Here is a 140,547-nt window from a genome sequence, read left to right as displayed (position 1 = left end):
GCTGCCGCGTCTCCCCGCTCAGCCTGCTCGGGACGGGGACCCCTCGCCCCCTTACCCTCGTCCTGGACGTGCTCCTCCAGGAGGGTCTTGGCGTCACTCAGCACCCTCTCAGACGCGGCGTGTATTAATTTGTGATGGGTCACATTCTTGGGGTCTTCTAAGCTCCCAGGCACACACTAGGAAACAGAAAAAATCACAGAACATATGTCAGGACAGAAGATAAGTTGATCACGATGCTGACAATACAGGAGCTGACACCCAAGCCACGCCGAGAACTCACTGGTTCTCTTGCTCGCTAAGAGTTGAAGCCAAGACGAAACCAGAGAACCCTGGCAACGGTGGAGACACCGCAGCCCAGTCCCTGAGGGCAGCGACCCGGCCACCGCGCCGCCAAGTGCCCTCAACAGGCTCACGGCTCAGATGCAGAGCGCCCTGCTGCCCACCAGTGGCTACCCGAACTGCCTCCTTAATCTGGGAAGATCTGGAGAGTGATTTAAAGATGCAAACGGCAGGTCTGCCGTCTCCCAAGAACCTAAAGATCGAAGTGTGATCTGGGGTGAGGTCCACGTCCGGCCAACTCCGGCTGAGCCAACCAGATGCCGCGGAGGTCGGTAGACAATATTCCAGCATTTCCCAAGCAGGCTACTTCCTTGTGGGAATCTTGCTCCCCACCTTCCACCGGGGCACTTGACGGAGCCCAGTGACAAGGCCAAGAAGAGCTGGTCCCTGGGGAGCAGGCCACAGGGGCCTGACCACGCAAACACCCACAACACCCCGAGGAGGCAGGATAGCCTCAGCTCAGTCCCCAGCTCACCAAGCAACGGCCACAGGGACCCCAAAGTAAGCTACAGATACAGCTGGCAGGGCCTGCCTGGCAGCTGGAAGGGGGTCACCTGGTATGTGGTTGTGTTACTGATTGGCAGCCCAGAAACCTCAGAACACACAATGTGGGGGGCAGAGGTGCTGAAGCCAAGGCTGCCCCAACGTGGGAGATGCGCCGGCCCCAGGGTCCTCACCATCCTTCTCAGCTCAGCGGGGCCGCCTTTCCACCTCTCTCTGCCATCAGATAACCTGGACACATAACTGCTCACCCCGAGGGAGAAGCTAAGCCTGCACTTCACCTCTCAACACTGGTGTCTGAAGACCAACCAGAGTTTTTAGCAATCCAACAGGGAAGAGGGCTCACGAGGGCTTCAGGGCTACAGATGCGCGCAAGCCGGGGTGGGAGGGTTGGCGGGGACAAAGGTGGAAACCAGCCAATAGTAAGACACACTCTGACCACATATGACAGAGACACCCCTCCCTGGAATCTCATGATGGCTCTGCTCCCAGAAATACTGGGTGTGCTTCTTCTAATTCTAAAATCTGCAGGCTAGCTGGTGTGCCAAGTTCAGGATGCAGTCTATGAAACACAATTTTCCAAAACAATCCGCACACTGGCTCCTGAAAAAAAAACTGTCCTCTGCAGCCTGTCAACAGGCGCCGGGAGCAGAACTCAAGCGTGAGTCACCCACACTGCGCCTGCTTATTCACGCTTTCCTTTGTTCCCAGCAGCAGCGCTGGAGTGAGCTGGGCCCTGGCAGTGGGAAAGCCAGCCCGAGCCCATGGCTGGGGCAGGACCCCAGCGAGCCCGCTTCTTCCCAGAGGGCTGGAGATGGCCTTTCTTCCCCTTGACATCAGTGTCATGTGAAGACACGCCTTGGTGTGGTGCCCTGCTAGCAGGCTGCAAGCTGGCGAGCTTATCACACAGAAAACACCCAGCACGCCGCAGGGGGCCACTGTCTTAAGATCATGACCCTCCGGTTACACAAGATAATTTACTCTGCCCCGTGATCTAAGCTTGGGTTAGAGACCACCACGGGGGTCCCAATCGATACAAAACCAAGAAGGGAAAGGCCACAGTGGCAATCCATTTCTATAAAAGTTACGATAATAAACTTTCACTAACAAAGCTGCTTTATTCATTTAAAAACGTATATGCATAACGGAAAGTGTAAAAAAAACCCAGTAAGTTCCCAGGGGTCCTGTGATGGGAGGAAACCCACAGTGTCCCCTCCGGGTAGAGGGGCAGGAGGGAGGCACAGAGAACCCCGGCTTGGGCACACAGGGCGGGGAGCCAGGCAGGAGGAGCCCGAGCGGAGCGGTGGCACCGCAATCTAAGCTCGGTGCACGGGTTTCCGGGGTGACGGTCAAGCACACAACTCGAGAACCCCGTTTCCTAACTGGAAATGCCTCCTGAGGGCTCACAAGGCCGCAAACTCTGCCCCCAGGACGGCACAGGCACAGAGGCGTGAGGACCTCCTGACAGCTCAGCTCTGAGTCCCAAAACGTATGCCAGTATTTTTTGGCTGTGGAAGTCCCCTGCTGCTCGCCCGCCACTCACCTCGGCCTGGAATAAAATCTACAGGGTGGAATAAGATCTCTGATCAAAGCAGGATAATGACAGAAAACATCCCAAATGATACGCCTCAGTACCGACTGGCATAAAAATATCGGCAGCATAATGTGAATAGTTAGCCTAATGAAACTGGCTCCCTCATTAACCCCAGGTGCTCCTGAAATCCTTAGCAAGCCTCCATGAATCTAAGAGTTCTTGCTTCGTTTTCCCTCCAGAACATAGCATTTTGATGATTATGCCAATCCTTTCCATTGGTGAGTTAAACTAAGTGCCACACCAACGTACCCGCTGACCCCCCAGCCTGACTCAGCAGGTGACAGGCCACCACCGCCAGGCAGCTCTCTTGACTGACAATCTGGTTCCGTTTACAGGCATGCCCTGTTTGGTTGTGCCCTGGCTTTATTTTGCTTCCCGGATACTGGGCTTTTCACAAACTGAAGGTCTGTGGCAACCGTGTGTCCAACAAGTCCACTGGTACCATTTTTCCAGGGGCATTATTTTTTAATTAAGGTATTCCAGCCCTCAAGGGGCTCCTGTGCTGACCAGGTAGACAGCATCTCAGAGAGGTTTGCACTGGGCAAGCAGTGAGCCTTGCACTAATAGCCTGGACGCTCAGGGGGCTCCCAGCCTTCCTGCTGAGCGCTGTCGTGGCGGTTTTTAGTGAAATCACCCATCACTGCATCAGAAACAGAAACGGCCAAAACATCGCTGCCCAAGTGTGCGAGCCCACATCCCCCTCCTCCCTGACGTGAGACCAAGACGCTATTCACATCCAGGGTTTTCCGGAAGGGGACTCTGGCAACCAGGATGCTCTCCGGCCTGCTGGCAACAATTACACAACTCCACAGAACCAGACTCCCAAAAGGACCCGACAGCATTTTGCGGGAGTCGCTAAACAATAGCTGCAAGTCTGTCCTTGGAGACCACACTAAAAGAGAGAGCCAGGGCTAGACTCTTGGTGGGCCCAGAACAAACGTGTGAGTCAATGGCATACAGGCACACTTTTTACGTGAAATGCTCAGTCAGAGGCTGTGGCCTCCTTTGTCCTAAATTCTGACATGGAGATACTAGATCTTGCAAAGGATAGAGTTTCCTGAGGCAGCCTGAGTCACATGGACAGATGTCTTGGCCTGCCTTAACAGAGTCAAGAAGCTTAAAGAGACAGACAAAGACTAGAACTCTGAGGAACCTACAAGGGGTGCTTCACCTGAACAAACTTTAAAAAACGGCCCTCTCCCCGACCTGCCCGTGTAATCCACGTAAAGGCCGAGGACAGCAAGGGGTGCATGGACCAGTTCGGCCAAGCCACACTATTTTAAGTGATTCCAGCCACGGTGAGGGGGTGCGGGGGCGCACCAGTGGCCAGAGCCAGGCGCCGGCCCCCATGCCAGCCCCAGGAAACGGCTCCAAGCAGCCGGCTCTGCAAGGTCAGGGGAAGGCGCTTCTCCCAGAGGGTCTCTCTCTACCTTCTTGGGCACTAACTCCCAGCTCCGGGAACCTCGCCGCGACAGCAAGCGCGGATGGATGGATTCTGGAACCGCAGGAGGCCCCGTTCCGGCGGCGACTTGGCCTCTCCCAGCCCGCGTCCCCGATGCGCCCCGGCCCCCCAGGCTGTCTTGAGGGGAGCTGGACCAGAAGGTAGAGGATAAAGCGCCCGGTCCGGAGCCCCACGGTCCAGTGGGCGGCGGGAGAAAGAGGGAAGCCTGGAGCCGTGGCCGGCCTTACGTGCTTGAGGCAGCGCTCCTTGAGCTTCTCCACCGAGGTGTCCTCGGTCGCCTCCTCCAGCCACTCGGCGCCGTCGAACGCGCAGACGTGCAGCCGCAGCACCTTGCCCGCAAAGATCTTCTCCTCCTGCACGAACATCTCGCCGCCGCCGCCTTCGCCCGGGCCTGGGGCCTGCGCCCGCCGCCCGGTCCCTGAAGGTCACCGGGGCGGGCGGGCCGGGGGCGGGGCCAGGCCGCCCGCGCGCTCCCTCGCTGGCCGCCGCCGCCCCGCCCCCGGCTCTCCCGTCGGCAGGCCGCCCGCCACTCGCCCCACTGCCCGCCCGCCCGAGCAGTCGCCCTCGCCCCGCCGCTGAGCCACCGGGGGCGCGCGGTCGCCGCCGCGCCGGAAGTGCGTCACAGGGCATGACCCGGAGCACGCCGGGAGATGTAGTTTTCCTGAGACTGCCTCGCCGTCGCCGCCGCGCCAGAAGTGCGTCACTGGTCACTCCCCGAGCACGCCGGGAGTTGTAGTTCTCGGGGCCGCTTCCTCTGTCCCGTACCTGCCCGCGCTGTGCTACCCGGGGCCGCCAGCCACGCGGGAGCCGTGCATTTGCGAGTCTGTTTTGCGATGAGTCTCAGTGTAAAATGCATACTGAATCTTAAACAGTTGGCAGGAAAAGAGCACGAAAAATGCCTCAACAATGTTTATATATTGACAGTGAGTCGGTGAAAGTCGCTCAGTCGTGTCCAACTCCTTGCGACCCCATGGACTATAGGGTCCATGGAATTCTCCAGGCCAGAATACTGGGGTGGGCAGCCTTTCCCTTCTCCAGGGGATCTTCCCAGCCCAGGGATGGAACTCAGGTCTCCCCCATCGCAGGAGGATTCTTTACCAGCTGAGCCACCGGGGAAGCGCTGTGCGCTGACTGCGTGTTGGAATAATAGAATGGATTACGTAAAATATGTTGGCACTGCTTAATTTTACTTTTTAAAGCTGTGGCTGCTAGATTTTAGGTTGTCTATGTGGCTGCTGTTGTGTTTCTTTAGGACTGCATTGCACTAAAGCAGAGTCTGCGTGTGGTTCGCAGACCAGCAGCACCTGGGAGCTTGTTAGAGGTGCAGTTTCTCCTGCTCTGCCCCTATCCCCCCGTCAGGGACTCTGGGGTGGGGCCCAGCACTCAGGCTGCGCAGCCATAGAGGTGCCTTCAGACGGTGCCTGAGCACCACAGGGAAGAGACATGACCCGCAGACTCAGCACACTCATTTCCGTGGGGGTGACAGATATCAGTATCCACTCTGCAGTTCGGGCTACACCTGGAGCAAGTGACTGACCTGCACGCTCCCATCTCGTCCATTCAAGGACCTTTGCTGAGCAGAGATGAATCCAACACCGTCCCTTTTCTCGGAGGCTGGTGATCTAAATGGGGAGGTGGTCCTGGCATGTCTCCCGTTTAATACACAGGTTGTTTTCCCCTGTGATCATTCTTCTTGTGTGTGAATTCCTTTTCAGTTTAGCATTTACCGATAGCCTCCATGAGCCAGACCCTCCTCTGGGGTCTGGTCACGACTAAGGCTTGAGACCAAACTATCGCCCTGGGAATGGGCTTTCTTATGCAGGAAGTGCAAGTGTCATCTATTGTGCAAACATGGTCTCACGAGACAGGAGACAGCGGGGGGCAGGGGGCGGGCAGCAGGGCTTGGGGTTAGCCCCAGGGGAGCTTATGGGACACGGCGGCATCAGGGGGCTGAGGAGGCAAAGTAGGGGACACCGGGATGGGCTGCCCGGGAAGCATGCTGGAAGGGAAGGGCCTGGCGGCGAGTGGCTGGGGTGGCACATGGATCCAGGTCAGAAGAAGCCCCCCTGAAGCATCTGGTCTTTGTCATGAGGCCCTGGGAAACTGCAGTGCAGATGCTAGTCTCTGAATGGCAGGAGGACAGACGAGCCCTGGAGGCAGGAGAAAGTCCAAAGCTCCCGCATGCTGGCAGAGGAGGGGCTGGGGGCTCTGAACCGGGGTGGGAAGACAGAGGCAGGAGGAAGTGAGGTGAGCCTTTGATTGGGGAGTGAGGTGGTGAGGGGGGTCAGCTGTGAGCGAGAACAGAATGAAGAATGACAGGATCGCTTCCAGTTGGGTGACAGGGTGCACAGCCAAGGGCTCCCCTGGGGCTCAGTCGTTAAAGAACCCACCCGCCGATGCAGGGGACGTAAGAGGCGTGGGTTTGATCCCTGGGCCGGGAAGATGCCCTGGAGGCGGCAAATGGCTATGCATTCCAGTCTTCTTGCCTGGAACATCCCATAGACAGAGGAGCCTGGCAGGCTACAGTCCATGCGGTCGCAAAGAGTTGGACATGACTTAGAAACTGAGCAGCAGCAGCTGCAGGGCCCAGCTGCACACCCACCTGGAGGGGGCCAAGCAGGGGGCAGAGCTCAGCCCTGCACATGCTGACTCAGAGGTGCAGCGGGCCTCCAGGTGCAGGTGGCCAGGGGCAGTCGAGTGTGTGGAACTGGAGTCAGGGACAGCTGTCATTGTGGGGGTGGGGACTGAGACTGTGGTGCCGCACGCCCCCCACCTTGTCCCCACTTTACACAGAGGAGTCCACGGAGAAAACTGAAGGAAAAGGGTCCCACAGAGTTCTGAGTGTAGCCCCATGGAGTCCAGAGTGGAGGTTTCCAGGAGAAAAATGAAAACCCGGAGGGGAACTGGAGCTGCCACTCATGGGCTCGGAGAGACTGGGGCGGGTATAGCTGTGACTTCCGGGGCAATGGGGGCGCTCGGCAACAGGGTGTCCCAGCCCTTACCAGAATAGCAGCCTCTGCGGCTCCAGAGTCATCCTTTTGGGTTTTTTGCCACGGGGGGCTGGGGAGCCCTCTCTGTGTCAGTAAAGAATGGTCTGGATCCAAAAGCGGCTCCTGGTGACTGTGTCAGCCAAATCAGCCAAGCTCGCGTGCCCAGCCTCCTCCATCCACTGAATCTCCCCCAACCCCGCTGCCTGTGCAAACCCAGACCTCTCCCCAGAATTCAGGACCTCCTCCTTCAGGAAGACCTCCCTGGCTTGCACCTCCTCGGATCAGCACTTAGCACACTGTGAGTTGCCCACCCCTCCAGTGACCCTCTCGCCAGAGCAGACCCCTGCAGGCTGGACCTCTTTAATGATATATTGGCGAAATATTGCCGAGGAGCCTGGATGTAAGTCAGTGGTCTGCCATTGGCGCCAGCGCCTCCTTAGAGCAGAGGCCAGTCAGGGATGATTCCCCGACCCCCGGGGTGCAGCCGTGGCCTGGGGCAAGGCTTCACTCCCTAGCTATGAGCAGTGATGGGTGTTGTCCTAGGAATCCTGGAGTGTTCTCGGTGGGTCCTCCTTGTCTCGGCCTCTGTCTCCTCCAGGACATGGGGACCCGGCTTCCATGCAGAGAGAGGGCCCCCTTCAAGAGAGGACCGGCTGCCCTGCTTTGGGGAGCAGTCAGCAGATGCTGGACCCTCAGTCCCTCCTGCAGCCTCAGCTGCAACCTTGCGAGGCCCTCCTGGGTGGCTGAGCTAAGTGGGGTGTGAAGACCAACACCCTTCCAGTAACGGGGAGAACCCGGCCTAGAGCTGGCCAAACCACATGGACTTCCCGTCCCAACCAACAGGTGCTGCCCCCTCAAGCACACTGCACGGGGAGCTCACCCTTGCTTTCCAGGGCCCCCTGGGCCCGCCCACCAGGCTGTCCGTGCCTGCTCTGCACGGGGGCGCTCCTTTTGAGGCTGGAGGGGCGCGGGTTGCAGTGGGAATAAGGCAGAGACAGAACCTGCACTGTCACCCCTGCTGGGCGGTTCTCAAGATCACTGTCCCTCTCAGGAACAAGCCAGGCCGTGTGGTCTGAGCGGGTCCAGCCCAGCTGGGAGTCAGTGAGCACCAAGGGTTTCCCTGCAAGGGACAGAGCCAGCCTGGCTGCCAGGCCCGATTTGGGCTGGCAGGGCCCAGCTCGCTGCCCCAACCCGGCCCTGGCTCCCGCTCCAGCACTGACAGTCCCCGGGAGTGGCCCGGGCTGCCCTGGGTGGTGGCAGCCAAGCGGATGACCATCTCTCCCTGGTCTTCCTGCTCCTGCCAACTCCCGCCTGGACTCAGCCCCGGAGTCCCGAGCAGGTGTGGCTGGGCCACAAAGGCTGGGGAGGGTCTCCTGGCAAGGAAGGCTCCTCCTCTGGCCAAGAGGGGAGTCCACCCGGACCTTCCTCTTCCTTCAGTTCAGTTCAGTTGCTCAGTCGTGTCCAACTTTGCAACCCCATGGACTGCAGCACGCCAGGCTTCCCTGTCCATCACCAACTCCCGGAGTTTACTCAAACTCATGTCCATCGAGTCGGTGATGCCATCCAACCATCTCATCCTCTGTCATCCCCTTCTCCTCCCGCCTTCAACCTTTCCCAGCGTCAGGGCTGGTAAAGAATCCACCCATCCTTGCAAGGCTCCAAACCTGTGGATTGGGCTGCGTGGCAGCACCTCCATGCAGCCACTAGAGGGCGGGGTGAGCCGTGGTCCTGCGGGCAGGTGGACAGCGGGTTCCTGGCTGTGGGGGGGGTCCCCCTCAAGGCCCCTGCAGAGAGACTGAGGAGGTGAACTCTCCCCGACCCTGGGGTCGCTAATAGGAACAGGCTGTAAAAGATGATGACTAAGAGTTCTCCAGGCAGCAGGAGGGAGGGGGCGGTGGTGGTGGGGACCCCGAGGCACTCCAATGAGCGGAGGCAGCCCCCCATGCCTCGTGGCTGCAGGGGCCCCAGTCTGAAAAGCACAGCTCTGGCCCACCCCCCGCTGCGGTGGGAGACCCCAGGCCCAGAAAGAGGAGGGCCCCGAGTGGCCTGCTGCAAAGGCCATCACCAGCTCAACGCCTCTGCCCTGGCCCAGAGTGCCGTCTTAGAAGGGGGGGCAGGGGAGCTGCACGCAGAAACAGGGGCCCTGGAGCCACACGTGCGAGCCCAGGTACCAGCCGGCTCCCTTGGGGCCATCCCAGGCCTCTCTCCAGCTTCCGGCGTCGCCAGAAATCCTCAGGCTTCCTTGGCTGGAGACGTGCCCCTCTGGTCACTGCCCCAGCCTGCCCGTGTGCCCTCGTCCCTGCCCCCTCTTCGCTTTGTGTCTCTGCCTCTCCTCTGCTTGGAGGACACGGCGCCTAAACTCGGGACTGAGGGGTCCACCCTACGTCCTAGGTGATCCTTCGCTGATGATGTTTGCGAAGACCTGATTTCCAGACTGTCATTCTGTGCTTCCGGGTAGATGTGACTTTGGGGAGGACCCTACTCAACCCCCAACTATGAAGAGTAGGTGACTACCACTGGGGAGTGAGTCCTGAGCCTGGAGCTGCCCACCTGCCTGCTTCCCCAGCCTTGGCTCGAGGGGTGGTGTGCGGGTGTGCGGGGCGGGGGAGAGGTCCGTTCTGCGTCTCCGCCAGCTGGGGTAGGATCTGGCCTCGGCAGCCTGGGAAACGCGAGTGCTCCCAAGGTTAATTAATTAGTACATTAAAAATGCGCCTGTTAAGGGCCCCCACAAACAGGAAAGGATTAATCACCGATTTCCTCGGAGTGACAAGTGCATTTCCCTAAATTCCTCGGCTGCTGACTTAACCGAACCGTCTTCTCCAGCCCGCTGCCTTTTCCCCATGAAGTCACCGCTCATGAATATTCCGGTGTCGCAATTTGCTTTCTAAAAGGACAGACTTATTATTTCATCTTTAAGTTTACTGTCATGAATAGTAATTTTCCAGGTCCTAAAATAATGAAATGGGGGTGACGGTTCTGGTCAACCAGACAGTTCCCGGGAGCTGGTCCCGGCCCCACGGGGGCTGCGGGGGACAGGGGGGCGGTACCAGGCTTCCCTGCCAGAGGTGCCAGATGTGTGGTCAGCCCCATCGCCGAAGGTGGGAGTGTGCGGTGCTTCCGCCCCTTCTGCTCGGCACCTCGCAGTTTCCTGGCAGGCCCATGTTTCTGCTCCTGCGTCTCAGCCACTCGGATACTGCAGCCACGCCACCATCTGAGAGCCAGGTGAGGCGGCGGGAAGCTTAGCTGTGGAGTCAGGCATGTGCCAATTCAGATGCTGATGCTGTGTGCTCTCAGGGGAGTTACCTAACCTCTCTGGGCCTCAGCTGCCTCATCCATGAAATGAGAGTCTTGAGCTGGGACTCGGTCCCAGGCTAAGGCCGGAGCCAGCATTCTACAGTCCCTCTCTACCGCCTCCAGTCTGGAGCAAGCGGGCCTGAAGCCTGGAGCTTCTGTCTGCATGGAGCAGAGACGGGCCACAGTGCTGCTGGCGGCTTCCCCCGGAGCGTCCTCCCAGGGCGATCTCCATCGCTTGATGCAATTACAGGCCGTTCCAAGTGCCCAATAAACCGTAGCAATTCACTAAGTACATGGTTAAGTGGAAAATCAGATGTCCTGAGTACCTTCAGTGATTGCGCGTGTGGAAGGAGTGCCTCTTCAGAGGAGGGGCGACAGCGGACGGGTGTGCTCTCCTCGGACCCAGCCTCCTCGGGACACTTGTCACTGCTCCCTCACCAGCCCCCCTGCCACCGGCCTGTCACCAGACAGACCCCAAAGGCCCCCATCACGGCCACCCCTGCAGATTGAGAGCCACCTCCTCCAGGCTGGCCACCCTGGCTGCTTCCCTGTCAGGCTGGGGTTTGGCCCTGGTTGCACACCCTCAACTCAGGTCCTCTGAGGTCAGAGCTCAGGTCTCCAGTGTCCCCATATTTTGCTTCCGCCCCTCCCCCCAGAGGACTGGTCGTCTTATTTCCTGTGCCCCAGCCCCCAGAGCAGTGCTCCTATGAGAGCAGTGCTCCTATGAGAGCAGATAGTTGTCCATTTTCTGTTTGCTTTGAATGAATGAACGTGAACGTGTTTGTCGCTCAGTCCTGTCCAGCTCTCTGCAACCCCGTGGACTGCAGCCCGCCAGGCTCCTCTGTCCTTGGGATTCTCCAGGCAAGAATACTGGAGTGGGTGGCCATTTCCTTCTCCAGGGGATCTTTCTGACCCAGGAATTGAACCTGGGTCGGAAAGTATTGACTGGGTCAGAAAGTAACCTGGGTCTCCTGTATTGAAAGCATATTCTTTACTGTCTGAGCCACCAGGGACGCGGAATGAATGAAGTCACGTCGGAGGGTTCACCCTGACAGAGGCAAATACTGTGGTCACTGTGGCCCACGAAGAGAACGCCTGTCTCACAGAGAACTGCCACGATCGCTGCTCAGAACAGTGACGCAGATGACGAGTAATGGAGCGGGATCTGGGACTTCCCTGGTGGCCAGGCAGCTAAGGCTCCACGCTCCCAGTGAGGGGACCTGGATTCAATCCCTGGTCAGGGAACCAGATCCCACATGCCACAGCTAACAGCTTACATGCTTCAACCAAAACCTGAAGCAGCCAAATAAATAAAAAATTTTTAAAGTGGGATTTGACCTCCAGAGGGACCCACGCTGCCCTCTGCTGGGGGTGGGGCCCCTAAGGGGTTCAGACGGTGGTCCTCACACAGGAAGCTCACCCCGCTCTGGGCCAGCACCAGCAGGTCGGTGGGCAGCTGTGCACACACACGGCATCAGTGACCCGCCGTGAACACGACTGTGTCAGGGCCAGAGGAGCCATGCTGTAACTGGCCGTCTTTAACTATCTCCAGGAGTCTTGTCACAGAGAATCCGAGTGGCGAGTCCCCCCGACCCCCACCCCCACCCCAGGCTCAGCTTCTGGGAAGCTGTGTGCTCTATGCTGGAACGGCATTTGGAGGACTTGCAGCTGGCTTTTCACATGGATACCATCAGCCCTGCGGGGAGGGACTGTCCTCAGCTGGCAGAGCTGGCTCCCACATGTAGGCCCCGGGCACTAAGTGCTAATCGCACTCTCCCTTGGCCCCTTGTGACAAGAATAAGGAGCTCCCAGGGGGCCTGGGACCACTGCCTGCCTCCTCCCCCCTCCCCACACACACTGAGAATGTTGGTGTAAGGAGGTCTCAGGCCAGGCACACACAAAAGAAGCTAGTGCTTCCCTCCTCCCCGCCCTGCCCTCGGCATGGATGGGCACCCTGGTTCCAGGAAGATCCGCTGGCTATGGGTGGAATCAGGAGGCATCGAGGTGGAGCCTCGCCAAGGTCACTGGGGTCAGGGCTGGGAAGGTAGAAGCCTGCCCCTGGGGCACTCTTCCAGCGCCACTTTCCCCACAAGGAGTTGGAGCAGCCTTCCCCGGGGAGCCCTGCGGGGCCAGAGTTGCGAGGTCCTGGGGCGCCTCATCAAGCATCTGCCCATTTCCAGAGCTAGGAGCAGGCTCTCTTCAGAAAGGGCCCGGCCTCCCGTCCCTCCTGCGGTCCAGGTGCGGTGCCTCTCTCCGAGGTGCTGAAACACCCCCGTGACCCCAGGCCACCCTCCTGGGGCTGCTGTTGCCCTCAGACCGCAAGCTGCCTGTCTCGCCATCATTCTCGGGACACACCGGCCCCTTCACCCACACTCTTCACCCTCCTCATCTTCGTTTCATTTGTTTTTTAAATTGTGGCAAAAACCACATAACATAAAATTTACCGCTTTAACCAGTTTTTAAGAGCACAGTTAAGCGGCATTAAGTACATTCACCATGCACCTCCAGGACTTTCTCAGCTTCCCAAACAAAAACTCTGTCCTCATTAAAGCCTCACTCCCGTCCCTCCCCAGCCCCTGGCCCCCCCATCCCTCCCACGAGTGGAATCACACAGTGTACATCCTCCTGCGCGGGGCTCATTTCACTGAGCGTAATGTCCTGAAGGGTCACCCACATCACCAACGGCGTCAGGAGTTCCTTCTTCTTAAGGCTGGATAACTTCCTTTGTATGCGTGGACCACATTCCGCTTAACCTTTCCTGCGAGGCTTCGGGTGTTTCCACTTTTGGCTACTGTGAGCAACAGTGCTCTGGACGTCAGTGTGCAAATCTCTCTCCAGCCCTAGCTTTTGAGTCTTGGTACACCCCCAGAAGTGGGATTTCTGTGTGGTAAGGTTTCATGCAATTTTTCGAGGACGTCCCATGCTGCTTGCCGCTGCCCCATTTTCCATCCCCACTGGCAGCGCCAAGGCCTCTAGCCTCTCTACGTCCTCACCAGCCTTGCTGTCTTCCGTGTGTTGGACAGAAGCCATGCCGACGGGCACATCCTCGCCGTCTCCCCGCCTGGTGTTTTCCGCCTCGCTTCATCTTGTGTTTCTGTAGCGGGAGCTGCTCAGAGACGGGCTGGATGATGGTGGAGTGAAAGTGAAAGTCACTCAGATGTGTCCGACTCTTTGCGTCCCCATGGACGATACAGTCCCTGGAATTCTCCAGGCCAGGATACTGCAGTGGGTAGCCGTTCCCTTCTCTGGGGGATCTTCCCAGCCCAGGGATTGAACCCAGGTTTCCTGCATTGCAGGCGGATTCTTTACCACTAGCGCCCCTTGGGAAGCCCCTGTCCAACCTGTGAAAAAGTGAACGGGAAAGTCACTCGGTCGTGTCCAACTCTTGGCACCCCCATGGACGATACAGTCCCTGGAATTCTCCAGGCCAGGATACTGCAGTGGGTAGCCTTTCCCTTCTCCAGGGGATCTTCCCAGCCCAGGGATTGAACCCAGGTCTCCCGCATTGCAGACAGATTCTTTACCAGCTGAGCCGCAAGGGAAGCAAGAGCACCATTTTGAGCCAGACAGACCTGGATCCAAGTCCTCTCATCGATGCCCACCAGCTCGAGGTCTGAGACGGCGCTCAGGGTGGAATGAGAGGCGGCCTGTGTGGGCCCAGAGAGTGTGCCAGTGTGGGGGCTCTGCTGTTGGCATCGCTCAGGGCAGGGCGGTGTGTCCTGGGAAGATGTCTAACATGGGGCGCCCACACAGGTGGCCGGGAGCCAGGAGGCCTTGGCCGGGCCACCAGAGGCCCACGGTTCTCGTGGCTCCACCAGCTGCCCGCCTCCTCTGAGCACAGACTCGGGGGCCCAGGGGCCGGTCTCTGTGTGAGCCGGGCCCCAGGGGTGGCAGGCAGGAACCTGGGAGTCGGAGTGCACGTGGACATGGCCGCTGCCCGGGAGCGGCCTCCCTTCCCTCACCTGGCGTCCGCCCCGCCATGAGGCGATGATCTAACAGTTCCCAGCCCTGAGCTAATGGCCTCTGAAAAGCTGACGCTCGGGCGTCCCTGCTGCAGGAAGCATTCGGCACCGCTTCTGGGAACACGAGACGTTTCAGCGACTTCCTTGCTGAATATTTCATGATTTACATTAATGGCTTTCTGGTGTTTTTCATAACAAAACTGTCCACATGATGATGGGTTAAAATGTGGTTTTTCTGGCCACTCTGTCTCTGGACTCCCTTCTGAATGCCGGACCCACTCCAACCCCCGTCTGCTTGACTCTTCTCCCTGAGGGCCCCCGAGCTCCATGCGTCCTAAACCCCAGGCTCCCCTCTTCCGGGACAGACATCACCCACCTATTCATGGTCCTGTGGGCCTCAGACACGGAAACAGAGGCGTGCGAGGTGACTCTGGGGGGGATGGGGGGGTGGGGGCAGCCCCATCTGCCAATTACACAGTGGCCTGGGATCTGGGGTCTGCGGCTGGAGAGCTGTGTACAGGCCCTGGTCCAGGCGTCGTCTTTGAGGCCATGACTCCGACAAGGTCACATCTTACCCAAGGGCTGCCTGGCCGTCCCCAGGAAGACATTTTTAAAAAATTAACTGAACCCCATACTTTATCAAATTTCCTTAGTTTTCCCCTGAGGCCCTTTCCTGTCCCAGGACCCACGCAGCTGTTGGCCTGCACAGCGGCTGGGGCTCCGCTGGGCTGCGGTAGCTTCTCAGACTCCCTGGCTTCTGATGACCTCGCCTCTTGGCAGGAGGACTAGCCAGGGATCTCACAGATGACCGCTCTGCTGGGGTGGGTGCTGGGCTTGGGGGTGACCTGAGAGGCGAGGCGACCTTCTCATACCGTCAAACCAGGGGTACAGGCCGTCACCCTGAGCTGTCCACTGCCGACAGCGACCCTGGTCCCTGGCTGAGGTTCAGTCGATTTCCCCTCAGCCATCAGTCTTTCCCTCCCTCTGCATGTTTAATCCTCTGGAAGGAAGTCTGTGCATGGCCCACTCCTGGGGGGCTGTCCTGCCCCCGGGGTGTCTGCACGGGAGGGCTGCCCCTGAGCCCCCCTTGCTGCCGTTCAGCCATTTCTCCACGGCCGTGCGCTCGAGTGGACCCTGATTTCGTACTTTGGGACACGCGCTGCCTCGCCTTCAGGACTTTCTTCTGCTTTACTGCCCCAGCTTTGGCCCCTCACCGCCCGGATGGGGCTTTCAGGGCTGAGCTGTCCCTTTAACACAGTCCACCGGTGTGGGTGCTTTTCTCTCCCCCAGGAATTTAAAAACTATATTTGCAAAGATTTTTCAGTTGTGGTAAAATACACATAATAAAGGGATTCCCAGGTGGTGCGAGTGGTGAAGAACCCACCTGCCAATGCAGGGGACGTAAGAGACGTGGATTTGCTCCCTGGGTGGGGCAGATCCCCTGGAGGAGGGCATGGCAACCCACTCCAGTATCCTTGCCTGAAGACTCCCCATGGACAGAGGAGCCTGGTGGGCTACAGTCCGTCGGGTCCCAAAGAGTCAGACACGACTGAGCGCACACGGATGCACACACAGGATCTCCTGCGTTCACCACGTTTTAGTGTCCGGTTCTCTGGCATCAAGCACACTCACATCATTGTGCAACTGTCACCACGTCCGTCCCCGGGATGCCGTCACCTCCCCAGGCCGACCGCCCGTCCGCACTGGTCGCTGCTCGCCTCCCCTCCTCCAGCGCCGGGCCCCCACCTTCCACTCTCTGTCTCTGGGCGTTTGGCTCCTCGAGGGGCCTCGTTGACATGGATCTGCAGGGTTTGTCCTGCTGTGCTGGGCTCATTTCACCGAGCCCAGCGTCCTCCCGGCTCATCCGTGCTGTCCGGCATCAGGACTCCCTTCCTTTTAACGCAGGTGTTCTTGCCCGCACCTTCGCTGGCCGATACAGAAGCTGTCACCCACTAGGATGGCCCCTACCCTTGGGGGAGGTGGGCGAGTCCCAGATGCAGGCAGAAGGGGCTGTCTGGGCTCTCTGATCCCGCAGGTGACACTTGACTGACCTGCTTCCACACACAGCTGTCCTCAGCTCAGCACAGGTGTCGCTGAGGGGGACTAGGCATTGGGATGGGGGGGCCCCAAGGAGATCCTGAATCCTCACTCAGGGCGGGAGGGGAGCAGGCACAGGTGGGCAGGGCCCCCTGGCCAGGCTCCAGCTCTCAGGCTCCAGGGGCCCCCACTTCGCCCTGGGCACTGTCCTCCACAGGTGCAGCCCACAGACCCCCGCCACCATGCTGCCTTCAAGCCTCAGGATCTCCAAACCCCTTCTGTCGAGTTCCACTGACCAGAGCTGCCGAGCGCCCCCCAGAGGTGCCCTGTAGATAAATCTCTGGCAGGATTTGAACAAAACAGAATCCCTTTCATTTCAGGAATGAATGGCCTCGACCCAAGGGGTCTCCCTGCAGGGGCTCACCCTCCCAGAGCTGCCCTGGGTCTCCTGCAGCCTCCAGACTGAGTCCTCAGAGACCCCACCCCAGCCACGGACTCCTGGGGAGAAACAGAGGCTCGGAGGTCTAGCCCGAGGGCAGCTGAGAAGGGTCAGCTCTCTGTAGTCATAGGGGCTTGATTCCCCTGCATATTCGAGGGCGACCCTCCAGAGGCGCCCCCTCCGCACAGGGCTCACTGGTCACCGAGGCACCCGGACAGGAGGTGGCACAGCCAGGCCCCCCCCAGGTAATGCCTGTCTCTACCCACACCTGTCCACCCAGCCGCCTGTCGTGGGGGTGGGGGCGGGGGCAGGGTCCCATGAGAAGAAGGGCGCCCTTGCACTGTGTCAAGGGCAGAACATCTCACGAGGGAAAGACAAAATCAAGAGCGGGCCCAGGGCTCGAGCCCCGGCTCTTCTGCAGCAGAGCATTTGGGGTGACCTGGCACCCTGGCCGAGTGTGGCTTGACATGAGGCCCTCCCTGCATGGGGGGTCCCTCTGGAATGTGGGGTGTGAGAAGGGAGCAAGTCTGTTCAGGACTAGGGCCCCCCACACCCAGGTGGGGGGAGTGAGCTGGAAGCTCAGGGGTGAGGGCAGGGCCGTGACCTGGGTCCCATTGGTCCTACCACTCAAGCGGTCACAGTCCTGCCCCCCACGAGGGCCAGGCCCACTGAGAGGCAGGGTGCAGAGAGGGGTGGCTCTTTACAATTAATTGGCTCCCCTCTTACCCCACTTGCCACCCCCTTCCCCCAGCAAGACCAGAACTTCCAGGGAGCAGGCAGGATTCTGACCGGCATCCCCTCCATCGGAGGCCTCTGCTGTGGGGGCCGCCCCCGCCCCTCGGGACTGTCACAGGGGAGCCCATGGCCTCCCCGTCTTCTCTCCGCTCCCCCAGCCTGGCATCACTGGCCTCTGGCCGGCCGCGGGAGGCACATGGGCTGCATTCAGAGCGGCCTGTGAGGAGGAGGTGGTGGGAACGCAGCGTTCCCTTGGTGCCCCGCCAGGCCGCCCGGCCGCCCTCCCTCCCCTCCCCTAGGAGGGCACTTCCAGCAGCAGCTGCTGGGCATTCGGGCACCGCCCACCTCCAGACACATGCCGTGCCTGCAGTCCAGGCCCTGAGCGTGCCCGGTTGGCCAGTAAGTCCAAGAGGTGATGGAGGTGGGCGCCCCCGCCCTAGATGGTGGGGCGCCAAGAGCCCGTCGAGCCACCCGGGCTGGACTGGGCAGTGTTCCGGTCACCTCTCCTTTCTCGGGGTCTGGCCAGGCTTGGAGCTCAGGCCTGACCCGGTTTGGCGCTGGTTCTTTCTTCTGCACGTCACAGGTTCTCGTGGGGACCCTAGATATTTGACTGTCCAGTGCTGGGCACCCGCATGTAGCCACCCCCAGGCTGTGCTGGGTAAGCCTCTCGGGGCTGTTCCGGGCAGGTCCTCTGGCAGCTGCAGGTGGCACAGCCACATTCGGGGGTCTCCCTTCCACCCCTCATGGCGCTGCCCCCCATCTTCTTGCTCCCACCCTCCCCCCACCTCCGCATCCTCCTGCAGGCTTTCTCTTCCCCCGGCCCTGGCTCCCGCTGGACACAGGGCCTTTTCCACAGCGCCTCCTCTGCGAAGCCTCCTCGGATTACTCCTCCAGGATCACCTGGCCACGGTGGACCTGGGTGGGGAGGTCCTCCCAGGGCCTGGAGGGCAGGGCTCCCTCCCAGAGGCTCGCCCCTACTCCACTCACCAGGATCCCCTTCCGGGACAGAAGGTGGGTGTGGGGTATGTTTGCCTGGGGCCGCCAGAATCTCGTTGGCAGAATGAGGACTTGACCCAAGCCTTACTAGGGCCCTGACTGTGGAGTCAGTCGGCCTGACCTACATAGGGTGGACTCAGGGGCCAGAGACTGGAGAGCCCCTGGCTGGAGCCAGCCCAGGGGCCAGAGAGGTGAGGGGCCACCAGGCCTTGGTCATTCCTGGATGGACTGGCAGGCTGGCAGGCCGGGGGTGGGGGTGCGGCGTGGAAGGGCCAGGTGTTGGGGAGAGCGGCCGTGTCTGTATCAGCCCGCGAGCTCCAGACATGGTCACGAAGTTAGGGTTATGGTTGGAGTTAAGGTTCTCGTCACTGTCTCCCCACAAGCCCACGTGCCCATTCCCACGCTAGCCATTGGTGGGCCACCTGTCAATGTCCCCAGAGTCGCTTGAACGCTCTGTTTAAGCCTGGGAGATCCCTGGACTCCCCTCCGAGGCCCCAGCCCAGGTGCCACCCCTCACAGACACCCCCTGAGCTGGATCTGTACCCCACCCAAGAGCAGACACCCCTGGGGACCCCCAGGAAGCGTCCCTGCCATTGTGCGGTCATCAGAGCCTCACAGGTGACCATCCCCTGGGGAGCAAACGGGTCTGGGGGTGAAGGACGGACATGCAGGGTGGGGGGTGTGGTGGGCGGGGTGGGGCACATAGCTGGGGGCCAAGGGACCGCCACCTCCTACAGCTTTCCAGGGAGACGGCCCTCCCAGTTCTGGGCGGGTCCACCGGAGAGGCTGGAGAAACAAACTTGCCAGCGAGAAAGCGCCCCCACCAGTGACCACAGCCTGTCCCCTCTCACCCATACCCTCCACCATGGCAGGAGGACAGCCCTTCCAGGAAGGGGAACCTGCTGGAGCTGGCCCCCTGCTCCTGAGAGGACCCCACGCTGGCTGTCCCCACCCTAGGGGCCAGGGTGCCCACTGCAGCTGACCCTCAGCCTGTCCTCCACCTCGCGCCCACGTGGCCTCTGTGGTCTCTAGGACCCCAAATGCTTGCTGGCAACCGTCCGGGGCCCCCGAGACCCCCCCAGCTCCCGTCAGCTCCCAGGAGCCCCCAGCATGGGCCAAAAGGGCCCTCCTGTCCCAGCGGGCAGGTGACACCAGAGTAGCGGTTCCTAATTAAAAGATACAGAACTGAGGACTGCAGAGCAATTACCCAAACCGAGCGGATCTTGAGGAGCAAATACCCCTTAGTGCCGCTTCTGCCGAGTACACGTGGCCACAACGCAGGGACGGAAGGCAGCCGGACCGTGGGCACGGGAACCCGCGGCAGAGGCAGACGATGGCTCGCCGTCTGATTTACCGGTGACGGCGCTCTGCAGTCCTTCAGATTACTAAGAATATTTAATAAAGAATCAAGATGGCTTATCTGTAATGCAAAGAGAATCACATTGCCTATATTTTTATTACTGAAAAATTGGAAGCAGGAAGAAATCATGATCTAAGCTACTGTATAAATGACAAAAACACCCATTCTGGTTATGCGCCTCGCTCCACGGTCTCCCACTGCCCTATAAACATAATCTATTCACTCGCCTCTTTCGCCTGATTCCGGAGTCTGCTCCGCGTTGGAGAGTTTAATATCACCCCGCTCTCAACAGCACAGGAAAGTGATTAAATAAGAAATAAATTTGGCTGTCGTTGCATTTAAAATCAAATCAAGGATCATTTGTTACCCCAAATGAACCAGTTCTCCTTTCGTGCCCATAAGTAGGCTGCTGTTTGCCGAACCATTTAGAAATGTATATATAGTCGACTCGGCACATAATGGCTTGTACTATAATATAATCTTTATGGGGCTGCCTCGCTGCACTGCCGGGAGAACCCATAACAGCACATGGCTTTTTTAATTTAAAGTTATAGGTATGAGACTGTGCGGGCTGCTCTCAGATCCATCTGAGTCTCGTTGGCGGAGGCCCACGGCGAGATGCAGGGGCTGCAGCCCCGGCACCCCCTTCTCTGCCCTCACCACCTGCCCCGGGAGGGACGAGGGGTCAAAGCAGATTCTGAGTATGCACAGCCCAACTGAACCCATCCTGGTGGGTAGGAGGGGCCTGGATACTCAGGGAAGTGGGGCCTGGATGGCCCACACCCAAGAGGCTTTCTCAGACTGAGTGAGGCCTCTGGCTCTGGCGCCCACTCCTGGCTGAGAAGCAGGGGGCGCTGGGGGCTGCAGGACCCAGATGGAGTTGGAGCTGGGAACTCGGGCCCCACAGTGACCTGTCCTGAGCAGGCAGGGCACTGGGGGCAGCTTTTAGAACAGCTTCCAACAACAACACCCCCCAAAAAAGGTTCAATGGGGCCTAGTATTTAAAGGGGCCACGTTTCAGGAAATGCTGGAACCTCCAACGCTGGCAGGTGAGAACCGCTTGAGGGCCACTGCGATGCTCCCCTAGGGAGGGCGCACCCTCCCTCTCAGGCCCTGTGTCCAAAGGCCTGGCCAGAGCAGGCCTGTCCCCCGGCCCAGACCACCAGCCCCGGGCTGCCCTCTTGGTCAGCCTGTGGCTGACCCCGAATTCGAGGCCGCCTCCCGCACAGGTGTCAGGGTCTGAGATGCCACCACGTCTGTGGCATCCTCTGCGTTCGTGCTGCCCTGAGAGGCTCGTTCATGCCCCTTCTCCCGCCAGCTCAGCCCCCTCCGAGGGAACGCGGGGCACAGGGGCACGGAGCCTGCAGGGGGAACGCCGGGCACCATCAAGGGGGCGGGCTGGGGAAAGTTCCACGTGGCCCCCACCCTGGCCCCCAGGGCCCTGGAGCTGGGCTGGGAGCAGCGTCCCTGCCCTGGAAGGTGAGAGCAGCAGGCAGAGGTGGATGAGGCCCCCCCGGGGAGCTGGGGCCCTGAGACAGGCAGGAGAGCTGGCTTCGGGATCAGACCAGCCTGGAGCAGCGGTTGAGCTTGCCTGCTGTGACCTTGACCCCTACATGGCACCTTGACCTGGCTCGCAAGTCCTGCCCTGGAAATAGGGACCTGGGAGGGAGAATTCCAAGGGCTCCCCCTGGGCACCAGAGCGTCAGCTGGCGAGGTCCCAGGGCCAGAAGCCGGGCAGGGATCTCTGGGGTCCCAGGGGCCAGGGCTTTCAGACTCCGGGCCAGGTAGGGGCCCCAGCCCACCTCTGACCTCCAACCCAGCTCCAAACAGCCCTGACTTCTGACCCCTCCCCAGACTGAGTCCCACGTCTCCCTGGACCCTCCCCTGTGTCTGCCAGCTGCTGGACACGAGGTGGCAGGGGAGTCTGGGCCACCCCCCTACCCATCCCTCTTGGGGTGCCAGGCGGAGCCCCATGCTGGGTTGGTCCGGAGAGTGTCCACGGCCATCTGCCAAGTGCAGGGAGGTTAATTCCGCCACCTTGTTAATGGCACATGTGCTATAATGTTCAGCATAAACTTAAAAATTAATTGCCTCACCTTGTGAAGCAGTTTTAACTGCTCCTGAAAGGAAATATGGTTAATAACCATCATTTTAAAGTCAATTCTTGTTAAAAAATGTTGTTGGACCAAATTTCTTTTGTTAGCTCATTATTTCACATCTTCTCCTCCCTCGCAAAAAAAAGAGAAAAATCTCTTTATGTGTGTTTTGGCCTAATTTTTTAAATCCTCAGAGGAAAACAGCCGCGCTGGGCCTGGGGCTGGACCAGCAGGTGCGGCACGCGCCATGGGCTCAGACTCCTGCTGACCTTGGCTCCGGTGAAGCATGGCGGGGTCGAGGGGACTGGTGTCAGCCCTCAGGGACCCCCCACTCCAGGGCCCCTAGGAGTCTGCAGTGATGTTAGGGCGTGACCTCCTAGGTCATGGGGCTAGCAACCCCAACCTCTGTCTTGGTGCCCAAGTGGGGTCACCTGACTCCCCAAGATCTGAAAGCCAGGTTCAGCTCCTCACTGCCACCTACACAAATGAATGGGCACACCCTCTCCTGGTTGGCAGTGGGGGGAACTGTCCTGTGTTGCACACACAGGAGGCGTGGGCCCCAGTGGACCCTGTGGGGCTGCTTCCCAGGGATCTGGCTCACAAACCCGGGGCCCTGGGAAGCAGGTGCCCAGACACACTCACGGAGGAACTGCGGGGGCAGGAGAGGTGGCCCTGGGCCCCCAGGGCCCGGCCAGCGACTGGAACTGCCACAGGGCCACTGGGGGACACACTGCTGGCTCCTCCCACCACTGGGCAGAAGTCCCTCTGTCCCGCCCCCCAGGAGGTGGGAGGGGGTGAAGATTGTCACCCCTCTTCTGATGGTGGAGAAACTGAGACCCAGGTGGGGCTCCTAACGGAAGAGCCAAGACTAACAAGCCCAACCCCCCATCTGCACCCCCTGCAGCGCCTCGCCCAGCCTCGAGAGCCGCCCTTCCGTCACTCTGACCCGCTCCCACGGTCGGGGCACGCCCAGAGACGTGCACAGTCTCTCGTTGATCCCTGGGCCCCTGAAGTACCCCCCAACCCCTTGCTCTGCCCATCAGCCCCCCAAGGCCACCTCAGAACTAAGGTCAAGGTCCCTCCTCGGGTACAGGTTGAGGGGTGCGAGCTGCCCCAGGCCCCTGCCTGAAGCAGGTGATTTTTGTCACCCAGAGAACAACAAATCGCTCTCAGACATAATCGGGATGAACAGTCACTTAATTGTGAGGCCGTGGGATGGTGTGATGATTAATTTTAAATCGTGTGATTTCGCCCTGAAGTCTGAGCCCGAGAGCTGCCGAGGGACCCCTGGGGGCCTAGGAGCCGCTCAGAAACTGGGGGCCCCCTCTTGCCAGCCAAGGGCCTAGGGAGACCAGTCGGCAAGGCTGAGTGGAGTCTGGGCTGCAGCGGGGTGAGCGCGGCCCAGTCTCTGAGCCCCGAGAGCCCGGGGTCTGACTAGGACTGAGACCCAGCCAGCCCCTCTGGCCCATGGGGGCTGCACCCTCCCTGAAAGGATGTGGAAGGGCCTTCGCCTGGGGGGCTCAGCCCAGGCTCCGGATGGGAAGGGTCCTGGGGCGGTGGTCCCTCCTCTGGCAGAGTGGGTGCTGGCATCAGCATCTGCCTGGGCACAGACACACCCCAGAGAACCCCAGGAGCTTGTGATCCTGGCTGACCACCAGGGGCCGGTGGAGGGGACCCGAAGGCCAGCCAGGGGTGGGGGTGGGACTGGGGCCCTGGCACAGGGCGGACCTCAAGAGGCAGCCTGTCCCCAAGCCTTGGGGACACCTGCTTCCTGCTAGCGCTCCTCAACTCTCCCCAAACTCGCCTTGTCCCCCAGCATTCCGGAATGCCTCCTGAGGTATCTCCCAGCGGCGGGCAGGGTGGGGTGTCCCGGACTGCTCCTGGGACTGCAGCAGAGGCCACAGGGTGGGGGGCCCAGGGTAGGAGACAAGGGAGGGCTGGAGCCCTGTTGTGAGACTGCCCAGCCCGGAGTGCACCAGGAGACCGCCCTCCCCTGCCAGCCTCCCTGGGAGCCCGGTGCCAGGCCGGGCAGCTTGCGTGAGCCGACTGCGAGCCAAGCTGGCGGCTGGCGGCGCTTGGCAGGCGGCACGGCGGAGCGGGAAGGGATGTTTGCAGACTGCAGGCGACAGTTTCCCAGCTGAAACCTTGCTGGTTAAACACAGGAAGGGAGCAGTGCCCACGGCAGCTCCCCACAGGCAGAGCCGAAGGCGGGGCCCTCCTGGCCCTCCTGGGCATCCGCGTGGGCACCCGGAGGAGACCTGGGGGTCTGAGTCTCCATGTTGGGGTACCCCTGGGTGGGCTGCCAGACAGGGGATGGCGGAATCAGAGCAGACCCTCCAGCTCCCAGGACCTGCCGTCACCACTCTCCACCGAGGACCCCATCACACCGCATGGTGGGTGGGTGAGTGCCCGCGGTGCCCCCGCAGGGAGAGGGCCTCGGGGCTTCAGTCTCCCCAAGTGTTCGAGCCTGTGTGTCTATATGTGTGTGTCCAGCCGTAGAGTGGCCCCAGACTGCCTGGGATTCTAGGAGCCCATCTGAGCACCAACCTCGTCAGTGTAGGAGGGACGGGGCTCCCCAGGAAGCTCCCTGGGCAGCCCCGAGTCGGGGGCGCTCTGGTCTGGGGTGGGGGTGGCATGGAGCAGAGGAGGAGGGGGAGAAAGACAGAAAGGGGGGACTGGGCTCCATCCTGGCCGCCTCTTCCTTCTCAGCTTCCCAACCTGCAGCTGGGTCAGCACTGGCCCCTGCTGGCCAGGCTTCCCGCGGTCCCCATTCCCGAAGGACAGTCTACAGGGTCTCAGACCCTTTAAGGACTGTGTGCCCCCCACCCCCTGCCTCCTTTCCCACCTCCTGCCCCAGATCCCCTAGACCCACAGGAGACTGGAACCCACATAGCTCAGGGACCCAGGGACGTGTTAGCTCAGGAGAGAGTGTGGGGTCCCTGGTGGGTTGTGCGGGGACCCTGCGGGATGAGAGAGCCCTGGGGTGGGGCTCCAGGAGTGTGTGGGCGCCCCCACAAACAAAGCAGGTGCTTGCCCATCCCTGGCACAGCAAGGGCTCAAGAAACAACTGCTGTCATCGTTAGCTGTCACTATCTTTCATTAAAGAAAACAGAAATCAGCCACAAGGAGCTGCTGTGCAGGGTAAGTAATGCTGTCACGTACACATCAGCCCTGGCCTGGCGGGGGGCGGCGGGGTTCAGAGTGGCGTCCAAGGAGCCCAGCCCCGGGGCCTCCTCTGAGGGGGATGGGCTGCGCTCCCTCCCCCGGGAGGTCAGGCCGTCAGGGACGGCCACGCGCTGACCCCTGCCCCTCTCCTTGTCCCTCCAGTTCCGGGGTGCCCGCTGTGTTCTGGGGGCCTCTCTGGGGTGTGCGCCTCTAGCTGGGTGCAGGGCCCTTCCCCTCCGCCTTGCGCTTTCCCAGGGGGCAGGGGGCAGGGGGCTGGCTCCCTGCAGCCTCTCCTCGGCCCCTCCCCTCATCTTCCTCGTGGCTTTGCGGTCCCGCGCACCCCGGAAAAGCGGGCGGGGTGACTTCTGCTATCGCCACAGGAACCAGACATCCCACCTTCACACACGAGGAGAGGAGGCTGCGAAGGACTAGGCCGTGGCCATGGTGGGCAGGGCACCCCTGGAACAGGGCGGGGCCCCATCCGGAGCTGGATGCTCAAGGATGGTGGGAAGACAGGGACCCAAAGCACAGGTCCATACAGACCTCTGAGAGAGCCGTCAGGAAGAAGAGACGCTCCGGAGGCCCTGAGGCAGAGATGGAGCGGAGGCAGGGAGGCCAGAGCACAGAGAGAGACCCCAGAGCCGTACAGAGCCCGGGTTCCAGGGAAGGAGGAGCCTGCAAGGGCAGGGGCTTGCCAGATAAAATACAGAAGATCCAGCTGGATCTGAATTTCAAACAATGATATGTCCCCAGACTGCGTGGGAAGTCCTTGAACTAAAGAGTTATTCCTTGTGATTGTGAAGCTCGGTCTGAAGAAGGATGGGTGTCCCTGGAGGCTCAGACGGTAAAGAATCCACCTGCAATGCGGGAGACCTGGGTCCGATCCCTGGGTTGGGAAGATCCCCTGGAGGAGGAAATAGGGACCCTCGCCAGTATCCCTGGAGTGGAGAATGCCATGGACAGAGGAGTCTGGCGAGCTACAGTCCGTGGGGTCGCAGAGTTGGACACGAGTGAGCGACTGTCTTCACTTTCACTGTGGGTCTTCAGTTGATGAATCTGGCCACCTGGCCAGCGGTGCCCACCTGGCTGAGGGCAGGCCCCCAGCCCACATCCCGCCCCCGCTCAGGGGTCCTGGACCTAACTCTGGGGACAGCGGCCGGGTTCCAGGTGTCTCTCAGCAGACCTAGTGAGCCAGCTGCAATTCCAGGTAGGTCCCCACGCCCCCAGCCTCCCGCCCAGGCTCCGGGCCGCGTGCAGACGCCCTCCCTGCCAGGCCCCCACAGAGGCCTCTCCGCTCCCCCTGAAGCTTTTAGGGCCAATGGATTGATTATTAATAGCACGGCTGCCGGTTACAGGAACTGCCACGACGGGCAGGCGTTCACCTGCTTGAGGTCGGGGAGCGGGTTTCCTCCGCCTGGAGGCTCGGGGCCTCTCCGGAAGGACAAAGTGACCAGATTTACTGTGGCCATAAGAACTCATCAGGCACTTAGCAGCTTCCAGCCCTGGTCTGAGGAGACCTGGGGGGGCAGTGCTCCCGGAATTGCCCCTTCCCAGGGGCCCTCCCTCTTGCACTGGGGGAGATAGGATGGTGGGGGGAGGAGGAGGGCAGGGCTTGGGGGTGAACTGTTCCCCCCGCCACCCTTGCTCAGCAAAGCTTGGCTCACCAGGCTCCGTGTCCACCCGGCCACCTCCAGCAGGACCCCTCCCAGACCCCTGTGTGCCCCTCCCCTCGCCCCACGACCCCCACCCTGGCAGAGAGTCCTGGAACAAGTCCCTTCCCCTCTCTGAGCCTCCAGCTTCTGGAGGATTCCATGAGAGACCCCCAGGCCAGCCTGAGGGTGGCACCCAGACCTCATCGGCCTCCAGCAAGGGAACTGTGGTCAGCTCCGGAGCAAGGCCAGGGGGACAGGGTTTCAGAAACTGAGGTCCGTGTGTGGTGGGGGTGCCTGGGGGGCTGGTACGGGAAAGCCCTGCCCCACTTCCCCGGGCACACTCATGAGCCACCCTCGCAATCAAGGCGAGAAGAGATTGGACGAGGAGCCGCTGGACCTCGGTACTCAGAGAAGAACCGGTGGGCCTTCCATTTCCATACAATAACTGTCTTATTCAATCTAGATTTAATGTGCTTTTGGAATCCTTAATTTAAAGTGTTACTGCACCACCATCTGCTCCACTCTGTGGACGAACGCAGGGAGCATATGACTCAGAGCCGCGTCGGGAACCAACGTGCGGGACTGACGTGCAGCTGTCTCCCCTGGGGCGGCCTCTCCTCCTGCCCAGGGCTGGAGGTGGCCCAGGCCCAGAGCCGCAGAGGGGCCTGGTGAGGGGGAGGGGCGGAGGGACGGAGGGGTGTCGCAGGCCGGGCACTCGAGGCCGCAGGAGTGTCCGCGCCTCACTGGGGCTGAGGCTCCGGGCCCGTCTGTGGCTCAGACTCTGCCTCTGCTCTCCCGGCTGCTCTGGGACACCTCAGCAGGAAGCCCTTCCTGACCCCTGACCACTGCCCAAAGCACCCGCCGACCCTGCCTCCCTTCCTTCTTGCCCCCTCCCTCCCTCCCTCCCTCCCACGTGGCCAGGTGTCCCTGGTCCTTGTTATGGGTGCCTGTAAGCCCTGGACTCGGAGCCCTGGGTCGGGTCTTTGCTTCTCCTTGGTGGCTTAGACCTCTCTGTAAGGGGACAAGACACTCACCTCCCTGGTGGTTGAGGGGCTTGAGAGGATGGGGGCCCCTTCCTCTCACAATCTGGGGGGCTAGGCTTCACAGGGACACACGGGCTGGGGGTGAGGCTCTTCCCTCCCCTGCTGCCTTGCCTGTCCCCCAGGTTTCTAGAAGCTTCCTTTGGTCTGGAAGCGAGTCAGGCAGACCCTTCAGGGACCAGAGCGCTCCCCGGGCCAGATCCAGTCTGCAGCACCCGCCTCTTCAGTCCTTTGTTTTGACCTTGAAGCTCTGGCAGGGGCAGACCTCTCATCAGACAAGAGCTCAATTACTGCAGAGGGACATCTCGCCTCCACCGGGGTACCCACTTGGGAGGCAGAGTAACCTGCTGCACCCCCTGTTCACAGCACACAGATTCCGGGGTGGTGGGACTCCCACCCACAACCAGAGGTGTCCTGCCTGAGAACTGGGCCCCTCTGCATCAAGCCCCTGTTCTGGGGTGCACTGGGTGGAGGGTGATGGCCCAGGCCGACCTGACTCAGCTTCCCACTCAGCCCCATCACTCACTGGACATGAGGGTTTGGGGTTGGTTTTTCACTGTGGTGTAATACATAAAACATAAAATATGCCATTCTGATCACTGCAAAGTGAACAGTTCAGTGGCACTAAGTACATTCCTCATGATGTTGTGCAATTAACACCACTGTCGTTTCGTAACTAGTCCCCCCAGCCTGAGACCCTCTACCCATCACTCTCCACCCTCCTTCCCTCCCCTGGCCCCTAGCAACCACCGGCCTGCTTTGGCCTGTTCCGGACATTTCATATAAATGGAAGTGAACAATATGGTGTCTGGCTTCCTTTGCTCAGCATCATGTTTTCAAGGTTCGTCCGTGGGGCAGCCTGAGGCAGCCCTTCATCCTTCTTCTGGGTTGAACATTCCTCGTGCGGGTGGGCCCCATCTTGCTGTCCTTTATCTATTGATGGGAATGGGGGTTGTTTCTGCTTTTGGTCACTGCGCACCTGCTCCAGAGGACACAGGTGTGCAATGTTGTTTAAACATCTGTCTTCAAGTCTTCGGGGTGCAAGCCTCCGAGTGGATGGCGATTCTGTGTTCAGTTTTTTGAGAAACTGCCAGGCTGTTTTCCAACGAGGCTGCACCACTTCAGCGTCATGGGCCATGAGATTTGAGCCAGGCCCTGGCAGCCTTCGACTTCCCCGTGCATTTCATGGGAACCATCGCCTTTCTCTCTAGGGCGTGTGAGGAAGGGAGAGGAAGGGAGGTGTGTCCACCACCTGGAAGGCCTTCCGCACATGGCTCTGATGCGGAGGCCACAGACCCTGTGCACCAGCAGCGTGCAAGCCTCTCCTTGGACCTGCCAGCCCGGTGCCCCCCTTGGCCAACGGAACCATGAGCATCAGAGCTCCTTTTCGGGGGTGACGGCGACGCATCAGTCACTGCGCTTGGTGCACAGAGCAGATGCTCTAGAAACACTGAGTGCAGGGGTGATCTCTGGTTTCCATGACACCCCAGCAAGACAGAAACTATTATCTCTCTTTTACAAAGTCTAACCCAGGTGACTTCAAAAGTCCCCCAGCCAGAGGATGGAGTTGGGACCCTGTTACAGGCCCACCTGACTCTTGAGTGCAGGGCTGGAGTGCTCCAGTCTGCAGGTGGCTCACTGCGTGAGGGTGTCCAGCCAGGAGGACGGAAGGGGTAAATCCCCCGTCCCCATTCTGTCCCCTCGCCGGGCACCCTGAGTTCAGCACAGAGGTGCTGAGAGTTCTAGCGGAGGACTGAACAGGTCCTGGGGGCACCACCCCGCTCCAGTCCTGCTGGGGGGGCTCCCACATTGGTGACATGACACACCTTGATTCTAATGCAGGAGTAGGTGGCGACCAGACCCAGGCCTGCCTCCCTGGTCAGGGCCCCCAGAGCGGTCCAGACACATAGCCCAGCCTCTGCACGAGGCATCTCGGGGGAAGGGCGGCACCTCGGGGGAAGGGCGGCACAGAGCAGCCTCTCAGAGGGAGGGAAGCAGGGGTGCAGGCCTGCCCCACCCACCTCGCCCCTTCCGGTCCGCCCGCCCGCCCGCGCTGCCCACCCTGGTTTGCCCCGCCCCGCCCCGCCCCCTGGTTTGCCCCGCCCCGCCCCGCCCCCTGGTTTGCCCCGCCCCGCCCCGCCCCCTGGTTTGCCCCGCCCCGCCCCGCCCCCTGGTTTGCCCCGCCCCGCCCACCCTGGTTTGCCCCGCCCCATCCCCGCCCACACCAGGCCTTCCCGTCCCGCCCACATCGGGTCTGCCCCGCCCACACCGGGTCTGCCCCGCCCCCGCCCGCGCGGAGCAAGCTGGCATTTCCTCGGAAAGTGGCCTGTGCGGAGGTGGACGGCAGCCTGGTCCTCACGGTAATTGACTGCTCTCTAATCAAATTGATTTCCATTCCAAGGCAGCCTGCGGCCCCTCCGTTCCAGGAACAGTATTTTGAGCACAGATGTATAATCAAACGGCAGAAGCAGAGGGCACCCCGGGCCTCGCTGCCAATCGAATAAAAGCTAAATGGCCCGAGCTTTTAGGTCTAATCACTTCTGTGTTCCCGCTTGGGGTGGGTCTGCCGCAAAGCCGGCTGGATCACGCGTCCGGCTTATCTGAATTTCAGCACCACCGGTCGGGCGGGTTGGAGTGATCCGCTTTTTCTCGCAGGCGGGCCGCCTTGCAGAGGCCCAGTCCTCGCTCTGCGCTGCCAGCTGCCGGGCACTCGCTTCCACACCGATGGCCAGCTTCCCCGCCGCTTCTCCGTCTCAGAGGCGCCTCTCTAGGCCCTACACCAGGGTAGATGTGGAGCCTGGAGCCCCCTCCCCACAACCTGGGGAAGGAGGCCAGGGGGCTGAGAGCTTCCTGCAGGAGCCCTGGATGGGGCAGGTGGGGGTCCTGATGCCCAGTGACTGCCCAGGGCCTGGGTGGACTTGGACCCCCAGCACAGAGCTCTGCTCACCTCTGCAGCCCCGGGACCCCTGCAGCCAGTCTCTGAGCCCAGAGGGAGCCTTATCAGCAATGCCCCAGGGGCGGGGCGGGGGGCGGGGGGGGGGGTGTCTGGCTTCACCTTCCACCTCCTGCCTCCCACCCGTCCTCTTCCTCACCTTGTGCCTTCAAGGGTCTGATTTCACCCCCACTTGGGTGGCAAGCCCATCCAAGGCCCAGAGCCCATCCAAGGCCCAGAGCCCCTCCCCCACACAAGATTAGAGTCTGCTTTGGCCTGGGGGCGCCCCTCCCGCCCAGCTCCCCATCGCATGCTCCTCAGCAGGGATGGGTGCTCTTGAGTTAGGGACCTCCTGGAAGTGATGGGGCCCTGGGGGCAGGGTGGCGGGGGTCTTGGGCTCCTGTCCTTCCCCACCCCGCCAGAGGGAGCCTCAGGGTCCACGGTTCTGTAACGGAGGTTGTGTTGCCTCCAAACACCCCTGCCCACCACACTTCCTCCATCCTGACCCTTGGCCAAGGCCCCAGGCGCCTTCCCTGGGGCTTCCGCTCCAATCCCGGAAGGCCAAGGACCCCCTTTGTGGTGGGGGTGAGATTCAGGCCATGCACGCCTCTGACTGATTGGAGAGATGGATGGATGGATGGGGGCACCTGGTGGTGGGAGGAGCCGGACCACCCTCTGTGAGTCCTGGCTGAGCTCATCCAAACTTCGAGCCCTGAAACACTCCCTCTACTCGGCTAGGGGGGCTGCCCCAGTGGCAGGGGCAGGGAGGCCAGCGCCAGGCAGGGGTCTGGTTCATACCCTGCCAGCTGTGCCCAGGTGACTTCCTAAACTTCTCTGTGCCTCGGTTTCCCCATCTGAAAAATGGGGCTGTAGTTGGATCATCTCCCAGGACCGTGGTGGGACTCCTGTGAGGCCCTGGGTGGACACTGGCTGGCAGAGGTCAGCTGGGGTCAGTGAGGCATGCTGGACAGACAGCTCAGGAAGGCGACCCAGACTGCAGGTCCTCTGGGGGTCAAGAGCCCCACTCCTGCACTGTCCCCAGGGAGGCTGCCCGGGAACTCCTGCCCAGAGGCTGACTTGAGCACCTGCCACTGGGGTGACCTCCTACCCCCACCCCAAGAGCAGCCTCCCAGGTGGGCACATGAACTCTGCCCCTGCCCCTGCCCCTGCTCTGGGGAAGGGCTGCCAGGGGTCTGAGTGGGGTGAGGGCCACAGAGCCGGATGCCCCTAGTTGGGGGAGCGGGGCTTCCAGCAGGCATGGCCTGTTTGGGGCACTGGTGCGGGGCACTCCAGAACTTTCTGGGTCAGGAGAGCTGCCTCCTGGCACCCCAGCTGCCCTTCTTGTGGGGCCCAGTGTGGTCTGGAAACTGCCTACCCTAGGGAAGCCAGAGGGGCAGACGTGGCCGCTCCCCAGGGCTGCTCTGTCCTTACCTGATGGCACCGGGACAGAGCGACCACCTGGGGGCTCCCCTCATGGAGCGGGGGGGGATGAGGCCCAGGGCAGGCAGGCTCTGCCCCAGACCCTCATCAAGGCCTCCCTCTCAACGCCCCCACTCCTGACTCCTCCCTCCCCTCCCCAAGAATCAGCCCGCTTTTCCTGGAAATCAGGGCCTCTCTGCCCTCCCTGAGAGGCAATGTGCCATCCGCCTCCCAGCTCCCAGTCTGTCTGGGGCTGTTAGTCAATTAGGGTCCCGGGAGGCCGGGCAGCTTCTCTGCTGGGCAAGGCCTGCGTCCCGAGGGCAGGGTGGGCGTCCGGAGCCAGGGCCCATGGCCGCTCCCCCACCCTGCTCTCACTCCTCTCGGTGCGCCCCAATCTCACACTTGCAGGGGGGCCCGCCTCTGCAAGGGGCCCTGGGGCTGGCGGGGCGGGGACCTCCGATCAAGAAGAGCCTACCCACCCTGGCCCACCCAGAACAGCCTCCTTCAGCCTCCGCTGTCCCTGAGCCCCTCCCCCAGGCCGAGCTCTGAAGGACAGACAGACCAGGGTGGAGGTCCCTCCAGCTCTGGCCTTGTGGGGCCATCTGGAGTGAAGGTCATCCCCACCCCGACCCCAGACTCCTCAGGCCCCCTCCCAGCCCCAGCTCTGAGGCTGGCTACAGACACCCTAGGGAAGCCCCAGGGGAGATGGTCCTGTGGCCCCCCCGTCACAGCAGGAGTCCTGTCTGCACCGCGTCCCCAGACCCACCTTCCGCTTGTCCCCCAGCCCCGTGTGCCCGACCTGTGTGGCACAAAAGGTCTTGGAGCTGGGTGCCCCCAGGCAGCATCCCTCCTGCCCTCCCTGCCCTCCCGTCCTGACCTGGGCGCTAACCCTCTCCCATTTGCCCGCCCCGCTCTCCTTCCCTTTACAGGCGAAGACCCCCAGCGGTCCCTTGACAGCCATCTGCATCCGCTTCCCAGTGGACCCTCCGGCCAGATGGAATGGACCCAACACAGAACCACAACTGACCACCCAGGCCTCCTCGGCCACAGCAGACAGGCCTGGACACCCTCCCACACCGCTGGGATGCCTTGAGGGAGCGGTGATGCTCATACAGGGCCAGAAGGACACACTGGCAGTGTCCACCCAGATTGGGAGCGGGCTGGTCACCCCTGTGCAGTGGCGTGGACCAAGGTGCCCCTCCCTCACGGCTTACCCCCCCACCCCCACCCCCACCCCCGGGCTCCGACCCTTTGTTCCGGAGGACAAAGGACTCCTGGCTGAGTTCCGGGTCCTGCTGACGCTGCACCCACTTCCAGGACAGGACAAAGGGGTGGGATGCAAAGGTTCTGATGCCTCAGCCAGTTTCTGTGGAGGCTGCAAGGGCAGGGAGGCCGGTTGAAGGACGGAGGCTGGGGAAGACAGAGCTCGGCCGGCAGGTGCTGGATCCCGTCCTGCGGGGAACCTGGAGGCTCACCCGGGGCAGGGGCTGGGCTGGCGGCTCGAACCAGAACATGGCAGAACTCCTGGGTTCAGAGCAGAGTCCTTTCTCACAGTACCACCCCCAGCCCTGGTCTCAGCTGTCCCTGCCACCAGGGGCCCGGGGCTGCCCGAGTGGGGGCCTTTGAGGGGTGCAGTCCGTGGCCCAGAGATCGGGTGTCTCCGTCAGCAAGCCCAGGTGGGTGACCTGGAATTGGCCAATCCCGCAGTTTTGAGGTCTTGGGCAGGAGGGGCAGGGGCTTGTGGCAGCCAAGCTGATGGGTGAGCAGAGCTGAAAACCAGACTCCACGGAAGTGCTCACCCACCAGGGCTGGGTGTGGGGTGGGACGGGCATGCCGGCTCCTCCTGGGCCTGTCTCTGACCAGGCTCCCGGGCATTGATGAGAGGGCTGCAGGGTGGCCCCTCCGAGAGGCCCATCTGGGAACCACGTCCACCCACGTTAGACCTTGTGCCTGCTGCACCCTGGCCATGGCTCCAGGGGACCCCGCCCCCTTTGGGGAATGCCACTCCAAGTAGACTTACAGACCCCTGCCTCCTCCAGACCCCTACTCTCCAACCCCCACCCTGTGTTGGGGGGCAGTTTCCAGATAAACAGATGAGTAAATACCATGGCAGGGCTTCCCAGGTGGCTCAGTGGTGAAGAATCTGCCTGCAATGCAAGAGAAGCAGGTTTAATCCGTGGAGAATATCCCCTGGAGGAGGAAACGGCAACTCACTCTGGGCAGAGGAGCCTGGGGGCTACAGTCCTTGGGGTTGAAAAGAGTTGGACATGACTGAGTGGCGAAACAGCAGCAGCTTGGGCAGAACAATTGCTACAAAGCCTGAGAAAGGGGAGAGGACAGGGGTGCCTTTAGAAAGTCAGCCATGGCCCCTCTGGACAAGACCCTGCAAGGACAGAGGAAGTGAGGAGCCCCCCCACCTAGATGTCTGAGCATGAGTTCCACGTGAGAACCTGAGAACTGATTGAAGTCCATGGGACAAACGGATGCACAACCTTGCCCGCTGGAGCCCAAAAAGGTCCTTGTGGGTACAGCAGTGGAGTCAAGGGCGGACAGAGCTGCCACGTCTGAATCTGCGAACCAGCCCCGGGGAACCTGGAGGGATGGCTGCAGAGATGGTCAGGGGATGGAGCCAGGGGCTCTTGGATCAGTGACCTGCTCCGCCCACTTGCAATTCCTGCCTTGTCCACCTGGGGGCGGACCTGGCCCAGGAGCAGAGGAGGGGAAGGGCGGGGTGGGAGGCAGCTGCACCCCTGGAGGGGCAGGCAGGTGAGCCAGGTGCCCCAGTTTGCAGACAATGAAAGGGAGAGCCCCCTCAATTCACCGGGAGCTCAGGTGCCTCCCCACCCCAGGCACGGGACACCCCTCCCCCGCCACCCCCCTCCCCCCCTCTGACATCCTGTCTACCGGGCCCTTTCCCTTCTAAGACACTGGGGGCAGGGAGAGGTGAGCGGACCAGGTGTGGACAATGGGCAGTGAGCCTGGGGATGGCCCCTTCTCCCACCCAGGGTTCCCGGGTCCTGAGGGTGCCCCTCCTGGGACAGTTGATCGCCCTGCCTCCAACAAACCCATGCCCTCCCTGGCTTCTCCCAACCCCACAGAGGAGCCAAGTGCAGGCAACCTGGCTTTCAACTGACTTTATTATTCTGTAAATGTGAATTTTACAAAGCGCTTTACAATGAACGATCACATCCTTTTGTTTGTTTGTAACGGATTTCCACTTCCTGGATCGGCTCTGAGCACACTGCAAGCCTTCTGGTTCCTGGTCGCTGGTGGACGTTGTGTCCTCTGAGTTATGATAGGGTGTCAGCCGTGGCGAAAAAGCAACAGTCTGAATTCTGCCAAGTAGCAGCACGAAAGAGAGGGAGGCGCAGGAGGAACAAACAGAGGTTTCCTCCTTCTTTAAAAAAAAAGAAAAAAAACAAGAAGAAAAAAAAAAGCCAGTCTCTTCTGAGGCTGAAATGGAACTCAGTGTTACTGTGAAACAGGCCTCCTATACAGCACAGGACAATTTATTTATTGATTTTTAACAGTCGTGAGTTACAGTACTACTTAACCCCTCCACGGACTCTTTTTAACAACAACCGTCTCCTTTTCAAAAGTCCCTTTTCTTTCCCCAAAACAGTCCGTCCAAAGGATGAATGGTCTATTTGCACCCAATGCCATTCAAATGTTCAAGTCAAAAATATTTATACGGTTTATATTTAGTTTTTATTATTTTTCGTCTGCTAAAAATAGTATTGCAAGTTTTGGCTTCTTTTGACATAAAAATGACAACCATGTGCGAAACGCTAACGAAGAAGCATCGATCAGAATCCAAGCGGGCTGTCCAACCTGAATGCTTTAGATGGGCGCTGCGTCAGATTCCTTTTTGTTTTCTCAAAGAAACAGAACAAAACAAACAAAAACCAAAAACCTTTGCCAGGTTAGAAACACCTTGCACCCCCCCCACCCCCCCCATGGCCTCTGGCCGCTGGCGGGTGACACGCCCGGAGCTGGCTGGCTGACATAAACACAAATGTATGCAGCAGCAACATTCAGAAACAGTAGTTAAAGCTCAAGACGGCTCTGAGCTCTCAATTCTGCGTTTAGGATTTTCTGCTGGCAGAGAGGCAGGCAGAGGTTTTCTCTGAGTTTTCAGGTGGTTAATGGGCCATAGGTCTTTTTTGACTTGCAGCAGAGTATTTCCATAAAGATAACCCGGTGGAGGGGAATCTAAGCCATCCACGGCAGGGGGGTGGCATGCACCCAGCCCATGCTGGGAGGTTCCGGCCATCACATGGGGACAGAGTCAGGGCCGGAACCGAGCAGGCCGCTCCCAGGCTGAGCCCCTGCTTTCCTCCGTCCTCCCAGCAGAAAGGCCGCCGAGGAATGAGTTTTCATGGAGGAGAAACACGCCTGGCTCCCGGGGCCCCAGCACCCGGACAGCGGTTTTGGGGCCGCAGGCCACACGCCCAGAGGCCTCTCCCCTTGCCTCTGGTCCACATTCAAGGGCAGGGTAAGACGATCGCATCAAGTGCAAGGTTAAGCAACCACAGAGAACTCTGGGTGAGACCAGACAGTGCAGAAAGCAAGACAGGTTTCAAGTATGGAGGCCACCGGCCGGCCGGGCGGGTGGGCAGGCAGCCCCACCAAGCTCACAGTATCTGTCACATTGCGGTCCCTTCTCCTGGACCTCTGCACTCGTCCCAACTGCCTCCCGGGGCCCAGCCCGGCCACCGGGGAGGGCAGGGGTGGGGGGCGGCCGCGGAGCCCAGGCGGGCCGCCCGCCATGGCCGCTGGGACTGGCCCAGTCCTTCTCTCTCCGAAAGGCGCTGATAGACTTAACTCTGTGTAGACTCTATGTAGTATATGCGTATTGCTAATAGTCAAGCTTAGGGATAAAGGTGCGGTTATCTCATAAATACTGAGTGGCTTGTCTCTCGGTCTACAGGGGTCGGGTGTGGAGGGTCACGCTCAGGGGACAGGAATTAGTCATCTTGTAAACAGAGGAGGGGAGGGTCTGGTTCTCCTAATTGGTTTTCCTTGGGAAAAATGATCAAAAGATGCTAAGGCACTCTGGAAGGCCCCCCTGAGCCCAGGCCCGCCGCCGCCGCCCGCCCCGCGGAACATTCCGGACACCGCAGGGGAGGGAGCACCCCGGCAGATACAATCATCAGCCACGCCCGTCTGCAAACGCTCCGCCCCACGTCCACCGTGGGACACATTAGTGCAAAACGCTCGGCCTGGCCCGTCCGGAGCGCAGGAAGAGTTCAGCAGCCATTCACATTAGATTCTTATTAAAGTTTCACCTGCAGCTCTAGCCTTCCTTACCCAGAACAACGAAACAGACGGTGACTATAAACAATTAAAGGACAGAGGTCATGGGACATTGTGCTGGCCTGAGCAGCGCAGTCAGGCCTTCTCTGGGAGGCCGGCGCCCCTCCCTGTCCTGGCCTCGGAGCCGGGGAGGGCCGCCGCGCCCACGTTGGAGTGGGGGTCAAGAGGAGAGAGCAAAGCCCTTCTGTCCACAGCCAGGGTGGGCAGCCAGCCCCCGAGGGTCCCCAGGGGCTAGTCGGATAAAAGTGCAAACATGGGGTGTCGGCCCCGACGAGGGGGGCTCCACAGGGGAGCTGGTGGGGTCCGCCTCACCCACCCACACCCCCACCTAGGGGCTGTGGCCTCCTCCCAACTCCAGGAGGACTTGGTCCTGGTCCCTGGTGGGCTGTGGGCCCTGGGCTGTGCCAGCTCGCCCCCCCTGGGCCTGAGACGGAAGAGGCCTGAAGCCCCAGCAGGAAGGAGCCACAGCCCCTGGGGCAGGGACAGGCAGGTGAAGGGGCTGAGGTCAGCTCCCATGTGCCCACCCAGGGTCCTCCTAGCCCAGCCTGTGGCCATCAGACCTCTGCAGAGGGCAGGCCACCTGTCTGGCCTAGCTGGAAGAAGCACCCCTCGCCCCCCCCACCACCAAGGTCTCCTCCAAGGGCCCTCCATGAGGAAGCACGGCAGTCAGCAGGATGAGGAGCCTGGGGGGGGTTGGGGGTCAGTGCCGAAGCCCCCCTCCCATGATGCCCCCCTCCCAGCTGGGACCTGGTGGCTCAGCTTTGTGGGTTGTCGGCGGGGGTGGGTCACGCCTGCCTGGCAGGGGTCGGGGGGAAGGGAAGGTAGAGTGCAGGGAGTAGGGCTGGGGTGGGGGGCCGCTGGCCATGCCTGGGGGCCACCTGGGACTGGGTGGGGAGCGGCCCCTTGGCATCTGGATGGGAGCACTTGGGTCAGCATGTGCCCCTTCCCTCAATGAAACTTCACAGTGAGCTTTCCAGCCTCAAACCAACAAAGCCCTTGCCCCCTGACCCCCATCAATACCCCCTGCCCTGATGCATTCCAGAACCTCTGCGCCCGCAAACTGCCTCTGCTCAGGCCTGTGCCCAGCGCCCACCTACCCACAGCCTCAGAGGCCCGCGCACCCTGGGGCTCCGCGCACATGTCGGGAGCCCAGTGCCTGCCTGGCCCCCAGTTCCCTTCCTGCTCACCCTGGCTGCCCTTCCACAGGGGTGAGTGGGGCCCAGCCTGGGGTCTGGGACACGGACCCCCCAGAGCCGTAGTGGGTCGGGGCAGGGACACCCCAGCCTCTCAATATTTTTTTGCTCTTTTGGGGCTGAAAGTTTCCAAACCAAATATGAAACAGATCTGAATTACGATGAAAACGAATAAACAAGCGAGCATAAACCCAGCGTGGCTGAGGGCTGCGAGGGCTGCACCAGGGGTGGGGGCCCCTCCCCACGGGGCGGCGGGCGGCCAGGCGGGAACCAGGGGGTGCTGGGCGGCCTGGGCCCTGGCTCCCAGGTGGACTGAGGGTCCGTGGAGCCACGGGGGTCAGGCGGACGCCCCGGGCGCGGGGCAGGAGAGCAGACACAGCCAAGATCACTTCCTCTCACACACAGAGACTAGCACGGCCCACCACCAAGCCGTCACCACCGCCCTTGCACACGCTCACACACACACACGCTCTGCACACACACACCCACACCCCATACGCACGGCGGACCTGGCAGGCCTGACCCCCGAGTCTCAGGAAGAAGGTAAAACAAGGATTTGGCCCCTGGGGGCCCAGCCTTGGCCCGTGGCCCCAGAGGGGTGGGGGTGGGTCCCCGTCCCCAGGGGTGAGGACCAAGGACCCCAAAGCGCGTGTTCCCGCCCCACAGGCCCCCGGCCTCATCCCGGGCAGGGGGAGCGAGGGGCGGGGCGGGGGGGGGGTGGGAGGCCAGCAGAGCCAGGCACCGGGGCCTGGAGGCCTCTCGCCCCCTCCCCACGCAGGAGAGGGGGAGCTACAACTTGGAGACTAACCTCTCGAATATCAAAAAGGAGCCCCTGGGACCTTTCTCGCAACTAGGTCGCCAGTGGCCTAATCGTTTTACAGTATAACGAATGCATTTGTTTCCTTCATAAATTTTAAATACAAGCAGAATAAAAATCACATTTTTTTCAGGCAACAGTAGCAGTTCAGTAGGTAAGTGGCTTGATCACATTTGTCTGTATTAGTAACGCATGCAAGCAGCTTCCGTACCCGCCTGGGCGCCGGTCCGCCTGGGGCTCCTCCCTACAAGGGCCCTGCGTACGGGCCTTCCGGTCTCCTCCCCGGGGCCGGCGTGGCGGGCCGGCTGCTGCTGGCGCTGCCCTGCTCGAAGGGCTGCGGGGGGCTCTGGCCGTCGGCGGGCAGCGGCTCGGGCGCGGCCACCTCCTGGATGACCGAGCCGGCCCCGTCGGCCTCCTCGCCGGCCTCGAAGGCGGGGTTGGCGGAGGCGGCCAGGTCGACGCTCACGGCGTCAGTTCTCAGGGCCACGATGGCGGCGGCCTCGCCCCGCCGCTCGGCGTAGATGCGCTGCTCGAACACCTGCGCGGCGGCGGGCGGGAACTCGGGGTCCAGGGGCGCGCTGGCCGCCGAGGAACCCATGACCGTGCGGTACATCTCCACGCCCTCGGGCAGCATGGACTTGATCTTGGGCAGCCAGCGCTTGCGCACGCGGCGGGCGTTGGTACACATGTCCGCGGCGATGACGTTCATCTCGCTCTCCTTGAAGCTGGGGGCGAAGTTCTGACAGTACACTGCAAGGACACGGCGTAGGGGCAGGCGTGAGCGGCCACCCACCCGCAGGAATCCCAGGACCCCACCCTCCGCCTCCACAGGGGCCGTGGGCCTGAGACCCGCCTTGGGGGTGGGGGCGGTGCTCTGGGCTGGAGCAGCCACTCTGGGGCCAGTGGAGGGGGCGTATCCTCCTCCACCCTGTCCCTCCAGCAAAGGAGGCCAGGTGGCCACTCAGGCCTCTCCTGGGGCAGTTTGAAGACCAGCGGTCGGTCACCCTTCTTCCTGCTGGAGGCCCCGTCCCACTCCTCTGGGGGTGGGGTGGGGTGGGGTGGGTCTCTCTAGGCCCGAGATGGACTGAAGGGCCGGCAAGGAGTGATGAGGGGACTGGCTCATGCCTGCTTTCAGCAATATCATGTTTGACAATAACAACCTGCCCTCTCCTCCTTACTGCTCCAGAAGCCAGGAGACCCAGCTCTCCACAAACAGCAGGGAACTTGGAGGCGGGTCCCCCAGAGTGAGCCCCCCGCCCCGCCCGCCGCCACTGTGAGCCCCGCTGCGGGGCGGGCCAGCCCCACCCCACATGCCTCCTTCTCAGAGCCCTGCCAGCACCGCAGCTCTGGGATGCAATTATGGGCTGCAAAGGCCCCTCTTTGCTCTAAACAGAATTAGCCTCATGGGAGAGATTCTTTTAAGCAAGAAAACTAAGACGGTGTTTCTGGAAGACGGGATCGGCTGGTCTGGCCTGGGCCGAGCATGGGTGGCTTCTTCCCTGTCCCAGGGCAGGGGTGAGTGGGTGGGTAGCGGGTTTCGGGGATGGGGGGGGCGGCGGTCTGCCACCAAGATGGACCCGGTTCCGCCCCCACGCACCCAGAAGCGGGAGGCAGAAGCAGGCCGAGCAGATGGCAAAGGCTCAAAATAACCCCCAAATGTAAATAAGGGGTTTTGTTCAAAAAGGAAAATTAGATCTATTTCACATATTAAAATAGTTTCGCAGCTGAATTCATCACGCTTGGAAACCTACCAAGAACGTTCACACCTCGAGCCCGGGCTCCTGCGAGCTGTTCTTTTCTCCCCGTCGACCCCAAGACCAGCTCCCTCTGGGAGAAGCTGCCTTTTCCAGGCTGAGATCCAGGGGTCTGGAGCCTCCTGGAGATGCGCCCCACCCCCCAGCATTCCCCCAGTGACCCCCAGCCCTCCTCTTACGTTTCACAGCGTTCAGGACGCGGCTGTCCAGCGGCTTGCGGCTCGGGTCGCTGGTGGACGAACGGATGCCTGTGCCACAGCTGTTGGCCAGCGTGTTCCTGGCGGAGGGGTGGGCAGGGGAGGCAGAATGAGGCGGCAGCGGGAGGGGACACCCGCCCACCTGCCTGCACGCCCCACCCACGGCCTGCTGCTGGTCTTCCCGGGGGTTGGGGTGTCCCCGTGACATCAGCCAGCATGCTTCCTCACGTGGGGGGTGCTCCGCAAGCCCTCCCCGGGCCCCGGGCTAACACTGGCGTGGGGCTGGGAAGGTGCAGGCCCGCACAGCCGCGCCAAGGGGGATGAGGCTTCTGCGCCCGCCCGTGGGGCCTACCTGTCGAAGAAGGTGGCGAGGAGGCGGCGCAGGAGGACCTTGTGCTTCACTCCCGCGCACAGGTGGCAGTTCATCAGCTGCCCGCGCGTGATGTAGACGCCAGAGCCTGCGGCCGGCGGGCACAGACAGACAGGCCCTCAGCCCAGACCCAGGGCTGTAGGCCACAGCTGAGGGGGCAGGTGGGGGCGGGCGCGGCCTTCCCGACACTGACAGCAACCCCCCTCCAGGCTCGGGGACCCCAGGGTGCCCCAGGCTGTCCCTGCTCCCTCGGGGCCCTGTCTCCAGGAGGAGGCCGCCTTGGTCACTCGCTTCCCTGGGGCGGTCCCCAAACTGCCTTCCTGCCCTCAGGGGAACGGCCCTGGGTGTGGGTTTGGGTAAACCCCTGTCTCACCTCTCAGTTGCTCCCCGATCAAAGAGCTGCGGGCAGGGGTGGGAGGTGCAATCTTGGAGCTCAGGGAGGGGCTCCCCGGCCCAGCACTGACCCTCCCTCCGGCCCAGCGCAGAGGCAGGACCACACACCCTGCAGTGCTGTTCGCCCCACGGAGCCCGGTCAGACTGGGCCCGCCCAGGGCTCGGCCAACGAAGGGCAGGGATGACTGCAGGCTCGGGCTGCCGGAGCCCGGGTTCACCCCGGATGGTTCACCCCGGATGCTGCCCGAGGCGAAAGGAGCTTAGGCCAGAGGCAGTGTCCCCAGCTGGGAGCTGCAGGTGTGAAGAATGCAGAAGGGCAGGGAAGCTCGGGGCACGGGGTGCAGGGAGCCTCCAGGGCCTCCTCGGGCCTTTGTCTACGATCTGACTTTTTACAGAGCACGCACTGAAGCACCTTAAGTGAAAAGCAGGAACAAGGCAGCACTCCCTTCTGCGGGGGTGGAGCGGAAGGCGCGAGGACACCCTGGGGAGACGTGACACACCAGCTCAGGGGGTGGGGGGGCCTTCCCTGGCTTCACGCTTTGTCCCCACTACAAGCCAGGTCTCCAGGGAAGCCCGCAGCCACGGGGCCAAGAAGCATGTGGCTGATGCTGGATGCAGGCCTCCAGTGGGCGCCCAGGCCAAGACACAGCAAGTGTCCCCAAGGGCCTCACCACCCCCAGGGCCTGCAGAGCCTCAAACCCAACAGCAAGACGGGTCACCCTGAGCCACATGGGCCGGACAGCTGCCTCGCGGCGGGGACATCTGTAAAGGGGGGACCAGCAGGAGGCGTGGGGCTCGGGTGGGACACAGCCAGGGAAGGTGGCTGGCCCGCACCCCTCCGCAGCCCAAACAGGCCTCCCTGGGGACCATGCCCACCCCCAGGGCTCTGAGGAACCTGCCCACTCTCAGAATCCATCCCAGTCCAATGCTGACAGTCCTGGAACTCAGGAGCTGGGCCCTTGCTGGAACGGTAACAATGGGCATGGGGGCAGGGCGCATGGGGTATGGCCGGGGGCACCCTCACCCCACCCAGGCCCGTCCAGACCAGCCAACACCTCCTGGTGACTCTCCTGTCGGCTAAAAAGGCCAGGCGGCCTGCTGAGGTGGGGTTCGAGCAGTAAGGACGTCTCGGGCAGAAAAGCCCCACAAAGCTGCCCAGGAGCGGCAGGCAGGGTGCTGGACAGGAGTGGGGGCCCAGTGGCCCATGAAGTCTCATCTCTGCTGGACAGCCTTAAACATCTGCAAGGAGGGATGTCCCTGGCCACCCACTGGTTAGGACTCTGAGCTCCATAGTCAGGAAACTAAGATCCTACAAGACTTGTGGCTTGGCCGGGGGTGGGGGGCTGGGGGCGGTGGAATCTACAAGGAGCTGTGAGGCCCAGTGAATTCCAACATTGAGAAGATAAATATTTCCAACAGGCACCAGCCCTAATGGGCTTTGGACCCCACTGTGCTGTTTGTTTTTATAGAAGAAGCGAGTCCATTTAGGAGCCGCTGCGTGGAAGCTGGCGACTCTGCCCCTTGAACATGGCATCTGGACGCTCAGGGGAGCTGGGGAGGGTGGAGGTGGCAAACTGTACGGGACTTGGTTTTAGCCACGACCTAAATTAAAACACAGTCATGATTGCGGCCCCTGCCAATCAGAAGCTCGACCAGCCCAGGGGATTCAATTAAAATGCTAAATTAATTCAATTGAATAACTCCTCTTCGTGACACAGTCTTCTAAAAGGAAATTAAGAGGAAATTTAAGACGTTCTTTTTGTTTGCTTGTTTGACTGATTGGTGATGAGTAGTGTTCACAGCTCCGAAGAAGAAACAAAAGGGAAGGGGCTCTGCACACAACAGACGCGGTGGGGCGGGGCCTCACCTGCCACAAGCTCCAGCTTCTCGCCAGGGTCCCCCTCGGAGTAGAGCTTGGGGTGGCAGCGGTACCCGATCTGGCTGATGAGGCTGGCGGGCAGGGCCACCAGGTCGCGGCGGATCAGGACGCAGGAGCGGCTCTCCAGCGGCACCGGCTCCGGCTTCTCTTGCACTGTGGACGCAGGACCGCCCGGTCAGGGGCGTCCTGGCCGAGCCCTGGGGCCACAGACCGGGAGATCGGCCCTCCTCCACCCAGGCCCGCGTGAGGGCTGCTCTGCGCTCATCCTCCCCACCAACCAGCTGCTGCCCCCGCGGGAGAGCCCAAGAGAGTAGACAGAGCAGGTGGGGGGATGCCCAGTCCGGCCCAGGAGGCTTCCGGGGCAGGGGGATGTCCGCTAGGCCTTGGGGGACAGCCCAGTAGAGGCGGAGCGGCCGCCTCTGCTGGGGGAGCGAAGGCTCGGGGAGGGGACAGACCTCGTCCTGTCAGCCCTCCACCCAGCCGCTCCTCACAGCAGCCCCATGCCACACAGCCCCTCTGCCAGTGGGCACTGCGCCCTCTGCTCCTGGCCAAGAGTGGCTCCATCAGTACCATCCAGCAGTGAAGCCAGGGGTGGCAGAGCCAGGCAGGGCAGACGCCGTGTCTCCACAGCCGGCTCCAAGCCTCTGAGCCTTCAGGGAATGTTCCTGACAGATCACCACTCGGGGGGTTCTCAGGGACCCCCAGTTGTGCCAGAACTGCAGCCGTGATGGGGCGGCAGGCGTGGGGGAGGTCCCCCGATGCTCCCCTGCTTGAACCCCACCCTGAGCTCAAGCACGCCCTGCCGCCATGCCAGGCCAGCCTCCCAACCACCCCCCTACTCTCCCGTCCCCTGCAGGGTCTCTTGAGGCCTGGGTGGGGTTTCCTCTAGTGCTTGGGATGGAGGGGCGGGTCCTTCGGGCACTTGGTGGGCACCCAGCACACCCCTGTGCCTCACCAGGTGTTGGGAGGCTGAGGGGGAAGCCGAGGGCCGGCCCCCTGCCCACCGGAGTGCCCAGCCAGCAGCGAAGGCAGGGTGAGGGCAGAGCCCACATGGAGGACTCCACTATGGACAGGACTCCCCCCTCGCCAGGCTCCATGCCCCAGCACCCTTCAAGCAGGCCCCCAGTTCTTGCCCCCTGCCCGTCCCCCTCTCCCCCATGTCCCCCTTCTCTGCGATGCTCCTGCCCCATTTTCCTGCCTGGCACCAATTCCCCCGCGCAGCAATGCAGGCCCAGGCCTCTCAGCAGGATCAGCGAGAGGCCCGTACCCAGCAAGCCTCCACCCAGACCTGCAGACTGGCACCTTCACCCCGGCTCACGCTTGCAATCGGACATCAGCCTACCCTCTTCACCCTGCTGCCCCGGCCAGACAGGGCAGGGCCAGTGCCTGCCTCGTCTGTGCACACGGGCGCACCCGGTCACTCCCGGGAGGGCCACTGCCCCGGCAGCTGTGTGGGTGAGAAGCCCAGCTGCTCTGGGGCAGGCCGCCACACACCTGGCCGCGCAGCACGGCCTGCCAGGGGAGCCCAGGGCCCAACCCCTCACCCACCCGGCACCCAGGCAATGTCTGCAGGTTGGATAGGGCCCCAGGCTGCTCTGATGGACGCCGGGTGGGTCTTCCCTGCTGAGAGCAGTGGCTCTCGTCAGCAGCCTTGGTGAGTCCTGGGCAGGGCAGGAGGACGCAGCTTGTCAGACCCACCAGGACTTGGACAGCCGGGGGGTGGGGGTCAAGGACACTAGGGGCCGAGGCCTGGCTGGATGCTCTCCTCCAGGGAGGGGCTCAGGGGCGGAGTCTGTTGGGGAGGTGCCACAACCACTCCCAGAGGGTCAGAGGCAGCCCCTTGGGCTGGCCAGTGCCCCCTGCCCTCTGTACTGTGACACCCCCTTGGGGTCACAGGGCAATTCAGCATGGACACCTGAGCCTGGGGAGGGGGGAGACCAAGTGGGGCTGGGAGAAGGACCTGGAAGCCACACGGGGGCTGCTGTAAAGGGGCTTTGGGAGGGGTGGTGGCAAGGAAGGGTCGCAGCCCCAGAGCTGGAGCAGGCGAGCGTGCATTAGCCCCAGGTTATCTCTGCACCAAGCTCTCGTAGGCGAAGGGTCAGGGCGACCCAGGCCCTGGGGAACCAGCATTCTGCCAACCACAGGGCGAGTCCCACGGGGTAAGGTAGGGTGGTCAGTCCCATCCCTGAGGATGGGCTGGGGACCCACCTGCTGCTCTCGCTGCCTCACCCAGGGTCTGGGATCACTCGCGCTGGAGTCACCCTCAATTTCCAGCAGGGTCCCCCGGGGGCCCCTCTACCGTGTCCCCACAGAGCTCAGCCCTTCCTGGGGAGGCGCTTGACAACGTGCACAGGGTGAGCATGGTACCCAGTGCCTTCGGCCCGGAAGGGGCCAACTCTAGGATGAAGGAGGGAGCCTCCCGGGAGCTCAGATCAGGGCAGAAGCCAGAAGGGTGGCCACTCTGGGGGTCGGGCAGCATCTCCCACCTGGCATGTTTGGGGAATGCTGGGCGGGGGTGGGGGGGCGGTGTGTCGGGCAGAACGGCAGAGAGCCGTCAGAATCTTCCAAACCTGGAATTACCCAGGGGCTTGGGGAGCACAGGAAAAACAACCCGGATGATATTTTAAAACATAATTACTCAGCCCGCCACCCCCCACCCCAGCCCGCTGTGATTACGCTCACAGACTCGGAGCAGAGTGCCAGCGCTGGCGCCGCGGCATTTACATAAAGAGCGCTCGCCAGCAGAAATAATCCCATCCACAACCCTCGGCCTCGATGTTTCTCCAAACAGCAGAAGTTGTTTGTGCTCCACACGCTCCCCACCACCAACCCAGCCCGGCTCCCTAAGAGCCAGAGGCTGTCAGATCCAGAACAACCAAAAGAGCCTCTTCTATTTCTGCTCCGGCACGTGCCGGATACTGCGCCAGCTAAAAATACCCCCCTGAGCGGCGGCGCATCTGGAAAGGTGCTCCGACTGCTCCGCACACCCCTGGCCCTAAACTACCCTCTGCCGGGTCAGAGCCGAGCCTCTAGCAGCCTCCGTCCTGGGAGGGGGTGTCGAGTCACAGAGAGGCTCCAGGAACCCAGGAGAGCCTGTGCACCGGGGCCCAGTGGCGAGGCCCCTCGAGCACCCCTGGTGGCCTCTGGCGGGTCATACAGTGCCTAACGGCAACAGCAGTGGGAGGCGCCTCAGTGGGCTGTGCGCAGGGGTCACACCCAGGCTCCCCCTGCACTGGGGTGGGGGGACCTGCCGGCCTCCTGCTGCCCCAAGACCCGGGCAGCTGCCTGCAGTGTCAGTGGCCCCGAGTCCACCCCTTTATGATGCTGCTTTCTAGGGTCATGGGCTCCAAATATTTAGCCCTGTGAAATCCGGTGGGAAGCATGTGAAAGCCAGTAGCCGCTTGCACGGGGAGGTGAGCGGGTGAGTCATGGCCATAAAGGTCTCGATGGAATGATCTGGAACAGAAGCTCACCTGGGCAAAGGGGCAGCAGAATCGAGGCCTTGGGGCTGGAGAGAACACCAATGTGTCCATGGGGTGGGCGGGGGACCCTGCGGGGGGAAGAGGGGTCCCTGCGGTGCCCTCAAGACTCTGCTGCCCACCTGCCCAGGACACTGCCTAAACCCAAAGAGGGGAGAGACGTCACGCGAGCGAGGTGACACGGACGGCACAGCCTGCATGACGCACTCGTGTGAGGCCCTGGGGCTGAGGGAGGGGAAGGGGTGGGTGTCCAGTGGGGACAGAGCTTTGGCTTGTGAAGAAGATGGTGGCGATGGCCACACACGTGAACGCACGTGGCTCTGTGCACTCAGAAGTGGTTCCAACAGTAAATCTCCTCTTAGGTACACTCTACCACAATAAAGACACTGTTTCAAAGGAATGAATGGAAGGAGGGAACTGGGAGCATCACGCTGCCCGCAGCCCCAAACGTCCTCCACCTCCTGCGGGTCACGGGCAGGGAACCTGAAGCACGTGCTGGGCCCTCTGCAGGGGCAACACACAGCAAGGCGCCCGCCCCCAGGGTGCCATCGTGTCCAGGAGGCTCAGTGGGGCCCTGTTCTCGTCCCCAAGCACGGGTGCGTCCGGGCGTCACCATCGGAGCCCCACCAACGCCGTGACCACCGGCAGGTGCCCAGGCTGCCCTGGTCCCGCCACTGGGGACTTTGTTGAGATGGGGTGGGGTGGGGAAGGGGCAGAGAAGGTGATGCCCACTCCACAAAAGTGTATGCCATTTGTTCAGATGGTAGAATAAGAAACTGAGCCCCTAGTCCTTCCTGATACAGAAAAATACAACTGAAAACCAAACGGAAAGAACACAGCCCTACACGACCTGATGCTGGCGGTGACCAAGCCTGCCAGACACAGCGTGGCCCGGAGCCAGACCCACGCGAGCGCGCTCAGCCAATCCGTGACAGCGGTGCACAGGGGTCTGGTGGGGAGGCGACAGGCTCCCAACAAGGGCCACGCGCGAGTCACACGCAGGCGAAGCCAAGCCGAACGCCCACAGGCCCAACCAGCACCTTGTGTGAAGTTGAACCCAAGTGGGCTGCAGACCTAAACATAAACACAAACCTATAGAACTTTCAGCAACAAATCTGCGATCTTGGGTTTAGCTAAAAGCCTAGACAGAACCCCAAAAGCACAATCACTAAAAGAAGTTAAATAAGAAACTAAACACCATTACAATGAAACAAAACTTGTTGTCTACAAAAGATGACCAAGGCAAGATCTGCAAAGCACGTGCCTGACAGAGAAAAACCCTAGGGAAGACAAGGGAAACTCAACCGGAGCAGGGCGAACAATCCCACTTTAAAAACGGGCAGAAGAGCTGAACAGATACGTTAGCAGAGAGCACACAGACAGAGAATCAGCGCAAGAAAAGACGCTCATCACGAGCCCTTAGAAAAACGGAAATTAAAGCCACGCGGAGACAACACTCCTCGAGGTTCGGACAGCTTGGCAGGACCCAAGCACAGCGCACCCAGTGCGGACCCAGGGCCCCTGGCACAGTCACGCCACCCGCCTGCCCGTCCACGGGAACAAGACGGCACAGGCCGCGGGGAACCACGAGGCCATTTGCTACAAAGTTAGACGTGTGCGGTGCTGAGCCAGCACTCCGCTTCCAGGTGTTTACCCAGGAGAAGAGAGAGAGATGAGCGCAAGCCTGTGCAGTAATGCCCGCACAGCTCTGTCCACAGACGCCAACTGGAAACACCCAACATCCCGCATCAGGGGAAGGGGCAGCCGGGGAGCCGTCCACACGACGGTCACCATGGGGCCACGAGGTACCAGTGGTTGGTGCACAGTTTGGACGGATCCCAGGCTTGCTGCGCCCAGCGGAGAAGCAGTGTCCAGGGTTATCTCCAGGGTGGGTCCACGTGGAGGACACGGCCAAAGACACAGCCAGCACCGGGGTGAACAGAGGAGGGGGCTGCCAGGCCGTGGGGTCGGGGTGGTCATCAGAGCAGCGTGGGTGAGCCCTGGGGCCCTGGAGGCTGGTTGACAGAGCTCTTCTGGGTGGTGGACGCTCAGGTCACACCACCCGGTGCCCAGGAGGCCACCCAGCCCCCTCTGCTCAGCTCCAGGTGGCTTCCACTCACGACAAACACACCACAGGTGGGCAATCTGGCTTGTCCCTGCAGCTGCCAGCTCGGTGCCAACTAGACCCGCAGTTTTGAAAGGGCCACACCTGTGATGGACATCGTGCGCTGGACACCCCTGTCAGCCTCCTCGGAACAGGGCAGGTGGGTTTCCTGCAGGTACATGCAGGCCCAGGCAGGAGGGATGGGTGAGCATCCGCAGCCATCGTCCTGCCTTTACGTGCCTCCTACGTAACCGTGACGCACCACAGACAGTAAGACGCATCTTGTTTCTTGGATCTAAAACTTCGGGGGGAGGATGCATCCAAGAACCAGCGCAATTTGGCACATGGGGTAAAAAAAAGTAGCAAGAGCCTAGAAAGAAAGAAAAATAAAGGTGGAAACAGAAATTCGAGGCCAAGGCTGGGGAGGACCTATGTGCAAACCCTGGCCAGCAGACCCCCGGAAGCGGGGTCACAAAGGGACCCATGTGGGTCTCGGGGGCCCCGTGCTCAGGAAGTTCCGGGCTCGGCTGCTGGGAAGACGTGGGGGTTGCAGAGGCCTGTCCCTGGCCTGGCGACTGGCCCCTCTGGGACAGCTCGGAAGCCTGACACTCCCCCTGGGCAGCTCCACACCCTACTTGGCCCGCCCCACTCAGACCTGGGTTCCGTTTGCTGTTTTTTGCGTCCTGTGTCCGAGTCTGGCCCTGGGAGACCCCAGCGGTCCCATCTGGCCTCCCACCCCACCCCGAGAGAGTCCAGCAGCTTCTCCCACCGCCACTCTGACCGCGTGCCTCTTCTGTTCCCCATCCTTCCATCCAGTGCTGACCTAGAGAGGCTCGCAGGCCTGCTGCCCGCCCGTGGACGCCAGGCTGACTGGGGACGCTGCTGGGGACCAGAGTGGGAGGCGCGGGGCCCTGAGGGTGGGTGGCTTTCCACTGCGTGATCGTTCTGCCCTCCTCAAGGGAGCCAGCACAGGCACTCCCCCAGTGGTCCAGCGGCTCCCAGTGCTGGGGGCCCGGGTCCTATCCCTGACTGGGAACTAAGATTCTGCACGCCGCACAGCACGGCCAAGAAGGACACAGAGGAAGCTGCCTGGTAGAGATGGTCACACTAAGTCAGTCGGACAAAGACAGATATCAGATGACATCATTCACACGCAGAATCTTAAAAAACCACACAAACGGACTCACAGACACAGAACACAAGCTTGTGGTTACAGAGGGGAGGGATACATCAGGCGCTTGGGATTAACATATACACAGTTCTCTATACAAAGCAGATAAGCAACAGGGACCTACCACATAGGAGAGGGAACTCCACTCAGAGCTCTGTAATGAGCCAAAGTGGGAAAAGCTTTTGAAAAAGAACAGACACCCGTGTGTTGTGCAATGAATCACTCAGCTGTGCACTGGAAACTGACATAACATTACAAATCGGACGGAGGACAGTGGCTGCCCCGCGGGGTGGGGTGGGGGGGAACTGCTGGGAGCAGCAAGCCCAAGGAGGGGGCCAGCAGCAGGGGCCCAGCAGACAGACAGAGGGGTCGAGAGCCTGCAGGGTCCCGGCCAGGAGCCGGCACCTGGACACAGCTTCCCAAGTTCTCTTCGATGTATCTGCCAACCGCTAAGTAGCACACGTGTAGGACCAGAGGCAGAAAAGCTATTGCCAAGAAACGGAAAAACAACTTAAGTCGGGAATGTGGTGTCCCACGTGTGAGCTAGACAAGCATCGGATCTGAGGGCCTGCAGAGGAGGCGGTGCTCGGGGGAAACACCAAGGACTTCACCAAGACCCGGGGGCAGCCAGGGCCCACGAGCAGCGCGGCCAGGAGCGCCCCGCCTGACTTGCTCCAGCAGGTCACATCACTTCCTGACAAACCCGAGGGTCTCTCGCGAAGGACTCTAAAGACAGGTCCCACATCCTCTGAGGAGCAGCTCTGCTTAGAGCTTCCAAAATGTATTCACACATCGTGAAGCATTCCATAAAAAATCACCAGGGGGACTTCATGGTGGTCCAGTGGTTAAGATCCCGCCTGCCAATGCAGGAGACGCAGGTTCAATCTCTGATCCGAGAAATCCCACACGCTGTGGCGCCACAACTACTGAAGCCCCTGAGAAGCCCCCACTGCAACTAGAGAACGCCCGTGAGCGGCGACAAAGACCCGGCGCAGTCAAAAACGAGTGATTAAGAAAAAACTCACCAACTACAAAAAGACATCTGATCAGACCCACAGGCGATCTGTAACAGAATACAGGCAGATTCTGTCCTTCAAATAATCTCTCTTCATTTGTGCAAGGAATGGACAAGACGGAGAATTTCACCAGAAAACTAGAATCAGTAAAAAGAATCTAATGCTAGAAAGATGATTGGTTCAGGAGTAAATTAAACAGGGCAGATGAGAAGATTGGTGAGCCGGAAAATAACTCAATCCAAAACATCCAGATGGTAGCTGCAGAAGAAAAAAGGAATAGAAAAGTCGTGAAACAGAACAAAGGTTACGTGGAATTCACAGGACGCGGTGAACGCACAACACTCGTGTCCCGGGAGCCCCGGGAGGAGGGTGGGTGCACGTGGGGAGGTACCATGACCGAGAATTTCAAACTGATCAAAGACATGAAGTCACGTGAAAGACAGTGACCCTTGGAACTTCCCCAGGGGTCCAGTGGTTGGCTTCACCCTCCAGGGCAGGCAGCGGGGGTTCAATCCCTGGCAGGGGAGCTAGGATCTCACATGCCTCACGGTCAGAAAACCAAAATACAGAACTGAAGCACTGTTGTAAAAAATTCAATAAAGACTTTTTAAAAACGGTCCACATTAGAAAACAACAACAACAAAAAAAAAACTGATCCCAGACAGAGGGTAACACAGGAAGACGTGGAAAAAATAAATGTGCAGGTAAGTATAAACACAGGTATTTAAAACAGCAATGACAAAGGGTGCAGCTAAAAACATGCAAACACTCTCACCCCTACCCAGTATGACAGGGGGCCACAAAGGAGGCGAAAGTCGTGGAGGTCTTGGCAAGCACTAGAGGGGACGGTCCCTGAAGGAAGGCTCTGAGTCAAGATGACCTCCGACCCTTAAGAGACCAGCTGTTGTTTATGTGCTAAGTTGCGCCTCACTCTCTGTGACCCCATGGGCTGCAGTTTGTCTGCTAATCTCTAAGGACTTCCCAGATGTTCAGCTCAGTTCAGTTGCTCAGTTGTGTCTGACGGTGGACTGCAGCACGCCAGGCCTCCCTGTCCATCACCAACTCCAGGAGCTTACTCAAACTCAGATCCATCGAGTCGGTGATGCCATCCAACCATCTCATCCTCTGTCGTCTCCTTCTGCCCTCTATCTTTCCCAGCATCAGGGTCTTTTCCAGTGAGTCAGTTCTTCACATCAGGTGGCCAAAGTATTGGAGCTTCAGCTTCAGCATCAGTCCTTCCAATGAATATTCAGGACTGATTTACTCTAGGATTGACTGGTTTGATCTCCTTGTAGTCCAAGGGACTCTCAAGAGTTTTCTCCAACACTACAGTCCAAAAGCACCCATTCTTCAGCGCTCAGATTTCTTTATGGTCCAACTCTCATATCCATACATGACCACTGGAAAAACCATAGCTTTGATCAGACAGACCTTTGTCAACAAAGTACTGTCTCTGCCTTTTAATATGCTGTCTAGGTTGGTTACAGCTTTTCTTCCAAGGAGAAGTCTTTTAATTTCATGGCTCCAGTCACCATCTGCAGTGATTCTGGAGCCCAAGAAAAGAAAGTCTGTCACTGTTTCCATTGTTTCCCCATCTATTTGCCATGAAGTGATGGCATTTCCCAGGTGGCTCAGTGGTAAAAAACCCACCTGCCAATGCTGGACATGTGGCAGGAGCTATGGGTTGAATCCCAGAAGTTGGGAAGGTCCCTTGAAAGAGGAGATGGCAACCCACTCCAGTATTCTTGCCTGGAGAATCCCATGGACAGAGGAGCCTGGCAGGCTACAGTTCACAGGGTTGCAAAGAGTTGGACACGACTGAGTGCGCATGTGTGGACTGCAGCCCATTAGACTCTGTCCATTGGCATCCTGGAGGCAGAATACTGGAGTGGGCAGTCATTTCCTTCTCCAGGGGATCTTTCCAACCCAGGGATCATAGTTCTGTTTCCTGCATTGGCAGGCGGATTCTTTACATTGAGCCACCAGGGAAGCACTAAAGAGACCAGTAGGCAAATTTAAAACAGACACAGAAAAGCAAATAAGCAGATTAAAGTGCTTGAGTGGCCTGAACGGAAGAGGGAAAATGGAGAAACCACAGTAGATCAGGGGAAAAAAAGGAGATGAAACCCCCAAACACCAGCAGTTCATGAAATGTAGTTGGACTAAACACTCCAATGAAGAACTGTTAAAGACGACGTAAAAAAACAAACAAACCACCACCACAACAAAAAAAAAAACAGGAGACAACCTTACACAAAAGGCCAAAGAAAGTCTGAAAGCAAAAGGTCGGGGACAAGATGCAGCAGGTGAACATCAAAGAGGAGGGCCCGGGGCAGCTGCGCCGAGGCGAGACCACGCAGACTTCAAAGCAAGGGGCCCGCCTGCTGCTGCGGGCTATTTCCAAGAAGACCAGCTCGCCAAGAAGATAAAACAAGCCAGTGGTAAGACAGAACAGGGGTCCAGATCACAACTTCACAATAACTGGCAGAGCTGAAAGGAGAAATGGCGCATCTACTGTATACCTGGAGACGCGGACATCCCCTCTGGGGAGCCAACCCATGTAAGAAGAAAACAGCGAATCAGAAAGCGTATGCAAGACTCGATGTCACTTTCGGTGCAGTTTATCAGGCTGAACGATGCAGTTTTTGCCGGTGCGTGGAGAACATGTTCCGGGGTACAGAGTGAGTCTCGGCAGATGCCAGCGCAATGGAGTGCTTGGAGGAGGCTCTGAGACCACGGGGAATAACAAATCAGAGATAACCACAAAAGGATGACCAGAAATCCAAAACAGGATTGAAATTTTAAACCCACGTAACACCCTTGGATAACCCAAGGGTCAAGGAAAAACAACAAAAAGCAACAAAAGCACTGGGAATTATTTTTAACTGAATAATAATGGAAATAACAATATATCAAAATGTGCTGAGTAGAATGAAGCCATGATGAGCAGGAAATGGATAGTCCTTGAGTGTTTATATTTGAAAAGGCTGAGAAATCAACTGACCACAAAAACTAGGGCAAGAATAGCAGGTTAACTCAGAGAAAGTAGAAATAAACTGAAATTAAATATATATATTTAATTTAAAATTAATAATTGAATATATAAAAACATATATAATAAATTAAAATTTTATATACAATTATATATGTTTTTATATATATATAAAGCACAGTTGACCCTTATACAATGTGAGGGTTGGGGCACCCACCCCCCTGAACAGTTGAAAATCTACGTAAAACTTTTGTATCCCCAAAACCTAACTACTAATAATTTACTGTTGACCAGAAGCCTTACCTCTTAGTCAGTTCACACAGATTTTGCATGTTATATATATTTATACTGTATTCTTAAATTCAGCTGAAGAAAAGTAAGCGTTATTAACAAAATCGTAAGGAAGAGAATGCATTGACAGCACTGGGCTGTATTTACTGATGTCCTTACGTTTACGCTGTTTCCGAGGTGAATCACCTATTTGTCAGTACCTACATTTATACTGTCCTATGTGACATGAAACACTGCACGTATTAACATGTCAATGGTACCAGACATCAAAAAAGGAAAGATAGTGTAGAAAAGAAATGCATATTTATTTACAAGGACTGCATTTATTGCAAAGAACCTATATATAAGTGGACCCATGCAGTTTGAAGGTCAACCATATACATAAGAGAGAAAAAGCCAAAAGGTGGCTCTTTGAAAAGACTAGTATGTTGGAACTTTCCTAGAGATCCAGGGGTTAAGACTTCACTTTCCAGTGCAGGGAGTACAGGTTTGATCCCTGCTTGAGGAACAAGATCCCACGTGCCTTGGGGCCAAAAAACCAAAGCGTAAAACGGCAGCAGTACTGTAACACATTCAATAAAGACTTTTAAAAAATGATTCACGTAACTTTTTTTTTCATGACTAATATGTTGGAAAATCCCCAGCAAGCCTAAATGAAGTATAATGAGGTGAAAAGACCCTAATTAACAATATTAAATGCTACCATTCTATGAACATGACCCAGCAGAGTCTACAGAACAGAGGTTGGCAGACTTTTACTGTAAAGGGTCAGAGGGTCAGTCTTTTGGGCTACCTTCGGCTGCATTTCCTTCTGTTTTCCCCTTTTTCCTTCTAAACTTCTCTCTGAAAATATAAACAGCAGCCTTTGTGTGGGGGCGGTAGCTACACTGGCCAGGGGGCAGATCAGTCTGTGTCGCAGTTTGCCACTTTCTTCCACAAACATTAGGAAGATGTTAAGAGGATATTAGCAGTAGATTCATGCCAATAAATTTGAAAATTAGATGAGGCCCTTAAGCTTCTAGAGAAACGTAACTTAACCAACACTGATGCAAGAAGAGACAGAAATCTGAGCCGGGACCTAATAAACACGAGTCTGAAAACCACCACCTTGCAAAAACCTCCTGGCTTGCATGGCTTCACCTGTGTATTACTTCAAATATTTAAGAAGGAAGTCAGCTAATCTTATACAGACTCTGCCAGGTCATTTTATAAAAGGGGTGGGGGTGATTCTCAATTCATTTTATGAGGCCAGATAATTCTGCCAGCAAAAAGGAAAACGTGACCTTAAAGGAAAATCAGAAGGCCTCTTCTCTTGTCCATATGTTACAAAACTCCTAAAGGAAATATGAGCCCATCTGAAAAGCATGGGCTTGTCCCACATGGCTGGCGATCCAGGCACTGGGTCCAAACTCTCGCCTCCTCTGAGGGGGGTTTGAGGAACCTGTACTGGCACCCGGGCTTCCCAGGTGACTCAGATGGTAAAAGAATCTGCCTGCAATGCAAGAGACAGGGGTTCAATCCCTGGGTCAGGAACAGCCCCTGGAGGAGGGCATGGCAACCTACTCCAGTATTCTTGCCTGGAGGATCCCATGGATGGAGGAGACTGGAGGGCTATGGTTCATGGGGTCACACAGACTCTGAAGCAACTGAGCGTGCACACACACACACACACACACACACACACACCAGCACCCACAGTTCTTGTGCTGTGTGTGGGTAAGGGGTATGCATTTAACAGGATTCCCAGTGCTCCAGGCTGGAGCACGGGACAACTGTAGGGGCAGCGGGCACCCTCCACAGAGCCAGGGGCTCCACGTGCAGAGTCTGGCTGCAGAGGGGTGGCTCTCTTGATTTAGCAACCGCTAGACACCCCGCTCCAGTCCTCTTGCCTGGAAAATCCCGTGGACAGAGGAGCCTGGTGGGCTGCAGTCCATGCGGTCAGGAAGAGTCGGACATGACTGAGCGACTTCACTTTCACTTTTCTCTTTCATGCCTTGGAGAAGGAAATGGCAACCCACTCCAGTGTTCTTGCCTGGAGAATCCCAGGGATGGGGGAGCCTGGTGGGCTGCCGTCTCTGGGGTCACACAGAGTCGGACATGACTGAAGCGACTTAGCAGCAGCAGCAGCAGACACCTGACATCTCACCTGTCTCTCCTACCTGAGGCCTCCTTCTAGCAGATGAACACTGAGGAGGGTGTTCCAGGTCTGGAAAACCTCTCTCAAAAGGGCAAAAATATTAGGCACTTGAATCCAGGGGTAATGAAAAAGGATTCTACGTCACAAGGTTTAACTTATTCCAGGAACACAAGGTCTTTTAATATTCAAAAGCAAGTCATAACATTAACAAAGCAGAAGAGGAAAACTATATGACCATTTCAATATTTAAAGAAAAGGCTTTTTTAATCTTTTTTTTTTTTGGCCATGCTGCACAGCATGTGGGATCTTAGTTCCTAGACCAGGAATTGAACCTGCATCCCCTGTAGCGGAAGCAGAGAGTCTCAATAACTGAGCCACCAGGGAAGTCTGGAAAAGCTTTTGTTCAAATGGATACTTATTTATGAAAAAAAAAAAAAAAAAACTCAACCTAGGAAAGAAAACTTTCTTCATCTGATAAAGTGTATCATATACACACAAAAGCCTTGAGCAAATATCCTACTTAAAGATGAAATATTGATAGCTTCTCCAGAGTTTGGAAAGGAGACAAGAATGAATGAGAAACCCTGGCCAGTACAGTCAGGCAAGAAAGAAATTTAAAAGGGGAAGAACAGGAATAAATGAATAAAGTGGCCATTTTCAGCAGATGACATGACTGTACACAGAGAAAATCCAAAGGAATCTGCAAGCAAACTGTTAGAATAAATAAGTGAATTTAGCTAGGTGGCCAGATTAAAAAAAAAAACAAACACAAAACCAATTTGTTTCTAGATACGAGTAACAAATAATGAAAAAAGACAGAGAGAGAGAAACGTAAACTCCAAGTGGATCAAGACCAAAAAAATGAATTCCTAGGAATAAATCTAATGAAAGATGGGCTGAAAAACTACAAAATATTCCCAAGAAAAATGGAAAAAAATGTAGATAAGTGGAGGGACGCACCCAATCTTACAGACAGCGGTTCACCTTAGACTAATCTGGAAGGTCAATGAAATCCACCAGCTTCCAAGAGGAATTGTGTGACATTTGACAAACTGGTCCTGAAAGGATAAACAAATGCAAAAAAGAACCAAAGCAGGGGAGCAGTAAGGAGCAAACACCTGGGAGATTTATACTATATAGACATCAGGAGGCTGGGGCCTGGCAGAGACAAGCCAAGCTCAGAGAGAATTCGCACACTTTACAGACATCTGGGGTCAACACAGGGGAACGGTTGCACCGGTGCGGAAGAGGTGGTCTTCTCAAAAGAAAGTGGTAGATCGGCTAGCAAGTCATACGAGAAAAGAGTAAATCTTCAGCCCCATGTCACCCACGTTGAAAAAACCACACACACACAATTCCAGATATACTAAAACGTGGAGACACCTGACTTAGCATGGACCGTTGATTATACAGCAGTGCTATGTCAAAACTGAATTTCCTGAGTTGTGAACACTGTGTTGTGTTTATGCAAGAGAGTATCTCCTGGATAAACAACGCTCAGTATTTTGGAGTAAAAGAGCATAGGATCTTCAACGGTTCTGAAACAGTTCAGGACAAAAAAAAAAAAAAAACACACAACTACACACAAAAAGTGAAACATGAACAGCGTGAAAAGGCGAAGAGACAGGAGGCTGAAAGAGGAGCGAGGTGGGGAGGCGCCCAGCAGGCTCCTGGAGAAGAGGAGAAAGCTGCAGAGAGAATGAAGGGACGGAGCCAAGGCAACAGCAACACCAGCTCTGGATGCGACTGCGGACGGAAGCAAGGTCCGATGCTGTGAGGAGCAGCAATGCGCAGGGACCTGCGATGTCAGGTCCGTGAATCAAGGCAAATCGGAAGTGGTCAAACAGGAGACGGCAAGAGTGAACGTCGACATCTGAGGAATCAGCGAGCTAAAATGGACCAGAATGGGAGAATTTAATTCAGATGACCATTATATCTACTACTGTGGGCAAGATTCCCTTAGAAGAAATGGAGTAGCCATCAGAGTCAACAAGAGAGTCCAAAATGCAGTACTTTGGTGCAGTCTCAAAAATGAAAGAATGAGCTCTGTTCATTTGCAAGGCAAACCATTCAGTTCTTACAGTAATCCAAGTCTATGCCTCGACCACTGATACCGAAGAAGCTCAAGCTGAACGGTTCCATGATGACCTACAAGACCTTCTAGAACTAACACCAAAAAATGATGTCCTTTTCATTATAGGGGACTGGAATGCAAAAGCAGGAAGTCAAGAGATACCTGGAGTAACAGGCAAGTTTGGCCTCGGAGTACAGAATGAAGCAGGGCAAAAGCTAATAGAATTTTGCTGCGAGAATGCACTGGTCATAGCAAACACCCTCTTCCAACAACACAAGAGAAGACTCTTCACATAGACATCACCAGATAATCAACACCAAAATCAGACTGATTATATTCTTTGCAGCCAAAGATGAAGAAGCTCTTTACAGTCAGCAAATACAAGACCGGGAGCTGACTGTGGCTCAGATCATGAGCTCCTTATTGCCAAAGACAGACTTAAATTGAAGAAAACAGGGAAAACCACTAGACCATTCAGGTATGACCTAAATCAAATCCCTTATGATTATACAGCGGAAGTGACAAACAGATTCAAGGGCCTAGATCTGATAGACAGAGTGCCTGAAGAACTATGGATGGAAGTTCTTGACACTGTACAGGAGGCAGTGATCAAGACCATCCCCATGGAAAAGAAATGCAAAAAGGCAAAATGGTTGTCTGAAGAGGCCTTACAAATAGCTGAGAAAAGAAGAGAAGCTAAAGGCAAAGGAGAAAAGGAAAGATATACCCATCTGAATGCAGAGTTCCAAAGAATAGCAAAGAGAGATAAGAAAGCCTTCCTCAGCGATCAATGCAAAGAAATAGAGGAAAACAATAGAATGGGAAAGACTAGAGATCTCTTCAAGAAAATTAGAGATACCAAGGGAACTTTTCATGCAAAGATGGGCTCGATAAAGGACAGAAACGGTATACACCTAACAGAAGCAGAAGATATTAAGAAGAGGTGGCAAGAATACACAGAAGAACTGCACAAAAAAGATCTTCATGACCCAGATAATCATGATGGTGTGATCACTCACCCAGAGCCTGACATCCTGGAATACGAAGTCAGGTGGGCCTTAGGAAGCATCACTACGAACAAAGCTAGTGGAGGTGATGGAATTCTAGTTGAGCTATTTCAAATCCTAAAAGATGATGCTGTGAAAGTGCTGCACTCAATATGCCAGCAAATTTGGAAAACTCAGCAGTGGTCACAGGACTGGAAAAGGTCAGTTTCCTTTTCAATCCCAAAGAAAGGCAATGCTAAAGAATGCTCAAACTACCGCACAACTGCACTCATCTCAGTTCAGTTCAGTCGCTCAGTCATGTCCGACTCTTTGTGACCCCATGGACCACAGCACACCAGGACTCCCTGTCCATTACCAACTCCTGCAGTTATCTCACACGCTAGCGAAGCAATACTGAAAATTCTCCAAGCGAGGCTTCAACAGAACGTGAACCAAGAATTTCCAGATGTTCAAGCTGGATTTAGAAAAGGCAGAAGAACCAGAGATCAAATTGCCAACATCTGCTGGATCATAGAAAAAGCAAGAAAGTTCCAGAAAAACATCTACTTCTGCTTTAATGACTACACCAAAGCCTTTGACTGTGTGGATCACAGCAAACTGTGGAACATTCTGAAAGAGATAGGAATACTAGACCACCTTACCTGCCTCATGAGAAATCTGTATGCAGGTCAAGAAGCAATAGTTAGAACCAGACATGTTCCAAATTGGGAAGGGAGTATTGTCAAGGCTATATATCGTCACCCTGCTTATTTAACTTATATGTAGAATACATCATGGGAAATGCCAGGCTGGATGAAGCACAAGCTGGAATCAAGATTGATGGGAGAAATATCAATACTCAGATATGCAGATGACACCACCCTTATGGCAGAAAATGTAGAACTAAAGAGCCTCTTGATGAAAGTGAAAGAGGAGGGTGAAAAAGTCAGCTTAAAACTCAACATTCAGAAAACTAAGATCATGACATCCGGTCCCATCACTTCATGACAAATAGATGGGGAAATAAGGGAAACAGTGACAGACTTTCTTTTCTTGGGCTCCAAAATCACTGCAGATGGTGACTGCAGCTATGAAATTAAAAGCTGTTTGTTCCTTGGAAGAAAAGCTATGACAAACCTAGATAGCTTATTAAAAAGCAGAGACATTACTTTGCTGACAAAGGTCCGTCTAGTCAAAGTTATGGTTTTTCCAGTGGTCATGAATGGATGTAAGAGTTGGACCATAAATAAAGCTCAGTGCTGAAGAACTGATGCTTTTGAACTGTGGTGTTGGAGAAGACTCTTGAGAGTCCCTTGGACTGCAAGGAGATCCAACCAGTCCATCCTAAAGAAATCAGTCCTGAATATCCATTGGAAGAATTGATGCTGAAGCTGAAGCTCCAATACTTTGGCCACCTGATGTGAAAAACTGACTCAATAGAAAAGACCCTCATGCTGGGAAAGACTGAAGGCAGGAGGAGAAGGGGGTGACAGAGAATGCGATGGTTGGATGGCATCACCAACTCAATGGACATGAGTTTGAGCAAGCTCTGGGAGTTGGTGATGAATAAGGAAGCCTGGCGTTCTGCAGTCCATGGGGTCGCAAAGAGTCAGACACAACTGAGTGACTGAACTGAACTGAAAAAGTAAGAATGATAAAGCAAATATGGCAAACTCTTACCAGCTAATGAGTCTGTGAAAAATGTATACAGGAGTTCTTAGTACTTTTCTTGAAACATCTCTGTTAAATTTTAAATGACTTCAAATCAGAAAAAACATTTTTTTACAAGTACACAGAGAATACCACAATGACCATGAGGTAAAGGAAGAGTTCTTTAAACATGAAATCAAAATTGCCATTGAAAAAGAAAAAGTTAATAAACTTACTACATCAACATTACATTAAGAGGATGACAAGACAAGCTGTAGAGTGGGAGAAGCTATTTAGAACTTTCAAACTGAGAAAAGAGGACACTCTGGAGTACACAGAGCTCCCGGGAAGCCGCGGGAAAAGAACAGACAACTCGCTCTGCAAACGTGTGGGAAAGAAAGTTTAAATGGGCCCTTCACAGAGGATGACGGCTGAACTGCCGAAAGCATGAGAAAGTGCTCAAAGTCATTACTCATTACGGAAATTCCACTTCACTGTAAGAGATTCGGGACAACAGACTGCCTGCCAGCGCTCGACATTCACCATGTCCAGCATCTGTTACAGAATTAACAGAAGCATGAAGAACCACGAAAAAGGGACTCGCCTGGTGCTCCAGAGGCTGACTCCACACTCCCAACGGAGGGGGTGCTCCAGAGGCTAAGACTCCGCACTCCCAACGGAGGGGGTGCTCCAGAGGCTGAGACTCCACACTCCCAACGGAGGGGGTGCTCCAGAGGCTAAGACTCCGCACTCCCAACGGAGGGGGTGCTCCAGAGGCTGACTCCACACTCCCAACGGAGGGGGTGCTCCAGAGGCTGACTCCACACTCCCAACGGAGGGGGTGCTCCAGAGGTTGACTCCACACTCCCAACGGAGGGGGTGCTCCAGAGGCTAAGACTCCGCACTCCCAATGCAGGGGGTGCTCCAGAGGCTGACTCCACACTCCCAACGGAGGGGGTGCTCCAGAGGCTGACTCCACACTCCCAACGGAGGGGGTGCTCCAGAGGTTGACTCCACACTCCCAACGGAGGGGGTGCTCCAGAGGCTAAGACTCCACACTCCCAACGGAGGGGGCCCAGGTCTGACCTCTGGTCAGGGAACTAGATTCCACACGCTGCAGATAAGACCCAGCACAGCCAACTTAAAAAAGAAAGAAAGAGAGAAAAATGAACCACAGAAAGGAAATCCTAAGGCGGAGAAAAATCGGTAGGTAGAAACAGACGAAGAAGTGACAAAGAGGAGGGCACGAACAGGCAAAGACTTTAAACGAGCTAGAAACACAATCCGAAAATAGTTTTAAAATGTCAAAGCCCAAACTCACGAGCGGAGAAATGCAACATGCAAATAAGAACAAAATGGAACCACGAGAAAGATCAGAGACCATGAAGAAATAGCAATGGAAACTCCTCCACCTAAAGCCTAGAGAGAAAAAAGGCTCTACACTAATAAATAAACAAAGCCTTGGGATCTCAGGGGCAAAAGCATGTTTACCTGGAGTTATGCAGGGAGGGGCACAAGATAATTGAAGGAATAATGGTATCAACGCACACGTCCAAAAAGCTCAACAAACTGTAAGCAGAGATAAAAGCAGCCTGAAAAGAAAAGACACAACTTGTAAAGAGACACACAGAGAAAAATGACGTTGATTTCCTGAGGGGGGAAAAACTGCATTTCAGAAAACGAGAGAATGTCTACTGACAGCAGAAAGTAACAGTCAACCCAGAATTCTATATCCAGCAAAAATGCCCTTGAAAACGAAGGTGACGGCTACGTAGTGAAAGTTAATCTCACTGTGTATAAATTAGACTTCAATAAGGCAGATTTTTAAAAAGGCGATATAAAAACCTCTTTGTAAGTTTTTGAGGATTCATCACTAGTCCATCCCTAGGACTGTAAGAAATGTTAAAGGAAATTCTCTAAGCAGAAGGAAGATGACACCAGATAGAAACGAATCTATATGGAGTGTGAAGAACTGGACGAGGTAAATATGTGGGCAAATATAATAGTTTTATTCATATTTTAAATTTCTTCAGAAGTAAATGAGACATCCACATGAAAAAAATGTTCAGAACCTTGACCATATCTCTCACTTTGTACAAAAATTAACTCGAAATGGGGCACAGACTAAAACATCCAGAAGGAAACATAGCGGGAACATTTTTTATAATTTTGTTAGGTAAAGACTCAAACACAGCACCAAAAGCATGGTCTGTAAGATAAACGATTAACTACTTAGACGTCATCAAAAATTTTAAATGTCTACGAAAGACATTATTAAGAGAAAGGAAAGACAAACTACAGTCTGGTGGAAAGTGTTTAGAAATCACATATCCAACACAGGACTTTCCTCTGGAAGGTATGAAGAATACACAATATCAATGATACTCACTATTTCAAACCACCCAATAAAAAGAGGGCAAAGGCTCAGAAAGACACCTGAGCAGAATGGGTATACAGAAGGCTCACAAACACACAAAGGACGTTCCCCATCATTAGACAGCAGAGAAATACAAGTTACAGCTGCAGGGAGACACCATTACCGACCTTGAAAGTGAAAGTGAAAGTGAAGTCGCTCAGTCCCCATGGCCTGTAGCCTACCACGCTCCTGTCCAAGGGATTTTCCAGGCAAAAGTACTGGAGTGGGTTGCCATTTCCTTCTCCAGGAGATCTCCCCAACCCAGCGATCGAACCCAGGTCTCCCGCATTGTAGGCAGACGCTTTACCATCTGCGCCACCGGGGAAGTCACAGTGGCGTCACAGTCACGTCCTTGAGGACGGCTTTAAAAAAAAAGACAAGACAAAACCAAGCACCAATGCAAACACGGAGCAACAGGAACTCTTGCTCTGCTGGCTGTGATGCAAACTGACAGGACTATTTCAGACAAGGGTCTGGGCAGTTTGTTATGAAGTTAAATACGTCTTACCATACCACCTATGATGTCACTCCTAGGCTAATCTACCAGATAGAACTGAAAACTGAAGTGTGTGCAAAAACCTTTTTCTTTTTGCATGTTGGCAGCAGCTCAATTCATAACCACTAAAACCCAGAAAAAAACCACAGGTCCTTCAACTGGCAGATACTGGGTTGGCCAAAAAGTTCATTTGCGTTTTTCTGTAAGATGTTAAACCCACTGTGGGAGTACTACTCAGCAGTCAAACAACAAATGAACCAAGAACGCACACAAAAAGAATGAATCTCAAATGCACTCGGACTCGAAAGACCATACAGTGTGTGATTCTACTGATGGGACAAAAACAGGCCGGTGGTTGCAGGAGTTCGGGGAGAGGAAGGAGACTACCGCGGGGCCTCACGGGGATGGTGACATGTGTGAGGTCACAGGGGATGGTGACATGTGTGAGGTCACAGGGGATGATGACATGTGAGGTCACACTGCTCTGGGTCTTGATTATGGAGGGGATCATGTGACTATATGCATTTGTTTAAGCTCAGAGAATAATGTGCCCAAGAGAAGAAATTCTACTCTAAATTGTAAGTGTGACTAAAAGTAGAAAAAAACACAACTGGTTATATCAAGTAAAAACAGTAACGTTAATAAAGCTTCCCTGATGGCTCAGCAGGTGAAGAATCCACCCGCAGTACAGGAGACGCAGGAGACTAGGGTTCGATTCTTGAGTCAGGAAGATCCCCTGGAGGAGGGCATGGCAACCCACTTCAGTATTCTTACCTGAAAAACCCCATGGACAGAGGAGCCTGGCAGGCTACAGTCCAAAAGGTAGCAAAGAGTCAGACATGACTGAGCACAAGATAAGATTCAAAGCAGCCTATGAAGAAGTACAATATTTTACAATTTTGCAAAGAACTAGAGCAGGTAAAAACACACTGACAGTCTGGGTTCCATGGGAGGGGGCAATACACCTGAGAAGGCTGATGGGGTAAGTCAGAGATTTGTGCAGCAGCTCTAGGCGAAAAAAGCACGGCGGGAGTGGAAGGTGACAGCACCTAACGGTAGAGCTAAAGAGGAACTTGGAAAATTCAATCAGGAAGTGGTGAAAAGAGGAAAAAAGAAAACATGGCTAATAAAAAACTAATGAGATAACAGATCTGACCTTAACCCCCTTGAAAATTACATTAAATGTAAATGGTCTAAAGACTCCCAATAAAAGATGCTAAGACTGGATAAAAAAGCAGATCTCAACCATGCGCTTGTATATCATGCGAAATAACTGGGCTAGGTGAATCACTAGCTGGAATCCAGATGCCAGGAGAACTATCAACAACCTCAGATATGCAGATGGTACCACTCTAATGGCAGAAAGTAAAGAGGAACTAAAGAGCCTCTTGGTGAGGATGAAAGAGAAGAGTGAAAAAGCTGGCTTGAAACTCAACATTAAAAAAACTAAAATAATGCCATCCAGTCCCATTCAATTCAGTTCAGTTCAGTCGCTCAGTCGTGTCTGACTCTTTGCAACCCCATGAACTGCAGCACGCCAGGCCTCCCTGTCCATCACCAACTCCTGGAGTTCACCCAAACTCATGTCTATCGAGTCGGTGATGCCATCCAGCCATCTCATCCTCTGTCGTTCCCTTCTCCTCCTGCCCCCAATTCCTCCCAGCATCAGAGTCTTTTCCAATGAGGCAACCCTTCGCATGAGGCGGCCAAAGTACTGGAGTTTCAGCTTCAGCATCAGTCCTTCCAATGAACACCCAGGACTGATCTCCTTCAGAATGGACTGGTTGGATCTCCTTGCAGTCCAAGGGACTCTCAAGAGTCTTCTCCAACACCATAGTTCAAAAGCATCAATTCTTCGGCACTCAGCTTTCTTCACAGTCCAACTCTCACATCCATCCAGTCCCATCACTTCATGGCAAATAGAAGGGGGAAAAGAAGCAGCGGCAGATTTTATTTTCTTGGCTCCAAAATCACTGCAGATGGTGATTGCAGCCATGAAATTAAAAGACGCTTGCTCCTTGGAAGAAAAGCTATCACAAATCTAGACAGCATATTAAAAAGCAGAGACATTACTTTGCTGATAAAGGTCCATCTAGTCAAAGCTATGGTTTTTCTAGTAGTCACGTACAGATGTGAAAGCTGGACTATAAAGAAAGCTGAGCACCAAAGAATTGATGCTTTTGAACTGTGGTGTTGAAGAAGACTCTTGAGAGTCTCTTGGACTGTAAGATCAAACCAGTCAATCCTAAAGGAAATCAACCTTGAATATTTATTGGAAGGACTGATGCTGAAGTTCCAATACTTTGGTCACCTGATGTGAAGAACCGACTCACTGGAAAAGATCCTGATTCTGGGAAAGATTGAAGGCAAGAGGAGAAGAGGGTAACCGAGGATGAGACCGTTAAATAGCATCACTGACCAACAGACATGAGTTTGAGCAAACTCTGGGACATAATGAAGGACAGGAAGGGCTGGCGTGCACGGGGTCGCAGCCAGACACAACTTAGTGACTGAAGAACCACCACCACCACCACGTGCTACCTACGTGAAATGAGAAAGACACAGGCAGACTAACAGTGTCCTATCTTTTTGCCTTCTCATACTGTTCATGGGGCTCTCAAGGCAAGAATACAGAAACGGTTTGCCATTCTCTTCTCCAGCGGACCACACGGTGTCAGAACTCTCCACCATGACCCATCTGTCTTGGGTGGTCCTGCACAGCATGGTTCATAGTCTCACTGAGTTACTGAGATAGTGAAGGAAAGCGAAGCCTGGAGTGCTGCATTCCATGGGGGTCTCAAAAGAGTCGGATGTGACTTAACGCCTGAACAACAGATTAACAGTAAAAAGACGGAAAGAGCCAACAGCAGGACTAAACCTGAGAGGTCTGGCGTGGCTATTTTAATATTTACATAGATCAGAAATGGATAAGTTCCATGAAAGATACAAATTACCGTGACTTGAAGGGGATGAAAGAGAAATCTGAATAGTTCTATACCTCAACTAACAGAAGCGAAGTGAAAGTGAAGGTTGCTCAGTCATGTCTGACTCTGCCACCCCATGGACTATCCATGGAATTCTTCAGGCCAGAATACTGGAGTGGGTGGCCTTTCCCTTCTCCAGGGGATCTTCCCAACCCAGCAATCAAAGCAGGGTCTCCTGCATAGCAGGCAGATTCTTTACCAACTGAGTATGAAAACTGCAGGCCCAAGTGCGTTCACTGGTGAAAGAACGCTTAGGACAGAAACAACATCAACCTTAAACTCTTACAGAAAATAAACGAGAAAGGACATTAGTGTATCATCCTACAAAACCAGCAAAGACACTGCAGGCAGACTGCGGGTAACTGGCCTTCATAAACGCAAAATTCCTTACGAAAATACTAGCAAGTTAAACACAGCAATATACAAAACGATAACACGTAATGACCAAGTGGGGTTTATCCCCGGAATACAAGGGTGGCTCAACATCTAAAAATTAACTGATGCAATACACCACATCAATAAGTTAATGAGAAAACCCAACCACTTCAACAGACGGACAAAAGCGGAGTCCCACTTATACAAGGACGTCCACGGCAGCGAGATGACAAGAGCCACGCTCAACCAGCGCTGGTGGCAGGTCCACGGCACGGGAGAGCGACCCAGCAGCTGCAAGGCCCAAGCACCCTCGCTCGGAACCACAGGGATGAATGGACCTCAAGACACAGTAAGCGAAAGAAGGCAAGAGCAAGAGATGCCGTTCTGTGCAGCCCCCCTTGCGCAGCAGTGACGGTGACCGGAAGCTGGTGTGTGCTGGCCGGGGCTGGGGTAGAGGCGATCCGGGACAACTTTGAGGGGAGCAAACTGTCACGTAAACTTGACTGTGGTGCTTGCTGAATCACAGTGACCAACCTCATCACCTGTACGCTCGAAACGGGCACGTTTTATTCCGTGTAAACACCTACATAAACAGAAGGTGGGGAGGGTGAGGCAGAACTGCCCGCCCAGCACGGGCGAGTCTCAGAGTCTCTCTGCTGATGCTACAGCTAGACTGGAGTGCGGACAGCCTGACGGTTTAGGTGACGGGCAAACGTCCCCAGAGGACAGAAAACAGATCCCAGGCTGCCTGCAGCTGGCGGGGGGGGGGGGGGGGGGGTGGTACCCACAAAGAGGTGTGAGTGTCCCCAGAGTGAGAGACACCTCCTCTCTGACTGTGCTAACGGCCCCACAGCTGGTCTCAAATGGGTATCTCATACCCGTGTCACTGGGGTATGTAAGTCACACCTCAATAAAACTGGCTTAAGAAGAAATCTCAGGGCATTGGGTGGTGAGGGTTAAATGGGACACTGCAGGGGGCCGGGGAGGCCACCCCTGGAGGCCCTCAGGGGCCAATCTCAGATGACACCGGGGATGCTGGCTGGCCCTCGGGGCAGCCTTTGGGGTGCACGACAGGACAGACCCCTGGTGCTGGGCCCCCTCTCACCTGAGCTGCCAGGATGCTACCTCAAAAGAGAGAGGACCCCCCGACCCAGGCAGGGCCCCCCACCCTAGACAAGCCGGGGTTTTTGCTGCACTCTCATGGGGTGATGCCCCTGCCCCCAGGCCAGGAGGCAGTGTGGGGGGTCGGCAGGGGGCCTGCAGAACCAACCCCATCTTCTCCCTTCTCAGCGGGACCCCCAAGCGAGCTCCCGTGGGCTCTGAGCTGCGGGTGGGAGCAGTGATTGCCAGGCAGCCCGGGGGCCTGCTGGAGAGACGCCCCGCTGTGTAGAGGGGTGGATATCGCAGGCTTGGCCCCCCAGCCGTAAGATGGGTCAGCGGCCACATTGACCTCACAGGTCATGCTGGGCAGGGGCAGGGCCAGGGCAGGACTCGGTCCTCCTGCACGCAGACACCATGTGCAGCCTCTGATTGGAGTGGGCGGAACCTGGGAACAGACGTGGAGCCGCATGCCAGCACCCGCTCCTGAGCACCGCCAAGTCCACCCTGCATCCAGGTGTGGGGACGGCGGGCAGACTCGGAGGAGGAGCAGAGCCAGGCTGGGCCACCAGCAGTGTCCACGCGCATCCGCAGGACACCCGGAGGCGGCCTCTGCCCTGGAAAGGATTAACATGGAAGCATGTGGTTGGTGTGTAAATACCCAGGCGCCCAGGTCTCAGATGCCCACGGGGAGCACACCTGCCTGCTGACCCAACACCTGCACAGTGAGGGCAGGGCAGGCCTGCAGGCCAGAAGGTGGTCAGAGCACAGAGAACAGGGGAGGGGCCCGGGGCAGCGTGGGCCCCCACTCTGTGGCTCATCCCCCGACCCCTCCATGTCCGACGGGGATGTGGATGAATCAACCAGGGCATCTCCCTGATAGATGGCAGTGCCAGACCTGCCCGGAATGGAGGAGACACACGGGCTGGGAACAGGAACCCAGAGGGGGCTGTTGGGGAACTGAGATGCATTTGCTCATCTGTAACGGTCCATTCCTCGATTTCTAAAAGCAGGGGCCCAGCGAGCAGGGGCTGCCAGCGGCTCTTCAGGGGATGAGGCTGGGGCTTCGGTCTCTGGCTCCTTCACGGCCCTGCACGTAGGGTGCTGGTCAGAAGACCCCTGAAGGTCACTCAGGCCACCCTCTCCCTTGGCCAAGAAGGAGAAGGAACTCCAGAGAGCCCAAAAGCTCCAGAAGTCCACCTTCCAACACTCCAGATTCCACCAGCTTAGAGCCCTGCCCTGCCTTTGTCCGGGTGCCAGGAGAGGGGCACCTGGCTATCGAGCGGCCCGTGGAGGGTGTGAGGACGTCGCCCGCCCAGATTCAGCCAGTGCACAGTGGGGGCCTGGGGTCCGGGGAGCCAGCACCCAAGGAGCAGCCCGCCACTGGAGATGGGCCCTCTCCGCCTGCCCGGCCCCACAACCCTCTTCCCAGCACACCTGGCACCCAGCAATGCCAGCCACGTCACTGCCGATAACCTAGATTTTAACCAAGAAATAACACCCTCCCCTCCCTGCCCCACTTATGGGCTCACTGAGGAGAACACCCAGACCGGAGCCTCGCAGGTCAGCTGGAGGCAGGGCCGCTGCCAGGCCCACTGTCCCTCCAGTCTCCCAGCTTGCCATCACCACCCTGTCGGCCTCCAACACCCCAGGGGCGTGGGGTAAGGGGATCCAGGGACCACGGGACACAGGCATGCAGGACTTGCTGAGCCGTGCCTGCCCCGGAGGACTCGGGATGTGGTCTCAGGGGAAGAGGGGCTGGGGAGAGGGCCCAGGCACAGTCAAGGCTGTGGGGCAGCTCGGTCTCCCAAGCCCTCCCCGGGCTGTCCACGGCCACTGTCCCTTGGCCTCTCAGAAAATCCCAGATCACAGGAGATGGCCAGGCTTGTGCACCCAGAGCAGCAGGTGCCCCCAGATGAGCTACTGCCCTGCCCGCACACCAGCACCACCCTCAGCACCCTGCCCCGTCTCTCCCCGTCTCCGACTCGTCAATGCCTGAGGCTGCACAGCAGGGTGGGCTGAGCAGGGAAGGCCCTGGGGAGGCAGCTGTACCAGGGCCCTTGTTGGTTTGGCATCGCACCTCCAAGGACCACAGGCGGGCAACCCCGCCCCTGGGCCCTCAGCAGGTTCGGCCCTGACCCTTCCGCTGAGCCCTGTCCTGCTGCCGGCGTGTGTGTGTGTGTGTGCGTGTGCGTGTGTGTGTGTGTGGTGGTCCTTAGAGGCTGCACATCCCAGGGAAGGGGCTTGGGAGCCACCCCAGCTCCCTCTGGGCACCACCTGAGGGCTGCTGGGGCGGGAGTGGGCAGAGGGAGCTGCCCACGCCTGACCCACACCTGAGCTTGTGGGTTTCCTGGGGTCAGGAACACCAAGCCCTTCCCTCCACCACGAACAGGAAAGCCCTGTCCAGATAGAGGCGGTCTGTGCGCTGGATCCTGCAGAACTCACACACGTGTGACAAAAATGTGTTCAAATAAAGTACTGCCCTCCAGGGAAGACAACACCCGAGCCCACAGGAGCTGTCCAGGGCACCGCCACCCCTGCAGCTCTGAAAGAGACCCCAGGAGGGGCCCAGGTGGGCCAGACCAGAGCTGAGACCCAGCCACCCCGTCCTCGGCCGCTGGGGACTGGCTGTCCCAAGGGCCTGAGTTGGCTGGTGCACCTGGCTCCCCGTCCCCATTCCCCCAGGACTGACGGACCTGCGCCTGCCTGGAGGTGGAGGAGTGGAAGGCGGCAGGCGGGGAGGAGGGGGAGCGGACAGCATTGGCCCCATCGGGGCGCGAGGGCAAGGGCAGTCTCAGGGGAGGAGAGAGTCTCCGAAGTGCCCCCGGGCCCAGCTCTGGGAGGTGCCTCCCCACTGGCACCAAGCTTCCGGCCAGCCAGTCACTGGACTCGGGCCCCGCATGCAAATCAGGCCGGGCGGCGGGCCAGGCACACAGCCAGTCTTCGGGGAACGCGGAAGGCAGAGGGGGACACACCAGGGCCTCGATGTTGGGGCCCTCCACCCACGAACCCTGAACCCTCTCTGGGGTCCGTGAGGAGTTTACAGGCAGCACCAGGAGTCTCAGGTTAGGGTGTGCCGGCTTTATGATCCCAAAGGCGGGAGTCCTTCCGAGACAAGAGCGGGGAGGCACTCGTTGCACTCAGGAGGCACTTCCTGACCCGCCCTGGGGTGCTGGCCACGACTGCGAGGCTCCGAGGACACTCTAGCCTCGAGGTGAAAGCACGTGGGAGGGGCAAAGGGTGGAGGTCATAGGTGACAGAGATGGATCTGAGGGGGCAACCTCACTGACAGGGCCACTGAGGCCTCAATCAGGCGAGGGGCCAGCCAGGGCTGTATGGTGCCCTGTGAGCCCTCGGGCAGGTCCCTGGTCCCCATCAAGGCCCAGAGTCTTTTTCATCTGTCCAGAGAGAGCCCGGGTCCTGGCCCACGCGCTCCGCTGCAGCTAAACTTTTTCAGGGCCTCCCATCCCACCCAGGGTCGACTTTATACAAAGTCCTCAGCTAAGGCCTTGCAAGAGGGACCCAATTCCTGCTGGTGCTTCAGGGTCAGCTCCCGCCAGCTCGTCCGGTCTGAGCTGGGACTGACCCCTGCACGCCTAAGGCACAGTGGCCGCCCTGAGGTGTCCCAGCCCTGGGACGTGCCCATCTCCCCGCCAGGCTGTGAGGCCACGGGTAAGGCCTGGTCAGCCTCAGTGCCCACACGGGAGGTGCCTGGAGGGCCCCGGCCATGCCTGTGGGCGGGAGGCCACGGTGGTGGGGGCCAGGCCCGCCACGCGTTACCTGCATAGCTGCCCGTGGCCTTGATGTACATCTGGCCGTACTGCTCCTCCACCATGGTGTCGTAGGCCTCGTCGTCCTCCTCATCCTCCTCGTTGTGGTAGGAGGTGGGGCTGTCCGTGGTGGGCAGGCTGCTGGCCCCGGGGCTGGTCCGCTCCCCCTGGGAGTACGGCGCCTGCTGGATGCTGGGGATGAGGGTGGCCAGGCTGGGCACCCCATAGTAGGAGACGCGGGGCAGCTTGAGAGGGGCTGTGCCCGCGGCCACTGCCGGGCCGGCGGCCACCGCTGCGCCATCCCGGGGCCCCGTCTCCAGAGGGCGCTTGGGGGCCAGGCCCGGGCCGGCGGCCAGAGGCAGCTCCAGGGCTTCGTGCTTGACGCGGGTCAGCAGCGGGATGGGCACGGAGGGGGACACGACGTAGGGAGGCGCGGCGGCCGGCTGCAGCTGGTTGCAGGGGCTCTGGGGCTCGGAGCTGGCATCCTCGATCATGGTGGTCTGCGAGTCGCAGTGGGGCGAGCTCACCTTGAACATGAGGTCGGTGCCGCGCTCCACGATGTGCTGGATCTGCAGGAAGCCGGCCGTGTACATGACCACGAGCTGCTCGCTGGCCGCCATGGTCAGCCTGCCCGTGTAGCAGAAGGACAGGATCTGCTGGAAGCAGGCGGGCGGCACTGTGCCCGGCAGCTCGAAGGCGCTCTTGCTGTTGCCGCTGAACAGGTCGCGGAAGTAGAGGCTGCTGGCGGCCAGGACGGCCCGGTGGGCCTTGAAGGCCTGGCCCTTGACCACGATGGACACATCGCAGTAGAGGCCCAGCAGACGCTGCTCGTTGAGGCAGCCAAGCACCGTGTTCCCGAAGTTGGGGATCTCGATGTGCAGCATCTGCGACATGGCGGGAGGCGAGGGGGCGGCCTCAGACTCTCAGCGGGGGAGCCGCCGGGTGGGGCGCATCTGCGGGAGACAGGGCGTGTACGCGGGGGTCAGGGTCGGGCTCCGAGACGTCCAGTGGCCGGGCCACGCTCCACGCCACCCGGCTCTGCCCCAGCGCCCGCCTCCCCTGTCCCCTGCTCCGGGGCACCCCAGCCTTGCCCCAGCCACGACGCGCCAGACCAGGTCTGGCCGCAGACCCAGCAGCAGCGGGACCCTGGCAGAGCTCTCAGCGCTGCCCAGGACCCCAGCCGGGTTCCCAGCCAGGTGTCTGTGTGGGTGCCCCCATGCCACCCCAGGGCAGAGCGCAAGAGCCCCTGAAGTGCGGAGACACCCCGTCCTGGCGGGGCCCAGGAGGAGAGGCCTGGAGAGAGACGACGGGGCACACAGAAGGGCAGGACAGGCCGGCCAGCCACAGCGCCGGAGGGGCAAGGGCGCAGGCCTCTGTCTGTCTGCACAACTCTTCTCCCAGGAAAGTTGGCAGCAAAGGGAGGGGCCAGAACCCAGAGCACCGGCACCGGGCGACCGGGGGTGGGGGGTCCTCTCGGAGGCTTTGGTTTCGTTGCTCTTTCCTTTTCTCTTAGAGCAGCCATGCAGAGAGCCCGCCGGGGGTGGGGGGGGGGAAGTCCTGCCCCTGCAGGGTGAGAAGCAGCCCCCCTCAGCCCCCTGGAGAGGCAGGCAGGGGTGGGGGGGGCGCCCAGAGAAGGGAGCTGGGGCAGGGAGAACTCAGTCGCTCCGCCGTCTCTGCTTCCCTCCGAGCAAAGGAGACTGCGGACTCCCCGACCCGAGCTGCAAGTCCAACTCCGGGACCCAGCTCCCCCCGACCCGAGTTGCCTGGGGATCGGGGCAGCCAGTGCAGGAGTTGGGAGCCTGTCGCAGCCCCACCTGCGTGCCCTCCCGGGCCCCCCACCCCCACCCCGCCGGTTCCTGCTGCCAGCCAATCCCTGCTGGCTCGCTCCCAGCCCAGGTGACTAGAGGGGTCCTGGGGGAGACAGAGGAGGGCCCGGCCAGGGCTCAGATGCCGCCAGGGGTGTGCTGCCAGCCCCCGGGGTCTGGAGCCAGACTCCCCCGGGCCTGATGGGCCGGAGAAGGGCCGGCCCAACTCCGCGCAGTCAGAGCCTGTACAAAGGGCCGCTCTGTCCCGCGGGAGGAAAGTGCGGGCATCCGGCGAGGGAGGGCGGAGCGCGGAGACAGGAGTTGGGCAGGTGGGCGGCTGCTGGGGGGGCGGCGGGGAGAGCCCGCAGTACCTCCCCCCCCCCCCGCACCCCCGGCTGCGGAGAAGTTGCTGGCCCGGCCGGTGGCACCCGCGGCGGGGAAGACCTACCTTTGGCCGCTGCCGCCGTGGCCCCAGCACTGCCCACTCAGCCTGGCAGGGGCAGGCTCGTCCGCACGCCCGGCCGCCCGCAGCCACCAGCTGCTCCGGGAATGCAGCAAACGGAGCGGGAGCCCTTGGGGTGGGGAGGGCGAGAGGAGCCGGGAGAGGAGGAGGAGGAGGGGGGCGGGGGGGCGCGAGTCTCGGCGCGGGGCTGGGCCGCGGCTCAGCTGCACCCAGCCCGGCTCTCCGGGGCAGCGCGCAGCATCCAAATGAAGAGGCCGGATGCAGACGGACATTCAGGCAGCTCTCGGGAATGAATAGCCGCCTTTGATTTGGGAGCCGAAGTAAATGCCAGCTCCCAGCCCCGGCTTTAAAAAACAGTGGAGTGCTGGTGCCAGAGGAATGCACGGCTCCGGGTGTTGGTACAAGACAGACTTTTGATGACTCACTGCAATGCAAACAAAGATGGCAGAAATACTGTACTGTACGCGGGGAGACGCTTCGTGGTGCCACGGCAACTGAGACAGCCTGGAAATTTATAGTGCAGTTTTGCATATGAATTACCCAGTAAACTGCCACCCTGCCACCCAGTACAGCCAGAGTGTCAAAGCATTTAAACTATTCCAAACAGTCTGCTGGGCTGGCAGAGCCGCCTGACTCCTGGGAAGAGGTGGGGGGTGGCTGAGGCGGGCAAGGGGGCAGGGAGGCCAGGGGGTCCGACAGACAGAGAGCAGAAGCTGGTGAGAGAGGGGAGCCCAGAAGGGGAGGGAAAGAGCAGAAAGGGGAGAGAGAGAGAGGAGCCAGGAGGAGGCGGCGGCGGCCCAGGGCCCCGCCCCCCAGTGCCCCCCTCCCCACTTCCTGGGGTCTCAGGAGCCGCGATGGTCCAGCCCCAACACCCCCATCCCACTCACCCACCCAGGGAGCCACTCGGCACCCCAACTCCCGCCGCCTTGGCCAGGACAGCTCTTAAGAGTGGTGCAACTTTGTGCTGGCAGCTGGGGCCAGGCCCGCTATGGACAGCAGGCAGGAGCCCCCTGAAGAACCTGCCCTGGTCCCTGGTGGACTTGGCACGGGGAGGCGGGAGGTCACCCGTGTGGCCCACACTGTCCACAGACTGCTAAGCCTGTCCCTGGCACGCTGCCTGCCCTGCTAAACAGAGGACAGTGCCCCCCAGCCCACCCCGCCGCATGGCTGGATTGGTGGGCCCAGGGGCAGACCACTGGTCTGCCACCCACGGGGCGCAGGGGCTGCGCTGAGACGGGAGACGGCCAAGGCAGGCCTGGTCCCCGCAGCGCCCAGCATCACAGCCATCAGGGCAGCATCCCGCATGGTCCCCTCCGCGGCATCCGGAGAGAAGGAAGCGGCCATCTGGCGCCTCTCCATTCACACCCCATGGGGCTCGGCTTCCAAGAGAGAAAGACTGTAGGAAAAGCCGCCGAATGGAGAGCAGGAGGAAGTCCAGGTGTGGGGAGCCCGCCCAGGGAGCAGCGGCCGCAGAGGCGGCTGTGTGCATCCTGTGTGGGGCCTGTGACAACTCCAGGGTGAGGGCAATGCAGGCCCGTGTGGGCATCGTTCACAGAAACGCGCCCGCTTGGCGCTCTGGGGACCTGGGGGCCACGTGGGCCGAGGACAGCGGGGTCCGGCTGGGCCTCCCCTAGCTTGAGGCTCAAGTGGGGCGGCCGAATCCTGGCGAGGCATTGAGGACCCTTCTTCCCCGCGCGGTCAGCCCCCTTGGCGGCCTCTGCATCTGGGCCGCAGCCATATCGCGGGTCCACACAGACACCCATGTCTGCACACCTCTGCTCACGTGTCCCCCTGCCCATAGCATCACCAGGCACCCCTGGACTGGGCTCCCGGTGTCCTCCTGGTGGTCCCCCTTCGCTGGGGCCTAGGTAAAGTCCACCGGCCCCAAGATACAGAGCTGGGGCCTCAAGTGAGGGGTCACAGGCACGGCCCCCTGCACCCACCCAGCCACAGATAGCGGGGCAGACTGGGCACAGAGGAAGCCAACCTGGGGCAACAGGGGGAAACTCGGGTCAAAGAACAGCAGTACCCGTGATGGGCAGGGAAGCACAGAGAGGCACGCCCTCCACGAGCTCTCCCCTGCCACCTGCAGGTGCCACCTCCGCAGGGAAGTCCTCCAGGTGCCACACAGGAGCTTGGTGACACTGGGGTGGGTCTGCCTGACACCCGACGGGCATTTAACCCCGTGCTGGGAATGGCCAGGGAGGGCTAAGTAAGGGACGGTCTGCGCTGCCCAGGAACACACACCGCAGTGGGGACGGGCCCCCACATGGCCCCCTGCACCCACTGCTGGGAGACTCCCAAAGACCATGGTGCGGTCTCTTGAGCTAGATGGGGCTCTTGTGCCGTGAGAGGGGAGGGGTGACCTAGCCTGGCGGGGGTGGGCAGAGGCTGCAGAGGCACAGTGGGCACTAGCCCCAGAGGGTCTCAACTGCCCAGGGCTGAGCAGGGAGCAGCCAGATCCCCAGCTGAGAGCAGGGGCCGGGGTGCAGCCTACGGAGCTGTCCCCTTCAAGGGCATGTCCCGGTTCCACTGGGCACTGCCCCGTGGGCCCAGCCACCTCGAACGCAGGTCCCGTGGCCTCTATCTAGCAAAGGATGCCCACCCGGGCTGGGGGTGGATCACCCTCCTAAGGCGGCCGTGGGGTCGAGGGAGACGACGTTATTAGTAAGTGCCCAGCTGGAGCCTGGCACAAGCGACGTGTAAAATCCATCTGGTGACGCTCCCTGCTGGGACCGCCCCCGCCACCCCAGCCCTGCTGCGCGGGCCTCCCCCGGGGGCTGCAGCCAGACCATTCGCCCAGAGAGGGGCCACCGCTCTCCCCTGTGAGGTGACAGGCCGCCTGGTCCCCGGGGACGGGGACAGCCAGCCCTGCTGTTGCCGTGTCCTCAGGCCACCTGCGAGGGTGAGGCGGCCGCCCCAGCCGCCCAGCCCGGGACAGACAGCCCAGCCCGAGCTGGTTTCAGGTTGCTTTCTTAGAAGCCTCGGCCGGAGCGAGAACAAAGCTGAACTTCAGGAGAAAAGAATAAAATAATGGCTTGGTTTACACACCCAGGCCAAGAAAGCAGGACGAGCCCAGGGCCAGCCTGCGGGCAGCGGCAGAAAAGAGAGAGGCAGGGGACCCGGGCGGCCCCCCCCCCACGCGGCTGCCTCTTCCTTCTGAGCCTCAGCTTCCCCTCCTCTCCTCTTCCCTTCACAGCCGGACTCCTGGGCTGGCCACTTACAGAAGGTTCTGAAGACGTGGAGGGAACATCCGAGACCCCTAACTTCGCTCATCCCGGCCGCCCTCAAAGCCACTGCGCCATGGAGCCCTCCCCCTCATAATGCCCTTCAGAATGGAACTTGCTTTGGGAAACCCCAGCTGACACCACAGAGCCAGAGTCCAGCCCATGCAGCTGTGCAAGTATTGGGGGGGGCGGTCCCACTCCACACAGATCCCAAGAGCTCCCAAGGAAGAAGCGGGGGGCGGGGGGGATTCTCTTCTGTGAGCCCTCCCTCAGGTTCGGCTGAGAGCTGGGCCTGGGATGACGGCTTGTCCACCAGAGCACAACCAGGCACCCTGCAGGCGGCGTGGCCCCCAGATGGACGAGAGGGACGCGGGGGTACGGGCCCCAAGAGTGCAGACACACACGCACACGGGGGCCGAAGGGGTATCCAGGGGCGGGGGGGTCGGAGTCCACCCACCCCAGATCCCAAAGAGCCTCCCGCAGCAGGGGCACGGTGGAGGAACGCACCGTTTCATTTCTGCAGGATCGCTACCAGTGAGGGAAAGGGAGGCGAGATAAATTACATTAAATAAAAATTATTTTGCAGGATTTAATTTTACCAATCTAATCAGAGGTCTGGACCTTGGCAAATGCACAGCCATTAAAGGCACCCACTGCAGGGGAGGGGGGGGCAGGTGTGCCAGGAACATTCTGGAAGCAGTAAAAGGAGCACCTCCGGCCCCCAGCCCAGGGCCCATCCCCTTGGCAGCCCTACTGCCCAGCCTCCAGGCCCTGCACCTCAGGACCTCGGCAGGGGGTGAGGGGGCAGCCGGCCTGGCGACCAGAAGGCAGGGCACTGCAGAGTCAGGGCCAGGCCCCAGTGGCCATGTCCGCCAGGACCACGTCTGTCCTGCAGGGCGGTGGGCAGCTTCCTGAGTCAGCACGAACACATGCGGGCACATCAGGGCCCCAGGAATACACTCAGGTCTCCACCCAGAGGCCACAGGAGAGCGTGGGGGGCAGGGGAGGGCTCCCCCGGCCAGCTGCCATTGGAGCAATGGCCTGGCTTCCCCGTTGCAGCCCAGTCTCCAGTTAGCCGGCTCTCTGACACTCCAGCTCCAGTCCCTGGCTGACGCTCTGCTTCTCAGAGGGGCAAGGGGGAAGCGGCCTGGGGGCTGACCCGTGGGAGGCCCAGGTGCCCGGGTGAAGCAAGGCTGCCCAGTCAGGCATGCCAGCCCCCCAAGAGGTGGGTGAGGTCCCACTCAGTGTGAGCCTCAGGTTTGCATTAAACTTTTAACACCTCCCCAGGCAGGGCTGGGCCGCCACGGGGTTGCTAATGGAAGGCCCGGGGCAGGGCAGCAAAGCTCCGGGTGGGGTGTCAGCTGCCAGGAGCCTCTCCCCCTGGTCTCCACCTGTGTGCTCGGCTCCCAGCCCTATTTCCTCCAGGTGGGTGCGGGTGAGGAAGCCGGGGCACTCAAAGGGTGACCTTCCTGCCCAGGCCTCCGGCCGGGACTTCACTTGATCACCCACCCACCAGCTGCCTGCTTTCAAAACCCCTCATCCTGGGCAACTTAGGTCATTGGGCAGGGGTGGGAAGGGGCTGACCCTGCTGGGCAGAGATGGCACCAAGGCCTGGACTTGGCCCTAGTCCCCAGGACTCTGCTGCAGAGCAGAGACTCTGACCTCAGCCTCTGTGCCTGGCAGTCTGAGAGTCCCCGGTGCCCAGGGGAGGGGGTGCACAGGCCTCCAAAACCTCAGGGTCATGTGGGTCCCCGGCTGTGGCTCCACCTCCAACACACCCCCACCCCAGGTCACCGCACCCCAGCCCTATAGGCAGAGGCGAGAGGCCTCCTGGGTTCCGCCAGGCACCTGGGCAGCCTCCGCCCAGACCACAGCCTGGACCGGCATCAAGCATAAAAGCCGGTTTTAACTGCACTAACAAATGTTTGCCTGGAAGCTTTTTTTTCTCAAACAGAGAAGGGCAGCCTGCCAGAATCCGCAAATTCAGAAATGTGCTTCCCAGCCCTTCCCCTGCCGCCCCAGGAGGCAGGGCCGGCCCTCAGAGAGAGGGGCAGGCGCAGTTGGCCGGCCCTCCAGAATGATCCCTAGCCCCCTGGGGGCCCAGGGCACCGGACTGGGCACCCACAGCCGGGGCCTCATCGGCCCCACTGGCTGTGGGACCCCGGGGGCCAGGCAGGGACGGGGTGGACGCACTGTTGGGTGGGCCGCAGGGCCCTGCGCCACACAGCAGGTGGCGTATGCGCTGGGCTCTGACCAGGGTCCAGACTAAGGGTCTGGTGGCCCAGCTCCATCCTACATGCCACTGGGAGGGTGACTTCCTGCCACCAACAGGCCAACCTCTGACCCTCCGCCGGACATTTCGACTTTGGTGCGGGTCAGGGGTCGGGAGCCAAACAAACAGGGCATAAACCTAAAGAAACAGCAATGGCACCCAGCAGGAGGACAGGGGCCACCTGGCCAGGAGCCCACCTGGACGCCTGTGTCCCACCGAGCGCTCACTAGCCACCGACGGGTCCAGAAGGCTTGTGAAGAATGAAGCAGTGTTTAGAACAGAGCTGACAATCTCTCCCACCCGTATTTGTAATTTAAATACCATAAGCTTGAAGAGTGTCCCCCTCGGGCATCGTTTAATAACTTAGAAAGCCGGCTCTGCGCCTGCAGCCGGCACCTTCTCCTCCCTTGTGGGCTGAAGCAGGGTCTCCCCAGGTGCCCAGGCTCGAGGGCACAGGGCAGGGTCGGGGTGGGGTGGGGCGGACTGAGAGCAAGGGCTGCCTGGCATGGGGAGCTGGGCCTCAGGCTGTGGCCACCCCCCAAGGTCCCCACAGCACCTCGACGTCCCCTCGGAGGGCCGGCAGGGGTCTTGGATGCAGCCAGGTCTGGGTGGCGGGTGGCGGGCGGGTGGGGGGCAAGCACGCCAGGCCGGCCGGTCGCCCAGCTCATTAACAACAGCACCTCCATACACACTCCGGTCTTTAATATTCATGGCTCTCTTCATCTGCATATCATGCCATAAATAGTCGAGGTAAGACACAAAGCTCCCCTGCATTTCTAATCATGCTTAAAAATCTAATGTAAATCAGACCGACACAGAAATACTAAATCAGCCACTGGCGGGGGGCGGGGGGCAGCAATTACACTGAGATGGGGGCCACGGGGCATGCACCCCACCTCCACCCTCCCGGCTGGGTGGCTGCGGGGGTACCAGGGGTCCAGGCCTGCCCCCGGCTTGGAGCTAGGCAGCGGCATCCCAGGCCACTCCTGAGCCAGGCTCACCCACGTGGCCCTAAAGCAGAGAGACAGTGAGGGGGCCGGGGACATGCCTGTGGCACCTTAGGGACCCCCACCCCAGCCCTGCCCCAAGGCCGGCCAGCCTGCCCCACTGAGGGGTTCTGGTAACGAGCCTCCCTGCACCCCACACCCCACACAGGGCCCACGACCCCTCAATCCCGGGCTCCCCTGCCTCCACACCCTACCAGCTCTACAGAAGAACCTGACTCCGCGGCAGAGGAGTCAGTCTGTGTGTCCCAGCCCCGGGCGAGGCCTGCTCGGGGGAACGAAACTGGGCAGCCGGGAATCGCAGGCAGAGCATCAAGTCATGGAAGGGCATGGGGACAGGGCTGGAGGGGACAGCGGGTCCCCTGAGCCCTGGGGGGCCCCAGCCCTGCACGGGCAGGAGAGGCCTGGGGCGGCCGTGGCGCTGCCCCCTGGGCCCAGTCCCATCTGCGGGAGACGCAGAGCAGGGCTTCAGAGCAGATGCCCAGGGCCATTCAGAGCCTGTCAGCCCCTGCCACCATGGGTGGGCACCAGAGGGGCGTCCGGGACCCCCACGGGTGGCCCTGACACCAGATCTCAGGGTCTCTGCAACTGGGACGGTAGGGTCACCTGGACGGGGGAGCCCAGGAGGAGCAGGGCCAGAGGCAGGTGACCCAGCCTCCATGAGGGCAGGCATCTGCCTCCCACCCCTCACCCTGGCCCCCAGCTTTCTGGGAAGCCCCAGGGGACAGACTGGCACTCAGCACAACTTCAGCCCAGTCCCGGGCCCCCAAAAGGCAGCCTGGAGTCAGGGCCCCGGGCTGCGCACCCCTGCCCATCCTGGAGCACGATGGGAAGGCCACCCAAGGAGCCTGTAGGACGCCCAGGCCCGGGTGACACGGGGGTTACCCCACTGCCTTTAGCGAGACGCAGAGACGCCTGCTGCCCGCATCTGCCTGGCATCATGCCCAGACCTATTTTTAAGCCCATTTACTAGAAATCCCAGAAATTAAAGGAAATACGGATAATGCAGTCAGAATCCTGGGGGGCAAATAAAAGCTGAACACAGTCAGCTCCAGCTCCTCCTACTCCAGCCTGAGAATCTCAACCACAAACCAGATCTCCCCAAAGTGCTCCGGGGATGCAGGCACATCCTGTGTGAGGAGGGCAGTCCAGCGCACCTGGGGCTGCAGGCCCGGGCCGCGGCCCACGGCAGGGCTGCAAAAGGCAATTACCTCTACGAAAAATAAAGGCAACAAATACAAATACCCGACTGTATGGCCCGGGAACGCAGATCACCAGTCACTACCGATAGCATGTCAAGACGGCACGTTCTCTCCGAGGTGAGGCCAGGCCCCCAGGACAAGCTGGCTGGCCGAGGTGAGGGGCAGAGAGCCCCAGGCCTGCCGGCCTCCAAGGTCGAGAGTCGTCCTGCAGGCTTACCGGCTTATCCGCGCCTAAAGTTGTCAGGACACACGGCTAGATGGCTCCTGAGGAAAACACATCAAAGGCACAGCTGGGCACCAAGCCTCTGCAGACCCCCAGGAGCCCCGGGGCCTGTCCTCCCAGCCCGCAGGCCTCTGGGGCCCCCTCCCCTGCTCGCTCCACCGGCCAGGTGGCCAGATGTCTGCTCTCCAGCCACCCCTTCACCAGAGCCTCCCCTCTGCATCCTGACACAGTGGGTGCCAAGAGACTGGGGGTTGGGGGTCTGCACAGGTGGAAGGGGAGCCGCGGATGGGGCGGTGTGTGCCTGTGCGTGTGCGCATGTGTGTGTGTGAATGTGTGTATATATGCACACATGTATGTGATGCAAGTACACGTGTAAGCAAGTACATGATTGTAGGTGTGCACATGTGTGTATGTGCCTGTGTGCATGTGAGTACATGCATGTGTGTGAGCGAGTGTGCATATGTGTTTGTGTTGTGTGCGTGTGTGCATGTGTGTGGGTATATGTATGTGTGCATAAGCATGTGTGAATGTGTGTGTGCAGGCATGTGAGTACATGTATGTGTGTGCGTGTGTATGTGTGCATGAGTGTGAGAGAGGCAGAAAGACACAGAGACATCCCCAGATCCCCCTGCCTGAGGTCACCCTGTGCATTCTGAGCTGACACACGGTGGGGAAAAGGCCATGTTCCGGGATGGGACAGACCCTCCCCTGGGGGCCAGGGGGAGGAAGCGGCCCCAGTGGCTGGGCCCCGCCCCAGCCCCGCCTGCCCCTGATGGCCCTGGAAGCCACGCTCACATCCTGCCGGACGCCAGGCAGCCTCCTGCTGCAGGGGTGGGGGCGGGCAGCTGGAACTGGAGCGGGCCACGTGTCCCCCCCGCATCTCCGGGACCACAGAAGGGCCTGCAGCTGACATCCCCAGCTACTGGGAGCTCACCTCTCTCGATCTTATCCGCCCTACAGAGCAAGAGGCTGACATTCATGGGCGGTGGGCAGGCCATGGAGGCGTCACCTGAGCCTTCAGGAGAGGCTGGAGGCAGCGGGAAGGGCAGAGTCCCTGCCGCACCTGCTCCTGTAAGACCACCCCAGCCCCCGGCCCCAATGCCACCCAGTCAGGAAAGGCCAGATGGTGAGGCTGTGCCAGCCCCGTGACGGGCAGGCAGCGGGTGAGGGGCGAGCCCACGGGGACACATGAACATCAATTTCAGGTGGACGGCAGACTGTTCAGAGAATTATCAAAAGCTTGGAAATTAAGCACAATGTCGAATGCTTGACCCTTCACCATCACAGGGGCCATCCAGGGGATTGTCCCAGGACAAGGACCCCCACCGTCCAGGAGAATCACCCGCCTGCTTGCATTCCGCCCCGGCTGTGCCCAGCTATGCGCACACTTGCTCATTTTTTTGTCCAGGAAAGATTTCAAAGACTTTTCTCCATAGAAAAGATACCCCTGGGCTTCCCTGGTGGCTTGGTGGTAAAGAATTCGCCTGCTGATGCAGGACACACGGGTTCTATCCCTGAACCAGGGGGATCCCACATACTGTGAAGCAAGTCAGCATCTGTACAAGGATCCTGTCTACAGTCTTTAAACAGCTACACGTGACAGGTGCCCAGGTGGACTCACCTGCAGAAGCAGGTTGAGTGGTTTCCTGGCAGAGTCCCTCAGTCTGCCGGTGTCCTAATGTGTGGTTTGGGCCATGTCCCTTTTCGGCATCGGGGACAGTGTTTACTTCTGTGGCTGAAGCAGCGTCCTCCCCAGTCTCGAGGGAAGCCCTGTCCTCACACTGAAGGCAGAACTTTTTCCTGCCTCTGAAAGGTATCCAAGAATTACAGACTCTCTTAAAGAGCTGTATCCTTACTTGCTAATAGAGAATGAGTAGTTTTATAAGCCAAATGTTTTCAGAATTCCTGGAACATAAAGAAACTTCTAATATTTTAAAGAGGCTAGCGTGTAAGGGGGAGGGGACACTTTTCAGAGAAACCACTAGCTCAAAAAGCATCTCCATGTAATACCCCAAATTTCTGCAATCAAGGGGAATCCTGGGCAAATTAGACTGCTTTGATAATGGGTTAAAAAGACGACACGATGTCTTTGTCCTGATTTATAAATCCAGTGCATATTTCACTTTCATGATCTGGATGTTTTTTCATGAGAGAAGTAGTTACTCTGAATTTCCTAAACTCCATATACTGTTTCAACCAGAGAAGCTAGCATCACTTCTACGTGATACTCAAGATCATGAAAATCATAAAGTGATAAAGTCAACTACACTGCAGAATTCTGACAAACAGGCATCAATGTTAGTTTTGAATATGTAATACTGGAATACTGCGGTGTTGCTTTAAAACCTCTGACAGATAAAAACAAAAACAACCCAAAAACAAAACAAAAAGAAACCCTCTGTCAGACAATTCTCACATCTGTCATCTGAAAACTCTTAAGAGATAAACAACACGTGAAAACACTCAGCACCTGAAAAATATTCAACCAGCTAGGAAGGGGGGCACACCATCTGATGGAGGACATGCGTGGAAAACCTAAAGGTGACGTCATACCCCAAGGCGAAACACTGCATCCCCCCCCCCCAACATAAGAACAAGGGAAGCAGGCCAACACTGTACAAGCTCCAGGTCCAACTGAGAGAAGTCAGGCAAGGCGATGAAATGACCGACATATAGTTAGAAAGGGAAAGAAAACCTATCTCAGTTCACAGACAACATGGTCTTCTACAAAGACAATGCTAAGGAATCAACCAAAAGACTATCAGAACTGAGAAACAGGTTCAGCAAGGTTGCAGCATATAAGGTCGATAGACTAAAAAGTCAAAGGCATTTGTATGTATCTACAGTGAACAATCTGAAAATGAAATTCAGTAAGAAATGCCATACATAATGATATCAAAAGTGTAAATGATTTAAGAATAAATTCAACAGAAGAAGTGTGAAACTTCCCTCATAGCTCAGTTGGTAAAGAATCTGCCTGCCTGAAGAATCTGCAAGAGACTCTGGTTCAATTCCTAGGTCAGGAAGATCCGCTGGAGAAGGGATAGGCTACCCACTCCAGTATTCTTGGGCTTCCTTCGTGGCTCAGCTGGTAAAGAATCCACCTGCAATGCGGGAGACCTGGGTTCAATCCCTGGGTTGGAAAGATTCCCTGGAGAAGGGAAAAGCAACCCGCTCTGGTATTCTGGCCTACAGAATTGGAAAGAGTTGCAAAGAGTTGGACATGAGTGACCAACTTTCACTGTACTTCACTTCAGTATAAAACTTACACTTTGAAAACTGCAAAACTTTGAAAGAAACTACAGATTTAAATAAATGGAAAGGTATTCAAGTTCATGGATTAGATGTAACATCGCTAAGATGGCAATACTCCCCCAATTGATCGACAAAGCCAATGCCCTCCTAATCAATATCCTAGCTGACACCTCTGCAGAAACTGACAAGTTAATTCTAAAATTGATGTGGAAATGCAAGGGACCCAGAACAGCCAAAATAACTTGTAAAGGAGGAACAAAGTTAGAGCACTCATACCTCCCAATTTCACAACTTACTACAAAGCTACAGTAATCAAGGAAGTGTGGTATTGGTTCAGTTCAGTCGCTCAGTTGTGTCCGACTCTTTGCGACCCCGTGAACCGCAGCACACCAACTCCCGGAGGCCACCCAAACCCATGTCCATTGAGTTGGTGATGCCATCCAACCATCTCATCCTCGGTCGTCCCCTTCTCCTCCTGCCTTCAATCTTTCCCAGCATTAGGGTCTTTTCAAGTGAGTTAGCTCTTCGCATTAGGTGGCCAAAGTACTGGAGTTTCAGCTTCAACATCAGTCCTTCCAATGAACACCCAGGACTGATCTCCTTTAGGATGGACTGGTTGGATCTCCTTGCAGTCCAAGGGACTCTCAAGAGTCTTCTCCAACACCACAGTTCAAAAGCATCAATTCTTCGGCACTCAGCTTTCTTCACACTCCAACTCTCACATCCATACATGACTACTGGAAAAACCATAGCCTTGATTAGATGGACCTTTGTTGGCAAAGTAATGTCTCTGCTTTTTAATATGCTGTCTAGGTTGGTCATAACTTTCCTTCCAAGGAGTAAGTGTCTTTTAATTTCATGGCTGCAATCACCACCTGCAGTGATTTTGGAGCCCAGAAAAATAAAGTCAGCCACTGTTTCCACTGTTTCCCCATCTATTTGCCATGAAGTGATGGGACCGGATGCCATGATCTTAGTTTTCTGAACGTTGAGCTTTCAGTCAACTTTTTCGCTCTCCTCTTTCACTTTCATCAAGAGGCTTTTTAGTTCCTCTTCACTTTCTGCCATAAGGGTGGTGTCATCTGCATATCTGAGGTTATTGATATTTCTCCCGGCAATCTTGATTCCAGCTTGTGTTTCTTCCAGCCCAGCGTTTCTCATGATACACTTTGCATATAAGTTAAATAAGCAGGGTGACAAGATATAGCCTTGATATACTCCTTTTCCTATTTGGAACCAGCCTGTTGTTCCATGTTCAGTTCTAACTGTTGCTTCCTGACCTGCATACAGGTTTCTCAAGAGGCAGGTCAGGTGGTCTGGTATTCCCATCTCTTGAAGAATTTTCGACAGTTTATTGTGATCCACACAGTCAAAGGCTTTGGCATAGTCAATAAAGCAGAAATAGATGTTTTTCTAGAACTCACTTGCTTTTTCGATGATCCAGCGGATGTTGGCAATTTGATCTCTGGTTCCTCTGACTTTTCTAAATCCAGATTGAATATTAGGGAGTTCACGGTTCACGTATTGGTACTGACATACAGATCAGTGGAACAGAACTGAGAGTCTAGAAATAAACCCATGCATCTATGGCCAACTGACTTTCCAGCAAGGGTGCCAACTGTCGGGGCGGGGGGTTGTTTCAAGATATAGTGCAAGGCCCATGGATAGTCAGATGTAAAAGAATGAAGCTGGACCCTTACCTCACACCATATACAAAACTTAAAAGGAGTCAAAGACCTAAATGGCAAAGTATAGCCAAAACTATAAAACACTTAGGAAAATTCCGGGGTAAATGTCTGAGACAGTGGAATCTGAGATACGACACAAAAAGCCCAAGGGAAAAAAAGAGATAAATTAGATTTCATAAACATTTAACAATTTTGTGCTTCAAAGAATCCCATCAAGAAAGTGAAAAGACAAAGAATGGGAAGGGATATCAGTAAGTCACATTTCTGGCCAGAGACTTGTATCTGGAATATCTAAAGAACTGACAGCTCGACAATTACAAGACAGATAACTGAATCTTAAAATGGGCAAAGCGTCTAAAGAGACACTTCTCCAAAGAGATATATAAACGTCCAATATGCACATGAAAAGACACTGAACATCGTTAACCGTTACAGAAATGCAAATTAAAACCACATGAAATAGCACCGCACACCCCCTGGAATGGCTACAACAAAAAAGGCACATGAAAACTGGTGATGATGTGCTGGGATTGTAAAACGGCACAGCCGTTTCCAGAAAACAGTCTGCCAGTTCTTCGAAAGGTTGAACACAGAGTTAACACGTGACCAAGCAATTTCACTCCTAGCTATCTACCCAGAAGAAGTGAATACAAGTGTTCATGCAAAAACTTATGCATGAATGCTCACAGCACCATTATTCACAACAGCCCAAAACTGCAAACACCACAAAATGTCCATCAATGGAAAAACGGATAAACAAAATGTGGTCTCCCAATACCATGAAACATTGCTCACCATGGAAAAGAATGAAGTACTGATTCATGCTACAACATGCTGCTGCTGCTGCTGCTAAGTCGCTTCAGTCGTGTCTGACTCTGTGCAGCCCCACAGATGGCAGCCCACCAGGCTCCCCCGTCCCTGGGATTCTCCAGGCAAGAACACTGGAGTGGGTTGCCATCTCCTTCTCCAACGCATGAAACACTGGTGAACCTTAAAAAGATGATGGTAAGTGAGAAAACTAGACAGAAAAGGTTGCATGTTATATGATTCCATTTATATGACGTGTCCACAACAGGCAGTTTATAGAGACATAAAGTAGACCAGTGCTTGCCAAGAACTAGGAGCAGCGAAGGTTAGAGAGAGATGGAGGAAATGAGAGTGACTGATGAAAGGATGAGGTTTCTTTCTGGAGTGATGAAAATGTTCTAAAATTGATCGTGGGGATGGTTACACAACTCTTAACAGACTAGAAACCACTGAATTTTACATGGTATGGAATTCTATCTCAATAGAGCTGTTACTAAAACACAGATACATCAAAATAAAATTTTATAAAACATTCAAGTGACCCACTGGAAGGCAAGAGAAAAAAACAGAGAAATAAGAAACAAACAGGATCAGAGAAACAAACAGAATCAAAAAATAAAAGAGCAGATTTAAGCCCTGACATATCAGTAATTCCATTAAATGTAAATGACCTAAATAGACCAATTAAAAGACCAGAAATTGAGCAGACTTTTTTTTTTTTTTAGATTCAATAATATGCTGTCAACAAGACACTCACTTCAAGTATAATGATAAAGGCAAGTTTGAAAAGCATATATAGGGACTTCCTGGTGGTCCAGTGGTTAGGAATTCGCCTGCCAATGCGGAGAATCAATCCCCGGTTCAGGAAGATCCCACGCGTCTGGGGCAACGACCCCCACGTGCCACAACTGCTGAGCCCGTGCTGGAGAGCCTGGGCTCCACAAGAGAAAGCAGTGCGATGAGAAGCCCGTGCCGCAATTAGAAAGTAGTCCGCGCACAGCACGGAGACCCAGAACAATCAAAAATAAGCAGGTAACTCTGCCGTATACCTGAGACTAGTGCAACACTGATGGTCACCTGGCTTTCAACACAAGTCGGAATGTCAAAAAAGAAAAAGGTAGAGAAAAAGACAAATCATGCCAGCCGAAGAGAAAACACAGATCAGGAATCCCCTGGTGGGCCAGGGTTAAGACTGCGCTTCCACTGCAGGGCGCACCAGTCCAGTCCCTGACTGGGGAGCTACCATCCCACACACTCCGTGGCATGCCTTCCCGTGCACCTCCCAAAGGTGCTATGTCGATACCCAGTAAAACAGATTCCAGGACAAAGAAAATTATCAGAGACCCATAGAGGGACGTTTCACAGTGGTCAAGGGATTATTAGCCTCTGAGATTAAACAGCAGTCTTACTTGTGTACCAGACAACACAACAGCGAAATATATGAAGCGCAAACAGGTAGAACTGGGGGGAAAAAAGGACAAATCCATAATGAGAGTTGAGGACTTCAAAACTCGCTTGAACAACTGATCGTCATCAGATCAGCAGAGTCACCCAGTCGTGTCCGACTCTTTGCAACCCCATGGACTGAGCCTGCTAGGTTCCTCCATGATAGACCTAGATAATTAATCCACAAAGATACAGAGAACTAAACATCAACTAATAGGATCTAATCAACCTTTACAGAACTATCCACCCCAAAATAGCAGAATACACATTCTCTTCAAGTACCTATGAAACTTACACCAAGATAGTCCATATTCTGGGCCAGGAAAAACAACTTCAAGAAACTGAAAAGAACTGGAACCATACAGAATGTGCTCTCCAACCACAATGGGCTCAAACAGGAACTCAGTAACAGAAAAGCAATAGGGAACTCTCCAAACACTTGGAAAGCAGCAACATTCCCCCAAGTCATCCGATGTCAGAGAGGAACTCTCAAGGAAATCACATTAAAAGGAAACGAAAATATAATATACCAAAACCTGTGGGACACCACTTAAGAGCTATGAGGAGAATTTATAGCACTAAGTTCATGTACTAGAAAGAAGGAAAAGTTTGAAATCAATAAGCTCTCATCTCAAGAACTTAAAAAAAGAACAAAACAAACCCAAAACAAGCAGAAGGAAGAAAAATAATGACAAAAATAGAAATCAATGAAACTGAAAACAGAAAATCAATAGAGGGGAGGAAAAAAAAATCAATGAAATAAAGAGCTGGTTCTCTGAAAAGATCAATCAAATTGAAAAGCCTCTAGCAAAACTGACAAAGAAAAAAGAGAAAAAAGACAAATCACCAATATAAGAAATGTTTCAGGTGGTATCATTACAGACCATGGAGATGTCAAAGGAATAATAAGGTAATAATAGGGACAACTTTAACGCATAAACTTGACAATCTAAATTAAGTGAACCAATTCTTAAGGGGGGCTGGGGCAACTACCACAATGAAACAGAGCATTCAAATAGCCTATAACTATTTGAAAAATCAAAATTTTAATTTAAAAACTCTCAAAAAAGCAATCTCTAAGTCCAGATTCCCTGGAGAATTCTACCAAGCATTTAAAGGAGAATTAGCATCATATATACAATCTTTTCCAGAAAATAGAGAAAGGAGATTTCCAATTCATTTTATGAATTACCCTGATACCAAAACCAAACTCTGTACAAAGAGAGAAAACTGCTGGCCAGTGTCCTTCATGATACAGATCCAGAGTGAAAGTGAGGTCCTCAGGTGTGTGTGACTCTCCGCGACCCCACGGACCATACAGTCCATGGAATTCTCCAGGACAGAATACTGGAGTGGATGGCCTTTCCCTTCTCCTAGGGATCTTCCCAGCCCAGCGGTCGAAACCAGGCCTCCTACATTGCAGACGGATTCTTTACCAGCTGAGGCACCAGGGAAGCCCAAGAATGCTGGAGTGGGCAGTGTACCCCTTCTCCAGCGGCTCTCCCTGAGCCAAGAATAGAGCTGGGGTCTCCTGCGCTGCAGGCGGATTCTTTACCAACTGGGCTATGAGGGAAGCCCTCCTCAACAAAGTATTAACAAATAGCGATTAGCAACATGTAAGAGGAATTATATATCCCAGTCAAGTGGGATGCAAGCTGGTCCCATATCTGAAAATCAGTGAAACCACATGAAAATATCATTCAATACATAAGAAAGCTGCGAAAATACTCAGCATCCATCCATGATAAAATCTCTCAGAGAACTTCCTGAACTCGATACAGAGCATCTACAAAAATCTTACAGTTAACGCTTTCTCCTCAAGATGGGGAACACAGCAAGGATGCCTGCTCACCACTCTTACTCAACACAGCGAGATGAGGCAAGAAAATGCACACAGATTGGAAGGAAGACATAGCCTTGGCCCTGTTTGCAGACGACAGGGATGTCTTGGTAGACAATCCCAGGGAATCTACCAAAAACTCCTAGAACAAATAAGTGAGACTATCGAAGTCACAGGATACAGGATAAACTGCAATTCCACGTACCAGCAATCACTAAAATTAAGAATGCAATGCCACCTACAATCACACACAGAAAAATATGCCTACGTGTAAATCTAACAAAACACGTACAGAACTTACACGCTGAAAACCACAAATTCCTGATGAAAGAAACCTAGGTCTACATACACGGAGAGACATACCATTTTCACGGATTGAAAGACTCAACACAGTAAAGATGTCAGCTCTCCCCAAACTGATCTGCAGGTTTAACACAATTCCTTTCAAAATCCGAGCAACATTTTTTTGTAACCATAGACAAGATAATTCTAAAAGTCATACAGAAAGGCAACAGAGGTGGAATAGCTAGGACCATTTTGGAAAAGAATTACGTGGGAGGAATCAGTCTATCTGATTTTAAGACTTACTATATAGCTACAGTAATCAAGACTGTATGAGGAGAGATAGGCCAACAAGCAGAATGGAGAAACCCCAAGACAGACCCACAAACATGCTCCACTGATGTTTTACAAAGACTCAGACCAATCAGTGAAGGACAGACAACCTCTCAGCAAGTGGTGGTGGAGCAACACCTCACCAGAGGCCAAAAAAAAAAAAAAAAAAAAAGTGACCCTCAACCTAAACCTCATACTGACACAAAAATTAATCCAGGACAGATCAGAGCCTAAATGTATAACTTAAAACTAGAAGAGAGCACAGGAGAGGGTCTTTGGGATCCAGGACAATGCAAACACTTTTTCTGTAACTCAAAACTGATAAACTTGACTACCTGACCCAAATTTAAAACTTCTGCTTGGAACCCCTCATTGCGAGAATGTTTTAAAAAAAAAACAAACCCAACAATATGGACCAAGACAAGGATGCACACTCTCACTGCTTCTATTCAACATGGTACTGGAAGTCCTGGCCTCAGCAGTCAGGACAAGAGAAATAAAAGGCATCAAAACTGGAAGGAAGGAGGCAAAACTGTCACTATACGCAGACAACATTATACTACACATGGTTTTCCATACAGAAAATCCTAAGACTCCACACAAAAAGTGCTAGAAATGACAAACAAATTCAGCAAGGTAGGCGGATATAAGATTAAAATACAGAAGTCTCTTGCATTTCTTTATACTGACAGTGTAAGATCAGAAAGAAAAAGTAAAAACAGAAACAAAACAGAACCACTTTAAAAATTGCATCCAAAAAATACTACTTGGGAATAAACCTGACCAAGAAAGTAAAACACTTACTCACTAAGAACGGTAAAACACTGATAAGGGAGATCAAAGATGATTCAGAGATGGAGAAATATCCCACGCTCCCACGCTCTTGGATTGTTAGAATTAATATCGTTAAAATGGCCATACTCTCCAATCTACGGACTTCATGTGATTCCTATCAAATCAACCATGATATTTTTCATGAAACTACAAGAAATAATCCTACAATTTATATGGAACCATGAAAGACCCAGAATTGCCAAAGCAGTCCTGAGGAAAAAGAACAAAGCTGGAGGCATAACCGTTACAGACTTCAGACAATACTACAAAGCAAAGGTAATCAAATAAGCTCAAATAGTAATCAAGTAATCAATAAGCTCAGCCGGTAAAGAATCTGTCTGCAATGCAGGAGACCCAGGTTTGACTCCTGGGTCCAGAAGACTCCCCTGGAGAAGGAAATGGCAACCTACTCCAGGATTCTTGCCTGGAAAATCCCATGGACAGAGGAGCCTGGCGGGCTACAGTCCATGGGATTGCAAGAGTCGGATATGACTTAGCAACTAAGCCACCATAGTCAATTAACCTATGACAAAGGAGACAAGAATGGACAATGGGGAAAAAAAAGAATGTAAAATAAGAAAAAGACAGTCTCTTCAATAAGAGGTGCTGGGAAAGCTGGATGTGCTTGCAAGCTCAGTCACTCAGTTATGTCAGACTCTTTGTGACCCCATGGACTGTAGCCCACCAGGCTTCTCTTTCCATGAGGTGTTCCAGGCAAGAATACTGGAGTGGGTTGTCATTTTCTCCTCCAGGGCATCTTCCCGGCCCAGGGATTGAACCCAGGTCTCCTGTGTTTCCTGCACTGCAGGTGGATCCTTGACCACTGAGCCACCTGGGAAGCCCAGAAAGCTGGCCAGCCACATGTAAGTCTGTGAAGTTAGAACATGCTCACATCATATACAAAGATACAACACACAGACGAGGACACAGGCCAAACATTCTCTGACATAAATCATAGCCGTGTTTTATTATGTCAGTCTCTCCATAAAAGCAAAAATAAGCAAATGGGACCTAATCAAATTCAAAAGCTTTTGCACAGCAAAAGAAACCATAAACAAAATGGAAAGACAACCTACAGAATGGGAGAAAACATCTGCAAATGATGCTACCTACAAGCGGTTACGTTCCAAAATATACAAATAGTTCCTGCAACTCAGTAACAACAACAACAAAAAGGAACAATCAGAAAGCGGGCAGCGGACCTAAGTAGACATTTTCCAAAGAAGAAATACAGATGGCGAACAGACACGTGAAAAGATGCCCAACATCACTAACTATGAGCAATGCAAGTCAAAGCTACAAGGAGGTATCACCTCACACCAGTCAGAATCAGTTCAGTTCAGCTGCTCGGTCATGTCTGACTCTTTGCAACCCCATGGACTGGAGCACGCCAGGCTTCCCTGTTCATCACCAACTCCTGGACCTTGCTCAAACTCATGTCCATCGAGTCAGTGATGCCCTCCAACCATCTCATCCTCTGTTGCCCCCTTCTCATTCTGCCCTCAGGCTTTCCCAGCATCAAGGTCTTTTCCCGTGAGTCAGCTCTTCGCATCAGGTGGCCAAAGTTTTGGAGTTTCAGCTTCAGCATCAGTCCTTCCAATGAATATTCGGGACCGATTTTCTTTAGGAGGGACTGGTTTGATATGCTTGCCCTCCACTAGTCTCCAGTAAGAATGGCTATCATCAAAAAAACCTACACACAAATCTGGAGAGGGTGTGGAGAAAAGGAAACCCCCTTACACCATTGGTGCACATATAAACTGGTATAGCCGATGATGGAAAACAGGAAGAACGTTTCTGAAAAAACTAAAAGAGTTTCCACGTGATCCAGCAAGCCCACTCCTGGGCATATACCCAGACAAAACTCTAACTCGAAAAGATACGTGCGCTCCAATGTTCACAGAAGCACTATTCACAGCAGCCGAGGCATGGAAGCAACCTAAACGTCCATCGACAGAGGACTGGATAAAGACGACGTGGTGCACATACACAACGGAACACCGCTGAGCCACAAAAAGAAAGAAAGGAGGAGTGCTGTGTGCAGCAACATGGATCGACCTAGAGCTGATCCAACTGAAGTAAGGCACTCGGGGAAAGACAATGGTATATGACATCACTTGTGGACTCTAAAATATGATATTTATGTTCAGAATAAACAAACTTATTTTCAAAACAGAAACAGACTCACCAAGAAAATACTGGTGGATGCCAGGAGGGAGGGGGTCTGGGGAGGGTCGGATTGGGAGTATGGAACCAGCGAGCACAAATCCCTATATACAAAACAGATAAACACCAAGTTCCTACTGCATAGCACAGGGAATTATATCCAGTATCTTATAATAAACCGTAAAGGAAGAGAATGTGACAAAAGAATGTATTACAATATCTTACAATAAACTACAGTGGAAAAATAATATGTGTAACACTGTGCTGTACATCAGGACCTAGCACAGTATCATAAATCCACTTCTACTTCAATTAAAGAAAAATCACAGAAGAATATTGACAACATGAAAGAAAACTACGTTATGTGAAGACATCAAAGTGTAAAACCAAATGTGTGCTCAGAACACAGTTTTCAAAATAAATGGTATACATATACACAACCTTGGACAGCTAGGAGATCCAACCAGCCCATCCTAAAGGAAATCAGTCCCGAATACTCATTGGAAGGACTGATGCTGAAGCTGAAACTGCAATACTTTGGCCACCTGATGCGAAGAGCCGACTCACTGGAAAAGACCCTGATGCTGGGAAAGACTGAGGGCAGAAGGAGAAGGGGGCGACAGAGGATGAGAGGGTTGGATGGCATCACTGACTCACGGGACATGAGTTTGAGCAAACTCTAGGAGCTGGTGAAGGACCAGGAAGCCTGCCATGTTGCAGTCCATGGGGTCACAAAGAGTCAGACAGGGCTTAGCGACGGAGCAACAATACATACACATGTGCTGAAAAAAAATTAAAAACTGGCTAAAGTCACGGATGAAAGTGAAAAGAGAGTGTTAGTCGCTCAGGCATGTCTGTTTCTCTGCGACCCCATGAACTGCAGTCTGCCAGGCTCCTCTGTCCACAGGATTCTTCAGGCAAGAATTCTGGAGTGAGCTGCCATGCCCTCCTCCAGGGGATCGTCCCGACCCAGAGATTGAACACGTGGCCCCCGCATTGCAGGTGGATTCTTTACTGCCAAGCCAGCAGCGAACACCCCATACTGACATTAAATTGAATTAACTACTGATGATTCAATAGTTGGATAATTTGTAAGTACAGGATCCAAACCGTGGTCAATAAGCCGGGCTTTAAGACACACTCTGCTTCTTACGTGTGTTCATCAGATCCCCTGCCCACGTATCTGACCATTCTAACAAGGTGTGAAAGGCACACGTGTGTGTGTATGCGTGTGTGTGTGTTGGGGGGTGCTGACAGGCATGCTCTGGGTTTGCCCAATGTGCTAAGACATTTGTGCAAGACACACAGGTCCCCGTCATGCCCCTCCCGTCACCTGCAGTCCTCTCCATCAAGAAGAGAGTTAAAAGGTGCAACTTGGGGCTCCCCTGGTGGCCCAATGGCTGAGACTCCGTGCTCCCCATGCAGGGGGGCTGGGTTCCATCCCTGGTCAGGGAACTAGAGCCCATTTGCCACACCTAAGAGTCTGCATGCAGCAATTAAGACCCCCGGCAGTCAAATAAGTAAATAATTAAACTTTTTTTTTTAAGGGGGCTACCTGCAGGCACTTCCTTGGTGGCTCAGATGGTAAAGTGTCTGCCTGCAATGCGGGAGACCCGGGTTCGATCCCTGGGTTGGGAAGATCCCCTAACTCACTCCAGGACTCTTGCCTGAAAAACCCCATGGACGGAGAAGCCTGGTAGGCTATGGTCCATGGGGTTGCAAAGAGTTGGACATGACTGAGTGACCTCATTAGCAGGCACTGCAGTGGCCAAGAAGCTGGGGACACATTGAAGGGTGTGTCATTCTGCCCAAAAGTGAAATGTCTGGTTGCTCCAGCAAGTGAAAGGGGACAGATAAAAACAAAGATGAGTACAGGGAGCGCTGTGGGAGATCCGCAGAGAATAACATTTCCTGCGTTTATAATGCCCAGGTGGCTCAGATGGTAAAGAATCTGCCTGCAATGGCAGAAGACCTGGGTTCAATCTCTAGGTTGGGAAGATCCCCTGGAGAAGGAAATGGCAACCCTCCAGCATTCTTGCCTGGGAAATACCATGGACAGAGGAGCCTGGCGGGCTATCGTCCATGGGGTCGCAAAGAGTCGGACACGACTGAGTGACTAACACACACATGATACCTGGACAGGATGAGCCTGAAAAGAAGCCATGAGATGTTACAATCTGGGCATGATTTGCTTGGCTTTGATGGGCTTATTCCTAGGTGTTGAGTGAAGCTGGCAGCTGGTGCTGGTGTTAGGGTCCACCACTCTGCAAGACGAGGTGACTGGGAAGGGGGGTTCACCACCGCCCTGACGGCTGGTCCAAGTCGCCCCAGTGTAACTGCCAGTACTTTGCACCAGCCACGACTTTTTTTTAAAATTAACAATCTCCACTCCCAAAGCAGTTAGGGATCCTTATAAAGGTGTTACTGATTTCTAACATTATTTTTCTAAATGTATCATCCTTTCAATTAACAGGCAACCAGGCTAAAGCCATGCCTTGACCCACTTGATCAAATATCCACGTCTCTTCTGATAATGAAACCAACTTCATTTCCCCCAAATCAGACCCTGAAACAAATGAAGTCAGATTTTACGTCTGCAGTTTCCCAGAGTCCATCACAAGCATGTTTTCAGCCGATGAACAGGGAAATGTTTGACGTGGTATGCCCTGTGATTCTCAATCCCCAGGAAGAAGTGCACAGAAGAGGCATCGAATCCAGAGCGATCATCCCGGGCTCAGCTTGGCCCAACTGGTGCACCTACGGGAACAGAATCCTCACGCTCCCTTCCAGGAGCTCGACACCAGTATCTGTCCTCACCGTCCACTTACACTCTTACTCAGGGAAACAGCGATCAAAGCCTCATACTACGGTTCCGCTCAGTGGCCATGCAGTGTCCCTTCCCCCAGGCTGACCCTGCTGGCTGCCCCATGAGAGGAGCTGATCCCTTCCGGTCATCCACAGGTAGCTTCTGCCTCCTGGAAGCTGCAGGCCAGAAGAGGGTTGTCCACAAAATGAGGCTTGCCCACAGTCATCTCCCACGGAGGCGCCCTGCACCGCTTGCCCTTAGACAGCCATCACCCCACCAGCGAAGCGGGAGGTCTCCAGACACCACGAGGTCCACAAGGGACGGGCTGCTGACCAAGACCCGCAGCGAGCGAGCTCTAACGCGGGGCTGGTCTGGGAATGTCGGGTAAGAAAACCCTCCTCTTCTGCCCCGATGCAGCTGGGGCCCTCCACGCAGCAGATTCACTTCTACAGACTACACAAAACGTTCTGGACACCCTGTGCCCTCTCCCCGAGGCTTCAGAATTCAGAAACAAATACTTATCCAGAGTCCCTTTACCTTTCATGGCAATGTAGCTATTGGCAGCAGTTCCATGGGAATCTGGCCTCTTTCACTCCCTGATGGAGCTGGGCAGCTGAGCCTAACCCGAAGGCCACACTGGCAAAATGCATGATGGGCTCCCCAGTTCCAGGATGGGGGGGTGCTGGCGATCGCAAGAACAAAAACCCACCTCTGCAGTGAGCGAGGTTCCTGAAAATGGATCAGAGCTGCCTTGTGAAACGCAGAGAAATCGAGTAGCTTCAGTGGTTGCCCAGAGCCCAGCCGCTCTGCGGCTCCTCTTAACCACGGCGTGTTATGAATCAGAACACGAAACCCACTTCTAAAAACTATACTTGGAAATTATGATCACAAAGGGGGGGCTGAACAATTGTCGAAAGCTTGGAAATGCGGTAAAGAGTGACTGTGACCTTTCCATGTCACAGGAGGCCTCCAGGCTTATTTCATTCTCCAGGGGACTGAGGTCCCTCTGCCGGGTTACTAGCTCACACTGCCTGCATCCCAGACCCTGTGACGTGCTAACTCTTCAACAAGGTGGTGCCCCAGAGACACGCAGCTGGTGATCTCTGCCCAGGAGCAGAGAGAGTCCCAAGGGGCGGGAGTCCTTGTCTGGGGGACCCTCAGCAATTGTGTAACTAACTGAACAGTGTGAGTGCAATATTCTTTCCTCAGGGACTATAAATACACACAGTTCCTCAAATGCTCTTTGGGCAAGCTTTCCTGCTCAAACCATGAAGAAATATTACTCCGCCTTAAGGGGACCCAGGTTCGATCCTTGGGTCGGGAATATCCTCTGGAGAAGGGAATGGCTACCCACTCCAGTATTCTTGCCTGGACAATTCCATGGACAGAGGAGCCTGGCAGGCTATAGTCCACGGGGCTGCAAAGAGTCAGATACGACTGAGCAACGAACACTTCACTCTCACTTAAAAAAGAAGGGAATCTGTTGATAAACTGTATTTCATTCAAATCGAGAATTCAAAAGGTCCACCGTTGAGAGCGAAAAGGCCACAGGGAGGAGGTATTTGCAATGCTTTTAACACAGAGGCTCTGTGCTCAGAATATCTAAAAATTCTGTAAGTCAATCAAAGAAAGCGAGGCTCAGGAAGGGGGAAGGAAGCAAAGACCTGAATGGGGCTCACAAAGAGAAGAACACAGCAAGCGGGCAGGGCACCTGTCTCAGGGGTGCAAACAGACCCAGGCAGCGCTGCACACCTGTCCTGGGCGGGGTCAGCTACAAACACCTGCGTCCAGGCACCTCCCCTCCCCCCCAGGTGTTCACCCAGCACTCACACCTGGGACCTCCCTAGCAGAGGGTGTCCATAACAGCCCCGAAGCGAAAAAGATGCCGGGCCCTCAGGAGATTAGATACTGAAATTGTGGACGAGCCCCCTGAAACATCATCTACCAGGAACCCTCCAGACTTGTGCCCAAGGGACACGTCTCAGTCTTTACGCTGAGCAGAAGCCGGGCCCTCTCTCTACAGGAGGTTCAAGAACAGTGAGCTCTCCCGTCCTGTGATACAAAGAGCTGACTCCGCCCATGGCACCGACTCCTTGGAAAAGACCCTGATGCTAGGAAAGATTGAAGGCAAGAGGAGAAGGGGGCGGCAGTGGATGAGATGGTCGGATGGCATCACCGACTCAATGGACAAGAATCTGAGCAAACTCCAGAAGACAGTGGATGACAGAGGAGCCTAGAGTGCTTAGTCCATGGGTCACAAAGAATCAGACAGGACTGAGCAGCTGAACGACAAATAAAGCTCTTCCGAGCGCTAGAGGTTCGAGGTCTGGGTGGGGGCCTGGGAGCTGAGGCTTCACCATCACCCTCGTCACACAGGTGTGCTGGCTGCATAAAAACACATCACGCCGTGCACTTGAGATGGGTGTGCTTTCTTAGGCGGCCTGGCCAAGTGTGTGTAAAACACCCACGTAAATGGTAATACAAGACGAGCGGAAGCAGTTTGAGAACTGAAAGAGGAGCTTAAATATTGCTTTGTACTCATTACACGAAGGTGTGCTTTTTAAAGGAGAAAATCAGATAAATACAATCACTCTATTAACAGTTTTTTGCTCATAAAGCTTTCAGCGCTGCAAATAAAAACCCATGTACAACTTTTAAAACATACAGTGCTGGGGAGGGGGCAATGCCCGCCCGCAGATCATGTGTCCACAGGTCCACGGACCAGGCACACCCCACCCTGCAGTGGGGTAGCCCGGGGCCCCCCAGGACCCTGGCTCCCACAAGCCCTAATCCAGCAAACCTCAGGCCCTCTGAGCTCAGTACCCAGTTTCCACGAGAAAAGCAGACATGTCTGTGTGTGCAAGAAGCTCCCTCAACCACCCCAGGCTTTGTTTCAACGGCCTAAATTTCCAGGTCCTATGTCCTCTTTGAATTCAAGGTTAGGAGAAATACCATCACCCCATTTTACAGATGGGGAAACTGTGGCTCTGAGTGGGGAAGGAACTTGCCCACGTGGCTTGAGACCTGGACCCTGGATCTTGGGAGTGGACATGAGGCCTCTGCATCCACAGACAAGACTCGGGACAAAATGCTCCTGGGCCGAAGGCCAAGGCTCAGGCCCCGGGTGTTGCCCACAGGGGCTGAGCAAAGCCCAGGGGGAACGGCCGCCAAGCTGGGTGGGGTGAGTGTCTGAGTCCTCGGGGCCATAGCACAGCCCACTGCCCAGTCTCCTCTGCCTGCTCCAGGGAGAAGTGCCCCGCCCCCACCCCTGCCCAAGGCCCCTGCACGTGTCAGGGGAGGTGCAGGGGAGGCTGGGGGCCAGCGCTCGCGAGGCCCGCCTGCCCCAGGAGGTCCCAAGAGCCGAGTGCCACCCGCCAACAGCCGTCACGTCGCCACACACGGAAGCCACCCCCGCACCTCTGCAATTCCCTCACGCTTCCCCTGGGAGCACTGAAGGTAAATACGCTAATTTGACTTCAATCATGGCTTTTTAGAACGAAGTGCATGCTATATTAATTTAAGGCACAGAACCTGAAAACTACTCATGTGTGTGTCCGAGCCTCCCAGGCTGGGCAAGGGGGACCTGGCACATGCAGGGGCCAAGGGGGCAGGAGGGAGGCCCACCCGTCGAATCGCCAAATGTGAGCTGCAGTGGGGACCCGAGCCCCGGAGGCCCAGCCCAGCAGCATCGGCTGGGGGGCTGCCCCTCATCTTCAAGGCAGAGGACGCTCTCTCTGCAAGGGGCCTGAGGCAGGTGGGCAGGGTCTGCAGGCCCACAGCAGCCCAGGACCCTTGGGAGAGCCCGACTCCCTGGTTCCTCAGTCCCTATGTCTAAACACAGCCTGGAGGCAGGGCCCAGCCCGTGACTGTGGGACCCCAGGTCCGCCCCTTGTCGCCTCTGTCTCCAGCCTTGTAGGCTCTTTACAGGGGCCCATGGGTCAACCCACTGACTGGGGTCTTAGGGAAAGTGTTAGTCGCTCAGTCGTATCCAACTCTTCATGACCCCCATGGACCATAGCCAACCACAGCTCCCCTGTCCGTGGAATTCTCTAGGCAAAAATACTGGAGTGGGTTGCCATTCCCTTCTCCAGGGCATCTTCCCAACCTGGGGACTGAGCCTGAGTCTCCCGCATTGTGGGCAGACCTTTTACCGCCTGAGTTACCCGGGAAGTGCTGTTAATGCCAAACAGCACAGAGGTGCTCGGCCCAGACTGCACGCAGACAGCCAACGAAGGATACTGGCACCCTCTCATCTTATTTTGGGAGGTGCCATAGGTGGCGGGGGCAGGGGGGAGAATCTCCTCTCCAGACACCTGGTAGGGGGTGAACATCAATACCCCAGGCAAGAAGGGCTAGGGAAAGGACCCCAGCTCGCTGTCTGAGCAGGTGGCCTGTGGGAGGCACAGACCCAGGCCAGCCCCGCCTGGGACCCGCCAAGCCAGTGAGTGAGAGAAACAGACCAGTTCCCAGCATGAGCGTTAAGATGACTTTACATTTAGTAAGCGATGGCACCCCACTCCAGTACTCTTGCCTGGAAAATCCCATGGGCGGAGGAGCCTGGTAGGCTGCAGTCCATGGGGTCGAGAAGAGTCAACTGAGTGACTTCACTTTCACTTTTCACTTTCATGCATTGGAGAAGGAAATGGCAACCCACTCCAGTGTTCTTGCCTGGAGAATCCCAGGGATAGGGGAGCCTGGTGGGCTGCCATCTGTGGGGTCGCACAGAGGTGGACACGACTGAAGCGACTCAGCAGCAGCAGCAGCAGCAAGGACCCACACCTGTGCTGTCCATCACCGTGACGACAGCACCAGAGGATCTGCTGGTCTGTCTCCATCACAAGCAGCCCTGACCGTGGTCCCAGGAAGGTCCCCTCCACACAAACTGGGGCAGGAGCCTGCCCACTGCCCCTCCAGCCGCCCTAAGGAGACAGGGGGCCGGAGGAAGAAGCCGATCCAGAAACACAGCAGCCCAGGGCCAAGGATGTCCCCTAGTCTCAGGGAGAAGAAACTGTTCGTATGAAGTGAACTTCAGATGTTTTGGAACTTAGGGGGGACGTGGGGATGAGTTCCCAAGGAGAAAGACCAAACCAAACTCGGAACCGGGAGGGCCACCATGGGACCCGCCAGGCTCCCAGGCCGCTGGAAAAACCCAGAGGGAAGGGCAGCCAGGTGGACACAGGCCGGCCAGCTGCCCACGGGCTAACCTGGCCCACCATGTGAACCAACGCCCTGCACGCACCATTCCCCAGGCAGCCTGGGCCGGCCAGGCCAGGGCGACAGGCCAGCCCCGGCCCCTCCTCTCGCCAGGCCAGGCAGGCGCTCCCCCTGCGCCAGGCCATGCAGGGAGGCGGTGCCCGGCGCCCGCTTCCACTGCGGCTCTAACGAATTCCCTCGTGAGGTTTCTTGGAAATCAGTGGCTGCAGTGTAATCACAGCTGCCGGGGCTCGGAACAAGCCCGCTCGGGGGCTCCGTGTGGTTATAATTATTACGAAATCGCAGTTAAGAAATAGTGAGGAGGAACCGAAACCTTGAGGAATATCCGAGAGCCCAGAGGGTGGCGGTCCCACCCTCGCCCAGGACAAGGACACGCTTGCCCCTTCCTACTGGTCCCCTGTGCAGCCATCCTGACCCACGATCAGCCCACCTGATGACCTGGGCCAGGTAGCCACTGCTGCCCTGGGGAATCCAGGTGTCTTTATCTCGCCCCACCTGCCAAGGGCAGCACCCTGGACCCCTAAGAATCCCAGGAGTGGGCAGAGTTTTCCACCCCTGGGTCTGCTCTGACTCACCCCTGGGTCCATTTCCTTCCATGAAACAAGCAAGCATGAGACACTCTCCAAAGACCCCTTGGCCCTGACGTGACCTGATAACTGCTCTGGGCAGCTCATCACCCAGGCAAGACCATGCCTGCCAGGGGCTCCCTGCAGGGCGTGGGGTGTGGTTCCCCCAAGAGGGCACTGGTGGTGGGCTGGTGGGGGGCTCTGATGAAAGGGAACAGCCAGCAGGTCACCCCAAGGCTCTGCCTTGGGGTCTTGAGCCAGCGGCTGGACCTGCCTCTTCCTGGGTGGCAGGGTGTGCCCTTGTCCATAAATCACGGGGCGGGCCCTCGGGGTCACGCCCAGCAACACAAAAGGGAGCCTGTGGAGCAACCCTTCTGTGGGTGCCAAAACCCCACCTGCTCCCCAGACGGTGCCCCTGCTGGCACCAGACCCCCACCCCCCACCCCCTGTTGCAGCCCCAGGTGGGAGGAAGGTCTGGCCCTGCCCAGAGCGCCAGAGACAGGAGGGCGGGCGGTCCTGAGCTGCCACATCCAACCAACACCCATCAGCGGGCAGCCAGCCACCACAGGTGAAGCCGTCTCACCGCCACAACAGCCCCACTGGCCACGCCCAAGCTCTGGGGTTCGCTCCCATCCTTCTCCCCAAAATGAAAAAGACATGCTTTCCATAAGAGGTGACTTTATTTTGGTAACTTAACCTTCCCGTGTGGACCACTTCTGACCAGGGTTTCGTGCCGACAGCCTCAGTTCTGTTAAACTCCGGAGCGAGAGGGGTGATCCGGTGTGTTTTGAGGCTGCAGGAACTCCTAATCCTTCAGACCAAACCTCCCATCACCCTCTCCGATGGAGACCTCTATGCGGGCAAGGAACCACTCTGGCACCAGGCTGGAAACCTCATGAGCCTCTCAGCTGTAGAAAGGGGGCCATCCTGCCAGACCAGAGGCCTCTCAGGTGGGCACCCCACCTGCCCCCAAAAGAGAGGAGCCAGAGTCCAAAACAGCTGGGCTGGGGGTTCTAGAGAAGCCTGGACAGGAGATCAGAGGGCCAGGCTGGAATCCACGATCAGGAGACACGGGAACAAGATGGCTATTCCTTCCAAGACTGGGGTGGAGAGGTGGGCACAGAGGCACGTGGACAATTTGACCTTGACCCCTCTACAGGGCTGAACAGGGTCCCCCAAATTCATGTCTGCCTGGGACCTCAGAATGTGACCGTAAGCAAACCAGGGTCTCCGCAGGTGCAACTGGTCAAATGAGGTCTTGGGCACCCAGGATGGGCCCCGAGGCCAATGACTGGTGTCCCAGGAAGAGAGGAATCTGGACACAGAGAGAAGCCGTGTGGCCCAGAGCTGCGAGAGGCAGCAGGGAGCCCCGCCCTGCCGCGCCAGCACCGGGGGGGGGCTTCTGGCCTCGGAAGGCTCAGGGGGCTAGGTCTGTGATGCTGAGGTTCAGGAGCCCGACAAGGAAACTCATGACCCCCAGGCCCCCCAACAAGGACCCGGCCCCAGGACCTGAGAGAACGGGACCTCCAGGTTTCGGACAGATCTGCTCAACCGGGACGAGATCCACCAAGGACCAGGGCAGCCGCAGAGCAGCTCTGGGTCGGAAGACGGAGGCAGCTTGGTGAGCGGGGCTGGGGAGCTGCTCATCCCGACTCGGCTCACGGTGCACCTCCTACCCCCTCCTCACAGAGCCCACGGCCCAGAGGAAGAGAGGGCCGGGCTGAGAGCTCAGAGCTCGTCCACAGGGGACACTGGGCGGATGGGACCTACCCTTCCAAGAGCAGCTGGTGCTGAGCGGACCTGGCACCCTTCCGCGCTCAAGAGCCTCCAAAGACCCAACTCCGTCCCCCCACCCATCCCCTTCTCCCTCCCCCCGCACGTGTCCAGCCAGTGGCCAGCCGCTCACCCCTGCCCCTAACATACCCATGGCCGCGACCCCCCTCCCCCAATGCTGGGGTTGCTTTAGAAATACACACACCAGACAAATCCCCCGAGGGAACTGGACAAAATCTGCCACGTGCCGCTTCCAGCCAGCAGGACAGTGGCGCGGCCCCAGTTAACACGGTCTGAGATGCACCCAGACTGGGGGCAATTCTGCAGAACTGGCCTGGACTCTGGGGTCAACGTCACAAGAAGCCAAGAGAAGACCTCAGGTTTTCTGGACCAAAGGAGCCTGAGAGACACAGCAAGGCTCGGACAGACCATGAGCACACCCGTGATCACATGTTTACGACTGGAGACCATGGAGACAGCCACGTCCTCGGAGAGACCACAGATAAACCCAGGGAGGGCCATCCGCACAGTGGACCAGGCTCAGCCTTGAAAAGGAAGGGGGTCCCGACACAGGCCACACACAGATGAGCCTTAAGGACATGCTGCTGACCAAAGGCCAGAGGCAGAGGACAAAGGCCGTGTGAATTCCACGCATATGAGGCCCCGGAGCAGTCAAACCCAGAGACAGGAAGTGGACGGTGGGGCCTGAGGCTGGGAGAGGGAGGGTTGGATGGGGACAGAGTGTCAGTTTGGGAAGATGAGAAAGTTCTGGAAATGGACGCGGTGATGGCTGTCACAGCAATGTGAATGAACTTAATGCCCCCGAGCTCTACACTCAAAAGTGGTTACAATGGTAGATTTTATGTATAAGTAACTAGAATGCTTCGAATTAAAATTTTAAAAGCACACCCGACAGGTGCCTGGAACGGTGATTCCACAAAGACCCTCTGGCTGTACAGGGGCCTGGGCTGGGGGCCGGGGAGACTCTCCAGCGGCCTTGGGGCTTCGGCCAGGCGGTGGCGGGCCGCTCTCGTTTCAGTGGGTCGCACTGCAGCAGGGGTCGCTGACTCAGAAACAGTTCTGCGTTCAGTACGTGCAGCTTCTTGGTGAGTTTAATACTGTTCACCCTCCACCCCCTCCTGAGTCACCAGGACCAGTGTCCTCCGCGGCCGGTGCTGGGTGGGGGCCGGGGGCCCTGCCCGCCACGCTCAGACCTGAGACAGGCACGACAGGGCCAGGAGGCGGGGGAGGCTGAGTCAGCACGCCCCCGCCTTGGAGAAGGGGCGCCTGGTCCTGGGAGCCCCCACGTGCCGGGGTCCACCCCACGTCCTGGCCAGACATCCTAAATCCCCTCAGAAGAGCACCTCTGACTGTGGCCAGAATCCTCCTTCTGAGCTTGAGTTGAGGAAGCATGCAGTGTGTCCTCTGGGGAGAGAAGCCCCCCACCCCGCCGCCAGGCAGCTGGGGGTGGGGTGGGGAAGGGACAGGAGCCCCCAGATACCCCAGAGACCTCCCAAGTAGAGCTGGGGGCTGACACCTATGGATGCGGCTGGGGGGGGAGGGGGGGTGCTTCCCACTTTCCTGGGTTATCAGGAATCACACGGAAGGCCCAGCCCCAAACTGCCTGCAGCCTCCTAGCCTCCAAGGCCCTCACCTAGCCAGGTGGTCACCTGCACTGGAACAAAGCCTGGGGCTCTGGACTTGGAGAGGTAGGCAGGAAGAGGACCTGAGGCCCTGCCACAGGCCCTCGGATCACGTGTCCACTCCCAGGCCTTCCACGGCTGCCTGAAGGCATGGTTGAGGCCCAGGAACCTCAGGGCCCCCGGGTCTGGGCTCATCTGGGCCCAAAGTCCCAGGTCCCCGCCCCACCGCCTGGACACCAGGGTCCCCTCTGGCCCGCCCAGGCCCCACCTCCTCACGGCATCTCTGCTCTTACTTTGCCTGTCTGCCTCGACTTCTCCACTATTTCACTCCCACTTCGCGACCTTGGTTTTCTTCCGAGGGATGGAAGAGATGCACAAAGGAAGGGACGGGAAGGTCTCGGGGCCCGAGTCTGCGCTGCAGCTCGGGGTCCAGCCCCGAGGGCTCCACGGAGACCTCCCTCCCTCTCCTTTCCAGGCCGCTTCCCGGGACAAGGACTGGCCCACTAAACTGGGTTATGACAATTAACACAAATTCTGCCTCCTGTCCCCAAACTTACATAACCGTAGACACTGTCTCAGGAAAGCCCTCCTCCATCGGTGGCCCCATTTCCCGCCCTCGACTAGGGCTTAGCTCCTGAACCAAAGGTCCTCCCAGACTCCCTAGGCGGCGTGTGCTGGCCCTTCCCACCCAACGTCCAGTGGCTCACGTGAGCGGTGGCTACTGTCTGTGTGTCCGGCCGCCCGCCCACCCTCCTGGGCAAGCGCAGCGCTGAGCCATTGGGCTGGCCAGACCCTCCCCTTTCCTCTAGGCACGAAAGGGTTTTTGCAGCCAGCCTGCCACACTGGTTGACTAGGGTTCATTAAGAATCTCAGAATGTGACCTTGTCTGCAAACAGGGTCTTTGCTGGCATAATTAGTAAGATCCTGAGATGGGAGGGATGTGTCCATAGGCCCAAGGATTGTCAGCACCCCTGGCCCTGGAAGAGGCAAGGATTCTCCCCAGAGCCCCCAGGAGAAACCAGCCCTGGCGGCTCCTTGATCCTGCCGCTGTGTCTCTAGACTGTGAGAGAGTAAGTCTCTGTTGCTTTAAGCCTCCAAGTTTATGACCATTTGCTACCCGGGCCCAGGAAAGTGACCCTACCCCACCCAGTGACCCCAATTACACTCCAGGGTGACCGCGAGGCTCACGTCCCTTCCGACGTGCCCTCTCCACAGGCAAACAAGCATCACTGCCCTTCTGGAGCTGGGAGACCCCACAGGGAACCCCCACAGCAGTGTTCACAAAGTCGGGGTGGGGGATGCTCTGGCCCTGGTAAGGCAGGGAGCCACCTTCAGACTCGAGGAGGGGGCAGGTGTGAGGGGATGGTCGGAGCCACACGCCAAGCCGCCCATCGCCTTCCCCTGGGGGCTGCCCTGAGCCCCTGGGGAACACCAAGCGCAGCTGAGTCAGGCAACAGGAAGGCCTGCTGCACCCGGGGGTGGGGGTGCCCCATCTGCGACTCCAACCCCTTCAGCAGCGACAAGCACTTGGGGTTCGTGGGCCCCCAGGTCCAGCTGCTGCCAGAGCCAGTCACAGGCCACCATTACCAGTGGGCGAACTGGCCGCTTCATGAAGGCCGCCAGGTGCCACCCAGGGCCTGCCACAGAGACCGCACTCACTTGCACAGACAGCACAGAGCCCGGGGCGTGAGCCTGGGGGCGTGAGCATCCCGCCTTCACCCTGCCCACAGGAGCCAGGCCGGGTATGGAGAAAGGGGACAGGCCCTGCCCGGTGTCCGCAGGCAGAGCCAGGAACTGACGGCTGGGGGACCTGGGATGCGGGCTGTCACCTCCCCCAACCCCGGAAAGGGACCTGCCCGCTCCCCACCCACTCCCCACGCACATCTCCATCCTGGGGGGAGGGCTCCCGGAGGAGCCAGCGGGCAATTTGCATAATATTCTTTGCAAGTTAATATCAGCCTCTGATAATGATCTCGGCATAGCATGGAGCGCTAAGGCGGCTGTTACAACACTAAGTAATCATATTTTAAATTATGTTTCCCTTTATAGAAAGGTGTTGCAAAAACACACAGACACGAAATCTGTCTGTTGCAGCCCCCTGCCAACCACCTGACCAGCTTCCCAGAGCCATGGCTGTGACCATCTACTGCTCAGGGCCAGCTAGACCCAGGCGCCCCAGGCTAGGCCCGTGTCCCCACCCGGCCTGAGCCTCACCCCAGTCAGGGGTGCTGTCTGGACGGGAACCACCACAGGCTCCAGCCACGGTCAAGGGTGAGTCTGTGCAGACAAGTTCACGGAGCACCAGGGGGGTCCCACCCTCGGCAGGGGCGGTGGGGGGGGTCCCAGCTCCCCTGGGCATAGACAGTGGGGGAGCTCCCTGCCCCCCAACTCCAGTCCTGCCTCGTGCTGGAGCCCCCAGTGCCCAGGACACCAGACTTCCAGGTGCGCATCTCCTGGGGGACGAGGGATCCTGAAAACTCAAAACCAAAACCATCGGTCCTTCCGGAACATCCCCCTTGCAGCCACTCACCCAGCGCCCGGACTGGGGGACCCACCCCTGGAAGGTGAGATCCTTGAGCCCTGGACACTTGCACCCTGACTGCGGCCATGGGACACCCTCCTGCCACAGGTGAGCTGGGCCTGGCAAGGACATGGGTCTGAGCACATGGCCACGCCGGGTCCCCTGGGGGAGCAGCAGGGGCTGAGCCCGCGTGTCCAGAAAAGGAAAGAGGGCTGACAGCCCAGGAGGGGCCCACGGCCACCCCCAACGGGAGACCCTTCCCTCCCTTTCTCTTCATGCAGGACCGGGGCCACCACTCAATCTCTTATTTTCTTAAAAGCTTTCTTTTCTTTTTTATTAAGAAAAAAAAAATCCAATTATAGCACAAATCTCTCAGCAGGGGTCAGTGTGGAATAAGAATAGTCCAAGTTAATGGACGTGACACAGGCAAGATTAATGCCTAAAGGGTTTCAAAAGTTGTATGATGCAGATTTCATTAACATTTTAATTGTAATGTATCTTTTTAATCTTCTCTCACCCTAATGGCTTTATATCCCCCCAAAAAAGAAAAAAAAAAACTGCTGACAACAACAAAAAGTATTAATATACAAAATTTAACAAAGGCGCTTAGCAGTGCAATGGAAACTAAATTAAAGGAGCGCTCTGTGTTAACACTGATTTTTTAACAGCGGTACAGTCGGAATGCAGCAGAGGCGGGCTGCTTCTCCCTTCTTGGCGCAGAGACCTCGGGACAGACGCTGAGGGTGAGGGTGGGCAGGCCCCGAGCGGTCCAGGAGCAGACTTCCCACAAAGACCACCAGCAGCCAGAGGGCAGTGCTGCCCCCTCCCCACCAGCTGAACTCCAAGCAGCGTCCAGGAGGTGGGGGGGAGGCGGGGCACGGCGGGGGGGGGAGGGGGGCACGCATCTTCCAGAAAATGCCATCCATCAGAGCAGAAGCTCCTGGTACTGTGCGGATGGGGTAGGGACAACTAGGGGTATCACCAGAATGAAGGGGGGCATTTTCTGGGGCGAAGGCTGCAGGCACCCTGCCCCCAGCCCTCAGCCAGGGGCCCTTGGGTGGCTCAGGCCAAGAGAGCAGCCAGGTTACAGCCTCCAACTTTCAGAAGCGGTGTCTCAGGAAATACATGCGGCCCTGACTACTGAGTGTCCCTGAGACTTTTGTTGTCAATCAACAAACACTCCTAGAGCACCAAACCTGTGCCTGCCGCTATATGTGACGCTTTGCTCCAAATCCAGCTGCCCTCAGCACACAAGCCCCTCCTCCTCCTGCTCCAGGACCAGCCCACCCTCAAGGACCTGGGGGGCCGGGCCAGCCCTGGGCCTGGGATGCAGCCCCGCTAGCCAGGCTCACTGCTCACCCCGGTGACTATATATGGGCACTTTTGGGCCCCGGCGGTCCCCGCCCCCGGCCCTGCCTGCTTCCCCCGGCACATGGGCAGGCATGGGGCGGGGCCCCACCGAGAGCTCGAGCCCATCCATGGCCATGTGCCCTCCTGGACGCCAGGGCCCAGGGCCAAGGGGGAGGGAGAGGGGGCAGATTCCTTCAGAGCCCCAAAGGAGCCAGCCTCTCCTCCCCATGGGACAGAGACCAACACCTCAGAGAAAAGTACGCCTCCACCCTCCCCGCAGACCCTCCCTGCAGACAGAGAAGCAGGCTTTCCTTAAAGAGGCATGAACCAACCCCCCCTGCCCTGCTGGCTCTAGGGAGGGGGCATCTCCAGACGGCCCTCAGGCTGGGCCTGCTCACCTGCAGACTCCCAGCAGGAGCAGGACTACACACTGGCCTGGGCGGGGCTCAGAGAGGGCAAGTTACCCACCCCAGGTCACACAGCCGGGGACTCAGTGAGAGGCCCCAGCGGTCCTGCTCCCGCGTGCCTCCTTGCCTGGACTCAGGTCCAGACAGTGGAAGTTGGGGGCAGCCCCGGAGAGTCCAGGGCCACATCAGATCCCCCCTCGGTTCCTCCTGCTCAGACTTGCTCCCAGACCGGGCAGGGGGGACTGCTCCCCACCATCCTTGTTCTCAGGGGGGCTCTGAGGATGCCAACCCCAAAGGCGGCCACCAGGGAGCCCAGCTCGCTCCACGCCTGCCACGCCAGAGGTCTGCTGGGATCCTCACCCACAAGACCCTCGCCCATGTGAGGGGGGAGCGCCTGCTTCCAAAACCTGCACTTTAAATGACAAAGGCCAGAGGCCAGGGCACAGGAAGCCCAGCTCTCAGCTCCAAGCAGCTGCAGGTGACACAATGTGGAGGCCCCCAGCCAGCCGGGAAGCATATTTTGCAAATGATCTCATTGAGAGCCAGGCCTGGTGAGAGCAAGGATTTGCTAAAAGAGAAACAGAGGTCGCCAGGATCCCTGCCTGCTCGGGAGGCAGGGCGGGTGGCAGTGGAGCCTCGGGCCTTGCTAAGGGGGAACGCTTCCCAGAGAGGGGGCCCAGGTGAGGAGGGGTGGAGGGCAGTGAGGGACACACGGGCCACAGCCACCGGTACAGGGTGAGGAGACGTTCGTGTCTTGAATTGGGGTGCAGACGTGAATGGAGATGCTGGCTCTAATCCTAAATTCGGGCCCCACCTGGAAGTACCCGAGGGCCAGACAGCTCGCCTCGGGGAGGACCGAGGGGTTGTCCAGACAAGTGAGCCAGACGTGGATGAGGCACCGGCAGAGGCCGGGGCAGCGCCCAGACCACGGAGTGGTCAGCAGTGCTCCTTGCACACGTGCAGGCCGGCCTGGCTGGGGCCAGTGAGAGGCCCTGAAGCCCCTCCCCAGCCCCCAGTCAGACCCCAGACCCAACCAGACTCTCCCAGCTCCCAAAGTGGGGCTGCCCACAGCCAGGAACAGCTCTGGGTCCAGCCAGGGACCGAGGGGCCCCTCCCTGTGCAGGGAAGTGCCCCCCAACTCCACCATACTGCAGACAAAAGACTGGACTGAAAGACCAAGTTCCTGGGCCTGGGGCATCCCTTGGGGACCCTGGCCGCGCGAAGGAGCCAGGCCCCAGTCAGCAAACACGACAGATCCTCAGCTAGAAGGCGGCTTGTCTTGTCCCGAGAACCCAGCCTGGGTCAAGCTCCCAAGTGCGCTTGTACTCGGGGGTCTGCAGGAGGCACCGGGTCTCGGGAGAACCAGGCCGGAGAACTGGGAGCTAGAGGCTGTCATCTGGGCTGCAGTTTATGCTCGAAGGGCTCAGCAGACGTTCACCACGCTGCCCCCAGCTAGGGGGCTCACCCGACCCCCACACCCCAGCAGGACAAGAGAACTTGGGGCAGGGCGGAGGGGGGGACCAGGCTGGAGCAGAGCCCAGGCGAGACAGGACAGGGTGACACGGAAGGGGGCAGATGGGCTGTGGAGGCCGGGCTCGCATCCCCAGGTGGAAGGAATGAGACCTCAGGTGGCTGAGGCTTCCCGCTGCACGGAGGGTGAGTGCTGTGGGCCGTACCAGGAGGGCCCGGGGCCAGCAGGGAGACCCTGTCTGCTGCAGCCCATTCAGGCTCTGCATTCCCGGGAGCACAGTCCTCAGAGGAGGAGCGTGGGGTGGAGCCCTGGGAACACCCTTGAAAGGGTCGAAGTCACAGTGCCTACCTTCTGTCCCAGGAGGGGTTCCAGGCCCACCCTGGCCCAGGCTGCAAGTCAGGCCCGCAGAGCCCTAGCTAGAGGCAGAGGTGCCAGCGGAGCCCCGGCTGTGAATGCCAGCTCAGCACTTGCCATCACCACTGTCTCTCTGACATGAATAATGCAGCTCACGTTTTAGCTGGAAAACAGAGGGGCGCTTTAAGGGCTCTGTAAAAAGTCACCCACGAGCCCACCTCCCGGAAAAGGCCCCTCTGAGCGCCCCACCACGTCCCTGACAAGGAACCCAGAGGCACTCCCGGGCAGTCAGGGTGGCCCGTGTCACTCTCCGAAAACGCACAAGCGTTTTCTCCTGGGCCAAGATTCTGCAGGCGCCTCGAACGGCTGCAGAGCAGGGGCTGGACGGAGCCGGCTCAGAGTCAGCGGCCTATCAGACGCCACGGCCGGCACCCACCCCGCCAGGTGTGACCACCGAGCACCGACCTCTGCCACTGCGAGCGGAGAAGTGACACGGTCCTCCTGCGATGCCCCTTCCCACCAGCTCACCGAAGCAGCGGGGGCCCGCCACCCTGGGCCTCGCCCCTCCCAGCTCCTTCACTCAGGCTCCAGCCGGGGTGCCACCCAACGGTGGCATGACCAACGGGAGGATGCCAGTGGGCCTCCTGGGAGGGGGGGCACCACAGAGGGCCACGGGGAGGAGGGGAAGCGGAGTGTTGGAAGGTGGACGACAGCCCTGGCTGCTGACCCTTCACTCCTCGCCTCTAAAATGGAGCCGGTCTTCAGAGACGCCTCCCCTAGAGTCCTTGGGGGGCTTAGACGACACTCCACATGGAGCGCTGAGAAGCACCTGTGCTGAATACCAGACCCACATCCTTTGTCGACGGAGGAAGGGGAGAGGGGCCCTGAGTTCAGTGGGGAGGAGGAAGGGAAGGTGGGGAAGTGGAGACCTGGAGAGACCCAGACCAGACCAGACCAGACCAGACCCCGCGAGCACAGCGGTGTGTGCTCAGAGTGCTCAGAAGACCAGCTCTGCCAGATGGCCAGCCCATGCAGCCTGTTTTCCCCCCGCCCGCCGGCCACCACAGGCTCAGCTAGAACCTATGGCCGCGGGACTCACAGCTGGGTGCCCAAGCGGTCCTCAGAAAAACCACTAGAAAGAAAGAGCCCAACTGCTCCCACGGGCAAAACCTTTCAGACCCAGGTCTGGAGAAGGAGGAAGACTCCATCATAGTGGGCAACTGCCCAGATCCAGGACCGACCCACCGCAAATCCACAGGTTTAAGGGCCACCAGCAGAGAGGTGGCCATTACCAGCGCCAAGACCAAACTTCTGAGAAGCCTGGAAGAGGGGACCCGGAGGTGACCTCTGACCTCATGATCACCCCCCCCACCAACCAGGTCTACGTCGGAAGGGCTTGAGTACCGCACCCCCCGCACCCCCACCCCGGCCCTGGCAGAGGTGGGGAAGGGCAGCAGGCTCAGAGCTCACCTCTGAGCTTCTTGGAGAAGGGGCTCGGGGCCCCAAGACCTCAGCACCGCAGGCAACGCAGCGAAGACAGGTGGGATTCCCCCGCCCCAGTGCAGCCGTCCCCCAGGCTCTCCCAGGTAGGGGGTGCACGAGGGCGCCCAGAGGGCAGTGATGCCCCGAAGGGCGTGGGGGGGGGGGGCCAGCGAAGGGAGACGCAGGGCGGGCTGACGCGCAGCCGCGCGGCTGGCCTCGGACCCCGGCCTCAGAGGGAGGGGCGTGTCCCCAGGGCCGTATCCCCCCGCCGAGCCCGCGCGCGTTTTCCGCCCCGAAGGGCTGGGATCCGTCCGTCCGGTCGCGGGAGGCCGAGTGTCCCGGGAAGCCCGGCGGGAGAGGAGACGCCCAGAGCCCGGGTCCCCGCTCGGCGGGGCGGGCGGGGTGCGGCCCGGCCGGGGCGAGCGCCTCCCCAGGCCCGGGCGCCGCCGGCCAGCTCGGCGGGCGGCGCGCGGCGCGAACTTGGGCACTGCGGCAGGCGAGGGCGGGCGCGCCGCGGAGTTCGCGGGAAGTGCGGCGGCGGGGCCCGCGGGCGGCGCGAAGTTGGGGTACCTGCGGGCGCCGGCCCGGTCCGGCCTGCGGCAGGAAGTGCTCCGGCGGTCCGGCGCTCCGGCTCACATGGACTTTCTCCGGCCGCGCCCAGCACCGGGCCGCACCGCGGCGGGCGGGGCGCGCGGGGGAGGCGCCGCGGGCCGTTTAAAGGGACAGCGCGCCGGCCGCGTGCGCGCACTCGCCGCCCCGGGGCGCGCCGCCCCGCGCCAGGTGGGCGCCCGGGGAGGGGCGAGGACGGAGCGGGGGCGGATCCCGGGGCCGGGGGCGGCCGGGCCGCACCCCCTCCGCGCGCCTCCTCCCCGACTCCTGGCCTGGGACCCTGCGCGGGGCCCGAAGCCGGGGCTGGACGCGGGCAGGACCGCGGCGCCGACCCACACACTCTGGAGGTGTGGAACCCCCGGTCCTGGGGCGCCCCCTCCCCGCGGCGGCCGCGCCAGCACCAGGATGCCGCGCCGCGTGGGGCCGCCAGCGGGAGCAGGTGCGCGGCCTTGGCTGCTACAGACGGCCGGGAGGCCGGAGAGCCCGGCTGCGGAAGCAGCGGCGGTGGCCGGCGCCTCTTGGGCTGAGCCGGGTAACTGCTAGCTGCGTGGATGCGGCCGGGTCTGCTTTCAGGCCCGGCGTGATCTGGGCGCACTGACTGTTAGTGACTCCTCCCGACCCCAGCGGCTCCCGGTTTGCTCGAGGCCCCCCTCCTGTGGACAGAGGTGATGTTTTAAAACAAGGGCGGACAAATAAAATCAGCCACAAGGCTGAAAGAACCCTCAAAAGTCCCCCTCAGTCGCCCCCACACTATCCTGAGGCCTGGGGTCAGGACAGGCTGATGTAGCCCTGCTAGGCCAGAGACCTCCTGGCTCGCTCAGCGCCGCGGGGTCCTTGCAGAAAAATGGGGCGGCACCAGGTCAGTGGTCCTGAGCAGAGGGTCACTGGGAGGAGGGTCTTGGTGTGAAGAACGGGGTCCCCACCCTCAGTTTCATCCCCAGAGTACATTCTGGGCCCCGTGGGGGTCAGAGCCTGGGGCTGAAGCCCTGCAGGACAGTTAGCCAAGGTCATTCCTAGGACAGTGGTCGGAAGCTGGTCTGAGTACTGTCCCCAGTCTCATGATAAGTCCTTGACTTTGTTCATGGACTGACCCGTGACCCCATCTTGAGGTCTGCAGAGAAAGCCTCCTCCCATCAGCTCACTCCTGCCTTGCCTCAGGGGGCATGGGTATGAAGCCTTAAGGATGCTCTGGGTACACCCCCAGAGCCCCACTTAGACCTAAGCTTGTCCCAGGCCCCACATCCTCCCAGCCCAGCACAGACTGCCTGCAGGGCAGTCTGACTGTCCTGAGGGCACTCTTATCAGTTGGAGACACAGTCACGTGGCTTGGCATGTGGTCCTGACAGGTAACTGCCTCCTGCTCGGCACAGGACCGGTGGAGGCTGGGGGGCGGGGTACGGTGGGGGAGGGAAGCCATGCCCTGGCCTAGAGCAGCTTTGCAGCCCCAGCTTGCCACTGGCTCCTCAGTGTTATTAGAACCTCAGCTGTGCAAACGCCCCAGGGCCCTGGGAAACTGGGGCTTCTGCAGACGACACCTCTGAGCCCAGAGGGACCTCTCTAGCCACTTTCAGGCAAGGGGTCAGGATGGGAGAAGCCATCCACCAGGCTCCAAAGCCCCCCCACCTCATGCCGGTGGCTTGGGTCGCTGTGTGGATGGGGTCTACAGGTGTGGCCATCTCACGGGCCCCAGGTAAAGATGGGGCGGGGTGCTTGCTGTTTCACTCACTCACCCAGGGAGCTGGTCACACCTTCGAACCTTCCAGTTGTTTTTATCACTTGTATTTTCTAAACATGAAAGAGATTCTTCTTTAAAAAAGGACATTTGGAAAATATTGAAAAGTTTTTAGAAGACAACAGATAACCCACAAGCCTGTCTCCAGGTGTGAGGAGCAGCTTCGGTGCAGCTTCTGTGTGCATGTGGGGGTGTGTGTGTGTGCAATCCACACCTGCACATTTTAAACACTAAGGCTGAACACCTGTGAGAATCCAGGCCTGCGCTACGTGTCCTACGAGTTGTCTAACTCGATTTTCACAGCAGTTCTTTAAAGCTGGTTCTCTCGTCCTGTTTCACCAAGGAGAAAAAGGCAGCTTAGGAAGAAAATGCAGCCAGCCTGGGATTCCTCCTCACTCCCGGTCCCCCAACAGGCAGGGCGGGGTGGGGTCCCTCCGTCTGATCACTAGGACTTGTAGACGTTAAGAAGGGTCAAACTGGGCTGGCTGATATGCAGGCTGGGAGCCACAGTCCCCTCATGAGGGATCTGACTAGCGCCGCAGTCCGTCTGAGATGCCAGCAAGGGGTTTCTCAGCTCAGGGAGGCCTGGCCTGGCCTCCCATCCTGAGCTTTCTTGGTCTATAGCTTCGCTTCCTGCCTTTTATCCAGAAAGTGTCAGGCTAGGGAGAGAGAATAGTCACAGAGGTGACCCTACAGACAGACTGATGAGCAGGGTCTCAGGGGTGGGGGCTCCGGGCACACTAGGGGGCAAGACCTGTCCGCTGACTGTCCTTCCCTGGACAGTGGACATGTTTGGCAGCTGGCCAGGTGCCGTTCCGGTGGTCCTGCAGGTGGCCGAGTGCCAGGCGGCGGGGTGGAGCCGGCTCCCGTAGTGGAGGGATGCCTTCCTCCCTCGTGCTCCCCAAGTCCAGCCCAGTTAGCTGAGGCCTCCGCCCACTCTGCTGTTGTCCTGGGCCCTGTGCAGCCTGGGGCTCCCCACCCTGGGGACCCCTGAAAGCCAATACTAATGGGCGGGTCTGCAGGCATTGCCACATCAGCTCTGGAAAGAGGCTCATGTCCTCCATCGAGGCTCATCTCAAAGAAGATTAAGGTCCATCAAGCACACCAACCCCGAGACCGACTTAGCCAGGCGCCTCCCTGCCCTGTCCCCTCAGGTGGCCAATGGACATCTCGGTGTGACGCGGCCTGACTGTGCCCATCTCTGTGCCTTGTCCCCCCCACCTCAGCACGTGGCAGCGCTTCCTTCCAGAAGCTCCATCTGTGCAGAGTCCAGTGCTTACAGCTCTGCCGCCGGGCTGTGTCAGAACTCCGACCGCCTCTTACCCCTCCCGCTCCAGCTCCCTACCCTCCATCTACCCTGCCTCGCCCCTCAGGTCCCCGCAGCAGCCCCCTGCCCAGCCTCCCCGCCCAGCCCCTCAAGCCCCTGCCCGGCCCCCCATCCCCCCTCGAGCCCCTGCCCGGCCCCCCCATCCCCCCTCAAGCCTCTGCCCGTCCCCCCATCCCCCCCTCGACCCCCTGCCCGGCCCCCCATCCCCCCTCGAGCCTCTGCCCGTCCCCACATCCCCCCCTCGAGCCCCTGCCCGGCCCCCCATCGCCCCTCAAGCCCCTGCCCGGCCCCCCCATCCCCCCTCGAGCCTCTGCTCCCACATGGCAGCACGGAGATGCTTCTACACAGGTCAGATCACGGCACCCCCTACTCAGCTCCCTGTGCGCCCGCATCTCACTTCTCACTCAGAACGCAAGCCTGAGTCCTTGCAGTGGCCGGGACCTGGCTCCTCACCCCACAGCCCCTCAACTCGGTCGCTCTCCAGTTCTAGCCCCGCTGGCTCCTGCGTGGGGCCTCCTCATGTTGGCACCCTCCTGCCCCAGGGCCTTTGCACCTGCTGTTCCCACTGCCTGCACCTTCTTCCCCAGTGTCTCTGAGGCTTGACCTACAGCTCCCTCTGGGTCTCTGCCCGGCTGTCCCTGGACCTGGGTGCTCCTGTATGAAACAGCCAGCTGGGCCTTGGCCAGCCGGCTCTTCCTGACCCGACCCTGTACGAATCCGCTCTGAGGTTCAGAGGCCCTGTCTCCCCGCTTGGGCACAGGCTCCCTGTCTTGTCCACGGCCCTGGCCCTGACCTGCGGGGTACCCGGCACGGACCAGGTGCCCAAGGCCATCTGTGAGGTGTGGGAGCCTGAGGGGTGCTCTGTGCTCGCTGACGAGGGACTGGACACCCCCCCCCCACCTGCCTGAGTTCTTGGCGCCGCTTTCCTGTCCTCAGAGGGTCCAGGGCACCCAGTCAGCAGCAAAGGAAGCAGCAGGCGGGGACGCCAGGCCGGACCTTTGGCTGGGAACCGCGGGGCTGAGCACAGACTCCAGCATGGTATTCAGCAGAGTGAGGAAGCAGGTCCTGCCGGCTGTCTTGCGCGGGAGCCGCAGCCGTGACAGTGCCCGGTCCAGGCCAGGCAGGGAGTGGAGAAGGGCCTATCTGCCTCCTGCCTGACCTTTGTCAGCAGGACACGGAGGAGCCCCGGCTGGCACGGCCAGTGTGTGCCTTCTCAGGGGAGCCTCCAGGTCTGTGGCAGGGGGCCACCTGACTTCCTGTCCAGTCCCTCCTCGGAAGCTGCCCCCACGTAGGGGCTTCCCAGGCCTTCATAGGGAGGGGCCTGTGGAGGGTTTTCCTACAACTCTCAGAGCAGCATTCCCAGCGGAGGCACAGGCAGCAAAGACCCCTCCCCAGACCAGGCGGCTGTCAGGATAGCTGTGCGGCTCCCTTTCCGGCTCCGAGCGGGGCCCTGGCCGCCCTGTTAGCGGCCGTGTGCCAGCGGTCCACAAAGTGCCTCTTTGTTGGGCCCCCACTCCGTGCCAACCAGGCCAGCCACTCGCAGGCCGGCTTTGAGCAGGGTTCCCGCCCTCCCCCAGACCCGCAGAAGTCAGGCCTTCCAGTTTAGCTGGGTTTGTGCCCACCTTGTCCCAAGCTCGGGGTTCATCGAGTTCAACCCCACTTTTAATACTGGAACAGTCCCCTCCCAATCCTACAGCCTACCCGACGAGTCCCCCACCCCCTGGGAAGTCTGCCAGCCCCCCAGGGTGGCTCCCGCCCAGGGCTGGAGGGCAGCAGGGGGCTGCTCACTGTCACGGCCTCTCTGGGCGACGACAGCCTAGGACAGTGGGTAGGGACCTACCTCCCCGGCCACCCAGGGCCCAGGCCACCCTCCAGCCAAAGCCCAGCACAGGCCCTCCGGCCTGGCATCTCTCCCAGGAGACCCCAGCCTGCCCTCCAAGGAGACTGCCTCTGCCTTTGTTCCTGGCAGAGCCTGGAGTTCCCCTTCGCCTATCAGGGTGCGTTGCCTGCAGCTTCCGGGCGCTGGGCAGGATGGTGGGGAGATGAGTCTGCAAGGCCCACCCACCCCAGACCCTCCCACAAAGGGGCTGGCAGCCAGCCTCCCGGAGACAAGACCCTCCTGGTCCCTTGGCCGCCTCCTCCCACTGCCACTGCTATTTCCCTGGCAGTATTCTCACTGGAGAGTTAGTGAGACCCGCCTCCCACAGGGAAGGGCCACCCCCCGCCCTCCAGATGACCTCGCGCTCATCTCAAGGGTCGTGCTGGGCCACGGGGCACTCCCGTGGGCACTCCTGGCTCTTTCTGTGGTCGTGGCTGAGTTTGCTCCGAAGCCCACCATGACCTGCAGGGCCCAGTGGCACCTGGCTCTGCATGGCAGGTGCCCGTCACCCCCTGCAAGGCCTGCCCAGGGGACGTCCACCTACCTCAGACCTGGGCTCAAGCTTGCCCTGCAGTGAATCTGGGGACAGACTGCAGGGCTCCAGCCCCCCAGCCAGCCCACGTGCCGCTGTGAGTGGCAGCTGGACCCCATGTTGGGGGGGACTGTGAAACTTCTGAGCATCTGATGGGAAAGCCTGGCCATCCTGTAGCCATGCGAGCTGGGGACTAGGGTGATGCCCAAGGGCGAGGTGCAGGGAGTAGGGGAGGGGTGGGTGGAGTCGGGGAGGAGTGGGTGGTGTGCCCAGAAGGGCTGGCAGGGCCTCATTCAGTGACGTCCCCCCAGGACTGAGGGGCTGGCCTCGGTCCTCTCCCCACCCACCCATGCTGTCCTTGAAGCACCCAAGCTGCCTGTCTGTGCTGGCCACATCCCCCGTCCCCGCTGCCACAGGGCCTTTGCACCTGCTAGTCCCCTGCTTGGGAAACCTCCTCCTCTATGCTGGCAAGTGAGCTCTGGTTGGTTCACCCTTCAGGCCGAGGTCGTCCACTTGGGCTCTCAGGGAAGCCATCCTGACCCCTCCCCACGCTGGCTCTCAGACTGCTGGGCCCTCTCCTTTCGGCTCACATACAACTGAGCTCTACGCTTGTGAGCAGATGGTTTAATCAAGCCCCAGGAAGAGGAAACAGGTCTTGCTCAGAAGCGGAGACTGCGGACAGAGGCTGCAACAGCCTGGGGAGTCTGCAGGTAAGGCAGTCCCCATGCTCGGTGGGGTGGGGGGGTCGGGCAGCACGCTCACTACAGATATCAGGTCCTGCTCGAAGTCCTGCTCTGTGCCAGGCCTGGGACTCTGCCCCGGCGGTCAGTGGAGAACACGACAGGCTGGGCTGCTCCCCTGGGGCTGCTGTCCCAGACAGATGGTTAAAAACAAAATCAGACTGAAAAGTGCCATGCACACAAGGAGATACCACTTCATCCATTACGATGACGAGAAGAAGATAAAACAAAAAACAGGAAATAACCGGTGCTGTGGAGGATGTGGGGAAATTGGAACCCTCATGCAATGCTGAGAGAAATGTAAACGGTGAGGTGCCACGGAGAACAGTGTGCTGTCCTTCAAAATATTAAACGTAGAACTGCCATGCGATCCGGCAATCACACTCCTGGGTGTACACTTCAAAGAACTGAAAACAGGGTCTACCAGAAATGTGTGCACCTGTTCATAACAGTCAAACCTGAAAACAGCCCAGGTGTCTGCAGAGGGTTGAACAATATGTAGTGAACACGTTCGATAGTATGTTGTTCAGCCTTAAAAAGGAAGGAAATTCTGACACAGGCTGCAGCGTAGATGAGCCTGGAGGACATCGTGCTTGGTGAAATGAGCCCAAGACCGCAGGACAAACCCTGTAGGATTCACTTACAGGAGGTCCCTCGAGGAGCCAAATGCAGAGAGACAGAAAATAGAAGGTGAGGGCCCGGCGCTGGAGGAGGGGCGTGAGCGACTAGTGGGGACAGAGGGTCAAGCTGGGAAGGCGACAGCGTCCTGGAGATGGGCGTGCCGATGCTTGCACAGCGATGTGAGTGAGCTTCATGCCCTTGCCCTGTGTTTTTGTTACAATGGGGCTTCCCCAGTGGCCCAGTGCATAAGAGTCCCCCTGCCCATGTGGGGGACACGGGTTCAGTCTCTGGTCTGGGAAGATCCCACATGCCACGGGGCAGCTGAGCCTGTGCACCACAGCTACTGAGCCCATGGGCCCTAGAGCCTGCGCTCTGCAACAAGAGAAGCCAGCGCAGTGAGACGCCCATGCACCGCAGCAAAGGGTAGTCCCCGCTTGCTGCGACTAGAGAAAGCCCGTGCAGCGATAACGACCCGGCACTGCTGTGCTGTGCTTAGTCGCTCGGTCGCGTCCGACTCTTTGCGGCCCCATGGACTGTAGCCCACCGGGCTCTTCGGTCCACAGGGATTCTCCAGGCAAGAAAACTGGAGTGGGTTGCCGTGCCCTCCTCCAGGGGATCTTCCCAACCCAGGGATCAAACCCAGGTCACCCACAATGCAGGTGGGTTTTTTACCATCTGAGCCACCAGGAAAGCCCATGAACAGCTGTTGTGCGTTGCCATGCCCTTCTCCAGGGGATCTTCCTGACCCAGGAATCGAACTGGGGTCTCCTGCATTGCAGGCAGATTATTTTTTTTTAGCCAGCTGAGCCCACTTGCTGCAACTAGAGAAAGCCTGTGCAGCGACAAAGACCCAGCACAGCCAAACACAAACAAATAAAAGATTAAGATGGTGGATTTTATGTTACTCATATTTTCTGCAAGGAAAAACGAAGTACTATGCCGGGCACTGAGAGGAGGAGGCTGTTGGCCAAGGGGAGACCTAGGGGTGAAGAGGAGGCAGGTGGGCAGGGCTGAGGGAGCAGGGGCCCTGGAGCCAGGAGGACCAGGCTTGGGGGTGGGGCCTGTGGCAAGGGGCGGGGCCAGGGCTGCCTTGTTCTGACCCAGTGGAGGTGAGGAGGAGAATGTTCTGTTAGACACGCTGGGGCCTCTCCTGGGGCCCAGGGAAGGCTGAGGGGCATGGACTGGGTCCGGATGGGGAGCCCAGAGGATGAAAGAGTCAGGGAGGCAGCATTTGGATCGTCGCTAGGATGGTGGTCCATGAGGGCCGTTTCCTCAGACAGGGCAGTGGGGGCACAGTTTGGGGGATCAAGCCCCCCTGGGAAATGACAAGTGGCACTTGCTGCTCCAGGGTCAAGGCCCTGGGAATCAGACCAGACTCGGCTGGGGTTAGAGGCTCGGGGGTAGCGGGCTCGCTGTCAGCAGTGGTCACACGGTCTGTCCTGGTCTCATCCTCCCCTCTCAGCATCTGGCCACACAGCCGACCCTCTGTCCTCCTCCAAACACCTTCTAGTGGCTCCCCCGAGCCACACTGCTGTCCTGGGACCCTTACGCCCCGCGCCACCCACTCTGATCCACCCCCAGGCTCTGAGGCACAACTTGCGGAGTGCAGATCCCTGGGTGACTGGCGTGCTGGTCCACACTGGGATCTGCGGGGAGTGTCCTCGGGCCCGGCCCGGCCTGCCCTCCGCCTGCAGGACCCAGGCTCCTGCCTGAGACTCGCAGACCCTGCCAGCTGGGGGCCCGGGGGACCCTGGGGATGGATGTTGGGGGGGCGGTAAGGAGATGCTCTGGCAGCTCAGACCACAGGCAGGGACACCGAGTCTGGGCTCTGCTCTCACATCCCGGGGGTGTCTACTGAGGTCAGCAGGAAGGGCCCCACAGACTCAGACCCGGGTCTGGTGGTCCTGTGAGGAGCAACAGGTGCCTGGAGTCCACGGCACACGGAACTAAAGACCATCCCTTCTGCAGGAGTGGCGGGGTCTACACGGTGACCCGAGGGAGGCCCGCAGGGCGCGGCCGTCAGCAGAGCCCTCCCCACGCGGCAGTGGCGGGGCTCACACCCCAGGAGCTCGGGCATCAGCCCTCTCCTGGCCAGCTACCCGGAGGCTGCCCCAGCCTGGGGCCTCCCCGGGGGACGAGTGATGTGATCACTGTGCCCTCTTGACCTCCAGCCCTGCTGGACCGTCACTCCCGTGCCTGGGGCTACAGGTGGGCCTGGCACCTCCTGGGCCTCCCCAAGGGCACCCTCACCTTCTCCATAGGGAGTCGTCGGGCTGGATAACAGATGAAGGCCCCATGGCCATCTCCGGCCACAGCAGGGTCCCCCCACCCCCGGTGCGGCGGTTTCGCTAGGCTCCTAATACCCCACTGTGGCTCCAGCAGTCCACACCCGGGGCTCTGGGGCGGCAGTGCGGACCGAATCCAGCCCTGCCCTTTGGTGCCGCAGCCCCGGTCCCTGCTGGCCCAGGCCATCACCTTGTCATCTTTCTTTTCCCTGGAAGTTCTGAGCAGGGACCCGGTGGCTCAGATCCAGGCTGCCCCAGTGAGGCACCCAGCCCGGGGAGGGACAGGATGGGCCTTTTAGTCACCAGGTGCGGCCTTAGCTCAGGCCTGGGCTTTGTGCTAACATCTATGTCCCCATCCATCCGCGGTCCCATCGCCCCTGGAGGCCAATCCTCACCAGGGGGCTCCCACCTCAGGGCTGGGCATCTCTGGGTCCAGAACACGGGTCCTCTGGGCGCTTCTGTGCAGGAAGAGCCCATCCAGGGAATTAGGTGCCTGCAAACTATGGGAGGGTTTGAACTGTGATGCTGGAGAAGACTCTTGAGAGTCCCTTGGGCAGCAGGGAGGTCAAACCAGTCAATCCTAAAAGAAATCAGTTCTGAATGTTCATTAGAAGGACTGATGCTGAAGCTGAAACTCCAATACTTTGGCCACCTGATGCGAAGGGCCGACTCATTGGGAAAAAAAACCAAACCCTGATGCTGGGGAAGATTAAAGGCGGGAGGAGAAGGGGACGACAGAAGATGAGATGGTTGGATGGCATCACCAACTCAGTGGACATGCTGCTGCTGCTGCTAAGTCACTTCAGTCATGTCCGACTCTGTGCGACCCCATAGACGGCAGCCAACCAGGCTCCCCCGTCCCTGGGATTCTCCAGGCAATAACACTGGAGTGGGTTGCCATTTCCTTCTCCAATGCATGAAAGTGAAAAGTGAAAGTGAAGTCGCTCAGTCGTGTCTGACCCTCAGCGACCCCATAGACTGCAGCCTTCCAGGCACCTCCATTCATGGGATTTTCCAGGCAAGAGTACTGGAGTGGGGTGCCATTGCCTTCTCCGCAATGGACATGAGTTTGAGCAAACTCCAGGAGATAGTTGAGTACAGGGAAGCCTGGTGTGCTGCAGTCCCTGGAGTCAGAGAGTCGGACTTGACTTAACAACTGGACACCAAACGATGAGAGGGGCATCGGGAAGGGAGGAGCCGGACTGACTGAGTGCCACAGCAGGCAGAGGCTGAGGGTGCCGGGCGTGGCTGCTGCGCCCCATATCTACAGCAGACCTGCCGTGCTCCCCTCACCACCCCCACCCACCTGAGTGAGCCGCGGGCTTCTCCTAGGTGGGGGTCACCTGCCTCTGGGCGGGCGGCAGCAGGCCCCGACACCTGGGCATGGCATCTCTCTTCCTGATGACCGACCAGGCCGCCCTCTCTTTCATCTCCACCAGGGGAGGGCTCCTGTCCCGGGCGTGTTGCTCACAGCTGGAGGGCTGAACAGGTGCCGGGTGCAGCACCTTTTATCACAGAATCCACTTCCCTTCCAAACCCAGGCAGAGCGTGTTGATTTCCTGGTGTTCCTTCACCTTAGGGACCAGGCTGAACGCCCGCCCCTTTGGGTTCCCACTGCTGGCTCCCGACCTAGGCAAGCACTGGCTTTGAGAACTGGAGGCTCCTGAGCTCGGGGCTGGGTCCCCGGGGGGAAGGGGGCCTGAGGCCCACCCCTGCCCGCATGCTCTCATACAGATCAACCCCCCACCCCCGCTGCCCGCCCCACAGCCACCTAGCGGTTCCGCCGAGGGCGGGGCCTCATTTGTAGGGGTTGGTGGATGATGAGGGCAGCTCTGGGATTGAGGCTTACTCCCTTGGCCCCAGACCCCTCCCAGAAGCCCTTCACTGGGGGCAGCCCCCACGTCCACTGGACCACCTTCTCCAGCTGGGAGCTGGGTCTGAGAGCACAGCCACCGCTGGGGTGTGAGGCGCCGTCTCCAGGGCCCGCGTGGCCTTGGGCTGGAGCTGGCCTGGGGTAGCTGTCTGCCCTTCTGACTCCTGACCACCCCTACTCCCGGCCTCAGCCTGCCCTGCCGGGCAGACACACCGGCCAGCGCAAGGGGCCTGAAGTGCTGAGGCCGGGGCCATCTGCAGGCGCCTGTTGGGCGAGTTTGGATCCCTTGCACAGAAGGAAACTGGGTGAGCCTTTCGGTTTCTTGTCAGAGGCTGCAAACCCGTGGCTTGCTCTGCACGTGAATTAGGGCAGCGCCGTTTTGGTTTCTGGATACCTCCCCTCGGTTTAAATTGGATGCTCAATCTGCTTCCTCTTTTGTCCTAAATTTCCCTCCAACATCTAGTGCAGCTGTTAAGCAGCTGCTTCTGCCTGCTCCTGAGAAGGCCAAGGGGCCAGGCGGCCGCATGACTCACCTTCTCCCAGGAGGGATAGCAGGGTCTGGACAGGGTAGATATGGCAGCGTAGGGGACAGTCAGTGCCTCTTGGGGATGCAGGAGAGAGCTGGGCACAGGTTCCCCAGGGAGGAGACAGACAGGATGGAGACAGGACTTGGGAAAGGTTTTGACAGCTGCAGCTAGAGACACCCAGGTGAGACAAGCAGAAGGACTTCTGGGGGTCAGGTCCTAAAGAGTGGGGCTGATTTTCCAGGGATAACTCAGCCAAAGGCAAGCACCCATGCCCATGGGCACTTCTGGTGGGAGACCTCCCGACCCTGAGACCCAGCGGACGGAGGCCTTGAGTGACCCTGGACACAGTCATTAAGAAGGCGGAGGGGCTACTGAGTGCCAGCCCCAGGGACGTGGGGCGTCTCTGGTGAGTGTGTGCCTGTCCCCCGGTTTACATGTTAAATCCTGGACTCCAGGAGAAGGTATTAGGAGGTGGGGCTTTGGGGAGCCCCACCCTCAAGAATGGGATTATAGACGAAGACCCAGAGACCTCATGCCCTTTCCACCCTTTCCATGGTGTCTGGGATCCTGGAAGCTGCCCTTGCCAGATGCCCACTCTGCTGGCCCCGAGACTTTGGACTTCCAGCCTCAACTAGGAGAAACAGACAGGAAGATCCCCTGGAGAAGGGAATAGCTACCCACTCCAGTATTCTTGCCTAGAAAATCCCATGAACAGAGGAGCCTGGCGGGCTACAGCCCACGGGGTCACAGAGTCGGACACGACTAAGTGACTAGCACTTTCACTTTTCGGGAGACGCAGATGTTTGCTGTTTATGGGCCACCAGATCTGTGATGTTCTGTCTCAAGAGGGCTGAGATAGGACAGTCCTGTTCATTCACTCGCTCGTCATTTGACAGAGGGCCAGGTCTCCTTGAGAAGGTCCTTCTAGAGGTTGTTTCCTCAGGTCGTGTCCCTGAGGTCAAGACCAGGGCAGCTGATCTGCCCCCAGGCAGGCCCTGCAGCTGTCGCCCCGGTTGCCAGCAGCTTCCTGGAGCAGGGGACCTGGTCCCTTTGGGTTGCAAGGGCCACTGGAGCCCGCTGCGCCCTCCTCCCTGCAGCCCCCACCCAGAAGGAAATGCTGGCCTTGAGCTGCACTCCCCGGCACCCCTCCCAGCCCCTGGGAGGAGCTGTGTCCAGCAGACCCATCCACTCTGGGTGGTGAGTCCAGACTGCCCCCCACCCACTTCCTCTCCCCTCTCTCGCAGGAGGAGCTAGTGGTAGAGAGAAGTGACCCCTCCTCCCAGCACAGGGTCGGGAATAAGACCCATCCCCACGCGAACCAGCTCTGAAGACAGCGGCCAGAGGAAGCCGGAAAGGCAAACGGAGCCGGGACGCTTGCCTCCCAGCTTGGAGCTGCCCCTGCTCCAAACCGAGGACACTGGTATGCACACATGTCTGCATAGCGTGCACATGTGCACACACATGCGTGTGCCGGTCAGCCGCATGGCAAGGGGGAGGGGTGGGGGGGTCACACAGGGCTGCAGCCGCTCTGAAATGCTCCTCAGTGACCCGTCCGCTCGGGACACTGGTGGGTGTCCAGCGCAGGCTGAGTCAGCCCCAGGGTGTGGATTAGGGAGGATAATCGTGTTCGTTGGGGCACTTTCATGCACGGAGCCGGGGAAACAGGGTCATGGAAGTACAATTTGAAAAGCATACAAATAATTCATGTTCCCATTATGTCACAGTGTTGTAAACGATGAATTCACACCTAAAACCTAGGGGCATATCATCAAAGAGCAGCTACCCACCACCCTCCCCACAGGCAGCAGAGGCCCCCTTAGTTCTGGAAAGCAAAGTCCACAGGTGGGCATCGGGCAGCAGTGCAGGCCTGGAGGAGCCCAGGGCTGGGCAGTGGGCAGAGGGGGCAGGGATCCTCCAGGTCAGAGAGACACCCAGTGCCACCAGCCCAGGGGGCAGCACAGCAAAGAGAGGGGAGAGGGTGCTGGGGGCTGCTGGAAAGATCTGGAAACCCGTTCTCTAGTCACGTGAGCCCCATTCACAGGGGCGGCCGGTGGTCAGGGTGAGCAGCACCATTCCTACCAGCAGGGGGCCCAGATTGTATTGGGGGGCTCCCCACACACCTGGCTACACCCGGCCCTGGGCCAGACCATCCGTCTCACCATCTCGGCCTCAGACAGCTGGTGTCGGGCTCCTGAGCTCAGTGAGGGCAGGAAGGTCACTGCTTGCTGCCTGGGGAGGGGGCCGCCATAGCAGGACAGCCAACTCTGCTCGGTAGCCCCGCCTTGGCCTCCTGGGCTCCGGGCGATGTCACCGTCCCCTCCCCTGGCCACCTCTGCTGGACCATTGATTCTCTATGAATATTCATGTGGCATTTCAGCCAGGGCAAGTCGTTAATATTCCGAGAAAGCAGAATGGAGCCGCTTCGGGTTCTCCTGTGTGAACGGGGGTCACACGCGCTGATGGGGACGTGGCCTGGGCCTCGCTGACACGTGCATCAGCCTCCGGGCTTTTGTCTGAAGACGCTGTCTAATCGACCCACCGACCAACTGCAGGCAGGCAGGTAGCACAGAAGTACAGGGTCCAGAGAGGGCAACAGGTGGGGGCTGCCCCAGGCCCCTCCCACTCTGACCACATGGCCCTTCAGGCCTCGCATCCCCTCTTCCCAGGATGCTCGCCCTGCATTCATGGCCCTCTCTGTACTGAGGATACTGAGGAAGGCCCGGCATCTTTGGTGTCACTTTTGGGACCCACAGAACAACGCCTGCCTGCCCTAGCATCTAGCCAGGCCGCCTGGCACTCCGGGCCCTTGGGGGTCCTGGCTTAAGCCCTGCCCCACTCTGGCCCGGGGCCAGTCCCCACAGGTGGCAGCACCCGCCCCTTTCAGCTTGTGCCTGCCCCAGGGCTCTGGGTCACGAGGGCCAAGGTGGCAGGTGCCCACAATTGGGCCAGCCGGGGTGGGAGAGCTCTGCCCAACTGGTACTCCTGTGAGCTTGCCTGTGGCCGGGAAAGTGCACTCGCCATTTCTTGGCTTAGGAGGACGAGCTGACTCTGGGGCCGTGGTGGCGATGCCTGGGCACCCTCCTCTTCTGCCTCGGGCCGTGGACGTGCCTGGACTAGGGGTGCCTGGCAACCCGCCTGCTCAGGCCCTCCCGGCATCCGTCTGCCACCCCCTCAGGCGCAGTGCGGGCCACACAGCGAGAGCCACAGCAACCCTGCCGGAGGCCCCATGTGACACAGCTGCCAGCCTGCCTGGGCACACTGCCCGGCGGGGCTGGGGGAGGGGCAGGCCCACGGGTGCTGAGTCAGCTGCCCCCGCGTGGTCGCGTCCCCGCCCGGGCAGGAATGCTGGTGAGGTTTGGGGGAGCTGTCAGATGGCTGGGGATTTTCTGGAAAATGGCTCCTGCAGGAGCCAGGCCTGGAGGGGCGGCGGGGGCGGGTGGGGTGGGAATGAGAGGAAGGGCCTTCCCGGAAGACAGGCCCTTTCCAAACAACACCAAAAAGGGAGAAGGGAGACGACCGAGCGGCCTGAGCGGCGGGAAGGAAGCGCTGAGTCAGCACCGAGCAGGCCTCCCTCTGCCAATCAGGCGCCGGAGGGGACAGGGACTCTCAAGGTCAGCGGACGTCAATACCCGCGGGCGTCCCAGTAGACCGCCCTTCCTCCGCCACCACCACAGTGGGGGCACGCTCCTCCAGAGCAGGGCGGCGGGGCGGGGGGCGGCCGCGTGCCCCAGCCACCCTCCCGCCGGGGGCTGCGTCCCTCCCCATGGGCTGTGCGCTCAGGAGGTCAGGGCGGTGGGAGGACACGACGGTCTGAGTGTGGTCTCCCTCCTGGGGCCGCCAGAAGCGACTCTGGAGCCAAGAGGGCATCTCTGAGGGCGCCTCGTCCACCCCCTTACCTGGGGGCTGACTTCCTCAGATAAACCTCTGGTTTCTAGAAATTCCCTTCATGATATGACCCCTCTCCTTGGCTGCCTCACTACCCTGCGGGCCGGGGTACTCCCCGGAGGGAGGGCTCCATGGGTGGCCGGCCAAGAGAGCCCCAGCACCTGGCCAGGGAGGCCACCACCCAGCCCTCAGGCCCTGCTCTGTGTTCCAGGGGAGCGCCTCCCCCGGCTTCTGCCCCAGCCTTGACCTGCTGCCCTCCCTGCCCAGGGATCACCGCCCCGGAATCTGACTGCCCTCTCTTCACAGGCCACAGGCCCCCAGTGTCCAGAGTCTCCCACGCTTGGGCGCTGACCGCTGCCTGGGAGGCCTGGCCCCCTGCCCCCGCCCCTCCCCAGCTCACCCTCGGGCACTGCTCCTCCCCTCCCCTGGCCAGCTTCCTTCTTCGTGGTCACTGTGCCTGCCTGCTCCCCTCAGGCCTCCCTGATTCCCACAATCAAGGCCCACCGTCTCCACCACCAACACGCCAACTTGCCCAGAAAGCAGGGAGGGAGGCCAGGCCCGGCGGCCTGTGGAAGCCACGGAAGGTGGGCCTCCCCAAGGCTCGGGCGTGGTGAGGATGAACCTGGGACAGTGCTGCCCACTGGCACTGGCTCCCCGTGAAGCTGGCATGCCCAAGAGGGTTCTCCCTCCTGGCCGGAGAGCATCGCCCCACCTGAGCCTCAGCCAGGCTGTATCCAACAAACCGCACCTCCCGAGGGTCCTCTGTCACGTTTCGAGGGCCAAGGCTTCTGTGAAGAGTCTACCGACTCTGCCATCAGAAGCAGTTAAACCCCTAGAGGACTCGGGTTGGTTTCCACTGATACATAAAGCCCCACACAATTCCAGGGTCAGCAGCGAGGCCGCCCTGTTGCAGACCCGCAGCTCCCCTTCCAGGGGCGCTTTCCGGCCACCTCAGCTGCAGGAGAGGACATGACCCTCCTCATCACAGGAGTCAGGGAAGCCTTCACCCGATAGATAAGAACGTGCGTCTCATTTTTCCAATTGTTTTTTGGCTAAACAAGAACCGTACCTTGGGTTTTCCACCAGCATTTCTCCTGCAGGTGTCTCCTCTGAAACTGGGTGCACACTGCATGCACACGGCCATTCCAGCCTGAGAGGGCACGTCCTGTCTTATAAGGACCGTATGCACTTGGTTGGTGAATTCAGCCTCACGACCCTCACCGGCTCTCCTTGCCCAGCACTGACCAAGTCTCACGGCCACCCCTGCCAAACCCCAAGGACAAGTGCCAGCAGTGGAACCCCTGGCCTCCGGGCACAGAGGGCCCACCATGGTCCAGCAGTGACTCCTTCTCCAGCTTGGTAATGGCCGCTTTTAAAAGCTTCCCACTGTACTTACGAAAAAAATGGCATCTGTGGTGTTTCTGGCTTGTTATATCCTCTACAAAAAGGTATAAACCTTTTGAGCCTTAAACAGTCACGCCATCAACATGTTAAAAAAATAAGTTTAATGCAGGTGGCTCATTTCATAAAGAATTTCACAGGCACTGAGGACACCAAGCAGTGTGTCCGCACCACTGTGACCCCCCCCCAGCCCCACGGGCACTCGCCCACCTGGGGAGGGGGGGCCTCAGAGTAACAGGAGTCAACTGACACAAAACAAAGCTTTCAGGAAACAGCATGACTTAGTGCAAAAGATTCTCTGCAGTGCTGAGAAGTGGGGTTCACGCTGATCAGGTCCTCGCCTGCCGTCCAGGTAATTCGGACAGACTCGCTCCCCACTCCCTCCGAGGAGCCCACCGCTGACCTTGAGTGGACAATCGCCTGACAGAAGCTGGCTACAGATAAAAAAGCATGGCTTGCAGCCAAGTTATTTTTTGCTTTCTTTACCTGATTTGGGTTTTTCTTCCAGTGGCACACAACTGCCCTGACAGCCCCCCTGGCCACTAGGCAGCCTGGACAGACCGGGCTGAAGGGGCCACTGCCCGTGCCTGGGGCTGTGGGGACAACTTGGGGTGGAGCAGCATGAGCCTGCAAGTCGCCCGTCGGAAGCCCTAAGTCCTGCCTCTGGCTGTTGTCCCAGCTGAATCAGAGTGCCCCTCGCCTGCCTACGAGGCCCAAGGCCACCCTGACCTCATCTGATGGAGGCGGGGGAGGGGAGGGGCAAGGCTTGAGCCCTTTGGTATGTTCCCTCTGCAATCGGAACCACTCTGGCCCACTGGTTCCTTCCTGGCCCACATTCACTCTTGCTCTGCACTCCCAGCTGCTCTAACAGCTGCCAAGGCAGGAGCAAGGGCCACCGAGTCCCTCACCTGGCGGCCCACCCTGGTGTGCCCATGACTGCAAGAGGTGTTTCTTATGCGCAGCACTCGGGCCACCTCTGACATCTGCTCGCGACACACACGCCTCAATCCTGGACGTTCTCTCCAGGGAAGAGGCTGAAACCCCCACCCCCAAAGCCCCCAAAGCCAGAAATACACTGAGGTGCCCGCCTCAGAAAGTCACACTTGAAGAGATGTCATCTGGCCGACATTCTCAGCAGACCTGCCCACGAGGAAGACAGGCGTGCCCTGGAACCAGCATGCCCTCTCCTGATCTAGCAACCTGCCAAGTGAACCCAGGTGACACGGAAGCCCGGTCTGGAACTCAGGACACCTCACAGAGTAACATATGGAGGACAGTCTGTGGGTTGAGCCAGCACTTGGTGGCCCAGGGCGGAGTGAAGAGCTTGGTGGCAGTGCGGGGCGTCAGCTGGTGGAGCCTGACGCTTCCCTAAGGCTGGCGCAGGGGCTGGGGGTGCACAGGAGGGGACAGGGCAGCTGGGAGAAGCCCCCTCCAGGTCTGCACCAGCATACCACACCCTTCCCAGGGGCCTCTCACACCAACACTGGAGATGCCGGTGTCCTGGAGAGGGACAGGGACGCGGGCTCTCCAAGTACAGACTGGACCGATGGGTCCCCTCTGGAATTGCTGGGAAAGTGCAGGCGGAACCACAAGCAGGTGGCCCGGGGGATGTTGCACCGAAAGCACACAGAGAAGGGCTGAAGCAAAGACCAGCAGGAGCGAGGGCGCCAGCGTCCCCTTCACAGAAAAGTCTCCGCTCTTTCCAGTCCGGAGGTCGCTCCTCTGGGACGGGGCAGAAGGGGCCCTGACCGATCCCGGCAAGAAGAGCACCCCTCGCAGGCGCAGCTACAGCCAGGTCGCCATCAGCCGCCCCCAGAGGAGCCCGCGGCACCCTCACATGTCCACGAAGACCATGAAGCACCAGCCCAGGCCCCCGACCAGCAGCATGGTCACGTGGATGCCGTAGACCAGCAGCTCGTTGAGGAGGCGGAAGTCCACGCGCCGGCGGCCCAGCAGCAGCAGCAGCGCCGACAGCTTGAGCTGGAAGCGCAGCAGGACGCGGACGCCCAGATACTGCAGGCAGAAGAGGGCGGCCAGTGCGCTCCACAGCGTGGCCGTGAAGAGGCTGCAGCTGAAGTACAGCAGGAAGCGGATGAAGCCGCAGAGCCAGCGCGCCCGGGCGTACACGTCGAAGTTGTTGTACTTGGTGCGGGCCGGGCGGGAGGCGCGCGCCGGGCCGCAGGCGGCGTGCAAGCAGCTGGTGTGCGGGCCGTGGAAGGAGCGCACCCGCCGGGGGATGGGCATGACCGGCATCGGGTCCGGGCGGCGGCGGCGCTAACTCGCGGTGGTGGCAGAGTCCCGGTGGCGGTCAGCATAGGCGTCGTGGGAGCCTGGGCCTGGGCGGCCGAGGCTGAGCACCGGGGGAGGCTGGGGCCTGCAGGGAGAGGGACACGAAGGGGAGCCGGGTCAGCCAGGACACCGCCAGCCTAGGGCTGCCGGGAGACGGAATCTGGGACTGGAGAGCCACTGAGTTACCGTTTTCAAAAGGCTGAGGACACTCCGAAGGGACCCACAATCACGTGGGAACCAAAATTCCATCAGTGACACCAGGAAGAAGGGTCAGGACAGAGGGCGCAGACCTCCCCCCCACCCCCCCAGTGCAGTCAATGCTAAAAGGAGAGAAAGGGTCAAGAGAAACCCCGGCTAACCTCCCCCTCCCCAGAGGCTTGGAGAGTCCCCTGCAGTGGACTCAGCGTCTGGCTTTTAACTGGGATGCCCAAGGCTGCCTTCACTTCTGTGGCTGCTTTATCCAGGGAGAATAAGCCCCTGGGTGGCAACCAGCACAGGACAGGAAGAGGGAGTGTGTGCCCACTGAGCTGACTGGGTCACTCTCTTTAGCAACTTGACAGGCCAAATGCTGGGGATCGGGCAGCTGGCGCAGGGTTCTGGGCTCCCCCCGTGGCGCCTGAACCCCGGTGCTGTCCTTCACCAGGAGGGTAACCTTAGGCAGGTCACCTCACCCTCTGAGAGACTATTCCTGCTCTGCACCATGGGCATGCCAGCAGCACTGGGCTTCCAGGGGTGCTGTAGGAAGCAAGCATTACTGGGCAAAGGCTGCCCATGCCTGGCAGAGGAGGAGATGGCAGCCCAGGGCTGCCCAGTGGTGTCATCGCAGGTCATGGGACTGGACCACCGGAGAGGAGAAAATACCAAGTGGCCCTGTGGCTTTGCCTAGCAACTGCCGTTTATAGCTGTGCCTGGGTCGTGGATGGAAAACAGTACTGGAAGTACAGGATGCGTAAAATCGGAGCGGCAAAGTTGACGACAGGCCCAGGGGAGGCGCTGCCTAGGGCACTGGCCTCCCGTCACGTGGCGTGCAGCCTGGGGGCCTGCAGAGGGGCTGGTGCTAGCTAGCTCCCACTCCGGCCGCCCACGTGCTGCTCTGGCCAGAGCGGGAGGAAAGGGGAGGCCGGCCGCGTCCACCCTCCCCTGCTCATAGGCCCAGCCCTGCCCGCAGGCTGCGGCCAGAACCAGGTCTGACAGCATCTGATGGCACTTAGACGTTGGTGCTCCTGCGGGGTCGCAGCCGGGGGCGGGCTGCTAGCCATCCTCCCGTTGCCCACCTCGCCTCGGGCAAAGGGTCTGCGCCACGGGCTTCCAGGTGGGGGGCCGGGGCGACACCCACGCGCTCCCCCAACCCCCGCCCGCTCAGTGCTAGGCCCTCGACCCCCAGAGGCAGGGCCGACCCGTGGCGCCCCTGGGAGCCGCCCCCGCCCCGCCCCGCCCGGGCACCCCCACCTGCTCACCGGCTGCCCTCTCCGCGCCGGCGTCCCGAGCCGCGCGGCCCCCTGTCCCTCGGGACTCCAGGGGCAGGGCGGCCGCATGGTGCCGACGGCGCAGCCCGGACCCTCAAGCGTCCCGGCCCGGGGCCGCCCCGAAGGGACAGGGTCTCCCGCGCCCGGCGGCCGGCGGCGTTTGGCCCAGCGCGGGAGCCGTAGCGCCGTCCCTCTGCGGCCACCGTAGGACTTTCCTCACACACACACCCCCCCACCCACCCTCCGCCCGCGCCGAAACGGACAGCGCCTCCCTTCCCCCTTTTCGGCGTAGACCCGGAGCGCCCGGAACTCGGCGCTTGCCCTCTGAGCGTAAGTGCGTGCGTGCGTGCGTGCGTGCGTACGCGCCCGGCGCGCGGCCCGTGACGTACCCCCGGACAACACCGCCCCAGGTACCCGGTCGGCGCCTCGGCCCGTCCTGCGCAGGCGCAGATAGAGGATCTGCCCAACGGCATCCCCCCCCACCCCCAGGCAGCTCCTCTGCGCATGCGCCTCTGTGCCCCAGGCTGTGGGCAGTGCGCAGGCGCGCGCGCTTGGCTCAGTGATCGTCCTGCGCGGTCTGTAAAGATCCCTCAATCGTGGTGCAGCTGGTGTCGGCCCCGGCCCTGCGTGTCTGCCGTCCGGCGAGTCTGGAGCGGATTGGGGACACCACCCAAGGTCCCCAAATGTAGGGAGTCAGGACGGACTGGTTGACACCACCCGCAGATGTCAAGATCCCATGTAGGGATCCACAGAGCCCTGGGAGAGAGGACGTCGGTGTAGACGTGTTTAAGTATTTTAATCCGGTCGAGGTCAGGGTAGGGGAAACTTAACGCTCCTTGGATGTAATTGGCAAGTTCCACCTACCTGAGTTCTGTCGGGTATGGAAAATCTGTTTCCACACGTGGAAGAAGCTGGTTGCACCCCCAGTGCCTGGGGTCCTGGACTTGGTCGTTGTTTTTCCCATCGGTTGCTCTAGTAGAGGCCAGTTCCTCGGGCATCCTTTACAGAAGACAGTTGGGCGTTCACCTCCCCTTGGCTGACGCCCCAGGGCTGGAGCCCCTACCTGCCAGCACCAGGCGTGCACGTCCTGACCCCAGCCAGCCCTCGCCCCGCCCTGTCCTAGGGGTGGAGCGCGGTGCTTGGGGACACGCATGCTGGTTCTATCCCTGTAGCTGCCGCTCTGCTGGTGAGGAGAGTCTGACCGCGTCATGGTGGAGAGGGGAGGAAGGGGCCCAGATCAGGTCAGGGGGCCGCAGGAGAGGATGGGAGAGAAGAAGGGTATTGTAAGAAGGGATTCTTAAACTGCATCTTCTTTGTGGCTGGGCCTCTGCAGTTGATCCCTGCTTTGTACCCTAACCGAGGGTGCTGGTTTTCTTCCCCAGATCTGGATCCAGCCCTGTGCCTTGGAGACGCCCTATCCAGGCCCCCTCCTCAGCCCTGTGAGGAGGCCCCATTGCTCCCGTCCCTGTCCCTTCACACTAGCTTTTTCTGTCCTTCTGCCTCTTCTCCACCCAGTGAGCTCCTAGTCACCCTTTAAAACCCCAGTCACTATGCCCACCTCCAGGAGACTGCCTCCAACTGTGTGCCATCCCTTCCCTGGCCACCCCCGCCTTGGTGGGAGTTAGTGGTTCTGACTAATCTCAACCATACCCTTTCTCCACCTCAAAAGCTCAAAGATTCGTTGACGGATCGGCCTCTCCCACTGGCTCAGTTTTCCTTACCACAGGCCACACGGTATGATAGATGTCTCTCTACACCATGATCTAGTCCATACATGCACATGATTAAACAACTCCAGAAGCTTCACAGACTGCACTTCTCCTGACCACACACTCTGCTATGTTCTGTTGTTTCATTCAGTAGACAGGCTGGAAGCCACCATATCTGCAGCCCGACCACCGCCAGGTCCAGAGCCACGAGGACGAAGATGAGGCTATGTCCTCGGGGCCAGCTCAGTGGCAGGGCTGGGGGAGACCCCTGGCGTGTGCTGCGATTTTTTGCAGGCTGCCCCTGGCAGGGGTAGGGGGGGCGCTGTCCAGCGAGGGCTCCCTCATGTTGCCATCCTCGCAGGCACCCCTCTCTCCCCACTCCCCCGCCCCCACGTCAGGAGGACATCTGTGATGTGGGCGGTGGCTGGGCGCCACCTGCTGGAACAGTGCGCGAGGTGTCCCAGAGCCAGGCCTGAGACGAGTGAAGGGTCCAAGAAGGGCCTGAGTCCATCGGAGCTTTGAGCTGTAAACCAGGGCACCGCGGGCCGAGTCCCAGCAGCTCCCGGTTGTCTGTGGAGCTACAGTGGAGCTGAGTAGCCTCTGCTGCAGAGGCCCATTAGCCCACAAGCCCTCTACTCTCTGCCTTTGCAAAAACCTAGTTGGCCCCTGCTTTAAACAAGCATTTATCACATGGCTCACAGAGAATGGTAAACGGGCAGACCGCCAGGTTGGGATGGTCTTAGCCACCCCCACCCCCCACTGTCCCCGTGCTTGCTGGGGAGTAAGGATCCGGTCACTTCAGGGGCCAGACATGGAATGACTCTTTGCCACCCAGGCCAGTAGAGGCTGAGTGACCCCTGACATCAGGCTGCCCTGCAGGTTTGGGTGTGGGGAGGGACTGACCTCTCTGCAGTCATGTTCCAACTGTCCAGTCCTCAGGCAGGGCCGGTGTGACCTCCCACCCTGTGACGGTGGGTTTAATCCTCACGAGGGTCTCAACAGCGTAGTCAGGCATGTTAGCCTTCAGCGATTGCTTAGTCCTTGTGAGCGGTCCTACAGTCACCTCGCCATCAAGAGACGGACTTCCGTGTGACCCAGCAACGCCACTCCTGGGGCATATGGGCAGAGAAAACTCTTAATTCAAAAAGATACCTGCACGCCAGTGTTCATAGCAGCCCTACTCACAGTAGCCGAGACACGGAAACAACTAAACGTCCATCGACAGAGGGATGGATACGGAAAACGTGGTGTATATATACTCGGCCACAAAAAAGAGCGGCGTGCCATTTGCAGCAACGTGGATGGACCTAGAGATGATCCCACTGAAGGTCAGACAGAGAAACAAGTACCAGAAGATGTGGACGCTGAAATACGGCACAAACGAACCTGTCTGTGAAACAGGAGCGGACTCAGCCGCACAGGGAACAGGCTGGCGGTTGCCAAGGGGGAGGGTGTTGGGAGACGGCCGGAGCGGGGCTTGGGGCCAGCAGATGGACGCTCCTATAGAGAGTGGCTAGACAGCAAGGTCCTCCTGTACAGGACGGAGAACTGTAGTCAGTATCCGATGATGAATCATCATGGAAGAGAATATTTTAAAAAAGAATATTAAAAGAAAAGAATGTGTGAAAATGATTTTGTGCTCAAGGGAGTACAACTAAAAACCACCACCACCAAAAAAAAAAAAAAGAGTTGGAGTCGATGAATTCCCTCCCCTTGGCTCTGGGCTGCCTTAGTGAATAGATCCTGAGGTCAAGTGACAGTGTGTGAGTCCAGGGCCGTGCAGCCTCGTCCTCAGCCTCGGGAATGCTCTTGGAAGCCCCAGTCATGGCGCCCTGAGACGCAGGTCCACGTGGGTCCCCGGGCCAGCCCGTGATGGGCGGCCTGCCGAGCCCAGCCTTGGGGCATCCCTGCGCAGGCATCAGACTCGTGAGTGGGTGACTCTCTGGGAGATTTTGACCGGAGCCCTTTGGGTCACTCATCCACTTGAGACTGCCCAGCTGAGCCCCCAGGTGGTGCAGAGCAGGGAAGCCCTGTCTGGGCCCTGTGAGCGCAACGAAACGGATGCTGTTTTACAGCATCAGGGTAGGGAGGTTGGTCACATCCCCCAGTGGTTTGAGCGAATATGTCATTTCAAATCTTCATCACCACCTTCAAGGGAAGTCATCTTGCCTCCACTTTTACAGATGAGGAAAGAGAGTTTTTTGTCCAAGTCAGGCCTGACTCCCACACTCCCTGACTCCCTGGGTGAACCCACCACCCACACCACC

At 58.0% G+C, this 140,547-nt stretch overlaps 3 protein-coding genes across 3 annotated transcripts in view; all 3 read right to left on the bottom strand.

Annotated features, from left to right (window-relative positions):
- Positions 1-4,314, bottom strand: part of UBAC1 (UBA domain containing 1) — a 19,898-nt gene extending 15,584 nt beyond the window's left edge. The window contains exons 1-2 of the mRNA XM_068973498.1: positions 4,124-4,314; positions 56-176 (exon numbers count right to left, since the gene is read on the bottom strand). Coding sequence (XP_068829599.1) covers positions 56-176; positions 4,124-4,261 — 259 coding nt within the window. The 5' untranslated portion in view covers positions 4,262-4,314. The remainder of the gene's footprint in view (positions 1-55; positions 177-4,123) is intronic.
- Positions 4,315-39,583: 35,269 nt separating this feature from the next.
- NACC2 (NACC family member 2) lies at positions 39,584-116,004 on the bottom strand. The gene is made up of 6 exons (XM_068985677.1): positions 115,976-116,004; positions 72,982-73,924; positions 43,921-44,085; positions 41,643-41,748; positions 41,273-41,370; positions 39,584-40,089 (listed from the first exon to the last, which is right to left on the bottom strand). The coding sequence occupies exons 2-6, from the start codon at positions 73,862-73,864 to the stop codon at positions 39,584-39,586; spliced, it is 1,758 nt and encodes a 585-aa protein (XP_068841778.1). The 5' UTR covers positions 73,865-73,924; positions 115,976-116,004.
- A 16,941-nt stretch (positions 116,005-132,945) lies between these two features.
- On the bottom strand, positions 132,946-135,069 carry TMEM250 (transmembrane protein 250). Its single transcript, XM_068979590.1, has one exon. The coding sequence runs from the start codon at positions 135,067-135,069 to the stop codon at positions 134,650-134,652; it is 420 nt and encodes a 139-aa protein (XP_068835691.1). The 3' UTR covers positions 132,946-134,649.
- Between the last annotated feature and the right edge of the window lie 5,478 nt (positions 135,070-140,547).

Source organism: Capricornis sumatraensis, chromosome 1 (genome assembly GCF_032405125.1).
Source record: "Capricornis sumatraensis isolate serow.1 chromosome 1, serow.2, whole genome shotgun sequence".
NCBI lineage: Eukaryota > Metazoa > Chordata > Mammalia > Artiodactyla > Bovidae > Capricornis > Capricornis sumatraensis.
This window is presented reverse-complemented; position numbering and strand designations above follow the sequence as displayed.

Bases quoted from the DNA above. Each gene is read 5' to 3' on its own strand.
- TMEM250 (XM_068979590.1), bottom strand. From the start codon at position 135,069: ATGCCGGTCATGCCCATCCCCCGGCGGGTGCGCTCCTTCCACGGCCCG.
- NACC2 (XM_068985677.1), bottom strand. From the start codon at position 73,864: ATGTCGCAGATGCTGCACATCGAGATCCCCAACTTCGGGAACACGGTG. The intron at 41,371-41,642 runs GTAGGCCCCACG...CCCCTCCGCCAG, and splicing joins CTCGCCACCTTCTTCGACAG to GAACACGCTGGCCAACAGCT. The intron at 40,090-41,272 runs GTAAGAGGAGGG...GTGTCCTTGCAG, and splicing joins CGTCCTGAACGCTGTGAAAC to TGTACTGTCAGAACTTCGCC.